The sequence below is a fragment of the Monomorium pharaonis genome, chromosome 8 (assembly GCF_013373865.1).
Source record: "Monomorium pharaonis isolate MP-MQ-018 chromosome 8, ASM1337386v2, whole genome shotgun sequence".
Classification (NCBI taxonomy): Eukaryota; Metazoa; Arthropoda; class Insecta; order Hymenoptera; family Formicidae; genus Monomorium; species Monomorium pharaonis.
Genome location: NC_050474.1, coordinates 10,472,805 through 10,616,983, shown reverse-complemented (window position 1 = coordinate 10,616,983; position 144,179 = coordinate 10,472,805). Strand labels below are relative to the sequence as shown.

At 34.9% G+C, this 144,179-nt stretch overlaps 1 protein-coding gene across 2 annotated transcripts; it reads right to left on the bottom strand.

Annotated features, from left to right (window-relative positions):
* Positions 1-41,549: 41,549 nt before the first annotated feature.
* LOC105838388 (ADP-ribosylation factor-like protein 13B) lies at positions 41,550-129,816 on the bottom strand. 2 transcript variants are annotated; one of them, XM_012683921.3, is made up of 9 exons: positions 129,676-129,816; positions 129,175-129,303; positions 129,017-129,087; positions 123,712-123,845; positions 102,366-102,481; positions 91,385-91,561; positions 91,109-91,286; positions 89,834-89,864; positions 41,550-41,937 (listed from the first exon to the last, which is right to left on the bottom strand). In XM_012683921.3, exons 2-9 carry the CDS (start codon positions 129,264-129,266, stop codon positions 41,630-41,632), a joined length of 1,107 nt encoding a protein of 368 aa, XP_012539375.1. In that variant the 5' UTR covers positions 129,267-129,303; positions 129,676-129,816; the 3' UTR covers positions 41,550-41,629. The 2 variants fall into 2 exon arrangements, with proteins under 2 accessions (XP_012539375.1, XP_028047897.1); XM_028192096.2 differs by lacking the exon at positions 129,676-129,816 and having other exon boundaries at positions 129,175-129,486.
* Between the last annotated feature and the right edge of the window lie 14,363 nt (positions 129,817-144,179).

Here is a 144,179-nt window from a genome sequence, read left to right as displayed (position 1 = left end):
GTCCTGTTCTGTTGAATAGGCGGAAGGTCCCAGGTGATGAGCTTCCATTCTTGTCTGGTCTCCCCCAGTTCGAGTCTTGAAGTCTTTGTGTCAGTTCGAGACGGCGGCCGTTCTGTAGGCCGAGCTGGTCGTGATGACTTCCTCCGTCGAGGCAGGGTGTTGCCGTCGAGCGCACTCCAGTAGGAGGCCCAGTTGCCAAGCTCATTCGAGGAAGAATAACTTAGTGTCGTTCGAGGCCCGGCTAACGAGCATAAGAGGCCCGGTATTGTTAACTTGACGAGCACGTTCCGAGGTGAAGGCCCGTCGTAATCAAAAAGATAGAGCTAAGAAAATATCTAGTATTTATTCTAGCATATTCTCCTCGCTCAGGAATCTTAATTTTAGATTGATTTCTCCGCGCTGCGTGTGATCCTTATATAGCGGGACTGCTGCATTTTACTCCTGAGTGCCCCGGCCGACTGTCGGCTGCGTCGCGCACTACTCGGCTAGCGAGCGCATGGCGATAGACGCGGCGGCGCGCGGTGTAGGCGGTGAGCGCGCGGCGGTGGACACAGCGGCGTAAGTGATGAGCGCGTAATAGCGTAGACGTGCTGACTGGAGTGGCGTAAGACCGCCACATTATGTAAAAAAACGGTGATACAAATACAAACTACCATTCTATAAAAGGTGATCTTTTGCCACTGCTCGTATGAGGCTTTTTGTTTCGACCTTCTGCCTTCCTAATCTTCCGACATTTTACCTTCCTGCACATTTCGCTTGTAATACTGCAGAATATAATGCTACGATACTAATCGGTCTAACGCTTTGAATTTCGAAATTCTAAATAAAGAACCGCGATTGGAGATCTCGAAAGCCCCCGAATAATAAATTTAAAGAAAATTTAGTATAAAGAAATTCGATACGAAAGCTACGTTGCACACGAAAGTACATGAGAATACGATTAATTTGAGCCCTCAAACGTTTCTTTCTGTTGCGTTAAATTTTGGGCGTGGCTATTTTTTGGATAAAATTTGACATTTGATAAGGTCATAGACTTACTAGAATAGACTGCTTAAGGTAGTGGGGGTCCGTCACTGAAAAAAGGATAATTGTCATTAAGATAAGAGTTCTATCTCTTTTTTAATGCAGAATAGTAGGAAAGCATAGCGACCAACAACGGTGTCAGAGCGTGAGCGTGTTGTCGATGTGAGCTTCAGGTGAGATCGGATAATCAAAACGGATATTTTGGGGTTACATGAGTCTAACATGTGAGTAATTTTATTTAAACAATTGAAATAATGGTGTTGAGTTGTTGCGTATGCGAAGTAGAATATGAAAAAGACCTTTCTCGCTGCTACGAAGTTATGCCCACTAGAAAAAAATAGCAATCTATATTAACGACAGTTATCCTTTCTCAGTGACAGATATCTCCACCACCGTTTTTCCACCTCATAAGCAGTGTATTCTAGTAAGTCTATGGATAAGGTATATGGGCGCCGTACTGATCGCCATATTGAATTTTTTAACAACGCCATATTGCATTTGAAAGTACCTGAGAATATGATTAATTTGAGCCCTCAAACGTTTCTTTTTGTTGCGTTAAATTTTGGGCACAACTTTGTCTCAGTTTACGTGGAATGTCCCACAAATTTATACATTTCTTCTTATTTGTTATACAATTGTTTGAGTTGTGATTACCTGCACATTTGTGACACGCTACATTTCGTATACAGTTTTTTGCAAAATGATGGTAACCCCAACATTTAAAGCATCTCTTAATATTAATATGGTTAAATACAGGACATCTTTTCCATCCTATATTTACCTTTCCTGGGCTCAACATTAATTTGTGTTTTTTTTAACTAGTTGAATCATAATGGCGCCTGTTTTACCCCTTCTCTTGGATTGAGTTTTTAATTGTTTCACTATTCTTATACTACTTTCTTCTTGTATTCCATGTTTATTCTTTTTTTTTTATTCAATCAATTCTTCATTACTCAGGTTCCATTCTTTGTCAATATAAACAATTTTTAATTTCGGCTTTATCTGTAGTGACTCAGTAACTTTAAAGCTGGGCTTGTCACCCAGCTTGCTTTATACTTTAGTTTTCAATTTTGCCATTTTTTCTCTAGTCTCACATCCCAAGATGACTGTACCATTGTTTCCTTTTTTTAGCTTCGTTACTCCCATTTCCATATTTTATATCTACTTACTTTTTTATTAACATTGCCGTATTAACATCTTCTTACTGAACTTTGGGTTTAACAATTATAATATTTTCTTTCTTCTTTTCTTTAACCATCTCACTATAACTCTTCTCTGCTCCTCTTGATGAATTATTAGGTCCAGTGGATAGCATCCTTCTTGCTTCTTCTAATTTTTCTTTGATATTCTTTAACTTAAGTTTGACAATTTCCTTTATCATTACTTTAATTTTCTTCTTACATATAGTCTCGTCTTTTATTTCTTTTATTGTTCTTTTATTGTTTCTCATAAGTCATTCTATTTTTAGATTCATACTTGCTGATCCACTCATGATCCACTCACACTTGTGCTTGGTCTTTCAGATGCTCCTGCCGATCCGAGCCTATCTTTGTTGCTACTTGCCGTTTTCTTTACTTCTTCTTTTTCACTATCTATCATAAATTTTGTAAAAGGACCCTGGCACGGTACTAGTTCATCATTTCTAACATAAATTTTGTGTTTACTAACATAGCTTGGATAGTAAAACAGTTTAACGGATGATTTGTATTGTACTACTTTAGTTTTAATAACCTTCTTGTATACCGAACATCGATATTCCGTATCCTCTTCCATAATTTACCGATTGTCAACACCTGCGTTCCGCTGCTGTCTAATTCGCTACACGCCAATAGATTTCATTCACGTCAATGCTTGATTATAACCTCGGCGACACACATAATAATTAATGTACCTCAGTTATTCACAAATCTGTATTTCCCGGCTAGATTCTTGTTACCATTGATCTATGCAACTATCACTACACTAGTTTTTGACTTTCCTTCTGATCTCTTTTCTTTTCGAAACACTATAAAAATGGAGCGACGTTTGACACGACTACTCCATTCCAGAGAGAAAGGAGGGAAGGGGAACGGAGGGAGAGAAATATTAACATTAGCTTTGTCAGCTATTTCAAAATACATTAATTAACTTAAAAACTAATTTAGTACTAACTTACACTTAAAATAAAATTTATCTTACTTGCATTTAATTTTAATCCATTAATATTTAACCATTCCTCAACGACGTTGATTATATTCATTTTCTTTTCGACTTCCTCGCAACTTGCAATGTATAATATGGTATCGTCAGCGAACATTTTTATATTACATTCTTCTGGACAACTATAATCTATGTCGTTTATGTATATAATAAACAGTAACGGTCCTAATACCGAGCCCTGTGGAACCCCGTATCCAGTCTTAATTAGACTGGACATTACATCACCACAACGTACTTGTTGCATTTTATTGCTTAAATATGATTGAAACCAATTAAAAACAATTCCTCTAATTCTATATTGATATAATTTTTGAAGTAATCTTTCTCTATTTACCGTCTTAAATGCTCGCTTTAGATACATAAATATTACTCCTATTATTTCGCCCTCATTGATTATTAATTTCTACTTGTCCATGATCATCTGAATCGCGGTTTCGCACGAATATTGCTTCCTAAATCTCGATTAATGTTCTGAGATAATATTGTTTCTCTTTAAATATATTTCTATCTGTTCCTTAACTACAAGTTCTAACACTTTCATAAATCGGAAGGATATTAATAGGTCTATATTTACTAGTTTTCTTAAATTTAGCTACTTTTGGTATCGGCATATTCGTTGATGTTTTCCACCCATCTGGACATAGAGGACATTCTTCTTCAGAGAATCATTAATTACATCTATAAATTCATTTTTTATCATAAAACATTGACTTTAACAATTCACTTATTATTCCTTCCTCAGTTCCTTTTTTATAAGGTAAATTAATAATAATTACAATAATATTTATTGTTCCCCTTAGGGTTACAATTATATACAGACCATTACAATTATACTATATACATTTTATACATTTGTTCTTTACAATTACATTTACACTGTACATATACTATTACATCTACGCCATACTTTCGCCGTGCCCTGCAACACAATACCTCTCCTTTTCTCTCTCGTTCCTATTTCATATTTATGCCATTCACATTGCTCGTCTATTCTCTTCCTATTACCTACTCGCTTGTCTATCGCCATCTCTTTATTAACATCTATGTCGCCATCGCCATGCCTCTCCGTGCCCTATCATTCCCTATCCTGTTTTCTATCTCTCCAGAACTTCCGTTTCCGTTTACATTTTTTTTCTACTTTTCACTCACTCTTCATACTCGCATTCACTCTCCCTTCCCTCCTCCATCCTTTTCCTTCTCTCTCTTTTTACCTCTCTCATCCATCCGTCTCCTCGTCCATCGTCCGCTAATATCCTTCCCACCTCATATTGCCAACTTTCTTCTCTCTTCTCCCTCAAAGTTCTGCACCTCTTCCACATATGCTCCCATGTCTCCTCTTCCCCTTCGCATAATCATTGTCCCTTTCTTTTTCTTCCCAATTCATTGTCCCCCTCCCTACCTCCCTCGTCTCCTCCCAATCTCTTAGTGCTATTCCTCTATCTTCAAAGAATCTCTTTCTCTCCATCTTCCACTTTGCTAGTCCTTTCTCCTTTAGTGCCCTTTCCCTTATTTTTCCTAAACATCTAGCCAAAACGCTACTTCCTCCTTCTAATACTCTCTCCTCATACCTACATGCCCCTTTTCCCGCTTCTCCTCATTTTTTCTCTTTGAAGTTCCTCTCTTACCAAATATCCCGGTGTTCTTCCCTCCACTCCTAACACCCATCTCAGATACCTTTCCTGTAGCCTTTCTAGATTCTCCCTCTCTTTCCCAAATCTCTACCCCGTAGCTCGCTACCGTCCCTACCAACCTGTCAAACAGCCAAATTCTCTTTCCAATCCCTATCGAACCTTCTTTTTCCTATCCCCCATACCTGTCCCATTACCCTTGCCGCTTTCTCTACTCTATCCTTAACTTGCGCCTCTTGTCCTCCGTTTCTTTTAAATTTGTATCCTAGATAGATGCATTCTTTTACCTCCTCCATTTTCTTACCTTTCCAGTACCAGTTCGCTTTGCAATTCCTACCCCCTCCTTTTCTGAATCTCATTATCTTCGATTTCTTTGCATTTAACTCTAACCCTTTTTTTCTCTAAGTATCCCTCAAATTTACCTATATATACTTATCATGCTTTCTTCATCCTCTGCTAACATTACTATGTCGTCTGCATACATCAGCGCGTGAATCTTCTCTTCCCCTAGCCTCACTCTTCCCCACCTGACTTTTCTTAGTTCCTCCTCTAAATCTGCTATCAATATGTTAAACAGCGTGCGGCTTAGTGGGCATCCTTGTCTCAGCCCTCTTGCCGTCCAGAAACTCTTACTCAGATTACTTCCTATTCTCACTCTACTTTTCGTTCCCCTTAGTATCTCCTCTGTCCTTTCCACTAGTCCCTCCCTTATCCCGCTTTCTCTCATTGCCTTTATTACTTCCCTCCTATCCACCGAATCGAAAGCTGCCTTCAGATCTACAAAAAATGCTATTAGTTTTCTTCCTTTTCTGCTTATTTCCCTATTTACCAAATAATTTAGCACGTAAATATTGTCTATTGTTCCCATTCCCTTCCTAAAACCTGTCTGATTTGGTGATATCATTCCTTCCCCTTCTATTTCCTCTCTCATCATTGGTGTCGATGGCATTCCTCATCTGGTCCTACGCGTTGCGTGGCCTTGTATTGCGTCCAGGCTCAATCTTTTCAACCTTTCTCTTGAGCGGTCTGTGTTTCCCCCTGATTGGAACCTAATTCGCCCTCTTTCCAAGATTCGCACTCCCTTGTCTCCATCTGATACACGACCGATTGCTAATCTGCCTGAAATGTCTAAGATTCTTGAGAGGATTGTCGTGGATCAACTGGTTGCTTATTTACATGAACACAATCTACTTGATACTAGACAGTCAGCGTATCGCTCGGGTCACAGCACTCAATCTGCTCTTCTTCGTGTGTGCAATGACATTAGGGCGGGAGTCGAGGAGGGGCGGGTTACCCTCATGATTATATTTGATTTCAACAAGGCGTTTGACACTGTTCCACATCTCGCGCTTCTTTCTAAGCTTAAGCTACTTAGCTTCTCTGATTCCGTACTTAATTGGGTGTACTCCTACCTTACTGGTCGCTCTCAGGCTGTCGCCGATGATCTTGGTAACCATTCTGAATGGCTCCCTGTCCCCCGCGACGTTCCTCAGGGTTTTGTACTCGGCCCACTCTTATTCTCATTATTCATCAATGACATCGGTAGCGTCTTATCCTTCTCTAATTACATGCTCTTTGCTGACGACTTACAGATTTATCTCTTTTGCTCTCCAATCGATGTTCCTCGTGCCCTTGAGTTTATCTTCCTGGATGCTAATGCTGTATCTCAGTATGCTGTAGCTAATGGTCTTAATCTTAATCTATCCAAGTCAAATGCTATTTTATTTGCAAGTCAATATCACGTTAATAACATCAATATCTCTACCTTGCCTCCTATAATGGTTGATGGCTCTTTATTGCCGTTTGTGAACGAGGTGACAACCTAGGCGTGATTTTCACTTCCACCCTTACATAGAATAAGCATATTCTTCAAGTCTCGAAAAGTGTACATCATGCTCTTTACAAACTTAAGATTAATAAAAATTCTCTCTCCACCGAGCTTAAAATCAAGTTAGTTAAGACCTTAGTTTTGCCCTTCATTGATTATTGTTATCTCGTTTACCATGGCCTGAGCAATGAACTGAACACCAAGCTTCAAAGACTTGTGAATTGTGGTATTAGATTTATCTTTAATCTAAGGCGAGACGAACATATCACACCTTTTCGACGGCGTCTGGGGTTGCTGTCCGTCGAGAATAGAAGACTGTATTTCCTTGGCTGTCTTACTTATCGCATTCTCCTCATCCAATCTCCTTCTTACCTTTATGAACTCTTTTCACCCCTTGACCCTTTGGCCAGGAGATCGGCACGTACTGCTTCGTCTTCGTCAATATTCCATATTCCACTCCATAGAACTTCTACCTATAGAAATTCATTTCATCTCTCTGCTATCTACTTCTGGCACTCCATCCCTGACAACATTGTTTCAGCTCCTACGTTTGGTACCTTTAAATCTCTTCTCCGTGCGTTTCTCCTGGCTTCTGACTGAGTCTGATTGAGGCTCCTCTCCCATGCTTAGTCACTCATTTCTTGTCACTTATTGTCATTTCTTTCCATTTCTTGTATATGTTAATTCAGTGCACTGATAGCGAGCATCAGTTTTCTGTATAGTTTACATCTTACTCACTGTTATGCCTTTTGTATAAGATAAATTTTGTTTTGTTATCTTTTAAGTTATTGTACAGTTAGCATTAGTTGTTAAGTCAGCTCACCGATTTGTTGCGATTTGCGATTTCCTTCTCTTTCGTTTCTGACGTTAATCTTTACCTTTGTTATCACACTTTGCCCTTCAGCCTTAGCTTGGGCATATTAAATAAATAAATCAATCAATCAATCTCATTCTATCTGCTAATATCTTCGCGTATATTTTGTACAAAGAAGGCATTATCGTTATACCCCTATACTCCCGCTTTATCTCCTTGCCCCTTTTTTAGTACCGGTACTACCACCCCCTCCTTCCATTCCTCCGGCCATCCTTCCCCTTGCCAGACCCTGTTACATACTGTCCATACCTATTCTTTAATCTCTTCTCCGTATTTCCACACTTTATTTGGAATCCCGTCTATCCCCATCGCTTTATCTTCCTTTAGTTTTCTGATAACTCTATCTATTTCTATCCCGTCTATTTCCGATTCCTCTCCTAACCTCTCTTTTCTCTCCCATCTAACTCTTTTTCTATACCCCCTAATAACCCCCTAAAATATCCTTCCCATTCCTCTATCTCTATCCCCCAATTTATCCCCTTTTTTCTCTTTCTATCCTTGTTCACTACCTGCCATACCTGTCTGTCCGTTACCGCATTTTCGACCTCTCTTTCCCATCTTTCGTTCTCTTCTGCTTTTTTCTTATTACATAGCTCCTTATATTCTCTCCTCCCCTCCCAGTATATTTCTCCTATTTTATCCTTTTTTCACTCTCTTAACCTCCTTCTTACCTTTTTCTTTTTTGTCGCGCACTCCGTGTCCCACCACCCTTTTCTCCCCACTTTTTCTCTCCTCCTGTCCTCTACTGATTCCTTCAAGATATTCCTAATCTTTTTCTCTACCTCGTTCACCGTCCTTTGAATATTCTCCCCTCCCCATTCCATGTTCCTTAGCCCTTGCCTGAATTTTTCCCTTCCATCTCATCCCATATCCCCCTATTCCATCCACCTAATCTAGCCTTCCCTTTTCTATTCTTAACTTCCTTACCCTTTAGCCATATTACCACTGGATGGTGATCCGAATCTATTTTTTCACCTATCTCTAATTTTGTCACCTCCTCCACTATCTCTTCATCTCCTAACGCATAATCTATTACCGATTCCCCTCTTGCTTCTGTGTACGTCCAATCCCCTTCTATACTTCCATTCATAATAAACCATCCTCTTTCTTTTATAAATTCTAACAATATCTCCCCTTCTTTATTTAATTTACTATCCTTCGACCTCCTGCTATCCCACTCTTCCCCTTCCTCTCCCCATTTCCATCTCCCTCCTCCTCCTGTTCTAGCATTAAAGTCTTCCCCTATTACCGTCCTTATCCCTTCTCTTTCATCCGTCCACCCCTTAATTACTTCCAGCTTTTTTTCCATGTCCCCATTAATATAAACCCCCACTATTCTCAGGACCTCTTTACCCCACCTGACATTCTTTTTTATAATGCCCTCCCCTTCATCTACCTTATCTCCCTCCTTTCCCTTTAATATTGGTTTCCTCCTGACTCCCATAATTATCCCTCCCTTAGCTCTCCTCTTTTTACATTCCCTGCTTGCCTCCTGTATGCTCCATTCATGACTCTTTGGACATTTCTTCTTATCTCTTATCTCTCCCCAGTTCTTTTTCTTCACCCATGTTTCTATTAATACCATAACATCCCACTTCTCTAAACCTTTCCAAAAATCATAATCTTTATTCTTTAATCCTGCTACATTCCAAAATGCCACGCTTATATCATTCCTAGCTTTGCATTCCTTCCTCTTCTCCCCTTCCCCCCAGCTTCTTCTACCTTCACTCTTCCTCTTACTCCCCCCGTCCTACTTCTACCTCCATTTCCTTCATTTCTATTCGCTTTTCTTTCTCTCCCTCTCTATTCCATCTCCTCCCTTCTCCATCCCTTAGTTCTCCACTTCTCTCATCCCATACCCACCATATCCCGTCTATCCATAACTTTTTCTGTCCTATTCTCACTTTTTTACCTGTAATTTCTAATTCTCTTGCTATTCTTCTTATCTTCCACCTAACTCTTCTCTCCTCCCACGTAAGATCATTATCTAACCATATTTTCCCTCCCTTCAATTTCCAATTATTCTCCATTACTTTCCTTTTCTCCTCTTTGCTACTTCAACTACTATCATTCCTCTTTACCTACCCTTCCTGCTTCTACCTGTCTTACTTCCTCAACTTTAACTTCTACACTTATTCTCTTCATTACTCCCTCTATCTCTTCTTTTCTGTTTTCTCCCCTCTCCTTTAATCCTTTAATCACTATGTTCCTTCTCTTTTCTTCTCTCTCCCTCATCTCATCTTCTTTCTAGATTCCATACCCTCTTCCCATTCTCCCCTCCCTTCTACACTTTTGTTCATCATCTCTCTCCTCTTCCCCCTCTCCCTTCCTTCCCTCCTACCGCCTCCATTCCACTGCTCTTTAATTCCTCTATTTCTCGTTCCGTCTTTTTATCCTAACCCCCATTTTCTCCCTTTCTTTTTTCCATTCTTCTTCTCTTTTGCTAAACTCCTCTTTCATTTTTTCTCACTCTACTCTAACCATTTCTTTACTGCTCTCCTGCTACTTCTCTAATTTCTTTACTTACATTTTTTAATCCCTCCTAATTCTCTCCTCATCTCATTTATCATCATCTTCCAGTCTTCTTCTTTCCCCTCCGGTGATCTCGCCATTTTCCTACTCCTTTTGAAAATATCCGCTAACCCCGTTTCTTTCTCTAACACCTCTCCTAATAGCTCTCTTTTCTTCTTCGCACGCTCCTCTATACTATCTCCTATGCTGTCGCACCTCACTCTATTCGGGCTGCCCCCACCGTCGCTCATCTCAATCTTGCCTACTTTATGCCTGTTCTCTACCTTCCCGCTTGTCACCTCTCTATCCCACTGTATACTCCCTGCCCCTTCTCGATTCCCGCTTGCCTAAATGTCTTTCTCTCCCCTCCCGACAATCTAACCTCTATTTCTGCCTACACTATTCTCACTTTCCTTCTCCTTATTCCTAAAGTCTTTTCACTCCCTTCAATCACAGCCCTTCACTAGCTATCCCTACTTATTCTCCCGTACTTACTTTCCCTTCTTTCACTCAAAATCACACTCACACAGTATCTCTCACTCTTACAATATCTTAACAAACTTATCTCCTATCCGACCGGAAACGGAAGTCGGTAAATTAATAATAATTTGCTCTAAATATCTTAGATTTATCAATTTAAAATCTTGTATAATGTTTTTTGTTTCGATAACACAAATAACTTTTTTTTACTGCCTCTTTTTGCCTTCTATAGATTTTACTATATTATTAATATTTTCTATAAATTAAATAAATTAAGTAAAATTAATTAAATTTATCTGCTATATGCACCCATTAATATTATCTAATATTTTGAAATTTATATTTTCCATAACTTTTCGTTTTATTGCCTCGCCTTTAATTATCTCTTTTAAAGTTTTCTACATTATTGCCAGATTATTTTTGTTTGATCTATCATATTTTCATTATATTCTTTCTTTTTAGTTTTAATAAACTTTATTATTTTATTTCTTTCAATTTTATATTTTAAATAATCTTGTTCTGTAAACACGGCTCTATGATATGCATCATCCCTTTCCGATACTGCTACTCTTATATAATTCGAAAACCATTTTTTCCCATATCATATATTTGGAATTTTAAATGTTTTCTTAGAAGATATTATAATTAATGTATCTATATGTTAATAATAAATCTTTCTGCTTTTGCATTTGCAGATAGATCTTAATCTTGCATTATCTTCTCTTCTAATAATCCAAGGAGTTCATTTATATTAAATTTACTATAATCTCCTTAAATACTCTATATTTATCCACCGATTTACTCGATCTCAATTTAATTTTTAACTACGAATAATCTGTTATTTTAGGTTTATCACATACTTTAAGTTTTATCTCATTGTTGGCAAAAACTGAATCTCTAATTATTTGGCTATCCTTTGTAATTCTTGTCGGCTTTGTAATTCTTATCAACAAACTGTTTCATTACCTAAACTTAACATTGTTGTTCTCAATTTCCTTGTATAAAATCCCGCATAAAATCTATATTAAAATTGCTTACCGTTATATATTCTTCTTTCACTACAAATAACTCCATTATGTCTTCTAAAAATCTTATGAAATTTCCGTCGGACGTACTTGGTGAGTGATATTACCACTCCTTTATACATATTATTTCCTTTTATCGCTATTATAATTAAAATCGCTATATACCAGAAATTATGTATTATTTCATATTTTATATTACTTCTCACATATAAGATAACTCCTCCCGTGTTCCGATTTTCAGCATCACGTCAAACTACACTGTATCATGGCACATTTATCTCACTATCTTCTATATCCGGTATCGATCTGGATTCTGATAATACTAAGATTGCAGGATTCATCTTTAACAAAATCTGATGTATCTCTTCGTTATGCGCCAATAGATTTTGAGCGTTCGTATACATGATTGTTTCCATCTCTGTCTGTAATTGTTATTTCTTTCTGTAGTTGCTTTTTATGCCGGTCCTTTTTCTTTCTTCTAATGCTCTCAGGTATGTTGGACATTCTACACTCAGAGCATCACTTATCTCGTCACTTATCTTCAAGTTGTATGTCTTTATTTTATGCTTATAGGGGCTTGAAAACATGGCGGAGTGTGGCGAAGGTATAGGAGACTCGATCTCGGAATAATTGATGTGTGTGGAGTGATAGTTGATGAAGAAGAGGTGAGAGTTGGACAAAAAGGAAGTGAAGGTTGGAAGGAGACCCGGACGTTGGGGGGGGGGGAAGTGTTTGAAGGAAGGTGATGAGATAAGAGACAGACAAGAAAATTAGAGCAAGAGTTTGGAGGAAAGGCGATGAGAAGGATGACGTGGAATATGGAAAAGTGTCAATGGGTGAAAAGGGCGCCGGAGTGTTCGAGCTGAAAGAGGAAAGCAGAAAAAGAGCGATGAGACAGATGGCAGTAGAGACGGTGTTGGAAGTAAACAGACGCGAGGAGTCATGCGCAAGGGCCGAGAAGAACGAAGCCCCTCCATTGGTTGTGGCGTAGTGGAGTGAGAGCGAGAGATCGAGCATGGATGAGGAGGTAGTCCCAATTGGTCGACGGGATGCGGAATTAGAGCAGTGTTCGTAGATCGGGCAACTTTTGGCACATGCGCAGTAGCGCGAGCCTTCACGGACAGGGGCTCACTCACACATAAGACATGATGCAGGCTCGGATTCAAATGCATCGCAAGGCGCTACAAGGGGCGTCATTAAAACAAGTGTAATATATTTGTTTTTGTTTTTTTTTTTATTATTTGTTTTTATTTTCTTGTAGCGCTTGTAGTTACGTTTTATTGAATTTATTAATGAATTTTAATAATTAATCTGTGATATACACTGGCGCAAAAAAAAAACGAAACAAAATTTTTGACCAATTTTTAAGCAATCTTCAAAGTGATGCAACTTTGCGAAAAATCATCCAAATTACATGTACTTTTTTTTAAATTGAAGGGCAAAGATTCTACTTTGAGAATCGTTACGCGAAAGTTTGATTTGTTAAGTGCGAATCTTTTGTATCGCATGAAAACCAAACATGTGTTTTTTAATTGAAAAAAGTAAAAGTTTGTTATCATTTTGCACAAGTTTTTCGTTAAAATCTTGTTAATATTAATTCAGATTCTTAAAGTTTATTCTTTTCTAAGCAATTAAAAAAAAAGACATGTTGATACGATATTTTTTGTTGATTACACGCAAGTTTGAAATTTGCACTGCATTTTAATTTTAGCGAATAAATACGGTATTTTCTTAATATCATGAATTTTGAGTATCAATATGATATTGCACATTGATTTTATTCGTGTTGAACTCAATCATACCACTGTCATCAAAGTGACCCGATCTGCACTACGTAGAGAATGACGATCGAATTTTGTACATCATGTGGCTCCTAGTGGCAAGAGTGCGCATGGATATGGAGTGGATAACGAGACATCGATATATCGATATGAGTGATGGAGCGCGATGGATGATGATTGGTAGATCGATGGGGTAAAGATCGAGGTATGAAATCGCCACAAGGAAAGAAAGCTAGAGATAGATAAGAAGAAGTCGAGTGGAGAGTAAGAAGCAAGAGGTTTTTATAAAAAAAGATGAAGAGAGAGGAGGTTTTAAGGTTGGCGGAAAGTGAAGCAGGAAGAGTGGATGGATAAGCTGGAGGAGTTATGCAAAGAGGTGAAGGAGATGCGAAGATGTATGGAGGTGATGGTGGAATTAATGAGAGGATTATACAGAGAGGTGAGCAGAGAGAAAGAGGAAGGAGGAGGAGTGAGACGAGGAGCCAAATGAGAGCGTCAGAAGAGGGTGGCAGTGGTGAAAGAGAGGAAAAGAAAGAAAGGTGAGGAAGAGAGTGGCGAAAGAGGAGACGAAGAGAGAAAGGCTGACGAGTGATAGAAAAGGCGTGAGAGAAAAGGGGAAGAGAGAGAGAGAGAGAGAGAGAGAGAGAGAAATGGCAAATGAGCGAGGTAGAAGTGAGAGGGATTTGCAAGAAGACGAGCGAAGAGAAGGAAATGACGAGTAAGAGGAGAGAAAGTAAAGCGTTAAAAGAAGCGGGAGGTGCTGTGGTAGAGATGGAGAGGATGAAAATAGGTGAGAACATATGAAGAAGTCAGAAGAAAGGAAGGAGAGTAGGAGACAAGAGGAACGAGAGAGAAGAAAGGTGGGAACGTAGGGGTTACGAGGTCGACGGACGGGAGAACGAAACGGAAAGTGAGAGAGGCTTAAGAAGAGACAAAGAGTGGGCTTCGGACCAAGAGGACGAGTAAGAAGATAGAAAAGAAGCAACAGGAAGAGAAGAGGCAAGAAAGAAGAATAAAGAGGGATGCATCATTTGGAGAAGGGTAGAAAGGGACAACCAAGAGGAGAGGGAAGACTGCGTGAAGGGGATTATAGAGAGCGAGTTGGGAGGAAGGTAGCGTTAAGAGGGGTAGAGGAAAGAAGGGGGGAGGAAGGGAGATGGGTTAGCATAACGGAATTTGGCGAGTTAGAGGACAGGAGCGAAATCTTAGCAATGGGGATGGAGATAAGATTGAGATGGGGCGTGGGGTGGACAAGGAGGAGACCAACTATGGAGGAGAGAAAGAAGAGATGGAGAATAGTGGAGACGGCGAAGAGAGAGAGGGTGAAGGGACGAAGGGTGGTGTTCAATAATAGAGAGATTTGGGTGGGAGGGCGTAAGTGGAATTAGGATGAGATGAAGAGTGGAGAGAGAGAAGGAAAGTTCGAGTGAAGAGGGAGGGGGCAAGGGTAATAGGTTAGAGGGATAGTGGGCGAAAGAAATGGTAGGGATAAAAGGATTTAGAATGGTCGAGAAGGGGAAGGAGGGAGTAGTTGTGAGGCCGCACAATGGTCAGTGCGGTAGGATGAGAAGTAAAATATTTTTGTAAGGGATGTATGATGTATATTTTGAGGAGACTGCAAACCCCGAGAGAACGCAGTAAATAAATATCTATTTTATGCATATCTAAGTTCACGCATCTTTTGTCTTTGCTATGCATTCGTTCGGTTTATGTTCTCCTGCACATTTATGGCATGTTTTTTGCTGCGTGCAATTTTTGGCAATATGATAATAACGCCAGAATTTAAAACATCGTTGGACACTTAGATAATTGAGTATAAAACATTTCCTCTATCCTATATTTATTTTTCTTTTTTTAACATTGAGTCAGTAGTTATTTCATCCATTTCGAGTATCAGAGATTTTATTTTTTATTCTGGTTTGCGTATCTTCATTTCTTCCTTCTTCGACTAGCTTCTTAATTACACGTATATGAAATCCTTTTCTTTCGTCCAATTTATTTTACTTCATAATTACGCTCATCAGATTTTCATCATCCAATGTCGTTTTTTTTACCAACATTCCCAGTAAGCCCAAAAACATTGCTGCCACGATATTATAACGTTACCTACTAACATAGTAACGTTTCAAAATATTTAGTTTTTAACGTTGTATACAACGTTATTATGAATAAACTTTGACTTCAATTTGGAAGTTTCGGTAATGTTGAAATAAAATGTTAAAACAACATTGTAAAAATATTGAAATAACATAATTATAATGTAAGAAAAAAATTAAATTTATGTTGTTTCTCAGCAAGCATATTTATTCCATCAGAGTAGCATTAGCGTTGCTTAATATCTGGCGGTCACCCATCCAACTCTGAACCGCCATCGACGTTGCTTGACTTTGAAGACCCTACGCAACCTAACACTTCGTGATGATCCATGAATACCTAATGCTCATGAATACATATTTGTTATAGATTAGTTTAATAGATGTCAGAAAGATAAAACGTGCAGTTAAATAATATTTTTATAAATAAATATAAATTTAGTTTTTTTATTGATTTTTATATATGTGAAATAACATGTGAAATAATAAAAATGTTTTTGCTCTGTTCCTTATAAAGTTAAAATTATGTTATTATAAAATATTAATAGAAAATAGTAACTTAGGTGATTTTTTTTTAATTTCTACAAAAAATATTTATATCAAACAAATAAATTAATGTAATTTTAGTACATTAAATACAATTATTTATAAATAATTTTAGTATTATATAAGTTAATAAATATTTTAACTAATAAAAATTTCAAATCTTAAAAATTTTATAACTTTTAATTTTTTGTAATAGTTCTTATAAAATTCGTATTATAAACACATAAAAATATTTTAATTTGCTGTAAAATTACTAAAAGTTTAAATTATATGTTTTAAATAACTAATATTTTAAGAATATTTATGAAATTATGTTATAATGTTTAATAACATTTAAAACACGTATGTAACTCATGGTTTTAAAATATTAGGGCAGTATATTATTCAGTAATATTTTAAAAATATTTATCAAACGTTATGTCATAACGTTTAAAAACATTTAAATAACATGTAATTAATGTTTTTAAAATATCTTAATAATATTAAGACAGCAATATTATTAAGTAACATTCTATAAATATTTATAAAACATTAAGTTATAATGTTAAGAAATTCCACCAAAATTAACGTTTCAAAAATGTTGATCAATGTTTCTTGCTTACTGGGTTTAATATTTTTATTTTCAGCTTAATTCCTTTTGATTCCATTATACTGTAATCTGTACCCAACTTGTCCTGTACCGTGGCTTTCAATTTTTCCATCTCACCTTCGCTCTCACACACAAGAATAATCGTTCCTTTCCCTGCTTAAAAAATCCGATAGAATCAGATAAGAAAAAGTTCTATCTAATTGAATCATGTTTTTAGTTCGTAAATATTAAATCGGTTATCTGAAACTTATGATAGACTTTCTATATTTCTGTATCGTATTTTTTGCATAGATTACCTATCGTTTTTAATCAATTTCTATCTAGTCATGTTTTATATAAATTAATCGTATTCTATCGTGTTTTTGGTTCGTAAATATTAGATTGCTTATCTGAAACTTATGATAGACTTTCTATCTTTTTGTATCGTATTTTTTGTATAGATTACCTATCGTAAATCTAGTTTTAAAAATGTAAACGTTTTACTTTTCTTGTACAGAATCGTTTACTCAATTAAAATGAGTAAATTATAAAAGTAATATGTGGCAGTCCTCTTCCAAATCATCCTCTCGTAGCGAAAGAAATTGATTATTGCTTGTCTTAATCGTGTTGCGCATGGTCTTTATATAGCAGGTCGGCTGCATCTGACTCCCGAGAGAGTTCAATCGCCTACCAGCCTATCGGCGGCGCCGCGTACTAACTAAAAAGTTGGATAGAAATTGATAGAAACATATAGAAATTTGATAGAAAAATTATAAAATTCTATCGTTCTTTATCATATCTGAATTAAACGATTAAAACTTTATCTGAATATGGATACTTTCCTATATGTTCTTATCTAATTATCTTACTGAATAGAAAAATTACAATTCAAAGTCTATACAAATTAATCTGAAATTGTTATTATACGTTTTTATCAAATATATATTATGGAACAATAATCATTTTTTACCGTTGTCTTTATAATAGGAGATATTTCAAGGAGGAACAATTATCACAGGCACACAAAAAAAGTGGTTGATCCGGCGGAGTAGACTAGTCGATCCTTATGTATTTGACCCGCTGAATCCAAATCCACGGTCAGAATGGCTAAATTGGCTTATTTTTTCCTAACCTCAAAAAATTTTTTTTTAATGTAAGTCCGGCGGACCAAACTAGTCTATCCTTATGTATTTTGAGAAGCTGAATTCAAATCCAAGGTCAGAATTGCTGAATTGGCTTATTTTTTCTAATCTCAAAAAAAATTTTTTTTTAATGTTAGTCCGGCGGACCAGACTAATTCTATCCTTATGTATTTTGACCCGCTGAATCCAAATTCAAGATCAGAATTGCTGAATTGGCTCATTTTTTCCTAACCTCAAAAAAACATCTTGTAAAAGCAATTTGGATCTTAAATGTATAATTCGGAGCGTGCAGGCTTGCGTAACCAAATTATCCGGGGAAAATTCAATACGTATGACAAGTCTGAGCTTCTGTAAATGAATAGCGTAGAAAATTCACTCCCTTTTCCTATTATATTTAACTATTTTATTCTGACCTTGGATTTGGATTCAGCGAGTCAAAATACATAAGGACTGACAAACTAGTCTGCTCCGTCAGACCAACATTAAAAAAGAAATTTTTTTGAGGAAAATTTTTTTAGGAAATGCGAACTAACTTTGCAATTTTGACCTTGGATTCGGATTCAGCGAGTCAAAATACATAAGGATTGACTAGTCTGGTCCGCCGGACCAATCACTTTTTTTGTGTGTCTATTATTTTATAATTTTGCCGGACAAAACATTCTGTTGTTCTTTATGGTATCCGAATTAAACAATTAAAACTTTATCTGAATATGAGTACTTTCCTATATTATCTTATCTAGTTATCTTACTGAATAAAAAAATTACGACTTAAAGTCTGTATAAATTATTCAGATAATTCTATATTCTAAGATAAAGTTTTAAACGTTTGATTCAGACACGATAAAGAATTATAGAATGTTATATTTGGAGAAATTACGAAATAATTTTTTTCCTCTTTAAAATATCTCCAATTATATAGACAATGATCGAAAACTATTATACCATATATAACATATTTTTGTAATAAAAACGTATAGGGACAATTTCAGATTAATTTATATAGACTTTGCATCACAATTTTTATATTCAGTAAGATAGCCAGATAAAATCATATAGGAAAGTATTCATATTCAGATAAAGTTTTAATCGTTTAATTTAGATACGATAAAGAACGATAGAATTTTATATTCACCGAAATTGTAATATATCTGATAGAAATGTATAGGAACAATTTCAGATTAATTCATATAGAGTCTTATAGACCTTGAATCGTAACTTTCATATTGAGTACGATAAGTAGATAAGACCATATAAAAAAGTAGTTGTATTCAGATAAAGTTTTAATCGTTTAATTCAGATACGATAAGAAACGATAGAATTTTATAACTTTTCTATCTGGCAGGAAATCTAGTGTCCGATAGAAACGATAGATTCAGATAAAATCAGATAAAATAATGAATTAAGCAGCAGAGAAAAAAAGGAAGAATATAATAATAAAAGGAGCATTTGACAAAGAAGACAATGCAGAAAGCGCAGTAAGAGAAGTGTTTAAAAAGATGAAATGCGAGGAACACGAAAGGAACATTGAAAAAGTTTTTATGATAGGGAAAGGAAAAGAAAAAGCAATTCTAGTCAAAATGGAAAAATATGTGGACAAAAGGAGGATAATGGAGAAGAGATCAAATTTAAAAGGATCAAAGATTTTTGTAGACGACGATTTGACGTGTAAAGAAAGATCGAGACAAAGAGAAATAAGAGCATGGGTGAAGAGTGAGGGAGAGGAGCGACAGTAAAAGTAGGTTTCAATAAAGCGTATATAAACGGAACAGAATACACTTGGAATGAGGAATGCGGCCAAATGAAGGAGGGGAAATTTCAAAGGACAGGAAAGCATCATGACGAAATATAAAGAGGGAGAGGGAGTGCCCGGAGGAGGAAGGGATCAAAAGGATCGTATGGAATGTGGCGGGGATGAAAAACAAAGATACGGAATTCTGGGAATACATATGTGAACACGACATAATAGGATTAACCGAAACTTGGATAGAGGAAAAGAACTGGGAAAAATGGAACGAAAAAATGCCAAGCGGCTGGAGATGGAGAAGTCAGAGTGCCAAAAGGGAAAACAAAAAGGGAAGAGCGATGAGAGGAATAATCACAGGAATAAGAGAAGAGCTAGAAGAGAAGGATGCGGTGGAGACGGCGGAAAACATACAAGAAGGATCAATTTAGGAGGAGAGATTTGGAGGCTGATAATTATGTACAATAAAGAAGGTAGCGAAGAACTTCTAGAAAACTTAAGGGAAACGGTAAAAGAAGAAGATGAAGGAAAGCTGATAATATGTGGCGACTTCAATGCAAGAATAGGAAGTGAAGGAGGAACACCAGGGAGAGGATACAAGGAAAGCGAAAAGAAGAGAAGGTCAAAGGATAGACAAACAAACAAGGAAAAGAATTATTAGAACTGATCGAGGACAGAGGATGGATGGTAATTGTGGGTTAGTTTGGTATCTAGTGTACGTTACTCCCCACTTGAGATGTTCCACCGCGTGGAGTTCTTGGTCGCCTGAAAAGGGCGGTTTATCAGGCGCCCTTATAAGGACGGTTGTCCCACGTTGGCTGATGTGACGAATTCTTCGTACAGGTCCTGCGGCTTCACCCGGACCCAATCGCGATTGCTTTGAGTCTTCTTCTTGGGGGCCCGTGGAGTTTCCCCTTGGCTTCCCGGACGGTGTGCTGGGTCAGGAGTCGTCGGAACCGCCGGAAGACTTAGCCTGAACGCTGACGTCGACCTTCGGTCGGGTCGGCGTAGTCTGCGTCCCTGTGGTGTTCTGCAGGAAACCCGGAGTCCGGTTGGTTCGCAGAATCGGCGCAAGGTCCCAGGGAATTAACTTTCAGGGTAGCTTGGTTTCCCCCGGGTCGAGTCTCGGTGTCCTCAGGTCCTTGATCCGGGATGCTGGTCGCTCCTCCGGCCGGGCCGGCCGGTTGGTCTTCCTTCTCCGCGGCAGGATGCTGCCGTTGAGCACACTCCCAGAAGGAGGCCCTGGTGAGAGCACACTCCCCGAAGGAGGCCCTGGTGCGAGCGCACTCCTCGAAGGAGGCCCGGGTAAGAGCACACTCCACGAAGGAGGCCCGGGTAAGAGCACACTCCACGAAGGAAGCCCGGGTAAGAGCACACTCCACGAAGGAGGCCCGGGTAAGAGCGCACTCCACGAAGGAAGCCCTGTTGCGAGCACACTCCGATAAGGAGGCCCGTCACACACACAAAAGAGAGAGTACAGAGAATACCTTTGATAGCTATCCTCTCTATGAATCTAGGATTAGATTAGATTATCCAGCGCTGCGGGTGGTCTTTATATAGCCGGGCCGCTGCATCTCACTCCGGAGTGCCTATCGGCTGCGCTGCGCACTGCTCCGCTGGCGACTCGCGGCGTGGGCGGTGAGCGCGCGTCGGTTGACGCATCGGTGTACGCCGTGAGCGCATTAGCTCAGGCGCGCTGCATGAGTGGCGTGACCGCCACAATAATGAACGGTGAAAAATACGGAGATGAAGAAGGAGAATGGACATATGAAAAGAACGGGAAAAGCTCGGTAGATCTTTATATAGATCTAGGTCTCGCGGACTTAGAAGCATGGGACAAGATAGAGAAGTTCAAAATCAAAAGCAGATCAGATTCAGACCATCAACCAATAACAATAATGATAAGATGCAAAAAAGCAGAAAGAAAATTGGAAGAGGAAATAGAAGAGGAGATCCAAGATTGGTCCGAAGAAGGGAAGAAGGCTTTTGAAGAGAATATAGACAGAGCAAAATGGAAAGATACTAGTAACATAGAAGAAAAATGGAAGGAAATGAAAGATAACGTGAATACAGCAATAAGAAAGAAAAGGAAAGGAGCAAGAAAAAGAGATGAACCTCGTGATGGAACGAAGAGTGCAAAATGATAAAGAAAGAAGTAAACAAACAAAAGAAGAAAATCAAAGGAAGTAAGGAGGAGAGGGAAAGATGGAAAGAAGATAAACACAGATATAAGAGGCTATGTCAAAAGAAGAAGGAGAGAGAAAGAGAGAAGAGAGAGAGAGATAGAAGAGATAAAGACGGAGAAACAAGCATGATTTTATAACCAAAGGATTTTATAAACAAAGGAAGGAAAAAAAGAGAAGGAATATGTAAACAAATAGAGCTGAATGTAAAGATCACTTCAAGAAAAATCTGGAAGGAAAAGAAGAGAAAGAGGTCGACAGGGCAGCAAAAAGGGAAGAGCAAGAGAATACAATAAGGCTAACGGATGGAGAAATTATAAAAGAGATAAATAAAAGTTGAAGTTAAGAAAGGCGGCAGAATAGGACGGTATAAGGAACGAAGTTTGGAAGAGTGGAGGAGAAAAACTTGTAGCAAATGCCATTGAACTGGTTAAGGGAGTATGGGAAGGAAAAGGCTTTCCGGAGGAATGGAGAACGGGGATCATAATCCCGATAAGAAAGAAAGGAAAAAGGTAGAAAATTATAGAGGAGTGGTTCTCACGAGCACGCTTTACAAGATATACAAGTTGCTTAAATAACAGCATCATAAAAGAGTTAGACGAAAAGGAGGGATGAAGTAGGACACAGGCAAGATTTAGAAAAGGAAGAGATAGAGAACATAAAGATATCAAAACATATGATAGGGAAAAAGTTAGCAAGAAAAGGAGGAAAAATGTTTGCATTCTTTGCAAATCTAAAAGCGGATTTTGACAAATTAGACAGAAGAAATATGGACGATGATGGAGAAGAGAAGGGTGAACAAAGGACTTAACAGCAGAGTAAAAGAAATATATAGAGAAACAAAATATAGAGTAAAGACAAACAGCAAGGTGTCAGAGGAATTCTGAGCGGAAAAAGGAGTGAGGCAAGGATGTCCAATTAACACGACACTATTTAATATATATATCTCAGACCTGGAAGAAGAAATAAGCAAGAACCCAGGAGGAGTGAGGATCAGAAAAAAGATCTGAACCTTAGAATACGCAGATGACATAGTGACAGAGAATGAAGAGAGAATGAACATCATGATAAAGTCACTATACAGATACATCAAAAGAAAGAAATTAGAATTAAGGGGGCCGTCTACATTAGAAGGCCAAAATTAAGCACTTATTCATGATTTTTTTCTAATGAAACTAAGCAATGGATCTTTTTGCGATTTTTTTCACTTATTGTACATGTCTTTAGGTACTCAAAACAATTTTTATTATAAAATTTTATTTATTTAATTATAAGTTGTAAGCAAAAATGCACAACTGCCTTAAAAAATTCCTTCCACACTGCGTGCACAATAACATCCAGTAGAATCGACTGAAAGGAAAAAATCAAAGTTTTTTGTAAAGTTTATGAGTATAGCTTTTAAGTGAACCTAAGAAAGCCATACATTTATTACAAAAAATTTATAAAAATGGCATTTTGAAAAAAAAAACTGATTTTTTGTAAAAAATTTATGACTTTTTAAATAATTTTTTTTTTACATGACTTTTAATTTATATTTTAGGTTCACACAGAAGATAATTTAATAACCTTTAATTTAAAAAAAAATAGAAGTGGATCCGTCGATTTTTTTTAATTGTGTAGTGTACGCAGTTTCGAAAAAAGTGGTTTCGAGAAAAACGCGTTTAAGGTGTCCAATCAAAGAAAAAGGTTGATAAAAGCTTGCTAATGATTATTCATCCGTACTTTTCGATTAATCTACTATCCCTGCTCCATATAAATGTCCTTAGTGTTTTCATACAATTCATTCTTTTCCAACAGCCATTGTTCGTAAGTACGCGTTTCCTGCGCAACAGATCTGCTACGACGATTTTGGCTAATCGTACGATTTTCGTTCATTCTATCCGCAACATCTCTGCATACTGGTCCATTAATTATTTCCATGCATGACATGATTTTTAGAACCGACAAATAGGCTTCATTGAAAATTCCAGTAGCTATGTAGGCAGCAACTTCAATAATTTTGCGGCCGCAATGGAAGTGTTTTGGGGCCAGTTGCCAAATCGTCGCATTAAAACTTTCATTGGCATTTTGTGTATACTCACCTAAACACCTCTCAAGTAATTCTTTCCGAGCAGGCAATATACCTTTTCAAAGACTGTTAGGGATTTTTACTTGCCGTCCCATTCGGAGCGCTTGGGACGTGCGCACTGCACGTGCTCATTTCGGCCTGATACAATTTGAATTTATACTTGGGATTTCAGGAGCATGTTCTACGGATGAAATACTATCGATTTAAGCAAAAAAATCGATTTTTTTACCCTCTAATGTAGACGGTCCCTTTAAGCGCAGAAAAGTCGAAAGTAATAGTTTTTAAAAAGGGCGGAGGGAAGAAAAAGAAAAGAAAGTGGTGATGAGGAAAAAAGAGAATAGAAGAAGCAAAGGAAATCAACTGGGATACAAGATGTGCAAAAACAATAATGACGAAATGCATATAAAGGAAAGAATAAGAAAAGGTAAAATAGCGATGGCATGGATATGGAGCTACGGAGAAAAGAAGTTCAGTACGGACATAAGATGGAGATTGAAACTGTTACGTCCAGCGGACTTAACGTTTTTCCTTATCGCTGACCCTTCTAAGAAAAAATAGCTAAATAAGAGAAATTATATTCTGACGGCTGATAATAGTAAGAATGTTGTATAGGATCGCTCTATTGTCACAAGTTTGTGAGATATAGTGATAATTTAACATTTTATTTTTTAAAGAACAACAAATACATAAATCAAAAATACAGCCATCAAACGAGGACTCTAGTTTCCATCCATAAATAATTTCTAGAAACGACCGTCAGATATGATTCAATTCTTTCTAAAGTCTAAAGGAATGTTGAATTTAGAATAAGAAATATTGTAACAATTATCTTTATTACCGGACCGTGCTCAATAATGCCTTAGATCGGTACCTAAGTAAAGACAGAAAAAAAGGAAATATCAAAACTTGAAAAGAAAAATATTTAAAATATATTAGACAAAGGATTTCCGGAACTATAAAATTTATTACTCAAGCAAAAACGCGGTTTGGGTTGAAATAACAACCGAAGGTGCAACTCTACAAATAATTTACAGACAAATATAACAATAAATTCCTTTTTTTTTGTGTGTCGCCTGTCCCTTAGAAAGAAAATGAAAATTGTAAACCTCCCACCTCTAAACTCAAAAGTAATTCGGGCGGAGACCAGGAAAGATGAGCCAGCGATTGGTCATCTAAGCAATGAGTAACCTAAATGAATTTTCCAATAGACAAGCTCCAAATTTGGTGGCTTTGGAAGGGCCTACCAATCCAAAAATGAGACCGCCTACACCCCAACCCTTCCTTTCGGAAAACTTCCTATATAATCGCGATCCCAAAGACCGCGAGCAGCTCTTCTGCTTTTACCTTATATCGGGAAACCAGTGTGCGCTACAAGTCAGAAATTCAAGTTATACTTACGGGTCGGAGTTCGTGCTGTATTTTTTGCATCGAATTCCGCTGAACATCCAGTGCCGAACATTAAGTGTTAACCATTCAATCCCGAACATTACCAAACGGAAGGTGAAGTGAGTGCACTTGGACTTACCACTCTCCTGTCCCATCAGCCTTCAGCCTGACTTGCTGCGGCCCAGCAGAGAGCCGTCCGTTAATCCTGAAGCCAGGAATTTCACCCTCAGCCAGAACCGTCTCAACAAGTAGTAAGTTTCAACTATTCAACTTTTATTTTCAGATAGTTTCCGTTCTTTGAACACAATTAGAATATACATATATATTGCAGTGGGAAATCAGTTTTTCCACAAGAGAAATCGTTGGAACGTAAGATGGTCCCGGCGCAGGAGAGCCGAAAAAATCAGGCGGGCTCGCGAAGCACTTGACGCTGCCTACTTCGAGTACCTGGATTCCTTGAGAACTCCATCATCTTCTTACCATCTTGAGGAACCCCTGTGTGATCCTCTAGAATTCCCGTCATTATACTACAACCCTGAGGAACCTTCGTGCGATCCTCAAGATATTCAATCACCACACCACAACCCTGAGGAACCCTCGTGCGATCCTCAGGATATCCCATCACCACACCACAACCCTGAGGAACCCTCGAGTGATCCTCAGGATATCCAGTCACCATCTCATAACCTTGAGGAACCCCTGCGTGATCCTCAAAATATCGAAGAATTATATTTTAAGAATCTATTATTAATTTGTTGATTTGTACCAAAAAGTATATTTTTTTAAAGATATGAATATTCACTATTTTTCGATCCGATGGTTAATACCCTAAAATCAAAATCATCAAAATGTTTATAAATAAAACAATAATTACACAGGCACACAAAAAAAAAGTGGTTGGTCCGGCGGACTAGACTAGTCAATCCTTATGTATTTCGACCCGCTGAATCCGAATCTAAGGTCAGAATTGCAAAGTTAGCTCGCATTTTGTAACCTCAAAAAAATTTTTTTTTTAAATGTTGGTTTGGCGGGCTAGACTAGTCAATCCTTATGTATTTTAATCCGCTGAATCCGAATCCAAAGTCAGAATTGCAAAGTTAGCTCGCATTTCCTAACCTAAAAAAAAATTTTTTTTAATGTTGGTCCGGCACACCAGACTAGTCTATCTTTATGTATTTTGACCCGCTGAATTCAAATCCTAGGTCAGAATTTCTGAATTGGCTTATTTTTTTCTAACCTTAAAAAAAATTTTTTTATAATGTTAGTCCGGCGGACCCGAATAGTCTAACATCATGTACTTTAACCCGCTAAATTTAAATTGAAATCAGAATTGCTGAATTGGGTCATTTTTCTAACCTCAAAAAACACCTTGTAAAAGCAGTTTGGATCACAAATGTATAATCCGGAACGTGCGGGCTTGCGTAACCACATTACCCAGGGAAAATTTTCTAGAAAATCACAAAAGTCAAGATTACAGAGAAAGGATGAGCAGAAATGATGGAGAACTATAAAAAACTAGATTGCCTGATGAATCTTAAGTTGTATTTCTTCGATTATCGACTACTTTCCAGAAAATCTAGGTGATTATAGTGAAGAACAGGGAGAAAGATTTTATAAAGATAAGGACATCAAGGAGATGGAGTATCGATAGCAAGGCAAGTGGGATGAGAATATGATGGCTGATTTCTGCTGGACGCTCAAACGTGATGTCTCTGTGAAAGGAAAAAAACGTAAGAGAAAGCCATTGCACAGAACCTTCGAGAATAAAAAAGATATAATAGAAAAAGAGAGTAAATTTTCTACGCTATTTACAGAAGCTCAAACTTGTCATACGTATTGAATTTTCCCCGGGTAATGTGGTTACGTAAGCCTGCACGTTCTGGATTATACATTTGTGATCCAAACTGCTTTTACAAGTTGTTTTTTGAGGTTAGAAAAAAATGAGCCAATTCAGCAATTCTGACATTGAATTTGAATTCAGCGGGTCAAAATACATGATGTTAGACTATTTGGGTCCGCCGGACTAACATTATAAAAAAAATTTCTTTTTTGAGGTTAGAAAAAAATGAGCCAATTCAGAAATTCTGACCTAGGATTTGAATTCAGCAAGTCAAAATACATAAGGATAGACTAGTCTGATCTGCCGGACCAACATTTAAAAAAAATTTTTTTTTTAGGTTAGGAAATGCGAGCTAACTTTGCAATTCTGACCTTGGATTCGGATTCAGCGGGTTAAAATACATAAGGATTGACTAGTCTGGCCCGCCGGACCAACATTTTAAAAAAAATTTTTTTTGAAATTAGAAAATGCGAGCTAACTTTGCAATTTTGACCTAAGATTTGGATTCAGCGGGTCGAAATACATAAAAATTGACTAGTCTAGTCCGCCGGACCGACCACTTTTTTGTGTGTCTGTGTTATTATTTATTTTTTATTTAACTCAAATATAAAGAAATGAAGGTTCAACTATCCACTCTTCCGTGTATTCACTTCTTTGGAAACACACACAGAAAATAAGGGAATATTTTTTTTAAATCAAAAAGATTTACTTGAACGAAGATTTATTTCAAAATTTTATATAGTTTAATCAAGAAAATAATATTCTTGTTACTTAAGAATAATTTTCTTGAATGCAAAAGAAAGAATATCGGATAAAAATACTACATGTTTAAATCAAAGATTATAATTTTTTTAGACTAAAATTATCAAAACAATTATATCATATTTTTAAAATAATACTTATAGTATTGAAATAAGATTATAATATTTTGAAATTCAAGATTTTCAAATTCTTCTAAGAAGATTATATATTGTTGCTTACATATGAAACAAGGATCGCGTTAATTTGAATACATAAGTTTCAATTTGAGAGTAATTTTTTTTCCGTGTACAAAAATTAATTTGTCATACACGAAAATAAACTTCACTAATGTTCTTTTACTTAGTTTATTTAAAGAAAAGTAATTTATTGTTGAATGCAATTACTTTTACTTACATTTCAAATTTCCGCTCTGCACAATTTTGTAACGTTCGCTGCACACTGGGTGTATCACACCCAGAATCGAACTTCCATTCACGCTGCTGCAAGCACTAAGTGAGTAATGACCGGATCAAGCACGCATAAAATAAAAGGGACACCTAACTTTTTTCTCCCCCATGTTCCATCTTCCCACTACTGCTCGTTATAAAATGGCGCACGTTTAAAAATCGGCCTGAGTGTGGCTAACCCACTGTGCAGTCAGAAGGTTAACTAAATCGGGGGGAGATGAAAGATTTAGGGTGATTCTTCAATGGTGGCGTATGAAGGAGTGAAGAAGTTATAAAAGAAATTAGTGGGGATGGCAAAAAGATTGTGGTAATAAGGAGTAAATACGAAGATTGGGTCCGTACGAGCGAGTACGGGTAAGATATCTAATAGAACTTCCAGATTAATAGTGAGATCTCTGTAATGTTGGAGAAGGGGGTTAGTCTTGATGGGGAATTATTCTATTAATTCGAGTAATGAATTTTGGGTGCCGTCGTAATGGTAGCATTGCGGACGGAGAGGTAGAAGGGGGAATTCGACCAAGAGTTCGAGGGATGGTGCGGGTGAAGGTGGTGGTGGAACGTGTTCAGGTTCAGGGGGAACTAATAGAGAATAGTGAGTTGAAAGAAGGGGAGGTGGAGAAAATGGTGATTCCCTAAGATTGCAATCCGAAACCGCGAATTGTTCCTCGGAATTTTGAACGCTATGCTCGGAATCTTGAACGCTATCCTCGGAATTTCGAACGCTATCCTCTGAATCCGCGCACCGAAACAGCCGGTCGGACTCTCGAGCGACAGCCTCGGAATCCGCGCACCGGAACGGCCGGTCGGACTCTCGAACGACAGCCTCGGAATCCGCGCATCGGAACAGCCGGTCGGACTCTCGAGCGGCAGCCTCGGAATCCACGCACCGGAACAGCCGGTCGGACTCTCGAGCGACAGCCTCGGAATCTGCGCACCGAAACGGCCAGTCGGACTCTCGAGCGGCAAGGTTGAAATCCGCGATTTGCGCCAAAGGTGAAGAGACCTTTGGACGCAAAGTATGTTCAGTAACGTCCGGATAAGCGCGAGCTCGCCTGATCGCCCGCCTCCAAGACCGCTTCAAGTTTGACCGATTACGGTAGAAGAATGTATCGTCCACTATAATTTTAAAATTTTATATTACGCAATGAAAAACGGAACCCGGTGAGAATTTATAACTAGGGACTTACTACTTGTCGGAGTAGATAAGGATCGGGTTGACAGACTCGAAGTCGCAGCTGGAGGATGAGTCACTCGAAGTCGGTCCAAGGTTGAATTAGGGTGACTGGATGTTGATTTGTCAGGGCCTCCGGTCCCAGAGATGTTGAAGGTTTTTTTTCACTTTTGCTGAAGTTCACTTAACTGTGCACTAACACCCGGACTCGGCGAGATGCGGACTTACGCAGACTCAGAGATCAATTATTGGTTCATCTTTTCTCGTCTCCCCCCGATTTATTTTAGGTGTGAATATAGAAGAGGAGGATTCAAATTTTAAAATTTCGTATTTAAGAATGAAGAAAAAAAGGGAATTTATGTTTCCTACGCGTTTATTTGCAGAGGATCGCGCCTCGGTTATTATTTGGGCACGAGGCAATATTTTTAATATTTCCGAATATTTTTTGTTCGATCGAGTTTAGTCTTCGATATTTTCCTCTTTTCTTCTTCTTTGATTTTGAATTCGAATTATTTATAAACATCGTATTTGAAGGGACTTTATACAGACTATTTGAAGGGGTCTTGGGCATTCCTTGAGCACGGAGAAATCGTGGTTTATATTACAGTTAATAAAAAAGTGTTTGTTTCTCGTTCGTATTTGATATTATCCCAGACTTTAAAAAAAATACTATCTGACGGTTTTCCTTTGATAATACTTTAAGAAAAAAAATTTGGAGGCCTTGGTTTGCTAGTTACATTTTTCAGTTTATGAGTTTCCCCTTTAATTTATAGGATCTCAATCCGTCGCTATATCTCACAAACGTGATCGTGACAATAGAGCGATTTCCAAATAATTTTATCGTTTTTGATAACTGTCAGGATAAGATTTCTTTTATTTACTTATTTTTCTGCTGGACGTAACAAATAGTTTTTGTGACATTTTCTTTTATAAATGTAATAGCTTACTTTTGTAATATATAATTAAAATAAAACACAACTGCTTATAAGTACATCAATTAAATATATTTGCCTCTCTTATTCTACTTAGAAAAAAGAGTTTTCACAACACTAAACTAAAAATAATTATTACAACATTTGATGAAGGAAACGATATTACTTGAAGAAAACTAAAAACATTTTGGCAATTATTTAATATGTAATCTTATTATCTATGTTAAAGTTTAGTTTTTGTTTTTTTTTTTTTAAGTATTTACCAAGAACTAAATTCTTTAAAAATACAGATCGTACACAAATTGTAATGCTTTTTAATAATACAAGAATATATAATTAATTTTTAAAGAAAACTAAACTATTTGTTTTTACAAATAAGGTTAAATTTAATTTAATTATAGAACAAATACTTTATTTACGTTGCTTAGTTTACGATAATAAGTATTTGTATTCTTTTTTTAAAGAATAATCCATATAGCACAGATTGTTTCAGAAAGGTTTCAACCTTTCACAGTTCATGTGCAATAATTTTGAAAGAATTCTGTAATATGTCATTTGAAATGTTTCAACAAAAATATTTATGAAACCTTCCGTATGAAAAGAATTTGTCGAAACTTTCAGTACAAGTTATCCCTGAAACCTTTCGTATAAAATATTTTTACAGACCTTTCCGTTTAATTATTTCTGAAATCTTTCACATGCAATAAATTTGAAACTTTTAGTTGAGTTATCTCTAAAACATTTCATTTGACATATTTTTACAGACTTTTCAATTGAGTTATTTCCAAAACCTTTCACATGATATAGATTTTGAAAACTTTCAAGAAAGTTATTTCTGAAACTTTTCACATAAAATAATTTAATAAATTTTTCAGTTGAGTTATTTTTGACATCTTTCACACGCTATCTTGAAAACTTTCAGTTGAGTTATCTTTGAAAACTTTCTTATGAAATAATCCAGCACATATATTGTTCGCGGACCGTCACTAGGTGACGCACGCGGCGCCTTTCTCGTAATGCAATTCACACTTCACAAGCTACATAAAGCAGACCACGGTGACAGAAAACGGATCAATCTATACTATCGTAGTGAGCTCTCGGCGCCTACGATATTATTTATTATTGTGTCTTAAAGACACATCTTTCATGGCTAAAAATTTTAGCTTTGGTAACAAATCCTTTTTCTGCGTGTAGTGCACCCATATAACACAGAAACCTTTCAGAGATATTTCAGAAATGTTTCAAGTGAAAAGTAAATCATTTCAGAAACGTTTCAAAATATTTCTGAGACAGTTCTGAGATAACAAAATGTCCGCGATGCTTGCACTTGAAATATTTCTGAATGTTTTCAGAAAGGTTGCAGATATGTTTCAGCAACCTTTCAATACACTTTCAGAAATGTTTCAAGTGCAAGCATCGCGGACATTTTGCTATCTCAGAGCTGTCTGAGAGCTGTCTCAGAAACATTTGGAAACGTTTCTGAAATGTTTCACTTTTCACTTGAAATTTTTCTGAAATATCTCTGAAAGGTTTCTGTGCTATATGGGATAGAATTAGAATAAATTTTGTTTTTTTAGAGAAATAAGTTTAACAGAATTGAACTAATTTAATAAGAAAATTTTAAGTAGAAAAAGATTTTACCAATATTTTTATTTGTTTAAATAAATTATTTAAATATTATAGCCCTATGATAATATAAATATTATTGTTTTTTTTACCATTTATAATCTTTAATTTAAATTTTAAAAAATTCTGCGTAATTAAAGAGTCAGAGTTGCAAGGTCTAATTCTTAGCTGAAAGATTCTCTTCATCTTAAAAAAGAGTAATGTGCTAAGAGTACCAATCCCTTATGCTAGAGTACTAATTCCTTGTGCTAAGAGCACCAAATTCTTATTTCGAGAATATAAAACAGATTGAAGTGCTGAAAGCACTAGTATTTGAAATAAAGAATATTTTTAAGTTAGATAAGTCTTTAACTTTTTCTAAAAAAATAGAACTTAATTTTTGTATTAATATAATATTGATTCAAGGTAGTTATATAGTATTCGTGTGCTTGTCTCAAATAATATCAACGAAGTGAAGTTGCTTTGCTTATTATGTTAGCAATAGTTGAACTCGTAGCAACCACATTGTGCTTAACGAGCGCCTACTAGATGCGATGCGTGCGCTATTAATATGCTAATTAGGCACCAAATTTAAGCATTAACAACATAGTTTATTCTAGAAAAAGTTTTGCTGATTTTAGCAACTGCTCTTGACTAAATTTTTAAACATTTCTGCTCGTCTTCGTTAACGAACGTAAACAAACGTAAACGAACTTATATAGTATCTGAAATAATAGGAACTGTGCAGTTTTACAATTGGGCGTTTAAAAGTTGAAATTTGAGTTCGTACTATTACCATTTGAATGAACCTTCATCCTTACCTGGATGAGTATTAATTACTCGACCCAAAAGCCATTTAACAAAAGGATAGCGCTCATCAATGACCAGAACCACCGGAACCCTTTAAAAGAGAAGGAGTAGACTGATTCTATTTGTAAATTAAATGCTATTTTTGTAAACATTCTATAAAGCACCTTAACCAAAAGAATTCTATCATTTTATAAATTAACTGCCATCGTGATGGCTTTGGAATAATGATGGGTGCTATACCTATAAGAAAATGGCTTTAAAACATTAAGATCATGTGGATCGTCACTGATTGGGCACTGAAAGGCCGTGAACTAAGTATAGCCTGCGTGAGGAGTGCCGTCATTTTTTCATAAGTTAATAAAGCTTTTCCTACAGTACGCTTGAGGTAATACTTGACGGATTTGACACTGGCTTCTCACTTTTCTCTAAAATGAAGTGCAGCTAGAGAGTTAAATTTTTATTGCGTGCCATCCTTTGCTAGTAAAGTAGCTAATTGTTGAGATTCATGAGAAACGGCGGGAAACAGACGTTGAAGTCAAAATCAACTCCTTTTAAATTCGTGCCACAGTCGCTCATAAGAGTAAAGCAAATTCCTTTTTGACTTACAAATCGTTTGTATGCTGCGATGAAGCCTTCTGTAGTATAATCCATTACCAATGCAATGTGAATGGCAGAAGTAGGAAAACATACAAAAAGAATTATATAAGCTTTATAAGTGCGGGTATTCTTGCCCTATCAAGTTTTGGTAATAAATGGTCCAGTGTAGTCTACTCCAAAGTTAAGAAATGAACTAAAAGGAGTTAATGCTACTGATGGAAGTTGACCAATTAGTTGTCGAACTTGTTGTTGAAGGAAGCGGGCACCTTATACATTTAAGGATATAATTCTTGATAGAGTTTTGTCCTCTTAATATCCAGTATTCTTCTCGAATTACTGATAAAGTTGGAATTTGTGTTCCTCCATAAAACGTTCTTAGATGAGCATCAGCAAGGGAGCGTCCCAGATGCGCACAGTAATAAACGGACACAGCAGGCTGAGTAAAACGGACACAGTAACAAACGGACACAGTAATAAACGGACACAGTAACAAACGGACACAGTGCGAAACGGACACAGTAACAAACGGACACAGTAACAAACGGACACAGTAACAAACGGACACAGTAATAAACGGACACAGTAACAAACGAACACAGACCAAATGCGCACACTGCACATGCGCACGGACCAAATGCAATCCATGTACATTGCAAGCAGAGTCCACATAGGTTAGCGACTTGGATGGAGTGGGTGCGGGAGGGGGGGGGCCGAAAGACCCCCTTGCACTCCCCCGTGTGTGTGTGTGTGCAAGCATTCACTGCATCACATGAGTTTGCGATTTTCCGTGTGTGCATTTGGTCCGTGCGCATGTGTAGTGTGCGCATTTAGTCTGTGTCCGTTTATTACTGTGTCCGTTTGTTACTGTGTCCGTTTGTTACTGTGTCTGTTTGTTACTGTGTCCGTTTGTTACTGTGTCCGTTTATTACTGTGTCTGTTTAATCTGTGTCCGTTTCACTTAGCCTGCTGTGTCCGTTTATTACTGTGCGCATCTGAAACTCATTCATCAGCAATAATAAGTAAAATTAATGACAATTCTTTTGATAAAATGGCTGGATGTATTGAAGAAGAAAGAAATAAAGCATTAAGCTGTCCGTCGACTCCAATTATTCCTTCGGAGTCAACAAATGATGTAAGACGATTTAACGGATGACATTTCGGTAGTAATTTCTAGTTAGACAAAAGTTTAAATTCATGACAAAAAATTGATTTTTGAACTGTTTTAATTCAAAAGTACGTAGCATATTTTATCTCTAAAATGGTTAATGGGTTACAAAGAGAAGAATCAAGTAACTTCTTGAATCGAGAGATTACTCGTTTACAAATTGCAGTAATTCGCATTAATTTAGCAAAACTTGAATAACGTAGAAGGAATTTCCATAGCTCGCTTGGTTTACGTTGCGACTTTAATGGGTTGTTCTTTAAGATTCTCTATAAGATTTTCTGAGGTCATGGAGGCCACGAATTTAATGGTTGTAAAAGCCAAGAAGGACCTGTCCACTGCATAGACGATTTAGAGAATTGAGTAGGTGTTAAACCTTGGGTGGCAAAATCTGCTGGAATCCAGGAACTCCATTGAGCTTGAGAAACTGTTTCTTGAATATAACACACGTGGTTATGAATAAAATCCTTCCACCGTGAAGGATGATTGTTTATCAAAGTAAAAGTTGTTGTAAGCCGATTTACAACCAATATATTATTATAATTGCGAAACGCATCATCTTTCGAAAGATGTTGCGAGAAGCACCTCTTTCGAAGGACACAAGAATTCGCCGCGCTCACGGAAGTCCCAAGCAACTTCCGTGAGCTTACAACATCACGATACGAAACCGTTCGGAAGCAGTTCTGTATCGCCTTAGAAATAAGGCCCTACACTGCACAATTAAACCGCCAGGCTATCGCGTTCCAGTGCCGAAACGCTTAGCCTCGCGGAACCCACCGACGCCCGGTCACTGGCTCCAAAATTGCGCCACGAAACCATCGAATATAAGCGCGACCACGCCGTGACTGAGCGGAGAGTAGCAACAACACTCGCACGACGTGAGTACGTTGATTTACGTTACGCTTATCGCGAGTGATAACACCGAACGCGCAGCAATGCTAATTGTAACCGGACTGACACGAATAAAGACCGAAAGAAGAACAAACAAGAAGCCGTTTTTTCAATCAACCTACGAGCCAAATTCTCTCCCCTTCGGGTCCTAACCTCTAAGGCAGGCGAATCCCAGAACTATTTCGAGAAGAACTCCCGTTCAGAGCAAACGCTCACAACAAAGTAAAAGTAATGAGAGAATCTGTCCACAAATAGATTTGAGTGTTATCATGATTTACCTTAATTACTAACATGTGAAACTAATTTTGTCAAAAATACAGCTCCAGATAGTTCCAATCGTGGTATTGTTAAGCGCTTGAGAGGAGCAACCTTTGTTTTAGAACAAATGAGTACTAATCTCTCGATTTGCGGATATGAATCGAGTGTAGACTGCTCCAGCATGTTGAAATGCATCGCAGAAACCATAAATTTCAACAATATTTTCAGACTTAAATCCTAACCATTTTGGGAAAATAAATTTAGGCATCTTGTGAAATTTTTCGAAGAAATCGGTCCATTTAGTGACAATAGTTAAAGGAAGAGGATCATCCCAATTCGTCTTGATAGTCCAACGTTCTTAAATAAATAAGATTATAGATTTTAGTAGTGATGATAATTGCCGATAAAAGTCCACGAGGATCGAAGAACTTACCTACGGACAAAAATGGTCCGCTTAGTAAAAGTTTTGGGAACGTCCCATTTGCTCACGTCAATATTGACTACAGTCCTAATTGCCCACGATCCCGATTGACCACGAGGCGGATTGACCACATCAATAATGGCCACGCGTAATATTGCCCACGTCAATATTGGCCACGCGTCCATATTGACGTGGGCAAACGGGTGTCACACAAAATTTTAACGGTAGACACCTTTATGATTAATTGAAAGTTATCTGTAATTAGTAGCCAAGAAAGACCTAGAGAATAAACAATATAATTATCGTCAAATTGAATAGATGTTGAATCAATGCGGTCTTTTGGAATAAATTCAAGGATATTTGAATGATTATTGATACACTCATGTAAATGTAAACTGCCTGCCTTGTAGATTTGAAATACTTGCTCTACAATTTGTTGTGCTTCTTCGATTGAACGACTCCTTTAAATAAGTCATCCAGATATCTTCCTTTTGTTAATGTCGATACAGCAGGAGGAACATTTTTTCCGCTGTCTTGTATTAATTGTGACATAGTACGAAGAGCCAAAAAAAGAACACAAGCGAGACCATATGTCACTGTAGTGAGTTCATAAGTAAGATAACGATTCGAATGATATTTCCACAGAATTCTTTGAAATTTCCAGTTGTCAGAGTTTACCTTAATTACAGTATATTTTTTCTATATTAGAAGAAAAAACAAAAATATTATCGAAATCAGATTAATACATCAAATATATTAATTTGCAGTTTAGCTCCAGTGTGGAGTTCATTTAGGAAATATCCTGACGGCGTTTGGCTTGATGCATTAAAAACTACTCTTAATTTTGTAATTAAACTGGATTCTCTCTAAACTCCATGATGAGGTAGGCAGTAAGAAGATTGAGGTTTAGGAAAAGAATCAGGAACTAATTTCATATATTGCAAATTTTCATATTCAAAAATGAAATCCAAATATAGCTGTGCATATTTCGAATCATATTGAAATTTGTTTGATGAACTGATGATGAAACGAAAAGCTTTTCTTTTTGAATCTTCAAGTTTTGTTGGTAATTGTTTAAATGAAAGCTTGACGATGTATTGTTCTTGAGAATCTCAAGAGTAAGAAGATTTAAATTGATTCTCACAATCTTGTTCCTCGACAGATAAAGTAGAATTTTTAGAAGTTGGAACTTCTAATTTATTCATTGATACGTTAAATGATAAAAAAAGTGATAAAAAATTCATTGATATGTCCAGTTTAATATATTACGGTCGAAGTAATGTACTAATATTGTTATTATACACCTAAAAGACGTGCTTTAGGATATACTGTTATTGCGAAGAATAATACCATATGCCTCGGTGGTCGAATTGGCTAGGACGCTCGCACGGAATGACGAGAGTTCCGGATTCGAACCCCTGAGGTATTATTTTTCGCAATAAATTAATTTAGTTTTTCGGGGAAGCTAGAAAGGGGAGATTGTAAGATGCGCTTGAGCATCGAAATTTAGCTTAGTTACTGTGTCTTAAGTCTAACGAATCTTGTCGGCGCGCAGTTTAAAATAAAAAGCTAAGAAAATTAAAATTAAAAAGAATTATATCCATCACCAAGATCTGATGTAGACCGTTAGGCGATTTAAAAATTCATTGATATGTTCTTCTAATTCTTAAAATCTATGAATAAGCTGATAAAGCTTTTCATTGATTAAAACTGTCGTGCAGCTCCGTGCACGTCGGGGTCCGTCCTTCGTCAGAGGCCCTTGCACCGCTGGTCTTTTAAATGTCGATGGATTATTGTAGATAACGTCGCGGTTGTTCTCTTTCACGGTTACTCTGTTTCACTAGGTGCTGCGCTCCAGGGGCTGGGGTGTTACTGAGGCATTCACGAAGTTCGTACGTCAAACACTTTTATTTTACAGAGTAACGAAGTCCACGCGATAGATTACAGTAGCACGAGACAAATTATAACTAACTGAATTGATTGAATTAACTGAGCCCGCCGTGGCGTTGGGCTTTCTTTTTTTATTCCCGTTTTCTGGGTTACGGTGCATCCTTGCCGATCAACGTTCCTGCTACTCGGCAAGGCTGCTGTATCTAAATTCCGATTATTCGACTCTAATTGGGTCGTTGCGTTCTTTTCCTCATTGTCGTGTTGCGCGATCTTTTCTTTGCTACATTTTATATTTCGCCGAATGCTTAATCACGGTCTACATATCGGTTACAAGATCGGAGAAATCCGGCTTGTAACAAAACATAAAAAATCGAAGCATTTTATGGGGAAATGATTGGATTTGTCGGACTTGAAATTATTCATCCGAGAGATGTAAGTTGAGCTATTAGAGCATTTTTGTTTCCTTTGAAAATTCCTTCTTCGAAGATTCTTCCGAATATATCAGCTCTTAAAATAAGATCAATAGCTTCAGGAGTGTTAAATTGAGAATCCGCACGTTGCAGACCGTTCAAATGTGGCCAAAATGACGATTTAACTCGAGCCGAAGGAATCGACGTAGTAAGCTTAGAAAGAACATGGGCTGAAATTAAACTTTCAAAATGTAGTTCTAATTTAAAAGTTACAATGCCTCTGGTTTTGTTTGATGGCTAAGCGCCTATTCCAACAAGAAGAATAGAAGAACGTTCACGAGATAAATTTAATCTTTGTGCAAGCCTTTCAGAAACAAGGAAAATTTCTGAACCTTGGTTTATTAAAACTCTTACTATAGTAGTACTACCATTAGAAGTGATGATAATTATTCGTGCAGTTGCCAGTAGTATACGAATGGATATAATTTGCCCGCGTCCGATTGGCCACGCGTAACTTTGACCACGTTCGGAATGGCCACGGGAAATATTGCACAGTGTTCAATTTGCCCACGTTTCAAAACGACCACGTTTGAAACGACCACGTCTGAAATGGCCATGTTCGGAATGGTTACGTTCGGAATGGCCACAGGATATATTGCACGAAGTTCAATCTGCCCACGTTCGAAACGGCCACGTTTAAAATGACCACGTATGTTTTACTTGAGCATGCGCAGCGGTCATATCCTCATGCTTCTTGGCCACAAGCGCATGTTCTGTCTAGCACAAGCCGTGCAAAAAAATGCCTGAATATCAAATATCTACATACATATTTTAAAAAGCTTCTTATTTTGCGAGGAAAGTCGCAAACCCATGTGCAGAAAATGTTTCGCGTGCGCGCACGCACACACACCGTCCAAGTCGCTAACTCATGTACATTGTATTGGAAATCTGCAAACACATGTTAACTTTACATAGTTTGCAATGTACATGCTTTAGCGCGCATTTTTGAATGGCTTGTGCATAGCATGTGCTTGTGGCCAAGAAGCATAAAGATATGACCGCTGCGCATGCTCAAGTAAAACATACGTCGCCATTTCGAATGAGTGAGTCCCAGATGCGCATAGTAATAAACGGGCACAGCAGGCTGAATGAAACGGACACACTGACAAACAGAAACGGGACTGTCCCGATTGTACACGCACCCTATTGCGCACCGACCCGTTAGCACACGATACGATTCCGCATTGCAGATAGTACATAGGTTAGCGACTTGGACGGGGCGGATGCGGGAGGGGGGCCCCCCTTGCACCCGCCCGTATGTGTGTGTGTGTGTGTATGTGTGTGTGTGCACAAAGCATTTTCTGCACTACATGGGTTTGCGACTATAAAATATGTATAAGAAAGAAAAATACTTATAATAAATATTTTGTACGTATTTTTATGTCTGAGTTTGCCAGGTATAAAAAGTTATCGGGTTTGTGTGCAATCGGGTCTGTGTCCAATCGGGTCAGTGTCCAATCGAGTCCGTGTCCAATCGGGACGGTGTACAATCGGAACTGTGTCCAATCGAGTCCATGTTCAAACGGGACTGTGTCCAATCGGGAAATACTACTGTGTCCAATCGCTTATGTGCGCAATCGGGCCTCACTCAACAGAAACAGACCAAACAGACACAATCGCAAACCCATGTAATGCAGAGAATGTTTTGCGCGCGCGCGCGCGCACACACACACACACACACACACACACACACACACACACACACACACACACACACACACACACACACACACACGAAGAGATGCAAGGAGGGCTAGTCCCCCCTTCCGCACCCACCCCGTCGGTAGGGGTGCCTTGTAAAATCGCAATCCATATGGTAAGTCTGTTACTGTGTCCGTTTGGTCTGTGTGGATTTAGTTTGTGCGCATTTGGTCTGTGTCAGTTTCGCACTGTGTCCGTTTGTTACCGTGTCCGTTTATTTCTGTGCGCATCTAAGACCTCCCTTTTGAACGTAGCCGTTCCGAATGTGGCGTTTCGAACGTGGCCATTCCGAATGTAACTATTCCGAACGTGGCCATTTCGTACGTGGCCGTTTTGGACGTGGTCGTTTCGAACGTGAGCAAATTGAACTTCGTGCAATATTTCCCGTGGCCATTCCGAACGTGACCATTTTGAACGTAGCCGTTTCGAACGTGGCCACTTCGAATGTGGTCAAATTTATGCGTAGCCATTTCGGACTCTCCCGTCCGGTACTGTTCAAATACACCATATGTGCAATCATATTGGATCAGCCATTTTAAATGATTAGTCGATTAATGATTCCGTAAAGACAATTAAATCATCTATTCTGAGGATATCACATAAGATATTCAAAAATGTGTTATAGCGTAACATCTTTATTTATCGTATTTTGTTATTAAATCTCGTCAAGTTTCCATCGGTTTTTACATTTCAAAAAAATATTTTTGTGTTCTGCAGAGCACTGGTAACGATAACCTACATAAATTTTAGGCATCGGTTGATGAACAAAAATCGCCATTTTTTATCGGTCTTCCTTTGTATTTTTACGTATTTTGACGCGCTGATTATGGATATGTTAATAAAAGTTGGCGCAAATTTGAATTTCATAATGAAAACCATAAAACACCCATAAAAATTATAGTTTTTTTTTCATGTAGTTCCATAAATAATGGAAATTACGAAAAATATTTCAGAAAAAGTTGTAGATCTTATTAAAATGCACATTTTATATCCCATTGATTTTTGTCATAAAGCTAATAGTTTTTGAGAAAAACAACGTTAAATGTTTAAAACTTCAAATAACTAATCCAACACAAATCAAATTTTATTAGTTAATTTCAATGCTCATTCAATCTAAACCAACATCTCTGATTTTTGATAAAGAAAAGGTCTTTCCGTGATAGTCGTCCTTTTAAAAGATTTAATTTTTATCAAAAAAGAAAATTTTCATCAAGTTTTATCGAAATTGGAGGTAAGCCTTTATCCTTCTACCTCGTCCACGCCGTTCTCTACACCATATGGGTTTGCGACTTTCCACGCCATACAAACGCTGTTTGTTTACACATTGTTCTGCGCCATGCTGATAGGACAAATTGTAAACATTTAACATTATTTTTCTCAAAAACTATTATTTTTATGACAAAAATTAATGGGATATAAAATACGCATTTTGATAAGATCTACAACTTCTATCTAAATTTTGCAAAATTGTAGGAACAAACTTAAACTTTCATGGTGTAAACGGGGAGAACAAAAAATTTTTTTGTGAACTTTATTAATAGAGTAATACATTATATACATCTCTCCATTCAACTTAAGTACAAAATTTACAGATACATTATTGAGGCACTTGACCAGGAATATTAATTATCGTTGTATTAGTTGATAATTGTTGCGATCTTCCTGGTGCTGTATACGGACGGATTAGTTCTGTGTCTGTATTATTTTGACTATGATTGATTTTTACATTCAACAGATCTGATATTGTAGTCGCAATTTGTGTACTTTTCTCTCCAACGGTTTCTAAATTAAGAGAAGAATTTCGTGACAGACTTTCGCATTTGATAGTCAATTGTTCAATCGGAAGAGGGGCAGTCTTATTTCTCCGTTCAAAAACTTTTATAATGCTTCTTCTGTCATTGGTACCTATAAAAAGATATTTAATTTAGAAAATGCTATATACTTATATTTTCACAGAGTTAGTATGTTAATTTTTAGTTAGCCTTAATTACATCAAAGTTAATAACTATAAAGTTAACTTATTATTATGCTAAAAATTATAATATAGTAAAAAAGTCCATCACTTATAAGTTTTGAAAAAAATAATATCAGGTAAAAACAACGATGTTTATGGATTTTCATAATGTAACCATTTTTTTTTCTTTTTATATGATGCTGAAATAATGAAATTACTGACATTACACGCTTGAATTTTCTTCTAATTGTCTTTATAGTGTAACAGTGCCTCTAAAAGCCACCGTTCTATGGTCACCAGTCGCCATGTCGTCTGTCGCAACAATGGGCGCATCGCACCCATTTTAATCGCTCCAGAAATTCGCGCTGAGTGCTCACGCCAGCAAGCACGAGGCAACCGCCACGCCGCGACTAATAAGCTGCGCAAGCGTTCTAGCGCGCGTTTGAACAAAACTCGTAAAATGACGATTGACAAAGATCGTTAACTAGTAATGAATTATTACAGTAAAACAATCGAAAAATCAAAGCTTTCACGATCTCTCCCGACGTTGTACCCCACTCCCCAAATTGAAATCAAATTGCCGCGCCGCTGAACCCGGCTATAAAAAAAGGACGATTTGTAAAATCCAGCAGACTCCCTCGCAGATGATTTTCTTCTTATTTTCATATTCTTTAGCCGTATATACAGGGTGTTTTTAAACTGGCGCGAGAATTTTTAATAACAAATTCTTTATAACATTTTGAAAAGAAGACTCTAATACAAAAACATCGAGACTACAATAATTTTCAAAGAGAAGAGTTTAAAGATCACGAATGACAGGGCTAGAATTTCGCATGTCCAGAAATGGAAGTGATAAAGATTGTTTCAAATGCGTTTGACAATAACATCTTTGTTCAATAAATTATTGATGAAATATGCTACAAGGGTTTCATCAAAAAATTTATTTTCATTTATAATAAATTTGTTATAAAAACAATTCAAAATGTTTTCATTAAAACTTTAATATATACGTACTTCGTATCGTCATCAATATTTTTTTTCTTAAAAAAATATTAAACTTGCAAAAAACTATTGAAAATTTAAACATTTATTTAAATTCGATATTGTACACAATCAGTTTTAACGGTTTCTTCAGGTAATTAATAATATTTTTCCAAAATGTTAATGGTCACTACATTTATTTGATTCATATGACAAATCTCTACGGCATTCGATAAAAACATTTTTATGATTGAGATTGAATTTGTCGGTAAAATAACACCTATACCAATTACTTTATTCAATCTTGCTTTACATTAATTAAACTGCATCAAAATTTTTTTCTTAAAAATCATAGGAGAATTCAGAGAGAAGAGGAAGAAATTATTATAAAAATGGAAGAAAATAATATAAAATAAATCGAAATAGGCATATTGCTTTAAAATTTGTGAAAATTAAAGAAATATTTTTATTATGTTATACATATTTTGTGAATATTGTTCAACTTTACTAATATTGAAAAAATTTATTTACACAAATAAACATATGATTAAATAAAATTAACACAATAATTGACAACATAAAAGTAGTGATGTAATAATATAATTCTATCGTTTTGCAAATTATTGCCGTCATTTCTTATCTTGTTCGAGGTAAATCCATTAATTACATTTTTTTATGTTGACAATACAGATAAATCCAACAGATTATCCCACACAGCACACTTTATCCTGAGGATATCCCAAATTATCCCAGACAGACAAAGGCGATTCCACGAATATCCCAATAAGTAGCACCCGGGATATCCTATAAAAATATCTTAAAATATCGTAAAATATCTTAAGATATTATATGATATCCTATTAATATATTTCGATATCCCCAAAAAATATCTTTTAAAAAAATATTATAAGATATCATAAGATATTCTATTAATATCTTACGATATCCTATTACATCCAAATAATATTACATCATATCTTTTATCTCTACAATTAATGGAGCGTAAATCAAGTGTAAAGGGAAAGTGAATTATAATGTAATAAGAGTGACAAAAGCGTAAATTAAATCTCTAAGAAACGTAGATTAAAACAGAACATAAAGAAAGTACACTTATCGAAACAATGTGACATTATTAATAATACTAAAAAATTATAAAAAATAACATTAAAAATTTTTTTTATTTTATACGAACAGAGCAAAAACAGACTTTTTAATAAGTTATTCCACTATTTTGCGCGCATATGTAAAAATAAATAAAAAAACTGTAAAACTTTATATTTATTTATAAAAATATAAGTTAACTATACATGTTTCATCCTTCTAAAAACATCTATTGTAATGATCTATAACAAATATGTATGCATAAACAAGAAGTGTTCATGGATCATCACGAGGCGTTAGGATGCGTACAGTCTTCGAAGTCAAGCAACGTCGGCGATGGTTGACACTTGGATGGGTGACAATTTTTTCAGATATAAAGATTAAAAACATGCTTTAACAGGTACGACTGTGGCTTGGCTAAAACATGTTGTATAGTCCTCTTCTTCTTACAAAATTACCGTAGAAATAATTAGAATTTTTTATTTTTTGTTCAAGTTTTTTTTCAATTCTTGGAAACTCTTCAAAATATTTAGAAATATTCAAACATTTTCTAAATTAATCAGAATGTTTCATTTTTTAAATTTTTCTGAGAAATGTTTCAATTCTTATAAAAAATCGGAACATTTATCAAAAATCCTGAAAAAAATCTAAAAAATTCTGACAAATTTTTTCACTAGGATATATTACGATATGTCAGGAAATGCCTTGTACATCCTTTGGATATCGTTTGAGATATCTACAGGATGTCAAATCGGTGGACATTTGTGCATCTCTTGGATATCTCAGACGGTTCACGGATATCCAACAATATTGCGATATCCCAAAATGACATCCCAGGGACATCCCTAGGATAAAGTGTGCTGTGTAGGAGTACTGTATGACAGTATAATGACAGTTAATCTTCTGGAAAATATCAAGAGACACGGTAGTGTCTCGCGCCAAGTGAAATCGCAGCGTGAGACAGACCGTGTATATTTACGCGTGTACGCGACTTGTGAACAACTAAAATTATTCAATCTCAATAACGGCCAAAACGATTGAGTTTTAATTAAGCTTAATCGAAAGTTTGAGTTTGATTTGTATAAGAAAATTTTTGTCATTTTTTGCTATGTGTCCTACAAGTTGAGGTATTGCAATCCAAAATCAGAAATATAAAATTTTCATTTAATAAACAACTTTCTATGTCGAGTTCACACTAGTACGAGTTCATACTATATAGATGCGAACTTGGAATAAACACTAGTATCATCAAAACACTTCAGGAAGTTAATGCTTATCTAAAATTAATTAATTAATCAATTAATGAACCTTTGAAGTATGCATCAATATCTCGAGAACGGTTGGAGATACAAATTTGGGATAAGCACTATGCCTTTTGAAGACTTCAAAGAGTCAATTCGTATCTAAAATTTATTAACTAATAAATTAATTAATCTTACAATATGCATATCTTGAAAACGGTTGGAAATGCAATTTGAAATAAGCACTGGTATTATCGGAACACTTCCGAAAATAAATGCGTTTTTATAATTAATTAATTAAACCTTGAAACATGCACATCTTGAAAACGGTTGAAAATGGGTACTTGGGATAAGCACTAGTACCTTTGGAAGACTTTAAAAAGTCAATACGTATCTAAAATTAATTAACTAATTCATTAATCAATCTTAAAATATGTATATCTCGAGAATGGTTGAAAATGCGAATTTGGGATAAGCACTAATATTATCGGAACACTTCACAAAGTCAATGCGCATCTAAAATTATCTATAATAAATTATGTAATATTATTTAATACTATATTTCCACTTTAATTTCGAATATATAAAACTGTTAGATTAAATTAGATTTATTTATACTGCGTCTCCTCGAGGTTTGCAGTCTCAACATCATCTACATATTCATTATACATAATATAGTCTTTTCCAATTCTATCGCCCTGGCCATTGTGCAGCCTCACAACTAACACCACCCTATCCTTCTCGGCTCTCCACCTCTTTTCTTGACCCAGTCCTTGCTATTCCAGCCAATCTACCTGATACCTTCACAATACATACATAATACACCATCTGTACATACATAAATTCTCATTCCCCCTCGCACCCTGGCCACTGTGTCTCACATCTAATATCCTCACTCTCCCCTTCACGTTTCTCTACTATCCTCTTCTCTAATCTCCCTTTTCCCCCTCTTCTCACCCTCTCCTTCCCTTTCCTTATCTCACCTCTTGGTTACCCTTCCCCTATTCCGCATCCTCCTCTCTCCATCTCTCTCTTTATTCATCCCAATTCCATCTCCTCTCCTCCACCCATAACCCTCTATTCGAAATTTCTACCCTTTTACTCTTTGCCCTCTCCCTTCTCGCCGTCTCACAGTGGGCCAGGAGACCAGAAAAAGTGGCCAAAAGTCATGATTTTGTCGGATTTTAGTAAAACTTCATATATAGGGATTTTTGAGGTCGCTAATAACAAATATAATGTTAAAATTTAAAAATTCAAAATGGCGGATACAATATGGCGACTAAATTTAATAAAAATTGGTTCGTTTCAATCAAACTGGATATATAGCAATTTTGGAGGTCGCTAATAACGAACGCTAATAACAATTTAAGAAATCTTTTAGATATTGCAGTTTCATGATATCTTTCTATTCTCAAAAAACGGCGCATTGGTTAACATTCTGACATATCATTATGTTATCTTTGAACGCATGTAACTGTTGTGTGACGGTTAGATAACACGTTATATAACATGTTATATTGCTGAGTCAAAAATTGTAACTTACATGTAAGTTACGTGTAATTTCAGAGTAATGTAACCTGTTATATTCGGTTACATTGTTGTTACATTGCTACTATATTACTCTGTTCACTGAGACGTTAAAGTACATAATATGAATAACACATTCCACACTTTATTTTTTTAATGATGAGTTATGGCCGATTATGAGTAATCGGTATACAAAATTGTGCTGAAAAATTTACTAATTAAGCTGATAATATTAGAAATTTGTATGTAATTTTGATTATTTATACTGTAACGCACCTCCCGTCCGCCGGCACCACCGACCGCGTGCGGTCTGGTCGAACACCCGCCGGACCGCAAAACCCCACCGGCTCGTCCTAATCGCCGCATAAAAAGCGTCGAGACGAATCATCGTCTTCGCTCCGCGTTTCTCCCCGCACTCTCCCAACCTCGACAACCTTCTCTCGCTCCAATCGTACGCTGGATCCCAATCCCGACCAGAGTATGATCCTGAGAAGCTTTCTGCGACCGGTAAATAAGAGTGTTCTCTGTCTTAACCGAGAGCTCTCGGTGCCGCTCGCATTCTAACTCCTAGTTCGTCTCCGTAGCAGAGAATAGAGCGTACTCCGCCTTCGCCGAGTTCTCGGCTACGGACTTTCCTTAAAAACGCCCGATCACCCGGCTCAAACACAACGGGGGTGGAGAGTTCTCCGTCTCCCTCAAGAGATCTCGAGATCGAGACCGGCATCTCCTCGTTCGCTACATACGTCTCGAAATCCTCGCACGGCCAAAAACACCCCGCGCTTCACGCCACGCACCGCGCTCGCCCACCTCACCGCGCCACGAAGCGCCGCTTCACGCGTCAGGACATTGCCCGCCGGCTCGTCGCCTCGCACCGCGACCATCACCGAACCGTCTACACGATCGACAGCGAAAACAGCTGTTTCACCGAGCGACACGTAATACACACAAACACACGCACACCTCTCTTGTAAATAGCCGTTTCGCCGAGCGACACACGATACACACGAACACATACACTTTACCTGTAAATAGCTGTACATATTAAAGATCTTTAAATATATTATCTTATTTTATTTCGTATATCGAGTCTATTGTCTCAGACCCTTCCTACACCCGATCCCGGCAAGCTAGTCCGCGTAGGAAATACGATCCGTTACAATTAATTTTCATGTATTTCACTCATTCCTATGTATAAAAAAACGAAGCTAACGAGCCCTTCAAATAATAATATATATTTAATTTCGACGTTTGTAACAAATAATCTAGAGAAGAAAAATAATGCTTAGCTACAGATTAAAATGCTGCCAAAAGAATACGAATCGATAAAAAATGTTAAAAATTGTATCCCGGCAACTTCAAAATATGCACAACATAAGAACGTAATTTATTTCACAAAATTTTAAAGTTGACTTGTGGCCACTTTTTCTGGTCTCCTAGCCCACTGTGCATCTCCAAGATCCTCCATCTCATCCTTGTCTCCTCCATCGTCAAATCCTCATCCACGCCAACTCCCCCTTTCACCTCCTTTCCCCTTGTCAAAATCTCTTCTCTATCCTCCCCGGCTATTTCTGTTATCAGTACCCATCTTCCCACCTTCCTCTTTCCTCCACCCTATCCACTGTTACCCTCCTGTCTAGCGTCCTCTCTATTATACCCTCTACAATCTTCTCTCCTCCTCGTCCTCCCCCCCTTCTACCCCTCTTCAAACCAATTCTTTTCCCTTCTCTTCTTATCCTTTTCTACTCATCCTCCGTCTTTCCTTTTGAGTACCTATCTCCCTCCTTCGGTCAAGTCCCTTCCTTTATTCCTCCCTCCTCCTGCGCTCCTTCCTCTCCTCCCTCTTCATTCTTCTTTCCTCTGACTCCTTCCAACCGTTGCCACTCCTCTTCCTCAGTATCTCTCTCCATTCGCCTTCTCCCTTTTCCTTCTCTTTTGTCCTCTGCATTCCTTTCTCCACGACTCCTCTGTCCCTCTCCTTCTTCAATCCTTTCCTCTCCTCTCTTCCTGCCACTTGCTCTCCTTCTCCGCTTTTACTTCTCTCGATCAATCCTCCATCATCTCCCTCGTCCTCTCTTGTGCTTCCTCCATCTTCTCTCTCCTCTTTTCACTACATTCCTTCTTTGCGTCCCACCTCCCTGACTCCTTCTCCGTACTTTCCCCTCCACTTTTCGTCCTTTTGCCACCCTTTGAACTCTTCTCCACTTCTTCTTCCTTCCTTTTCTCATTCGTTTCTTGTTTCCTCCTTCCACCCTCCTTTCTGTCATCCGCTTCCCTTCCTCCTGTCTTCGTCCATCTACTTTCCCTGTGCTTTTCCATGCTCTCCCTCCTCTTGTTTCTTCCTAACTCCTTCTTCTCCTCACTTCCTATCCTCCTTTGCTCTTGCACTTTCTTCTCTATCTTATTGTTCTCTTTCCGCTCTCTTCCTTCTCTATCGTCTCCTCTGCCTCCTTCTTCTTTCTGTCACATCCTCCAACCTTGTCATCTCCCTTGAGCACTCTCTAATCCCTCTCAACTCTTCTTTAATCTCCTTCAACTCTCCACTTGCTATAATCTTATCACCAAGGTCCTTCTTTTTCTTTCTCTTCTCTTTTTCCGTATTTCCACTTCTTGAACTCACTTCCTTCTTAACTACCATTGTTTGCCCCTCTCATCATATGGCACTTCTCCTTTCTCTATCTCGATGTTCGATATTTCGATCCATTTCTTTTTATTACTCTCTTCGCCAATCACCTCCCCCCTGTGCTTATATCGATATATCGAGATCTCGCTCCAACACTACGTCCATGCGCATCTGTTGTCACCACTCTCTCTTTGGCGGACCACGTGTTTGAAACGCAAGCGTTCTCAAACCACGCTACCACCAATCCTTCTCTCCTCCCTACATCCGTCACCCTATTCTACGCCACCTGCCGTCCACCTGTGTCCTCCAGCATCCACCTTTTCCTCCAATCACTGCGCTTCCAAGACCAGGTCTACCACCTTCTCTCCATTACCACTGCTGCCACACCAATTTCCTGCTCTTCGCGTTTTCTCCTCCTATACTCCGACCGCATCTGCGCACTGTCTTCCTCGTCTAATCCGCCGCATCATCCTCTTTCTGCCTACTCCGATTTTTCCTTCTTGTCTCCTGCCTCTTCTACCTCCTCCGCTCATCTCTCTCCAATACCCGAACTTCCTTTTCACTTCCGCTTCCTCTTCATTACATTCTCCTCTCTCCTCCGCCCCCTCCACTTTTAAAACAAAAATCCGAGAGAAACCCTCACTTCCATTCACTCCCTTCGCCATTTTTTTCCCTCTCGAATACATAAAACTGTTTTTCATGAAAGATTTGTTTCACGTAATAACATAAATTAAAAATAATTTTAAATAAAAATTAACTTAACGTTTCACAAATATACAGATAAAAATGTGTACTTTTTAATCCGAATACTACATGGTTTGTACAGATTTTTAAATAAATTGTTATTGATTTAATTAAAAATGTATTTAACATTTAAGGTACTGTTGATTCATACTCTAAATAATTTAAATTGAAAGTAATCTTTGAATTAAGATTAATTTAATTCTGAATATTGTTTGCGCAGGTTTTTATTAGAATGTGTAATGGTATTGAAACTATCTAAGCCATTTCCAAGTCCCCTAACCTGTTACAGTTTTCATAAAAAAAATAGAAGTAGGGTCTACGAGCTGCGCAGGTAGCGCGCGGTCAGATTTGACGAAATATCGATTGATATCAAAGCTATCCAGTAGATAATATCTAGAGCATATACTCCAAAAGCCATTTCCAAGTCCCCTAACCTGTTACAGTTTTCATGAAAAAAATAGAAGTAGGGTCTACGAGCTGCGCAGGTAGCGCGCGGTCAGATTTGACGAAATATCGATTGATATCAAAGCTATCCAGTAGATAATATCTAGAGCATATACTCCAAATAAAATTATTACGTGTAGACACAGTTGAATCGACATCTACAGGTTTTTTAGCTGCATACTTATTCATTAAACTTAACGCAAATGTGTTTGCGCGTATGTTTTAGTTGTGTTAGAACCTGTTCTATGATTTTGTGCCGTAAAGCAATTGACAATTAACAATTAGTTATTATTTTATAAAGCAAAAGATATCACATCAGACAGAATAATTCACAGCATATACGAACAGCGTCGCAACAGCATATTTTTTGTAATGCAAAAGAACCCCGCACACATCTTATGGAAAAATGTTCCCGGTCAAATTGGCTGAAAGTAAGATATAATGTACTCCATTACGCGCTGATCAAATATGTCCATAGGACCAGGGTCTGAAAATCTCTACATTTTGATATACGGAGCTTTGAATGTTGAAAATATGGCATTTTTGATTATCGTGTCTCGTAGATAATTCCTTGATGCGGTGAGCCGTGCTATAGCTAACATACATGTACAATATTAAATATAAACTTAGAATAAAAATTTGAATTTTGAATTGCTTGTACATTTTTTTTATAATTAATGTTGTGAAAGGACTTTATCCTGTATTCAGTATCTATGACACTGTTTACTGTTTACATCATAAAGTGCAGAATAAAGTATTCTTATAATCATATTATTTAATCGAAAATATTCATTAGTATTCATTTATTGTTTAATCATTGGTAATTACATATACTTTATACAGTTATTATTAAATAACTTAAATTAAAAATAATTTTAAGTAAAAATTAATTTGACACTTTAGAAATACACACATAAAAAAGTGTATTTTTTAATCCGATTTTTTTTACATATACTATTATTTTTTAACACAATACAAAATAAATGTAAATATGTGAAATCACAAGAAATTGCCCTTCAAAATAAAAGTGCAAAAATTTTGTCTTCTCCATAAAAATAATGATACGAAGTAAATGCGCCAGCTATATAAGAACAGATGTTTATACAAAAATTATTTATTATTACTTTTTAATGTTACAAAAAAGCGTTTAAACACAATTGATTAAATAATTAAATAATTAAAATCAACCAACGGGATTATAGTGAAGCAAAAACTTGGCGTGCCCGAGTCGTTAAAACGCAATGACCTATTAACAGTGCCGGTCCTAGCGCAAACACGTGCCTCGCACGCGAGCGGCCGGTTTAAGGGGGCGGCCGAAGGCTGCTCTCGGAATATTAATGTTTTATAAAAATTAAAAAACAAAATCTGCCAATTTGTAAAACGATAAAAATGTGTAAAAATAATTACAACACACCTCACATAATGTGAAAAAATGATTAATAGAATATCAAGGAATAAATAATCCCTTAAAAAAACCTTAAAAAGGTAAAAAAGATACGCCAAGTACATAAACGCGTGCTTTCCAAAATAAATTTGAGATCAATACAGTTAGCCAAGTATATTTTAAAAGACTTAAAGAAGTTTAATAAACATCTATTTAAAAATTGCTTAAACGGGCTTGATGATTAAATGATTAAAATTAATCAACGGGATTATAGTGAAGCAAAAACTTGGCGTGTCCAACTCGTATTTTTTCTGAATTTCCAAGGCTCTATGTCTATGTTATTGATATTGATAAATATATATACAAGAATGCAATTAATGTGACTCGGATACTGCTTTACTATCTGTCAGTTTCTGTTTTATTATATATTATCACTTATATTCCCATTTTTCAAATAATTTTTGAATAGAACCATTTTTGAATGCGTTTATATACTTGACATATATACTTGACATATCTTTTTTAACTTTGTAAAGTTTTTCATAAGTTATTTTTTTTATATTATTTTATTCGTACAAATAATTTTCATATTGTATAACATTGATCATTTTAAGTCGGGCGTTTTAAGCCGGGCACGCCAAGTTTTTGCTTCACTATAATCCCGTTGGTTGATTTTAATCATTTAATCATCAAGCCCGTTTAAGCAATTTTTAAATAGATGTTTATTAAACTTCTTTAAGTCTTTTAAAATATACTTGGCTAACTGTATTGATCTCAAATTTATTTTGGAAAGCACGCGTTTATGTACTTGGCGTATCTTTTTTATCTTTTTAAGGTTTTTTAAGGGATTTCACTCCTTTTTGTAAAAATTAAAGAGTTACTTCTTTTTTTAATTACATTAAGTTTTATTATACATATTTTTAAATGTGTTAATTTGATATGTATGTAAGTATATATGTATATATTTTCCATAATTTATTTTATTTGTTCTGCAAAAAATATGAATTCATTTTTAACATTTCTTTATACTTAAATCATTTATTAACACCCATTTTGCGCTTTTAGTACATATCATGTTTGTATAATGTCCATCTATTATATTTTCACCGTGATAAAAGATTGCACTAATAATTTTATACTTATTTGCATTGACAAATAAAAATTTTTTATTAATATTTTTGATATTTATTACATATATATTATGTATATTATTTGTTTATGTTATTATTTATTTATTTTATTTTTATTAATTTTATTAAATTTTTTCGTGTACTAATAATATCACTTACATTACTCACATTCAGACGTTTGTTGTAATTTTATTATTAATTTTTATATTAATATTTTTAACATTTACATATATATCATGTATTTGTTTATGTTATATATTTATTTTAATTTTGTTAACTTATTATACTTTTCTCGCATACCAAATTCACTATTTATATTATAAAATAATTTTTTATATGTTTTAGTTTTATAAAATTATATGTAGGCACATTGTGAAGCCCCTTAAACGACAAACCGGCTTTGCGTGTGTGTGTGTGCATGTACAGAAGGCGTCAATAATGCCTTCCTACACGAAATAAGCCGCATTCGGGGTCAGTAACAACTAGGCGCATCTCATCTAGCTATTCGTGCATCATGACTGTTAGTCTAAAAAGATATTATTTCCAAATGGTATGCACGCACATTCTCAACAGCTTTAAGTGCACTTTGCAAAATATTGCATCATGTAATTAAAAGATAAATAATAATTTGTACTAATTTAATACATATAATTTAAGCAGTATATATTGTTAAAAAAATAAGTAGATTAAAAATTTTTATTTGGTATAAAATAATAATAATTATATTGAAATGACGGATTAAAAAGATAATTTTTCTACTGTTCTGTTCTGTATATATTACATTGCGTGTGATATTTATGTGACCATAATAATTTTTTTTTTAATTTAATTTAAACCCATGATGATCATAATTTATAATATACAGATCAATGCAAGATTAAGAAGAACTGCAGAACAAAATAAAAATATTGTTGAATCAGTTAACGAAATCCTTTCGATGCTACTGCAACAGTTTTCGTCTCTCCGTGCTTTCCGAAATTAGAAAATTATTATTGCGTAAAAAAAAATTATCATGGTCACGTAATATCACACGCAATGTATTATACAGAATAGAACAGTAGAAAAATTATCTTTTTAATCCGTCATTTCAGTATGATTATTATTATTTTATACTAAATAAAAATTTTATAGAAAATAAGTTAATATAGAAATATATGGACATTTTATGTATAGTTAATATTTATATATATTTTGTATTAAAAAATTTTCATTAGTCTCTATAATTTGTATTATTTTCATCTAATACTTATTTTTTTAACAATATATACTGCTTAGATTATATATACTAAATTAGTATAAATTATTATTTATCTTTTAATTACATGATGCAATATTTTGCAAAGTGCATTTAAAGTTGTTGAGAATGTACGTGCACACCATTTGGAAATAATATCTTTTTAGACTAACAGTCATGATGCACGAATAGCTAGATCCCAGACAGCACACGGATATCCTAACGACATCCATAAGATGTCCTTAACGGATATTGAGGATATCTACAGGACATCCGTTTTACGTCCTTTGGAAATTTCAGAGAATTATATCATATAAGTAGTGTAAATATTGTCGTAATTTGATGAAAAACATAATAAAAATTTTCATAATTCCTCCTTGGCCCGCGTTTACTACTTATCATAGTAATTTTTATCATAAAGTTTTTTACGTGTATTATAAGTCTATCACAAGGATTAATTTTATTAAAAATATAAATATCCTAGTTATTTAATTTTTAATTAAGAATATAAAGTTCAAACAAACATTTTATTTGGTTGTCATTTCCATTTTAATCGATAAAATTTTCTAATGTTTTTTGAAGAAGCATAAATTTTGTTTCAAGCATATAATAACAACTTCTTTTAAAATTTATAATGACAGTTTACGGCGTTTAAGACTATCATCAAAAAAATATTTTTTATTAAAAATAATCGTTATTTATTAAAAAAATAAATTTAGTAATCACTTCTTTAAGCATTAGAACTGATATTTTTTGTACACATGTATGTACACGTACACACATACTTTTTGTCGTTAAAAAATTTTATTTTCATTAAAAAAGATAAGAAACTATCATAACTCGAAGGGAGAATTTAGCGTTATGCGTCGTTTGTGCATAGCCATTGTCGCTTGTTGTAACAATTCCCCCCGCGCGCCTAGCAATCTCAAGGTTCAAGCGCTGGGGAGGGGCAGCCGCCGCGGCCGGGCGCTCAGCGCGCTTGCATTTGCCGGTAGGCCGGGCTAATACAGAAAATTTTACAAGTCACTTGTTAACTATTGCGAAAATTGAAAAACGGTAAGGACTTTTCTGTTCAGTTTCATGCGCTCTACCTGCTCACGAACATTCCATAAAAAAATACCAGACACCCTGTATATAGGCTACAGAGTAGACTGTATAAAATCTTATTGTGTGCCATTGGCTTTGCCTCTACCTGGTTGACCAATTCGCCAATATATTCCATCAAAAACTCGCTTTTAACGAAAATAATGGTGCTCGGCCGACGCTCGTAGGCTCTGATTGTTCCCGTTGCTGCAATCTTTAATCTCATTGCTGTTCTTTATCGAGACCTTCGTCGTAATCCGCGTACACTTCGCCGTCGTCTATTACCATCTGTAATTATACGTCTAGAATTCGTGGCTGCTACCGTGTACACGTAACCGTTTTGTTTACGTACGTAGGTCAGAACCTACGAGCAAACGAGCGTCGGCCGAACATCATCACCATTCTCGTTAAAAAAGTATTTGTAGTGGAATATATTAGCGAATTGATCAATCAGGCAGAGGCAAAGCTAACGGCACACAATAAGATTCTTTGCTGCTCTTGTAACTTATTATGGGGGAGTCGTGGTTAGGTTTGGTTCAATCAGAAGGCCCCCTTTTACAAACAATAAAACGTATCGAATATATTTGATCTCTCTATGTACACTTGTGAATGCGTCAGTTTGTAATTGATCTTGAGGTAGCCGGAAGCTGGTTCGTTCTGGACTTGGTGGGAGTAGGCGCCGCTCGGAGTGGCTTCTAGGTGGTTGTGACTTCCTCAGCAATCTTAGCCTCGGAAGAGGGTCCGTGTAGGATGTGGAAGGATTAGGCGGCACCCGAAGGTGCCCGGAGGAAATTAGGATTCCCCTAGTCGCTGTCGCTGCCGAATAACTCCCTGAAGACGGCTCGCTTCTTCTCTAGAAGAGCGCGAGATATATGCTTCCCGGGTGTTTAAGGGAGCGCCCTTGGAGTCTCAGGAGCTTCTGGCGACGTTGGCAAAGCAGCGATGATATCGTCGGAGGTGGCCTGTGTACCCCTGGTGGTCAGGTCTGAAACCACCCGAGGGCCGGTTGTGGTTTGCGTGGACCGGCCAATAGAAACCGCAGGACCAGATGTTGCAGTCTGCGTTGCTCGGGTGACTTTCCTTCGTCCAGCGGTCTGAGTAACCCTGTTGAGCGGAGGATGGCGAGGAGGACCTCTGGGCTGGAGACGGGGATCCCTGGGCTTCTCCGGGGAGAAGGCGATCCGGATTAGCCGCCACGGAACGCTGATCTTCTTCGTTGGCGACTCCTGGGATCCCAGCGGCTTCGCAGGGCTCTTGGCGTCTGGCCTCACCGGATTGACCCGAGGACCGCGGTGGCCGAGTAGGCGGCAACGGAGCAGCTTGGCTGTTGTGTCTCCCAGAGGAGTTCCTCGTGGTACCAGAGATCTCGCCCGTGCCGAATATCAGATACACCGGGACCCGTAGGTACTGCTTCCAAAAATGATAGCTAACGTAGTATAGGGCCCTTACGAGCTCTCTATACTGTGAAGCTTGGCTTGATCCCACGACGTGGGTGGTCTGCTTATATAAACCACATGTTGCATTTCTTCTTGTGAGTTGAGGCACCGCGCTTTCGCCTAGTGGCGGCTGCGCGCACTACTCGCGGTCGCCGGGGCCGCTGACCCGGCCGCGGACGTTGCGTGCGCGTGCGCGCACGCGTCGCGCTGTGGCATGCCGCCACACTTATAATTTCTGAAAATTTTTAGGATTCTTACCTGACTGTGTAAAACATACCGATAACCAACGAAAACCTAACCACTACTACGGCCATATTGATTTTAAACGGCCATATTGCTTTTTAGTTCACTTGTGCATGCAGATGGTGTTGGCGGAGCGAGTACAAATAAGGATAGCATATGGATATACAAAGTCCATTTTAGGATATCCCTTCAATGTCCACAAATGTATATCCTATAGATATCCTCATAAAGTCCATGGACAAGAAATGGACATAAAACGGATATCCATAGGATATCTTGTGCTGTCTGGGATTAGATGCGCCTAGTTGTTACTGACCTCGAATGCGGCTTATTTCGTGTAGGAAGGCATTATTGACGCCTTCTGTACATGTGAATCTGTAGAAAATAACTCAAATAAGCTTTTTCGCGCAAGAAATCTCAAGATCACAGAATTATTAAGTTTATTATATTTTTTCGTATACCAATATTCACCGAATATATTACGAAATAATTTTTATTTTTGTTTTATAAAATTGTATGTAGGCACATTGTGAAGCCCCTTGAACGACAAACCGGCTTTGGGTGTGTGTGTACATGTGATCTGTGGAAAATAATCCAAGTGAGCTTTTTCGCGTAAAAGATTATGAAATCTCAGAAATGAGTGTACCAATTTTAATCGGAGTGGTCGCAATCGAAAGCTTACATCAATATTATATAACAAAACTGCCATTAGTTTTTTTATTATAATTTTAGTTTCTGAGATATTTTAACTGAAAGTGAATTTGACAGCTAAATTCCAGATAAAGCTTAGTAGTGGCGTGACATTTGCGCAGTGAAGTTTGCGTCATTTGCATTATGCAGCAAAATTCTTTATGTACTTGGCGCCGCTACCGCGTCGCTTGATTCTAATAAAAAGTATAGATTAATTTTAATAAAAGCGCGCGCATTTTCTCTCACCAGTTTACCCAGTGAATCTTGCACTTATTTCTATTGAACATGAAATGTCAGAAAATATAGACTTATCAAAAATAATAGACGAATTCGCATCTCTAAAAGCCAGAAGAATTATTTTGAAAACATAGGTAAACAGTTATTTTGTTTACATAGTTATTATATAGTTTATATTGTTTATATAGTTATTTAATTTTAAAATATTTTTAAAAATATATAATACATTTTAATATATTTTAAAATTATTTTTGTATTTGACATCTTTTTTCTAGATAATTATTAAAATAAAATGCATAATACATATTTTACAAGTGAAATTATTTGTTCATCCTATCCTATATGAAGTACGAGTATTTTTGTATTTTCTAAAATTTTAAAGGAATAACGCGGGGCGGCGAAAAAAAGGTTTGCACACGGGCGGCCAAGTATCCAGAACCGGCTCTGCCTATTAATGGTATGCAATATAAAAATTACCTGTACAAATAAAATAATGAAAACATAATAACCTATCAAAAACTTTATAAAAATAAAAAAGATATGTCAAGTACATAAACGTATTCAAAAATAGTACAAGATCAATACAATTAGCCAAGTATCCACTTTTAAAAAAGAGGTATTATTTATTTTATCACCGCTTATCTGCGATGCTGATTGGTTGTTGGTTGTCAAGTTCGTGCTGTGTGGGGAGGGTCCCGTTAGCGCACGGTGTGATAGCGCACATTCCACTAGACACATAAAAATTTAGTAAATTCCCGATAGCCAGCGTTGCCAGATAGGGATTTTTTCCCCAGATTTAGGGGTTTTTTGTCCTTTTAGAAGATTTAGGGAGAAGAATTTTTTAGGGGAAATTTTGGGGGAATTTAACAAATATGTGTATAGATTTGTTTTCGTTGTCTACACTTTTACATTTATATAAAAATGGTAAGTTCTTATTGGTTATATATTTTTAATATATTATAATATATTATATATTATATATTTTTAACCTGCCAATGAGAACTTGCACTTTTCGTTTTTCGTCTAGATTGTAGGGACATCTGAGATTTATGCGACAAATGATACACTCATGAACATAGACCTTAACGATTTAAAGAGGGAGCTCTGAGAGCTACAGGCGGTAAATTAGAAAATAGTTGACAATATGTAATAACTGTCATTTTGATGTATATCGTGTAAAGTCATAAAATGCCGAAAAATCCAAAAAATAAAAAAGGTTATATTCAAAAATATTGGAAGGAAACAGGACAAGCAATTTGCAGGTACATCAATTTATCGTTGTTACTCATATATGCAATGTACACATAAGGATAGAAATGCCTTCTCACACGAAGTTGTACCCTTTCTCGGTACGCATACGAATATGTAGAGACAGAACATATATATTCGTATGGGTACTGAGAATGGATGCAACTTCGTGTGAGAAAGTTCAGAAAGTATTTCTGTTCCCGTATGTACATGATGCTAATCGTAAAATAGTCACAATGATGCCTATAAGAACGTCTCTTTCTTGTTGCCACTGTTTCTATCTAATTTTTTGTAATTCTAGTTTAGTCGGCATTAACAAAATGGTCCTTCTCGCAATCGTACTGTAATTGTTTTAATTAATGATTTATATATTTAATTATTTTAATATATTTATCATATATAAATTGGCTATATATATATTCACTAGCAGATTCGACAAAGGCAATTTGCAAATACTGCAAAAATGAGATTGAAGTGCATAAAAAAAATCTTCAAATCCACGCAGAGTCAAAAAAAACAAAAATTTGATAAAGGAGCACATCGAAATTGCTGCAACTCCAAAAATCACACTCTTTGCAAAACAATTAATCAGCGAGAGAAGAAAAATGTTAGAGCTGAAGCTTGCAACTTTTGTGGCCGAACACTGCTCATCTAATGCTTATTGACCACTTAGGATTTTTAATTAAGAATTCCGATACTAATTCTGAAATTCTATAGGACATCAAATTGCAACAAAATGTACATCGTTGAAGAAAAATGTAATTGCGCCATGCATGTTTGATGATTTAATCAACGATATTGGTGATGAGTTCTATTCTGCGATTGTCGATGAAAGTACAGCTATAGACACGAAAAAATTGTTATGTATAATGATACGGTTTTTTAGCAAAGCGAAAGGAAAAGTAATTAGTTTCTTTAGACTCATAAAAACAGCAGATGCTGAAAATCTGTTTAAAGTTTTCACGGACCAATTGAAAAAAGATGGTTTAAAATTAAAGAAAATCTCCTTGGCATTGGCGTTAATGGCGCAAATGTTATGGTTGGAGTGCACAAACCATTTTCATCAAAATTGAAGTCTCTAATTTCGCACCTAGTAACAGTTAAATGTCTGTGCCATTCGTGCCATTTAGCTGCAGAGCACGCATGTCGCATATTACCTAAACATCTTGACTTCTTGGTCCGTGAAAGTCACAACTGGTTTTCTTGTAACACAAAAAGGGAAGTGTAATACAAGTCCATTTATCAATTAATAAAAGGCAAAATTAAGCAACCAAAGAAAATTACTGAGCTATCTGGCACTAGATGGCTAGCACGATTTGAGGCGATAAAAACGATTTTAATTCAATAGGATGCTTTAAAATTACATTTTAAATTTGCCGTGGAAAAAGAACGATGTTATACTGTAGAACAGTTATATGAAATGTAAAATGTATAAGATAATCGAATTTATTTAATTTTCCTGTCTTCTGTTTTATCAAAAGTTAATGCTTTAAACAAACTATTTCAAACAAGAGCGCCCCGATTGACGACAGTGTAAATGGCTGTGGTCAATTGCAACGTGGTCGATCGGGGGGCGCTCCCTTTCAAACTGACTCAGTTGATCCAGTAAAGTTATTTGAAAATTTAAATAAATTATTTTATTTACTTTTGCAAAAGTCGTAGTACCGCAACAGCTCGAAAACACGTGCAAGAAAAATTTAGAAAACTTTCATTTCTTAAATTATTTAATGCCTACTAATTGCATAAATCTAGGATACAAATTTAATAATGCTGTAAAGGATAAAACACATGAACAAATTAAGAATATTAGAAAGCGATGCAAAGAATTTTTAGTAGAATTGTGCAATAAGCTTCAAAAGCAATTACCGGAAAATATTAATATACTCAAAAGTATGAACAATTTTGTACCTCAATTTGACAACAAGTCAAATGAAGCCAGATATAACCAACATTGCCATACGATTTAAGAGTATCTGCGGAGACGTTGATAAAACAATTACAGAATGGAATCTCCTGCATACTGTTAGCATTAATTTTTCATCTACAGAAAATTAATGGTTGTAAATTAATAAAATCATTAACGCAGGCGGATACAAAAGATTTGGACATATATATCCAAGTTAGTTTTAGCTTTAATAAGCTTGCCTTTTTCTAATGTAAGTGTTGAGCAAACATTTTCAGTTGTTAATATTATCAAAGATAAAGTACGAAATAGAATGTCAGTAGAAACCGCAGATACTATTTTACACATAAGAAGTAATTTACCAAATGGCTGTCTCATTTTTGAACCTACCAAAGATATGTTGAATAAATTTAATTCGGAATCTATGTACATTTTGAAAGTTGTAGAAGAAATACTAGATGTATTCAAAGAATATTAATTATTCTACTAATATTTTAAAAAGATATAGTATATATAATTATAAAAATGTTACGAAAAATTGCGTTTCACATTAAAGTTAAAATAGCTGATAATAAATAACATATACAGTTATAGAATATTATTATAAAATGCGTTTATATGTAGTTCTTAATATAAAGTATCTAATAATGTAAATAATTATTAAAAATAATTGGATAAACAGATTAATATGTCGAGCTAATATCAATTTTCACAATATAATATAATTTAATAAATCAAAAATATATCGTTATGAACGCTATTAAAAACTGTGTTAAAATTGTTAAACAAATTTCGAAATATTTCGACTATACGAAGACTTTTCGAGTCTTCTTCAGTCTTGCCAAATTACCAATATTTATGAAATTAGACATGAGTAAAATAACGCAAACGAAAATATAATTCACCATTTAGAAAATGATGCCAATTGAATATCTATACAAAAAATGCATATCGTCTATAAAAATGTGTCATAATAATTAAAGCGTGAACGAATAAATAGTACAATCAAAAACAGTCCAAAATTATGGTAAAAAATCTTGTCGAGAAATATAAAAGATCAAAACCGATGAAAAACGTGTAATTTATGAACAATATAAATCGATATGCGTATTGTAAAAAAACTATAAAAAAACTATAAATTACATATGTTGATTTCAGACAATATTAACACAAGCAAAAAAAGCCAACAGTTCCTACAAAGCGCTAAAAACGACTGTAACGTTCGGTAGGCAGAGGCAGAATGAGCGAACTTATTGTCCGTTAGTCATTTTCGACAAAATGTCAAACAAACAATAATATGAATTGTTGAGACACTCCGTGTCCTTCTGTAAATTGATGCCATTAACTTGTTTTTTAATAAGAACCATTTCTGAAATTAACCTTTTTTGGTATCTTGATTCAGAATCTAATATCTTAACGTTATCCCACTTAAACAAGTGGTTATTTTTTAGCATGTGTTCTGTTACAACGGAGTGTCTCGGTGATTCTAATTTAAAATTATTTGCGTGTTCCTTAATTCTAGTACTTAAATGTCTTTTCGTCTGTCCTACATATGACGCGTTACAATTTTTACAGCATATTTTGTAGACAATATTATTCCTTAGATTTATGTCGGTTATATCCTTCTGTGCCTTAATAAACATGTTTAATTTGTTGAGACAACGAAAGCCAACCATGAACAAATCTTTATTAACAAAGGAGGAGGCGGTTTCAGATATTTGCTTAATATAAGGTAGTTCGCAATATTTTTTCTTTATGTGTTGACTTTCAGTTGTACCCTGATTAGTTTGGGAGTCTGTGAGTTTTACTTGATTATTGAATTGTTTCTTAAGTCTGTTATTAATTTCATGAAAAATAAGATCCAATGGATAATCGTTGTCTAGTAATATATTGATGCAAATTTCGAGATTTTTTTGCCAAAAAGATGGATCCGACAGCAAAACTGCTCTATCTATTAAGCTATAGATCGTTCCTATTTTGTGGCAATGAGGATGATGCGAGAAAAACAACAAATATCTTCCTGAAAACGTATCTTTATCCAATCAGTTATAATCTTGTTGTCATCCGCTCTCAACGAAAGATCTAAAAAACTGAGACAAGTCTTTTTCAAGTTCTAAAGTGAACTGAAGTCTACAATGGAAGCTGTTAAACATATATGTTTAACATATGAACTGAAGTCTACAATGGAATAAAGATTTGTTCATGGTTGGCTTTCGTTGTCTCAACAAATTAAACATGTTTATTAAGGTACAGAAGGATATAACCGACATAAATCTAAGGAATAATATTGTCTACAAAATATGCTGTAAAAATTGTAACGCGTCATATGTAGGACAGACAAAAAGACATTTAAGTACTAGAATTAAGGAACACGCAAATAATTTTAAATTAGAATCACCGAGACACTCCGTTGTAACAGAACACATGCTAAAAAATAACCACTTGTTTAAGTGGGATAACGTTAAGATATTAGATTCTGAATCAAGATACCAAAAAAGGTTAATTTCAGAAATGGTTCTTATTAAAAAACAAGTTAATGGCATCAATTTACAGAAGGACACGGAGTGTCTCAACAATTCATATTATTGTTTGTTTGACATTTTGTCGAAAATGACTAATGGACAATAAGTTCGCTCATTCTGCCTCTGCCTACCGAACGTTACAGTCGTTTTTAGCGCTTTGTAGGAATTGTTGGCTTTTTTTGCTTGTGTTAATATTGTCTGGAATCAACATGTGTAATTTATACTTTTTTTACAATACGCATATCGATTTATATTGTTCATAAATTACACGTTTTCCATCGGTTTCGATCTTTTATATTTCTCGACAAGATTTTTTACCATAATTTTGGACTGTTTTTGATTGTACTATTTATTCGTTCACGCTTTAATTATTATGACACATTTTTATAGACAATATGCATTTTTTGTATAGATATTCAATCGGCATCATTTTCTAAATGGTGAATTATATTTTCGTTTGCGTTATTTTACTCATGTCTAAATATTGGTAATTTGGTACGACTGAAGAAGACTATGTATAGTCAAAACGTTTCGAAGTTTGTTTAACACTTCCCACATAGAAATGAAACCTCCAATAGACGTCCATTGGACGTCTGTCATGGAAGTTTGAAATTTCCAGTGGACGTCCATTGGACATCCAATACAGAGCTACTGGAAATCCATAGTTCCGCATTGGGTACGTCCATTGGACCTCCATTGGACGTCGTCAAGGATGTCTACTGGACGTTGTGTGGTTCGTTGATGGAAGATTCATGAAGCCTCGATGGATGTCTGACGGATGTTTCGTGGATCATTACGTATAAAAAAATATATTCTTAACAAAATGCAAAAATATCTTCATTCAAGAATATTTTATACTTAAAATTGAGTATAAATATTTCTTGATTAAATGTATCATTATGTTTCTTATAAATATTTTTTTAAACGTATCATTTTTCTTAAATAAAAGTTTTAATTTGTTCTTCTTTTATCAATTTTTTTTACAGACTGATATAGTTTACCAGTCTTGTATTATATGTCGATGGCGAAATCTTACTTCCTTCTGCGCTCTTGACAAGCCCCTTTTATTCACCAAAAAGTGCATTTTATTTACAAGAAACACATGCCACGTAGCGGCGGGTAATGAAAGTTTTACAGAGCCTTGATGGATGATTGACGGACGTTTTGTGGATCATTAGTAGTGAAGCTTCGATTTCACGAAACGTCTACCAGTCGTCCATCAAGGTTCCGTGAAGCCTCTACTAATGATCCACAAAACGTCCATCAGTCGTCATCAAGACTCCGTGAACTCTCTACCAAGGATTCATGAAACATCCATCAATCGTCCATCGAAACTCCGTCAAACCTCTATTAATTATCCGCGTAACGTACATAATGGATATCTTTTAAGATATTTGACAGAAATTTATTATAGAGGTAAGATAGATCATCTATCTGACTGTCACCATGGAAGTAAATATCCCATAAAGCTATGGAAGTTTAGTAGATCTCTAATGGACGTCCATCTGACCTCCACCATGGAAGTAAACACCCAATGGAGCCATGGAAGTTTACTGGATCTCCAATGGACGTACATCTGACTTCCACCGTGGATATGGACGTCTCATGGATCTATGGAGGTTTAGTGGACGTCCACTGGATGCCAATTTCTATGTGGGTTTGAACACAGTTGTTTTTAATAGCGTTTATTATGATATATTTTTGATTTAAGGGATAAGACCACTGTAATAAATTTTCAGAAAATCAATTTTTTTTAATTCGTTTAAAAGATGTTTTGAACTTCTAGAATAAGGAGAAGAAAGTTTTATGCCAAATTTTTCATTTTTTCACGTCCATAACACATCTTAAAACTTTAAAGGTGTTTTTTTCGAAACACAATTTTTTAAAACGGCACGCAGTATAATTCCAACAATTTTCATTCTATTCACTCCAAATTTTGACTGTATCTTTAAAATAACATTCCGAAGAGAAGTACGTACTGGATTTTTGATAAGTTGATTTTAACATTATTTATTGACAAATAATTGTCCTTTTTTTTTCAAAAATTAAACTTGTTACTTTAAATGCTCGCCAATCACACAAAAATTAATATTTTCAAAATCCCCTACGTATTTCTCTAGCTATACTCATATAGATTAAGAGAAAATTTTTTGTTTTTTTCCAAATTCAAATTTGCATCAGTTACACTGCGTGCCGCAAATTCAACATGCCTCACGGGAATAATTCCAGCGTCGCCATTTTGTACTATTTTTGAATAACTTTTTTTTTTTAATACTTAAAGACATGATTAATAACATCCTTGAATATTATTATTCTTTTACTTTTCCTTCCATTAAAAAAAAATGCAAAAAAACGCTTTATTTTAGATTTTTACATGGTGTTACCCCTTAATAAATTATATTATATTGTGAAAATTGGTATTAGTTCGACATATTGACCTGTTTATCTTATTATTTTTGCTTAGCATTAACGAGCTCTTTATATTTTGTTTATTCTAAATAATTGTTCAAATAAAATAATTTCATAAACTTTTAACTTTATACGTACAATATATTTTTATAGGATTTATTTTGCATGCTAATTTATATAATTATTGAAATTGGCGATGTTAATAATTAATTATACTTTGTAATTTTTATAGTTTTTTCATTTTGGGTTTTTTTTTACTAATCTGGGGAAAAATATAGGCCGGTTTGGGGGATTTACGTTGACGTCATCTGGCCACACTGTCTGGGACTCACTCGCGCTATTGTGATGTGCGCTATCGGGAATTTACTAAATTTTTATGTGCGCTATCGCGATAATGCGCTTTTTACTTTGTGCGTTATTGGGCTAATATGCCTTTTTTACTGTGCGATATCGGGATGTGCGCTATCGGGAAATTGCTAAATTTTTATGTGCTATCAGGATGTGCGCTACCACACCGTGTGCTCACGGCACCTTCTCGCTGTGTGACTTGCTCTTAACTCTGTTGTTTGCTGCTGTCAAACTTTTGACAGTTCGCCGTATTTGACAGTTTTCAGAAACTTTTGACATTTGAGAAAGTATTTGAATAAGAAAAGGAAATATTTGAGAAACAGAAGGAAATTTTATTATGAAAGAGAAAGAGATTAGTGAGAGAGAGACAAAGATAGATAGATAAATAGATGGATAGATGGATAGATGGATAGATGGATGAATGGATGGATGGATGGATGGATGGATGGATGGATGGATGGATGGATGGATGGATGGATGAATGGATGGATGGATGGATAGATGGATAGATGGATAGATAGATAGATAGATAGATAGATAGATAGATAGATAGATAGATAAATAGATAGAGAGAGAGAGAGAGAGATTTGATTTGTTTATTATGCCCAAGCAAAAACTAAAGGGCAAAAATGTAGTAAAAGCAATAAACAAAGCAATAATTGATACAGCAGTATTACAATAATGCGTTACAATACTAAAGTAAAGTGCAGATAAACATTATCTTACAAACTATGTGTACAACTAAAATAGTAATAAAAGTAACTAAATTAACATGAAATTTATGACTTTCAAACGGAACAATCAGTACTGCATGAACAGATGGAACATAAACTATATAATCATAGAAAAAATTATAAATGAGATAAATTGTAACAATACTATATTAAAGAAAATTAAAATTAAGTGACTATAGATAGTAATACGAGGGATGCAAACAAAAGGTCATTCAGTCAACTCAACTCAGATGCAAGAAGGTAAGAATTGAGTCTCTTTAAAGCGTCTAAGCGAAGTAGATTCAGTAATACTGCACGGTAGAGGGTGCCAAAAATAAATTGCAGATAGTTGAAACGAATTTCTATACGTGGAAGTCCTGTGATGCAGAATATGAAAAATTTGAGATGCAGTCGTATGACAGTCCGGTCTCCTTAGTACTGGGTCAAGAAAGGTGAACATTTCAGAAAGATAAGAAGGTGAATGCATGTACAGAATACAAAACATCTGACAACCCAGAAAATAAAATCGTCTATTCTCCACCAAGAGCCAGTTGATGTTTGTATGGTGTAATATGAACATCGAAGCGGAGATCAAAAATGAACCTAATGCAACAATTTACCAGTCGTTGTAAAACCGTATTTAGTTCATCATTAAGCCCAGGCAATAGTAGTCAATATGCGGCCATATAAGAGCAGTAACAAGTTTGATCCTTAATGCACTTCTCCACCAAGAGCCAGTTGATGTTTGTATGGTGTAATATGAACATCAAAGCGGAGATCAAAAATGAACCTAATGCAACAATTTACCAGTCGTTGTAAAACCGTATTTAGTTTATCATTAAGCCCAGGCAACAGTAGTCAATATGCGGCCATATAAGAGCAGTAACAAGTTTGATCCTTAATGCAATTGAAAGAGCATTTTTGTTTTTAAGCTTGTACAATGCGAAGTGGACTCTACGCTAAACTAGCGATATGTGTTTTCTCCAAGATAGATTAGATGTAAGGATCACATCTAGGTTTCTTGCCTCACTAACGTACGGTAATGAAATATGATTGACAGTTATTGGAGGCAGAATATTAAGATCAATATCAATGACATAAGATTTACTAGCTAATATTAATACTTTAGATTTCTCAAGGTTGAATTTTAAACCATTTACGTTACCATAATTGAATATGGCTTGAACGTCTCTTGAAATCAGTTCAAGACCTTGAAGAATGTCACTACGCGGACAAGAGGGGTAGATCTGGGTATCGTCAGCAAATACCATGACGTTGGAGAGAGATAGAACAGTGCTAATATCATTAATATACAGCGAAAACAAAAGCGGGCCTAGCACAGATCCTTGAAGAACATCCGAGGATGTTGACTCCCAAAGTGAACAATTACCCACATCGTCTACAACTGCCTGCTTACGATTCGTAAGATAAAAGAAGATCCATCTAAGAACCAACTCAGAGAAGCCTTCTTTCTCTGCAGCAGAGAAGCCTATTTCCTTCAGTTTAATAAGCAATCTGAGACGTGGAACTGTATCGAAAGCTTTACTAAAGTCGAACAGTATCAAAATAGTTATCAGTCCATCATCTATACCCTTTCTTATGTCATTGCAAACTCACAGAAGAGCGGATTGCGTACTGTAACCTATACGATACGCAGACTGCCTAAGACTCAGGATGTTAAAGCAACATAAGTAATCCATAATTTGTTGAGCAACAATCTTCTCAAAGATCTTCGACAATTCTGGTAAATTTGAAATAGGTCGCGTGTCCGACAGAGAAACCGGAGTATGAATTTTAGATAAAGGTCGTATTAGGGCTCTTTTCCATTCGGATGGGAACACAAGACGTTTCAAGTGAGTAATTGTAAAGCTGAGTCAAACATGATGAAATCTCAGGCCAGGCGATTCGGATAATAAATAAAGATATCCTCTCTGCTTCCGACGCATATGAATTCAGTGGTCCCGCAGAAATCAGCTTAAACACTGTATCAGATAATACAGCAGAAAATACAAATTCAGAACGCTGAGGTGTAGAAGCAACACTACCTATTGCATGCCTAAAGTCAGCATATATGCATGTTTGATGTGTGTTTGAAACTGATGCATAATACAAATTAAGTTGATCTGACGTAAAGAAATGTAGAGGAGATATTGAGGATAATCTCACAAGACCGAGGCGTGCCAGTTCTTTCCATAACTTCGCAGGATCTGTAATATCAGTCAGAGAGTTGAGCTGGAAATCGCTTTTCGCACGCTTGATATCTGCATTAAGGCGATTGCGAAAAAGTCTGTACTTGGCCCAGAAGACTATCTGCTCAGTTGGCTTGTTCATATAACATAGAACGTATACGAAACCTGGCTCGAAGGTCATCAGTAAGCCACGGCAATGGAGATTTTCTAACCTCAAATCTACACAATGGAGCAAACACATCGAATGCATTAAGTAAAGTACTAGATAGTAAGACCTGAAGTTGATCAACACTAGCTGCATCAATCAAACCCCCCGTAGCACAATTGATTAAAGGAACCTTGGCATGAAGATATGTACAAAAGTCTGTAGTATCAATTTTTCTGTAGCAACGACGTGTACGCTTAGCATTAGATTTGATGTTAAATGCATATAATAGTTCAAGAAGATCGTCCCCCGCTATAAAAGGACTAGAGGACATGGTGAACAGTAAGATCTTATCATGGTCGTCTATAATGAAAACATCAAGCCAAGAATCAGTTGAAAAGTTGCATCTGAGTTGACCATATGCATTGACAAAGAAATGACAAATTCGCGGAAATGATTCACTTCAAAGTTGTTGCATAGCAAATTACAATTCAAATCGCTTCTAATAGCAATGTTTTTGTAAAGATGAGAACAACACAGTAAAGTTTCAACAAATTTATGAAAAAGAAGACCCTTTGGCCTTCTATACAACGATACAAATAACAACGATTAGCCGTCCGGACAACGAATTTTCAACATAAGATATTCCGGAGCATTTAAATGATTATCTGATACTAATAGGACCCTAGCCTGAAGCGGTTTATGGATGTAGCATGCTATGCCACCCCCCAACGTTGTTTCACAATCTCTCCTAATTATGAAGTAATTATCAAGCATGACAAGATCATCTGAGATGCCGTCATGCAGCCACGATTCAGAGACCGAAATGATATGATAAAAGTTGGAACTAATGTGTAATGTGATAAAGTCTATATATGCTTTAAGAGAGTTCGCAATAAATTGAGCAATACGCATGTAAGGCAATATTGCGGCATCGCTACTACTCGATGAAGAGTGTGACAGATTACTAGTTGGTCAAACAATTTTGGCTAGATCAGCATCAGAGTCTATACTAATAATTGGTTTATCATCTGAGTGTCTAACACATATTCTGCCACCCTTTACCCACACTTGTAGGCCTTTGCTTTAGCCAACGCTTTGGCTCGCCTAAGTAACTCGTAAGTAGAAAGAGGAAGAAACTCATTGACATAAATATTGTCCCGTCGATCATATCCAAATACGGCAGCAGAAGTCACTGTCCCCCTCTTACATTTAGTCTCGATAATAAAGTCCCGTACTTCCGCTGATTTTAAAGTTATTATAATTGATCTTTTTGCAGGCTTAACCACTGATGAGCAAGAGGTAAGCACATCTCCGGTTAGACCGTGAAGCATTGACCGACTCGCGACCAACATTACCGCTAGGCTTTCTAATTATTTCTCTCGCATTAAGAACAAGCAAGTTCCCACACATATAGCGCTTTGAATAACTTAGTCGATATAGTAGATAGCAAATCAGTTACGCCACGAGGTATTGCAAAACCAATAATGTCAGTTTCATTGAGTTGCGATATTTTCCTCTCTACCCGACTACACGCAGTCGCCGTATCATCAATAGCCGAGGATAAACGAAGATGGTCATTTTCGAGCACAGTTAATCTAGAATTATGATCTTCGACTTTACGTAAAAGCTCAGGGATTGCTTGCAAACTAGATCTAATATCGGCTAAGTCGCATTATGCTCCGCAATGAAGTTGCTCAACTCTTCATCGGTTTTGCAATCAAATCATAGATCTGTTTCAACGTTATACCCGCATCGGAATGCGCTGCCATAGCATTACACGTTACTGTAGACGTAAGCCTCAAAGATACAGAACGTAACTCCCGCTTACAGCACTCGGATGCGGTTCTATATGTTAAATACACGGCACAACAACCAGGGTGAAAACACCTAGAGCACATGTAACACATGTAATCACGTTGGTTGCTGTTTCACGCGAACACTTGTGACACCTGACGTTAGGCATAGAGATAAGTAAGACTATATCGATATCGATCCAGCAGGAACAGCAGCCGCAGCAGCAGAGTAGGCAGTAACATCCGTCGGCAAAACAGGGAACACGCAAGGTTTACATTTGAGTAGATGCGACGAATTAACAGCTCCGGAGCAAACTACCAAATTTCCATGTTCGAAAATGAGGTTAGATCCAAAAGAAAACTTTTCACCACAAAATATGGAGCAGAAATCCAATAAATGCTAAAGATTATTAGTCGAGGTGAAAAGCAATAATTAGCCCTGCTAGGATCTCTGTGAACAAAACCAGCCCGAAGGCAGGAAACAGCAGAAAACAAGATCAAATAGAGAACAGTGAGACAGACAATCGTTCAGTACTTACATGTGCGAGAGAGAGAGAGAGAGAGAGAGATTGATTGATTGATTGATCGATCTTTTATTAGCTTTCTCAGCTATTTTCAATACATACATATACAATCTTATGCTACATCATTTGTGAAAAATTCTTTCAACATTCGTTTAAACATTTCTAAACGATCACAATGTTTAATTTCGGGTGGTAATGCGTTATACATTAACACACCCTTATAAAATAGACTTTTTTGCGCGCTTCTTGTTTTGCAAAATTCATTTGCAATATCCCCCGCCTGCCTAGTTTCGCGTTCTTTTCCTACTATTCTAAGTCTATTACTAAACTGCTCCGGCATCATATTACTTAAGATCTTAAAAATAAATATGGACATATTGCAGTACAGCCTTTGTCTTATGGTCATAAATTACAGCGTTTGGAGCATACATTTAACTTTGGTACGTCTGTCACATTACAATATGACTCTCATCGCTGTATTTTGCGCTTTTTGGAGCCTACTTAGCTGTGTATCTCCCGTATCAATTAGTAGCAACGCACAATACTCAAAGTGAGGTGCTATAATTGTCTTATATATCGTACATCTAGTGTAAGCTGAGATAAAATTCCCTATTTTATTTAAAAAACTTATTTTCTTCCCTATTTTCTTTAGCATGTAATCGCAGTGATCGTTGAATCTAAGTCTATCATCAATAATTACTAACAAAGGAACGGACAGAACTGTCCCTCACCGATTTTAATGAGCTTTGGATATGTTGTAGAACATAAAAAAATATTAGACCCATATATTTTTTTAGCGGCGTATCTCGACGTTTAAGGGTTGAAACCACTCCCCAAAAATAACGCGTTTTTTTGTTTTTGGCAAATATCTTTGAAAATATAAGATTTATGAAAAAATAATTTATGCAAAAGATTTATGGTATTTTATACTCTTTCCAATAGTATATTTAGATTTTCCAAAAATTTCAAACTTTAATTTACCCCATCCTCACCCCTTTTTTTTAATTTTGAAAATTTTGTAAGGACAAAAATTAAAGAAGAAAAAGCCAAATCCATCCAAATATAATAATATATGGGTTCCGTCATTTTCAATTATTAGCAAAACGAGATGACAATCTCGTGCTATAGGCGCCGCACTAGAAGTTGCGTTATTTCTTTAGTCGCATCACATTCTCTCTCTCACTGCCTCTCCTGCGTATATTTTATATTAAAACATAAAAACCTTAATTACATAATACTCAACGTATTACACGATATAAAGTATAAATGCATATACAGGGTGAGTTTTAATGGCTGTCCCAACTTTTTACCATGAGAGATGGAATTACCGACTGCAATCTTAGTACACACATGTACGGCATTTGCATATGTCGTACATATCTAAACGTCTAAATCTAAAGATACAACATATCTAAAGCTCATTAAAATCGGTGAGGGACAGTTCTGTCCGTTCCCTTGTAAGTACTTTATTATTTCTACGCGCTCAATCCCATTTCCATCCAAACATTTCACAATAGTATTTCCTTTCAATTCTTTTCTTATACTCCTAACTAACATATGTTTCGTTTTCCCCCCATTCATCTTCAGTTTATTAGTATTCATCCATTCCTCCACTACATTAAATGCAATATTCAATTTCCTTTTTATCTCCGCACTACTCTCACCTGTTACATATATTAAGGTATCGTCCGCAAACATTTTTATACTACGCACATTCGAGCAAACATTAACAATATCATTCATATATATTATAAACAACAATGGGCCCAATACCGAACCCTGTGGCACTCCGTATTCCGTAGTCAGTATCTTAGACCATCATTAAATCGAACTTGTTGCATTCTATCTTTTAAGTACGACCTAAACCATTCTAGAACTGTTCCTGTAATACCATACTGGTATAATTTCTCTAATAATCTTCCTCTATCAATTGTCTCGAAAGCCCGTTTAAGATCTACAAAAATAACTTCTACTATTTGTCTCTCATTAATAGTCAATTTCCATTCATCTATAACTGTTTGAATTGCTGTTTCACACGAATAATTTTTTCTGAAGCACGACTGATGTTCCGTTATGATATTATTACTTTCTAAGTAAACTTCAATTTGTTTTTTAACTGTTATCTTTAATACCTTCTCATATATTAAAAGCATATTAATATGCCTATAATCACTTGCCTTCTTAGGTTCCTCTACTTTTGGTATTGGAATTATCGTGAATGTTTTCCACTCTTCCAAAAAACAACCCTCGCTCAATGACTTATTTATTATAATACAATACTCTTCTCCTATGACACACAACACTGTTTTTAATATATCGCTAGTTAGTTCCTTCTTCTGTACCTTTCTTTTTTGGTAATTCCCTAATGATTACTTTTAACTGTTCTGTCGTAATTGACTCAAATTTTTCCAACTCTCTTTTCAAAACAATAAATAATTCTCTTATTTGTACTCGTTGTATAATTCCTATCTATAGATTTTATTATGTCCTTAATACTCAGTATATAAGTTAAATTTATCAGCTATACCGCACTCTATATTATTGTCTAATATCTCAAAATCTACATATATTTTCTACACCTTTCGCGCCTATTGGTCCTCTAATAATTTTTTTTAGTGTTTTCCACATAGTTGTGGGATTGTTACTATTATGATCAATCATGCTTTTATAGTATACTTTTTTCTTTGTTCTAATTAAATTAACTACTGCATTTCTTTCAATTTTAAATTGTTGCCAGTTTTGTTCCGTGCTATCGTACAGTGCTTTTTTATACGCCTCATCTCTTTTAAGGCGATTTTTGGCGATCGTTTGGTACATGTACCAAAGCGTACCAAACTGTACCAGAACCAATGAGATATAAATAAACTTTTATTTTATTGGTTCTGATAGTTTGGTACATGTACCAAACGATCGCCAAAAATCGCCTTTAGTCGCTAACTCTTCTGTTTCCTTTGAATACCATTTTTTCCCTCTCCATATCTTCGGTATTCTAAAAATTTTCTTAGGTGCCGAGATATCAAGCGCATCTACTATACTATTGATTAATTCCTATTGATGGATTCCGTGCTCTTATATTAATATCTAACTCTTGTTTTTTTCCTAGGTTACTCTCCACTAGCTTAACAAATTCATCCGCATTATATCTACTATAATCCCTACCACTGAATTCTTTATATTTATTTACAATCTTGTTTATATTTATCACGACTTTTATCCACGCATGATCCGTTATCTTAGGTTCATAATCTACTAATACATTTATTTCTTTATTCGCAAAAACTAGATCTATAATTGTTTTACTATTGTCGGTAACTCTCGTTGGTTTATCAACATATTGCTTCATACCTAGACTTTGCACAGTCGTTAGTAGTTTATTTGTACAAAAAGAATCTGTCATACAATCTATATTAAAGTCTCCTAATATTATACACTCTTTTTTTATCGTTAATTCTTCTAATATTTCCTCTAAGAATCTTATAAACTCTCCATGTGACGCACTCGGTGAATGATATATTATCATATAAACAATTTAAACTCCTTTAAACAATTTCTCTTTTACTTCTATTACAACGCACCAAACGATCCTTTCTAATTTTTTCGATGCTACTATCTCATACTTGATATCGTCTCTTATACAGGGTGTTCCAGATTAACCGGAGGAGCCGGCATGTACGTATTCCTCATGAAAAACTGAGTCGAAAATGTCAGTAGCAAAATCTTGAGGGATCATTAGTTTTCAAATGGTAAGCCTTTGAAACCTTCCAACCACAGGCCGTGAAGCTCGCGCTGTCAGGCGCGGCGCAACTAAGCGGCCGGCTAGTCGCTTTGACGAGTATCGCTAAACGGTACCGAACGAGTATAAATCTGTGAAATCTCTATTAATATTTGTTGCTATATTCTTAAATCGAGTCCTATTTAATTGACAAAAAGTAATATCAATTGTAAATTCGATAAAACACCATTTATATCAATAAAAATTATGTGTTTCTGAAATACGTTTTATGTATAAATAAATTAATAAATAAAATCAATATTAATTAAATTATTTAATCAAATAATATTAAAAACATCAGTCGACAACATTTCCAAAACTTTTTTTCAAAAAGTTCTGTCACAAACAGTATTAAAAAACATTTACATTTGAAATTTGCATTTGATGTAAATAAATATTTCATATTTAGGAAATGAAATGAACGAAATTCCGAATTATAATATAAGAGGAAAAGGAAGTAATACTGTGAAGGCATCGACGTAAGTAAATAATAAGTATTATTATTACAAATTACATTTTGAATATTTTAGAAACTTTTAGAGTAGGTGTTCGAAATGGCCACCACCCATTTCAATACAAAGCTGAGCACATCTAATCAAATTTTTTCTTGATCGTTGTATCATTTCAGGCGTAATGGTTGCAAGCGCCTCATCAATTAAAAGTTTAAAAAGTTTAAAAGTTTAATATTTTTCTAAAATATTATTCAAAATGTAATTTGTAATAATAATACTTATTATTTACTTACGTCGATGCCTTCACAATATTACTTCCTTTTCCTCTTATATCATAATTCGGAATTTCGTTCATTTCATTTCCTAAATATGAAATATTTATTTACATCAAATGCGAATTTCAAATGTAAATGTTTTTTAATACTGTTTGTGACAGAACTTTTTGAAAAAAAGTTTTGGAAATGTTGTCGACTGATGTTTTTAATATTATTTGATTAAATAATTTAATTAATATTGATTTTATTTATTAATTTATTTATACATAAAATGTATTTCAGAAACACATAATTTTTATTGATATAAATGGCGTTTTATCGAATTTACAATTGAATATATTTTTTGTCAATTAAATTGGACTCGATTTAAGAATACACCAACAAATATTAATAGAGATTTCACAGATTTATATTCGTTCGGTACCGTTTAGCGATACTCGTCAAAGCGACTAGCCGGCCGCTTAGTTGCGTCGCGCCTGACAGCGCGAGCTTCACGACCTGTGGTTGGAAGATTTCAAAGGCTTACCATTTGAAAACTAATGATCCCTCAAGATTTTGCTACTGACATTTTCGACTCAGTTTTTCATGAGAAATACGTACATGCCGGCTCCTCCGGTTAATCTGGAACACCCTGTATATAAAGCAACCCCCCCCCCTCCGTATTCTATTTTCCGCGTCGCATCTAAGCACACTGTACCCCGGTACACTTATTTCACTATCTTCAATTTCAGCAATCAGTCTAGACTCCGACAATGCTATGAGTGCAGGATTTAATTTTACACTTGATAAGGATTCAAATCTAGGGTCAAAACGTAGTGTTTCATTGATTTGAGAATAAATCTAGCCAGTAAAGTCGAACCAATACTATTTTCAAATTTAATTTCTTCATAATCTGGTGCTGTATCTCGTCCTTGTGTGCCATTAAACTTTGCGCATTTGTATATATTATTTATTCTTCTTCCTTCTGTAGTTGCTATTTTTTGGCTTCCCATCCACCTCTCTTCTCCTCTACGATAGCCCTCTTATATGTCGGACATTCCGGATCCAGAGCATTATGATCGTCTTTTATGTTTAAATTATGTTTTTATTTTAAACATACAATTTACACATATGTTATGCTTCTCTCTACATTCATTTGCTTTATGCTTTCCTGTACATTTATGACACGTTTCATCTCTCGTAGTTTTTTGAAATGTAATCCCCAGCACTTGAAACATCTCTTTATGCTGAAGTGATTGAACATAGGACATTTTCTCCAGCCTATATTCAGCTTTTCTTTTTTTGACATCAATTCATGTGTTACTTCATCTACTTCAATTATTATAGATCTACCTTCTTTTCCTTTCCTTCTAGGCTGACTATCATGCATATTTTTTCTTTTCGGGATTTTCTTAACTATGCTTATACAAGATTCACCAATACTATTCTGTTTCTTGATTGTATCCATTAATTCTTCATCATCATCCAACTCTATTTCTTCTTTGCTAATATTGACAATTTTTATTTTCGGCTTCTTTTGTAGTGATTCTGTAACATTATAATTGTCACCTAGCTTATACTGTATTACATCTTTTAATTTATCTATTTCTCCGGTCTCACAGCTTAGAATTACTGTGCCTTCTCTTCCTTTTGGTACCTTTGTTATCCTCATTGGCATATTCTTAACCACTTCGTCGGCAGGCGAAATTTCACTGTTCGTGCCCCTGTGGGCAAGAAAAAAAAAGTAATCGCAAATCAAAGATATTTTGTATCTAAAAGCTTTCGGGGTCGCTGATTACGAATCAGACATCAGAATTTTAAAATTTAAAATGGCGGATTTAATATGGCGGACCAAAAATATTTTAATTTAATTTATTTGGATAAGATTTATAATACAGGGATTTTTGAATTGCTAAATTTGGGTTCATTTTGGGTCCACCATTTTAAATTTTAAAGTTTTGACTTCAAATTTGTACTCAGCGCTGAAAAAACCCCTAGATACCAGTTTTTACAACAATCGGAATATTTTAATTATTTTGGGTCCGCCATTTTGGATTCGTACTCAGCGACCCAAAAAACCCCTAGATACCAACTTTCATAATAATTGGAAAATTTTGATTATTTTGGGCCCGCCATTATGAATTTTGAAGTTTGGACCTTGGATTCATATTCAGCGACACAAAAAATCTTTGGATATCAATTTTCATGCAAATCGATCCAGCCAATTAAAAAATAAATAATGTGCGCTATATGGCGTCAATGCTCCCTGGGGCACACATTTTCCGCGCCATACGGCGTCAATGCCGACAAAGTGGTTAATATCAACCTTTTCTTTTATTATTATTTTTAGTGGTCCCACTTTCTTGCTGAATCTTCGGTTTGATAATTATGATGTTTTCCTTCTTTTTCTTCATAGCCTCACTATAACTGCCGCGCATTTTCCGCTGACGCCTGTATTCCTCCTCGTATTACTTTTCGTAAGTCTTCCATTTCTTGTTTAATAGCTTTTATTTACTCTTGCACTGTCTCCTTAATCAGCACTTTTATTTCTCGTTTGCATGCCATTTCATCATATTTTTTTCACTGTCAATTGCAGTAGCAGAGAGTGCATCCGGTCTCCTCTGGTGGAACTGTCAGGCAGAGTGATCCCAAGACTAACAAACTCGACGATAAAATATATTATGCACTTTTGACTGACAAGGGAACCTCGCGAACCCAAAAATTCTGATTTTAATGAAACTTGGCATAAATGTAGAGAAGGCAAATACATGAATTTAGAAATTTTTAGTTGGTGCTTATAAACGGTTTGAAGGGGTGAAACCACCCTTCAAAGATGAGACATTTTTATCTTTTCTCGATATATCTCTTAACCCATTACTTCCCAAGTGGACATTTTATAGTCGATTGGTTTTCGGCTCAGAAAAATGATAAGATCACATGAAAACTTAAAACAAAATATGCTCTTTACGTAAAAAGAGTTGCTTTTTCAGATTCCGGGGTCAAAATTTTAAAATTTTCTATTGGAAATTAAATATGGCGGCTCAAAGTTGATATAAATTTTTTCATTGACTATTGATTTTTTATAGTAGAAAACTTCAAAAAATTTTGTCCATGACTGTTGTAAACGATTGAAGTGACGGAGTTTGCCTCTTTAAAGTATAAACTATAATTATTAATTGATTTTTTTAAGTAGTTCAAGTAGTTCAAGATGGTGGATGCAGTATGGCGTCTAAATACATGGAAATTATATTTTATTGTGATATATGTGAATGAGCAGTCATTTCTCACGTTTTCGAGGTCGCTGAGTACGAATCTTTGGTCAATTAGTCATTTTTCAAAATGGCGGATACAATATAGCGTCAGAATACACGAAAATTAGATTTTGTTGCAAACTATGTGTATCATATTACATCCGCCTTTCGAAAGATATAAATCAAACTCAAGATTCATATTCAGCGACCTCAAAAACATATACAATCAGTACCCACGCACATAGCTCACAGTAAAATATGATTTTCGTGTATTCTGATGGCATATTGTAGTCGCTATTTTGAAAAATAAAAAACAGACCCAAAATTTGTTCTCAGCGGTCTCTTAAATATATAAAATAAGTACTCGGAGGCATAGTTTTTAATAAAGTATGATTTTTATGGCATATTGTATCCGCCATTTTGAAAAATGAGTAATTGACTAAAGATTCGTACTCAGCGACCTCGAAAATGTGAGAAATGACTATTCACACACATATATCGCAAAAAATTTTATTTTCATGTATTTGGACGCCATACTGCATCCACCATCTTGAACTATTTGAACTACTTAAAAAAATCAATTAATCATCATAGTTTATACTTTAAAGAGGCAAACTCCGTCAATCGTTTACAACAGTCATGGACAAAATTTTTCAAAGTTTTCTACTATAAAAAGTCAATAGTCGATGAAAAAATTTACATCAACTTTGAGCCGCCATATTTAATTTCCAATAGGAAATTTTGAAATTTTGACCCCGGAATCTGAAAGAGCAACTCTTGTTACGTAGAAGAGCATATTTTGTTTTAAGTTTTCATATGATTTCATCACTTTTCTGAGCCGAAAACCAATCGACTATAAAATGTCCGCTTGGGAAGTAATGGGTTAAACTAAACAAAAAATAAAAGTTTCATACAAAAATTTTACAGTATAAATATTTCTATTTAACTATGCTATTTATTTTTTCAAAAACAATTTTTTTCAAAAAAAAAAAAACTTCAAAAAATAAATTTTTTTCTGGAAAAATAAATATCATAGTTAAATAGAAGTATTTATGCTGTAAAACTTTTGTATGAAACATTTTTTTATATTTTGTTTAGTTTGCGAGATATATCGAGAAAACGCAAAAATGTCTCAACTTTGAAGGGTGGTTCCACCCTTTCAAACCGTTTTTGAACTAAAATAGAGAATTTCTTATTTATTTATAAATTAATGTATTTATCCTCCTCTACATTTATGCCAAGTTTCATTAAAATCAGAAAATTTTTCGTTTGGTCTTATAAACGGTTTGAAGGAATGAAGAAACCACCCTTCCAAGGTTGAGACATTTTTACCTTTTCTCGATATATCTCGTAAACTAAACAAAATATAAAAAAATGTTTTATACAAAAGTTTTACAGCATAAACACCTCCATTTAACTACGCTGTTTACTTTTTGAAAAAAAATTTTTTTTAAATTAAAATAAATTTTTAATAAAATTGACTTTTATGTACTTTATAGCATTTATAAAGTAATTATACAATCTTATACTACGTTTTATTTATATTATCTATGTGTATATTATGTGTGTTATATATTATATATATTATAATATTGTTGCGCTTACGCACTCTCTCCCACTCGCGACGCAGTTACACAAAAGAAATAGCCGGCTGTTTCGTTTAAACTTGAAACTTTATTCTCTCGTAGAGATACATTATAACCGTACACGTCCACTCGGTTCGAAATCTCAAACTCAACTCTCCCTTGACAACACGTCAACATCCGTAGTCAAGAGACAACGTTCTACGGAGAAATCCCGATGCATCGAACGACTCGGGCGCAACAATACTATACATTTATATTATCTGCATTCCTGTATTAGTTTTTATCTAACAGTTGCGCAATATTAGAGTAGTCACGTTGCTTTTACACAGTGTTCATTCTGTCTACGTCACATATTTCACATTCAAGTTTATTGTCATGTCATGGTATGTATCATATATGAAATAGAAATCACGTATTAATAAAAGTTTGGTATCTTTATTAATAATGTTACGCGTCATTTTCACATCAGTATCACATCTAACGTGTGTTTGATTTTTCTGTTAGATTGTTTTTAATTAAGCGAAGCATAATGTTACACATACATGTTGCGAATGTTCTTAATATGTTAATTATTTTATTTCAAATTATACATATTCCACCAATAAATAAAAGCCTATAAATGAAAGATAGGGATGCAGACAATATAAATGTATAGTATTATAACATAGATAATATATAACATACATAATATACACATAGATAATATAACTAAAACGTAGTATATAAAATAGTATAATTACTTTATAAATGCTATATGCATAAAAGTCAATTTTATTGAAAATTTATTTTAATTAAAAAAAATTTTTTTTTCAAAAAATAAACAGCGTAGTTAAATGGAGGTATTTATGCTATAAAACTTTTGTATGAAACATTTTTTTATATTTTGTTTAGTTTGCGAGATATATTGAGAAAACGCAAAAATGTCTCAACTTTGAAGGGTGGTTTCACCCCTTCAAACCGTTTATAAGCACCAACTGAAAATTCCTGAATTCATGTATTTACTCCCTCTACATTTATGCCAAGTTTCATTAAAATCAGAATTTTCGGATGATTCGCGAGATTCCCTTGTGAGATCAATAGAAATCCAGCTTCATACAAAGAAACCATGTCTATGAATGAAAGACATAAATGGCAAAAAGTAGTCAATGACAAACTGAATTCAATGGAAAAGAATAAAATGTGGAAAATAATTGATAGACCTAAAACTAGTGGAAAAGGAAGAAAACTAAAATTTTAATAATTTTTTTCCCCGATTCCAAATAGGTGTTCAAAAAGAAGTAGTCAACGGAAAAACAAAATACAAAGCACGACTGGTCATCAGGAATTTCAAACACGAGAATAAATATGATGACTGAAACTTATGCGCCTGTTTCACGACTGTCAACAGTGCGTTTAGCAATATCCATTATTATCAAATATGATCTTCATGTTTGCCAATTTGACATCAAAACAGCTTTTTTGAACGGAACCATAAACGAAGAAATTTTAGTGGAAATATGGAAATATAAAAATTCCGGAGGGAGCTCATTACTCAGAGGACTTTAGAAAAACGAAGGTCTGTAAAATTGAACGTGCTCTTTACGGATTACGCATTAGCCCCAAGAGATGGAATGAGTGTTTTACGGAGTCTGTCAAAAGGACCGGCTTAAAAGCAAACAACAGTAAATCTTGCCTTTTCATGTGGAGGGAAGGTTCTTATTCTTCTGCTCTATGTGGAAGACATGTTAATGGCAGGTAACTGTAAAAGAAAGCTGTTGGAAGTTAAAACAAACTTGATGAATGATTTTCAAATGACCGACATAGGGGAAGCAAGGACATTCCTAGCTATCAACATCAGTCGAAATAGAAATAAAAAATTGTGACCTTAAGTCAAGAAGCATATATCGACAAAATGTTAAAACGTTTTGGATTTGAAGAAATGCACCCTGAACGAAAGCCTATGGTGATAACATAAGTAGCCAACCGGGAACACAAGTTAAGAGAGGAGCCTGACGATGAGAAATCCCTGGCTGAGATGGAGGCATCAAGGAATATTCCTTATAGAAAGACTATAGGTTCTCTGCTTTACCTTGCAAATGCAACACGACCAGACATTTCCTACGCGATGAACGTGTTAAGTAGACACCAGATAAATTTGACTGAAGATGACTGGGTGTTAAACGAGTGTTTAAATATCTAAAAGGAATCAAGAATCAAGGTTTAAATTTCCTAGCTAAAGGAAATGATTTTGAAGCCTTTTCGGATGCAAGCTTTGCGGATTGTAAAGGAAACTTGACAACGTATGGATTTGTCAAGCTTTTCAGTGATTAGAGAACGCATAAGCAACCTTATGACAAGTGTAATGTATGAGATTTTCCTATTTACTATATTGTACTTAGTTTATAATGTTTGTAAGTTTTGTTAAATCTATTGCACGTGGATGAGCTTCCTTTGCTGAAGTAAATAAACCGACGATGTGGTCGGGAGGGAGTGTTGGAATAGTACTGTATTCGGCGTCCACAGCGTGTTTCGTTCCGCCCTTCTCACTACCTTTTCTACCTTTCGTCGTAGCTGTCCTGACACTTGCACGACACTTGTCCGACGTCATCCTACGAATGAATACGGAATACTCCCTACTTTTGTTATAAGAATGTCTTTGTTATACGGATGAATACTGAATACTTTACAAATGTTCACGAATGTTAACCATTAAAGATTCTTTTATACAATACGTGATTAATTTGTTGTTCTGTCCAAATTCTATCGTCAGATAGTCTGGGTAGCTTTAGTCGCCTGGTTAATTAGAGGATGCCAAGAGTCTCGTGACTTCTCCGATGTTCTGTCGAGCCAGATCAGCTTCCAGAGAAGATAGGAAACCCTTGGTTCTAATGGCTTCGTGTTCTCTTGATGGTCCAGATATTCCGGGTAAGGGTATGACCTTGCGGTCCGGTCTTCTTCTCCGCAGTGGATAAGGAGACCAAACTGCAACTTCCTCCGAGATGCGAAGGCCCAGAAGCTCTCTCCAAGTGACACAAATGATACTACACTTTATTAGGTAAACTCAGTGAACTCACCCAATATAGGGAGAGATGACTCGTCGCTGTGATCTTTTTTTATGATCCTTGTGTAAACCTTCACACGAGGACAGCGCCGCGCCGTCGCCTAGCGGTGGTCTCGCAAACTACTCGCGGCTGTCGCGGCCGGTGAAGCTGCACGCATGTACGCATTGCACTGTAGTGTACGGTAACCGTCACATTCTTCCGAAAAGTTTCAGTCGTCAAGATTATAGTTGTTTTTTTAGTAATTTAATAAATGGCCATTTAACGGCTTTTGTGAGGTTAGTAAAAAACCTTGATCTGATTGGCCAAAACAGGATTCAGATTCAGTAACCCCAAAAACATAAGGATATCGTGGTCTAGTCCGTCATACATACAACTTTTTTTGTGTACCTATGTTATTTAAAGCTTACTTTTTCTAAATCTTTTATTTAATAATAACTGTAAAATAATGAGGGAGAGGTAGAGGGAGAGGGAGAGGGAGAGGGAGAGGGAGAGGGAGAGAGCAATAGTTTTGTAAAGATAAAATAATTAATATATTAGGTATATATAATATATATGTTAACATATATATAATATATATGTTGTGACGTGCGATTTTCGTCCGTCACAAGGACGGCCCGGTCCGGAATGGCCCGATCGGGAAAGGTCATTTGGGGCCGCTCCTTACCTTGAGGGGGAAGGCAGTCTCTTCTTTTTGTGTTAAATATTGTTATAAAGTATTTAGGAATCCGACAAGCGAAAGTCGCGATTCGCGAAAGAAGTGATGTGCCGGAAAGATCCCATGTAATAAAGGAGCAGCCGTCGAGGGACAGCGAGGAGAATTGCAGGAGCGGCTGAGCGGCGGGATCCCGGACTATCGAAAAGCAGGGCAAGTATACGATCAGAGTTATCATGACAGAAGAGTGAAAGATCGTGAGGCGGTCGCTACAGTATATCGCCTCCTCATAGAAATCGGGGAGAATGCGCCGAAAGGAGCGGGATGTTCTCGAGGACGATGCCGGGGGAAATTAGCGTGCGCCTCATACTCCATGAAGCCGAGTGGAGAACCCCAGCCGGAGCAATCAACGATGGTCGGAAAGGCCGGGGCCTGATCAACCCCGAGCCAACCTCACCAGGAAATAAGGATCTGGCAGCAGGCCATCGGCCCGTGAAGACTAGCGGCCTTCAAATTGCGCGGCGTCGAGACCGGAGGCGTCCTCGGTCCGTAGGAGCGGAGAAAAGGAAGCGACGCCCTATCAATAGGAAGATCCCTGTGCGCGAATCGATGCGCGGATCAAGGACAATGCGCAAATCCTAATCGATGCCCGCGGTGTCCCCGCTCGCTCACGCCGACTCACTGTTCGGCGAGACGAGATAGAGAGCGGTTCAGCGGTCCCCGACGATGTCGCACGGACTGTAAGGTCACCACTTCGACCACGCGGTAAGGACGGAGACGGCCGGCCCGGCATTTCGCGAGAGATTATCGACTAATTGCCCTACCGAGCGCTCGGTGGGAAAATTGAGAATAATCGCGGAATAAATTTACCGAGGTTAGACTCACCGTACAGTAGGGCCGTGTCGATCTCCGTCTCCTAGATATAATACTTTCGCCTATCGTTTCCGCTCTCGGGGAAAATGTCGAGCCGACAGTCAGATTGTAAAAAATAGAGTGTAGCGACGGGATAGTACGTAGAGCGTTTTTACCGGGATTCACTCGCCGTTTGAAAATACCGAGAGCGCACGGGTCGTATGCATTGTACCGAGGAGAGATCCCGTAGGAATTCTGAGATACGCGTGATAAGCAGAATATCTATCCCGGACGCCGTTAGAGCCAAACGTGTTGTATTGTTAATACCAAGTAATAGTTAGACGTCGATTAAGCGTAGAGATTTCATTGTGTCGCGAATGTTATATCGAGTCACGTGAGAAAAAATGTTTAGTGGCTGCCATGTATTCTTCGTTCTCATTTGTTAATTTTGGATCTTCAATATATTATTCTTATATTTATTAAATTAATGACTATTTAATACCAAGACATCTCCTCTCCTGTTCCGCGAAACGAAAGAACCTCGCCCCTCTACCACTTTGTATAGAGACGGACTAGCCGACACTTAGCTGTCGTGTACAGAGTGCTTTGTGAGTTTTGCGCGGCACGGATTTCCGCGCCTGGCGCCCAATTAAGAGTTAGAAAAAATTTAGAGCACGACGAAGTTGCTGACGCGATCGGAATTCACATCGCAAAGTTTTGTTTTTATAATGCTGTTACATAAGATATTTTGCTGATATCGTAACAGTTCCATCTTAGTAGCATATGCGCAACTATATGCATGTTTGAAGTCATATCTTCTCTCCTCTCTGGGCTTTGCTATCAATTTCCGCAAATCGGAGCTCGAACCTTCGTATGAGCAAAAGTATCTGGGCTTCATTTTTAACTCTACTCAGCAGTCGGTTGCCATTCCAGAGCAACGTCGTCGTAATCTTTACTCTCTCGTTTCTAGCTTATCAAAAAAGTCTCGTTGTTCGATCCAAGACTTCGCGAGCATGATTGGCTCTCTTGTATCTGTTTGTCCAGCAGTTCAATACGGCCTTCTTTATACTAAAGCTTTTGAGAGAGAAAAATTTTTTGCCTTAGAAAAATCCTCAAATAACTTTTCGGCAGAAATAAAACTCCCCCTCTCACTCAAAGACGATTTTCTTTGGTGAATTTCAGTTTTATCGGATTCTCACCAAAAGAATTTCATTCGTTCAGGCAATTATGTCTTGGAAATTTTTTCAGATGCGTCACTCACCGGCTGGGCTCTATTAATCGTACCCATGGATGGTGGTCTGAAGAAGATCGTCACCTTCATATTAATGTTCTCGAATTAAAGGCAGCTTTTTACGCTCTCAAGTCCTTTGCGTCTACGTGCCGAGACTGTGATATTCTTCTGAGGCTCGATAACACGACTGCTTTATCGTACATCAATCGTTTTGGCTCTGTTAAATTTCCTCTCCTTTTGTCGATTGCAAAGGATATCTGGCAGTGGTGCGAGAAGAAAAATATTTTTCTTTTTGCATCCTATATATCCTCGTCTGAGAATGTTGTCGCGGATAGCAAATCTCGGGGTTTGGATACAAATACCGAATGGTCTTTGTCAGAATTAGCCTTTAATAAAGTTTTTCAACGTTTTGGCCCCTTCAAAATCGACCTCTTTGCTTCTATTGTAAATGCTAAATGCGACACTTACGTTTCCTGGCTCCCAGATCCCGGATCTTTTGCAGTCGACGCTTTCACCTTTTCTTGGAAAGGCTTTTTCTTTTACGCCTTCCCTCCTTTCATTTTACTTTCCCAAGTGTTACGCAAAATTTATGATGACAAAGCTGAAGGTGTTGTCATTGTGCCATGGTGGCCTTCGCAGCCCTAGTTCCCTCTTTTCCAGCGTATGTTAATTGAAAAACCTCTTATTTTCTCTCCGTCTAATAATCTTCTCTCCGCACCTCTTAGGTCCCAACATCCAGCGGCAAACTCCCTTTTCCTGGCTGCAGGAAATGTATCTGGCAAGCTTTTGAAGCACGACGAGTTCCAGAACCGGCACTGAATGCGATGCTTGCCTCGCTCGCCCCTTCAATTATTCAACAATACTCTCGCTCTCTATGATCATGGTGGATTTTTTGCCATAGTCGCTCGACCGATCCATTCTCCCCAGGAGTAGAAGACGTCCTCGCCTTTTTGGCAAGGGAATTAGGTAGTGCCGGCTCTTATTCAACTCTTAACACTTCGAGATCCGCGATATCTTTAGTTTCCGCAAACGAGATTGGCGATCACCCATTAGTACGGCGCTTCTGCAAGGGAGCGGGTGTTCTAAAACCCCCGCGTCCTAAATATGATTTTATATGGAACCCAGCACCAGTAATTGCTAAGCTAGGTTCTCGGTTTCCTCACCAGAAGCTTCCTCTAGATATTATTACGAAAAAGCTTGTTTTGCTGCTTGCGTTATGCTCTGGCCAGCGTTGTCAACGTTGGCCGCGATCAAGGTCTCTCAGACATCTCTGACCTCAAAAAAAATTTTTATTTGTATAACGGATCGTTTAAAAACTTCGGCACCGGGTCGTTCTCAACCTTTACTTTCTTTTTCGCGTTTTTCGGGTCACGATAATTTATGTTTAGTAGCGCTCATTTCAGATTATCTGGAGCGTACTGCGAGCTTGCGGCCGGAAGGTTGTGATTCCTTGTTTATTTCTTTAAAACGACCCTTTGACCCGGTGGGAAGCCAGACTATAAGTCGTTGGATTCGGAGTGTTTTCGCGATCTGTGGGGTAGACAGCTCTTTTACGGCGCATAGCACCCGCCACGCGTCTACATCTTTTGCAGCCAAACAGGGAGTTCCTGTGGATTTTATAAAGAGAGCCGCGGACTGGTCAGGGGAGTCGCGTTTTGGTAATTTCTATAATCGTCCAATTATAGATTCTAACGCGTTCGCTAATTCTATTTTATCTGCGAGTATCTCCTCTGCATAGCCCTTAATTAGACAATTTTTTCTTTCTTTAGTTAATTAAAAAAAAAACGACTTTTCTTTACTTCTTTAATGTGGCCAGTTAATTCGCGTTTTGAACATCTACATAATTAAATATCTATCCGGACGAGATCCTAGGTATAATTTACGGATTAAACGAACTCACCGAGTGAAGTTCGATCGTAATTATGCTGGAAGTCTCGTCCGGATGGACTTTCCCTCCCTGCTTCCTGCTTCGCTTTTAACTGTTCCCATCCAATTTTTTGAGTTTGCGACTTACTGGCCTTTACTATTTTTGAACAATGAAGAATTATGGCGGACGTACGCGTATCTATGTACGCGCGCGTATCTAAGGAGCGCACGGACCGGAGTAGGCTCTTCGGACGCCTTTTTTACTTTTGTTTTTTAAAAAATTCTGTTGATACGACGTGCAGGGACGCACTACATAGTTAAATATTCATCCGGACGAGACCCCCAGCATAATTACGATCGAACTTCACTCGGTGAGTTCGTTTAATCCGTAAATTTTGTGTTTTACAGATTAATATTAAAATCAAGAGAACTTCTATGTTTTATTTTATAAATTAATCCCGAAAAAATTAAGCAAATTACTTAAAAATAAATAGTAAACTAAAAATTAAATATAATAGTTACATTCAAAGAATCAGCCTATGATTTAATAACAATTATTTAATTACTTTGAAATTTACAAATGATTATTTAATTAAAAAAGAGCTTCATCATAAATTTTTAAATCGTCCCAATTTAAAATCTTTTTTTTTTCTATTAAAATCTTTGTTTTCTATTCAAATAACAGTTATAGATTAAAGTCAAAATCGTAACAACAATCACCAGAAACAAGAAAATGGTCTAACATTGTTAAATAGTTAAATTGGTATTTTTTTAAATATTAACGTTTTTAAAGAAAGAGACAAGAAAGTTTTAATTTATTAGAAAAAAAGATAACAAGTTAAAAAGTTAATATAATTTAAATAATTAATTAAAATTAAAAGTTAACTCACTTACAAATAACAAAATTAAGTTACAAGTTGTTAACTTTTTAACTTTATTATTGTAACTTCTAATTTTTTAAGTGGTTATCACTCTACTTATTTTATTAATATACGTACCATTGAATGATTCATTTATTAAAGATTTATCCTGAAATTTTAGAAAAAGATATTAGATGTTAAATAATAATTTATATTGCAAAACTTGTCATTATAGTTTTAAGACAATAAACACAAAGTATACTGTATAGAGTGCTCAGCTGTAAGTTAGAAAAAATTTAAAGAGAAATTTTTAATTATAAAATAAGATAAAAGCCAAAAATAACAAAATTGCAAATAAATTTCTTTTTATTACAAAATTTTTTTAATTACAAGAGTTAAAATATTCACATAGAATGAAATTGAAATACAAATATAGACATTCAATTTCAATTAAGAAATACAAATATAGACATTCAATTTCAATTAAGAAATAAATCCTCCAATAAACTTTTGTTATTTTTTATTTTATAATAAAATAAGTATTAATTAATATTTAAATATTTATGTAAAAATTGTCTAAAATATATAAATATTTAAACATTTATAAGAGTATTTCAAAACATTACTTTAATCGTTTGTTATTTTCAACTTTTATCTTATTTTATCTCATGATTTCTGGTAAAATTTTTTCTCAAAATTTTTCATAGAAATTAGGATTCATAGAAATTTTCTGACATTTTTAGAAAGTTTTAGATTTATAATTTCTCAATTTTATATCATTATAAATTTCTCAATTTTTTTATTAATAAATTGAAAAATTTGATAAAAATAATTCGAATATTTTTCAACTTTCTTTCAGCTCGACAAAATATCAGCAAAAATACTCAAATAAGAATATTTTAATCAATTTAAACTACTAAACACATGTACATAATAGGATGGTAATTAATATATTGTCATAATATTTTATTTACTTTCGGAGCTCAATTTTGAGAATTTACCTTCAAAAGATTTTTAGTTTGTTAAAATCCATGAATTGTCATAATCTTTGATTCTATCCAGTACAAATTTTTATTTACGAATCAAAATTTCGCCATGGCCACGAGTCAAAATTTATCGGATGTACTGCTTGTTCGATTCCATTAAAATACACAAAAGACTTCTTTCAAAGCAATTATAAAAAAAATTGAAAAAGTCAATATTTTTGAAAAATTTATATGTTAATTTTAAAATTATATTTTAAGATTTCTCATTTTATATATAAAAATTGAAGCTTTTTTCAGAAATTTTCATAAATTTACAATATAAAAAATTCTAAGAAACATTTTCGTCAGGGTTTAAAATCATTCATTAAATTTCCTCTCATCTTGATAAACACCCTATATAATTAATACTCCAATAATAATCGCGCACCTTTGCTGCCAAAAGATCCTCAATGGGTTTAAAAGGGTTGGAACCTACAGACATTCTCGATGGTGTATTTGACGAGATAGACTGTGCCTGTCGAATGCTTTCATGCTGATAAATTTGCGACTGTTGAACTCTACTGTTCAGAACGGCATAATTTTTCTCTATAATGTCCAACAGCCACCTATCGGAAAATAAGTTCTAATCATCAATATGGAAATAAATGTTATTTAATCTTTATTTCGTGCATGTGTTTAAGTTTAATTGTAATTTTAAGTTTACTTATATCCATCCTTTATGCCTGTAATGCTACTCTTGGACTGCTCTTTTTTATAAATACAGGAACACGTTTCTACTCTCGTCGGACATCTCATGGCATTGGCCGCTCGTTCCACGTCTAGATTTTCAATTATATCCAACTCATCGATGGCTCCATTCAAGTCTTGCTTGTTAGCGAGTCTACATTATAAAAATTTATATGTAATCTGTCTACCAATTGATTTATATTCTTGATTATTACATTGTTTAATAAAAAAATCATTCTTTTTCTCTCACAAGAGAACCTCGCGAACCCGAAAATTCTGATTTTAATGAAACTTGGCATAAATGTAGAGGGGGTAAATAAATACATGAATTTAGAAATTTCTAGTTGGTGCTTATAAACAGTTTAAAGGGTTAAAACCACCCTTCAAAAATTGTCGTTTCTCAATATATTTCGTAAACTAAACCAAATATTAAAAAATGTTTTATACAAAAGTTTTACAGCATAAATACTTCTATTTAACCATGGTGGAATTAGAAAGGTGAAGCGTTCCCGAAGATGCGCAGTCGTTCGGTAATTTAGTGGGAGATCAGCCAATCAGATGTGTGCAAGAATGCAAAACCAATATGGTAGAGTAAACAATGTGATGGGGTAACCTAACCAAGTTAGCAAGATAACAAGTGCGGCGGAACTTAGGACGGAAATCCATCGGGCTGTTAAGGAGAAAAAGAAGACAAGTGCGGCTTGCGTGACCGATGTGACATCTTAAACTCTAAAAGATAAAAAAATAGAATAAGTGTTGCAGTGATTCTATTTATTTGCCATCAGTATTTTACCTAAGTGCGAAGACAGAAATAATTAAGAGTAACATATAAACAATTATATAAAATAACAAATTAATGGCTTTCGTATTACTTATTAAGGAAGTAATGATAAATTATAAATAATAAAATAGTTTAATTATTGTAAAGTATATGATCTCTTATTATTTCATTCTTATATTATGTATTTGATTGATATTTGAATTATACAAAGACGTATAATAATTAGATTGCGTATTTGACCTGAAAAGCTATTACAAATTTTAAAAAGACAGCCCCATGTTTGTATCATTATTTTATTTTTGTCTAACCCGGTTGTTAGAGAAAAGTGAATTAGTAATCTAATTTCTTTTAATTTATGCGTTTCAATGTAGAAGATATGAGAATACGCAATCTAATTATTATACACTTATGTGTTCATACATTTAGTTGTTTTTTTAGAGATTCCTTTAGAGGTTCACTCAGTGGTATCTTCAGAGATTTCTCCAACTAATTCAGAAATTCAGTTTAGAAGTGCTACGACAGACAAATTAAGGCCATTGGAAGACTTTGAAAAAGAAGTAGCGCATTAGAAAATTGAATCAGAAGCTTTAATTTATATCGCAGATTATGTTGCACATCGTTTTCGCTTTTCTCATTCTTATCTTGATTTACCTACAATGACAATGGAACCACTTGATAGGCATGATTGGTTATCGTACATATCAAAGGGTAATTGTATTTATCCCTCGGAGGGTTTTCAAATAGTTGCTAAAATTATGGAAGAAGTGTTCATAAAATTTCATGGTAATGGATTAAGTAAAGAAAGTGGGATATTTGATAAAGTTACTGATTGCGTCCTTTCGAAGATTGATTGCAATTTATATTCAAAACAAATAATTCATTGTCTAGTCAGAACTCGAACTTATATACGTTTAAGAAATTTAAGAATAAAAGAAAAAAATGTATTAGGAAAAATAAAAAATATGAAAAAAATGAAGCACATAAGAAACAAAGTTTTATGATAATTTTATTGTTTTTTGGATATTATATTTTTATTTATTTTATTTTTTTATACAATGTTATATTTATATACAAACTAAAATTTTATAATAGTTTTATCCTTTATTTTTTATGTAATAGGATATTTATAGGTATAAAAAAATATATTAGACGTAAATATATAAAAATAATAAATATTAACTTATAAATAAAGTTTTTTATATCGTATCGCACAAATTTTCTTTAAAATTCGCGGCCTGCATTGGTGCATGCATCTAATTGGTCAAAATAGAAATAACAGCCATTATGCGCAATGCTTCACTTTTCTAATTCCACTATGTATTTAACCTATGCTGTTTATTTTTTACAAACAAAATTTTTTTCAAAAATTTACCTTTATATCTTTCCTATGTTGAATATTTATTGCATAAAAATTTCAATTTCAGGGAAATTCAGCACAAATGTGGAGAGGGGCAATACACGAATTTAGAAAATTTTAATTGGTACTCAAAAACGGTTTAAAGGGTTAAAAAACCACACTTCAAAAGTTGAGACATTTTTGCTTTTTTTCGATATATCTCGTAAACTTAACGAAACATCAAAAAGTGTTTTATACAAAAGTTGTACAATATAAATACCTCCATTTAATTACGCTGTTTATTAAAAAAAAATTTTTTTAATAAAAACAATTTTTCTAATTTAAAAAATTTTCAATAAAATTGATTTTTATGTATCTAGCATTTATGAAGTAATCTCTCTCTCCTCTTCTATCCCCAAAGAGCGACCGCAAAAACAGGCCTAAAATCGCCCGTTTCGTGGTCACCGAAATTCGAGCCGATTTTAACGGTAAATAGTTGTACATCATGGAATCTTAATTTTCTAAAAATTTCAGATTGAGCATACCTTTTATTATTGAAATATAAAGGGTTAAATTGGTCACTATACACCAATGAAGGGTATGCCATTTTATCCGTTCAACACAAAAAATCTCGAGGTTATTTCTCATATAAAAAATGTTTCAGATTAGATTTGTTTATCTGTTAGACGACTAATTTATCGTGACCTCAAACCGACGTTTAAGTCAGAATTGTGAATGTCATTTAAAGATCAACTTGCGATTTTCAGGAAAATATTTTTTAACTGATGCCGGATATTTCTGCGGTCTCTGAACAAGTACACGTATATACGAGAGTATTTTATTAACGTTAACGTTATCTTATGTCAACACGGTTTTATCGTGCCTTATATTTTATAAATCCAATGAACATTATTTCAAATATAGATACTACCGATTTCTGAAATGCTGTGGTATTTACTGTGATTTTTCTAATAGTTTTAGTAGTGGTAGCTTTTTTACCGAAATATTTTACAGATTACATAATTGTTATCGAGCTACGAAAAATTGTTAACAAAAGTAGTAGCTTGTGATTTTTTTTATTAAACATATAAGCGTGCCCTCGGGGACTGTCCAGCATATTTATACAAAAAAACACGCTTACAGAGATTGACCCTACTCGACTACTTTCGTAGGTCGACATGTGCGCGTTTCACCATATTTTCATCCTGATAGATAGGGAGAAAAGAGGTCGAGAATCGATAATAGAATACTATTGCACATGCGAGAGAGATTCACGCACAGTAGGTTGTTGCAGCTATATAATGACTCTGATTTGGTACCTTGGAAATGGTCAATATCATGATTTAAAAGTACCAAAAATATACAATATATGTATGTATAACGATCTCTAAGCAAAGAGATGAAATGGAAAGTAAGTAAAAGTCAAAGACTTTATCATGAGAGGCAAGAGAACTTACGCTAATCAAGCATCCCGAAACGTGAGAGGTAAAGGAACTCACGCTAATCAAGCACCCCGACAGACAGAAAGGCAAAGAAACGCTCATCTCGAATTTTTCTGAAAATATCCCTCTACATGACCTTGCAAATTATTCCTTAAAGGTTCATTTAAGGTTACAAGTAATTAAACCATAGAGACAGATATCCGACATCATTTTGACAAACATTTTATTGAATTTCGCAAGTTGATCTCCAAATGACCTTCACAATTCTGACTTGATAATCAATTTGAGGTAAAGATGAATTAGTCTGCTACCACTTAAACAATTTTCATCAGAAACATTTTTTAATTTTAGAAATAACGTTAAAGTATCATGTTGAACGGATAAAATAGCGTAACCTTTATTCGTGAATAATATCAACTTTAACTCTTCATATCTCAGCAATAAAAAGTATGCTCAATTCAAAATTTTTGGGAGATGAATGTTTGACGATATACAATCATTTACCACCAAAATCGTATCAAAACTCGATGACAACGAAACGGGCGATTTTTGCGGTCGTTCTTTCCGTCCCGTAACTCACCACCGACCATACCAATTTATCGCATAGCCAAATTCTTCTTTCCCAATCCTTCCCAAACCTCCTTTTTCCTAACCCTCAAACCTGACCTAAAATCGCCGCCCCTTTTCTAATTCTTTCCTTCACGTAGGAATCCTTCCACCTTCTTGCCCTTCCATCTCTAGTTTATCTTTCTCTTCCTACCTCCTCCCTTCCTACATCTCATTATCTTCGTCCTTCCCGTATTCACTTCGTTCTTTCTTGTCTAGATACCTTTCTAACTTTCCTAACATTCCTTTCATTCCTTCCTCATCCTTCGCTAATAACATCACATCGTCCGCGTAAGCTAACGAATAGATTTTTCTACCTCCTATCTCTACTCCCCAACCTCCCTCACTCAGCTCCTCATCCATATCCGCCAACAACACTGTAAATAAGCATGGACTTAACGGACACCCCTTCCTCAAACCCTTCTCCGTCTAAAATTTAGTTCCCTCACAGCTCCCAATCCTCACCCTACTTATCAATTCCCTTAATACTTCCTCACATCTCCTCACCAACCCTTCCCTAATTCCTCTCTCTCTCATCATCCTTCCCAATATCTCTCTATCCACCAAGTCAAAGGCCGCCTTCATATCCACAAACATTAAAACCAGTCTTCCCTCCTTCTTCTCTACTTGCCTACTAATTAAATAATTGAGCACGTATATATTATCTATTGTTTCCATCCCTTTCCTATCCCTTAATTCGCACTTCCTCTCACGTTTCCCAATTCACCATACCTCTCCTTTCGTACCTCATCCCACCTTTTCATTACACCGTCCACCCACATCTTCATGTAATCCACTTGCACTCTTTTTCCCTTTTTTCTTTCTCTTTCGGCTTACCTCTCTATCTTCCATCTCGCCCTTCTTTCTATCCTTGTCAAATCATCCACTACTCTCTCTCTCTCTGTCCCCTTAAACTCTTTTTGGTTTCCATTACTTTCTTTTTCCCTTCTAATTCCTCCATCTTAACTAGCACCAGACCTCTCCCTTTTCATCTATACCTCCTAACTTCTTAACCTCTTTTATTTTCCGCGTCGCATCTAAGCACACTGTACCCCGCTTATTTCACTATCTTCAATTTCAGCAATCAATCTAGACTCCGACAATGCTATGATTGCAAAATTTAATTTCATACTTGGTAAGGACCCAAATCTAGAGTCAAAACGTAGTGTTTCATTGATTTAAGAATAAATCTGGCCAGTAAGATCGAACCAATACTATTTTCAAATTTAATTTCTTCATAATCTGGTGCTATATCTCGTCCTTGTATGCCATTAAACTTTGCGCATTTGTATATATTATTTGTTCTTCTTCCTTCTGTAGTTGCTATTTTTTGGCTTCCCATCCACCTCTCCTCTTCTCCTCTTCAATAGCCCTCTTATATGTCGGACATTCCGGACCCAGAGCATCATGATCGTTTTTTATGTTTAAATTATGTTTTTATTTTAAACATACAATTTACACATTTGTTATGCTTCTTTCTACATTCACTTGCTTTATGCTTTTCTGCACACTTATGACAAGTTTCATCTCTCATAGTTTTTTAAAATGTAATCCCCAGCACTTGAAACATCTCTTTATGCTGAAGTGATTGAACACAGGACATTTTCTCCAGCCTATATTCAGCTTTTCTTTTTTTAACATCAATTCATGTGTTACTTCATCTACTTCAATTATTATAGATCTACCTTCTTTTCCTTTCCTTCTAGGCTGACTATCATGCATATTTTTTCTTTTCGGGATTTTCTTAACTATGCTTATACGAGATTTACCAATACTATTCTGTTTCTTGATTGTATCTATTAATTCATCATCATCCAACTCTATTTTTTCCTCGCTAATATTGACAATTTTTATTTTCTGCTTCTTTTGTAGTGATTCTGTAACATTATAATTGTCACCTAGCTTAGACTGTATTACATCTTTTAATTTATCTATTTCTTCTCCAGTCTCACAGCTTAAAATTACTCTGTGCCTTCTCTTCCTTTTGGTACCTTTGTTATCCGCATATTCTTAATATCAATCTTTTCTTTTATTATTTTTTTAGTGGTCTCACTTTCTTGCTAAATCTTCGGTTTGATAATTATAATGTTTTTCTTCTTTTTCTTCGTAGCTTCACTGTAACTGCCGCGCACACTTTCCGCTGACGCCTGCATTCCACCTCGTATTATTTTTCGTAAGTCTTCCATTTCTTGTTTAATAGCTTTTATTTCCTCTTGCACTGTCTCCTTAATCAGCATTTTTATTTCTTGTTTGCATGCCATTTCATCTTTCATCTCTCTCATAGTACATACTAGGCAATCAATTTTCGTATCCATGCCCACGTTGACACCTATCGCTCTGCTTTTGCTACTTCCTGTCGATCCTGTTGAACTCAGTCTTTTTCCGCTTCTCGTCGGTATTGGTGTTTTTTTCACATCCATATCCTTTTCACTGTCAACTGTAAACTTCTCAAATGGGCCAGGACATGACACATATTCTCGATTTCTATCGTACACCTTATGTTTACTTGCACATCCTGAATAAAAAAAGAATTTAATACATAGCTTACATGTCACGGCCTGACTTTTTATTGCCTTCTTATATGCGGCACATCTATATTTTGCATATTTATCGTCCATATTAGTAGCTATCGGCTGATGCCGATCCTATTGATACGGGCGCCCACTCACGCACGTAACTATAATTAAGATACACGTCACTACTAATGTCTACCTGTCGCGATATGTATAACCCGCATGGGAAATACACTGATTTTCCACATAAATCCACACACACTCTCGTTAAAGAACTTTGTCCTATTTGATCCTTACGTGTATTCTCACAGCTACGACACCCTTTTATAATTTTCTTTCACTTCTTGATCACTTTAAATACACTGCATTCGCGGAGCGATCTTCGACACGTCTATCTCGCAGCAGAAAGAGAGAGAGAGAGAGAGAGAGAGAGAGGAGAGAGAGAGAGAGAGAGAGAGAGAGAAGGGGGGGATTTACATTTCTCTTATAAATCTTATAAGAAATTATAAATATACATTTATTATATGTGATTAGTTCCGTATTCGAATTTCGCTTGAACATTTGAACCCAAATTTTATTGACTAATTTTATCATGCTGCTGCAATATGCGCAATAATTCACCTTTCTTCTTACACCATGGTCTCGTGTAATAAAGGCATCGATGGTGCCTCGCTGCGCGTACACTTGCTGCAAGGCACTGCCGTGCCTCTTGAAATACAAAAAAATAGCGTAATTCCAAACCAGTTGAGATACAAACAAAATAAAAAGTTGTGCAAACAAGTGTAAACAATTCTCTATCAAATGGCATTTATAAAATTAAAATATCTTAAAGTGGGATTCTGGCGGGTATAAACAGTTTATGTTATTAATTTTTAATTTTTGTAAAGTCGGGTTCCAGCTTCACATAGCTACAAAAAAGTCAACAATGTTAAAAATACAAAAAAAAAAAGGATTATGTGAGTAACTTCCATGCGGAAGTTAGTGCACAAAAATTATGTATATATATATATATATATATATATATATATAATTAAATATAATGCTGTCTACTTTTGATACTACTACTCAACATGTGTCAAAAATTGCTCAGTATTGTGATGGAACGATTTTTTACGCTGGTACTATTTGTTTGACAGTAGAGCAGTAAAACGGGAGTATCCCGATTGCCCACGTCAATATTGACCACGTCAATATTGGCCACGATCCCGATTGTCCACGGAGTGGATTGGCCACGTCAATATTGACCACGTGTCATTATTGGCGACGTCAATATTGCCCACGTCAAAAATGGCCACGTGTCAATATTGGCCACGCGTCAATATTGCCCACGTCACTACTATACATGGGTTTGCGACTTGGACAGGGTGGGTGCGGGAGAGGAAGCCGAAGAGTTTGCGACTTTCCACACTAAACAAAAAAAAATTGATTAATATTGACGTAGGCAATATTGACGCGTGGCCAATATTGACGTAGCCAATATTGACACGTGGCTAATAATGACGTGGTCAATAATGACGTGTGGCCAATATTGACGTAGCCATTATTGACGTGGCCAATATTGAAGTGACCAATCGGAACCGTGGTCAATATGGATGTGGGCAAACGGGTGCCACTTAGTAAAACTAGACCATATTCAACTTTGCCGTAGTGATTATTACATCCCGCAACCTTAAAAATCAGTGTAATCACTGACAAATTAAAACGATCGTTTAAAAAAGTCGCTCCATGTAAATAACGCTTAGAATAATAAACTATTCATTTAAAAACTTTTAAAATGTATTTTGAAATACCATTAATTTAATTTAGAAACAAATTCTTTTTTGGTGTAGAAAATGTTGAAAATAATCAAAAATTTTTCTTCGCAATTTATTCAACATTCTAATATGTTATACAAATTCTAGCAATGGCATTATGTTTAAGGCAAAAAATCTTTGGACTATATGTGTACGGAGACATAAATGTCTACCTCTAAAATTAGCTGTTTTTTGACTTTCTATAGTTCATGCAACAAATTCTAAAAATTCTCTAATAAGAGAATTTTTATCCCATAAAGCGATTCGAACAAAATTTTGCAAAAAAGAAGAATATGCATTCATTATTACTCTCTTTAATCCATGTTTTAACGCACTCATGTATGTTTATGGCAACGGTCTATATTTAATATAGACCGTTGCGATGAACATGCATGAGCGCGTATATTTAATCTTTTGTAACTATCTTTCCATGAAGTCTTTCATACCTTATGCAGGACACCCTGTATACAACATATAATATTTATGCTAATGATAAGATTATTGTCATTCAAATATAAGTGGAAATTGTTCAGATTTAGAAAAAACAATGAAAACTGCACAATTCTTATTAATCCTTCATTAACCTTCTAGGTATGAGCCATTTATACAGTAACTTTGACGCTCTGTATCTTTTCCTTTTCCTTTTCTAATTTTTTATTTATCAAAATAGTTTTCCATATGCAAAATAAATATCTTTTTTCAAACCCCACTAAACAATTTTTTTTTCCATAAATATTATATGAAAATAATAACTCTGTAAACTTCTAACATTGAAATCTGTAAAAGTTATAATTTTTTAAAGATATTTTTCTTTTTTTTTTTCGACATATGATAAACAAGAATTTGTTTACGAACACTATAATAAGATCTCATTAAAAAAACTATTGCAATAAACTATTGCATTCTAGAATCCTTGAAATTGATCTATAATTTTTCTTATAACGATTGAATGCTTTATATAAAAATGACAGTTGTTAAAAAATTATTCCGGGTGTGTGACACAGTATGTCAAAGTTAATCGAAAAAGAGAGATGTGTCAACAAAGAGTTAAATATTGAATCTTAAGGGGTTACACCAACCTAGCGGAAAAAAAAATTCGATTTTTTTTTTATTACATTTTCTTGAAGCTTCAAGTTTCGAGAATATATCCTGAAAGTTTTATGTTGATATCTGAAAAAATGCCGGAATTACAGAGAGTTGAGTAAAACGGGATCGAGCGTTCGAGTGCTCGAATTGAAGCAATATCAACATAAATCGCCACTGGACGATGATGTGATTAAAGCCATTTGTCCAATATTTGAAAACAACTTTCTAGTGATAATTTACTGAAGAAATGCGTCGGTGGATTTACGCAAAACGTTAACAAAAGTTTGAACAATCTGATTTGGCGCATAGCGCCAAAAGTGCAGCACAGCGGTGCACACGTTGTGCAAATTGCTGCCAATATTGCTGCATACACATTTAATGAAGATGCTGCCGCATATTTATTAATGATAATAAAAGAATTGTGCTGCATATTGCGAAAATCAAGACCGAGCGCGCATCGATGTGGCCGAAGTACGAGCACAGAAGGCGACGCGCGAAGAAAGGATTGCTCGCTGTCAACAAAAGTCTTCACAAAGCGCTGCTGTTATTGATGTGGAAGGAATCTCATATAGCCCCAGAATTGTCGACTAGAGGTAAAGTGGAAAATTCGGCTATTAACAATAGTAGAACTAAACTTGAAACTTTAAACGCGTTTTTCTCAAAACATGGTTTTCAAAGTCGGTGACCACCAGATCTCAAAAACTAATCGATGGATCGTTTTCAAATTTTTACACAATACTCTCAGAAACATTCTTTTGTCGGTGACGATCTATTTTTTTTTAATCGGTCTTCATTAAAAATTAAAAAATGAAAAGGACAAAAATTTTTCGTTTTTTTTTTAAATTTTAACTTCAACTCATCGCCATTTTGTAACAAACGATAAAATCGACAATCGGCGATCGTCACCGACAAACCACTACTGTTAACTTAAAAACACCATTTTGTTTTTTTGTTTCAGATGGATCGTTTAGACGGGACAGTGGTCACCGCAAAATGCGTTTTTCCAAACCTCAATGTGTGTCGGCGGCCATATTTCTGCTTTCCGTCGCCATTGTTTAATAAAAAAATTTTTTTTATATTGTCGAAACATAAGTCAATAATTACCCAAAATTTCATTTAATTCCCACTACCCGTTTAGGAGGAATAAAATATCAAAGTTAGGCCTGTTTTTCGACCGTCTAGGTTGGTGTAACCCCTTAAACATATAAGATTGAATCTCAAACGTATAATACAAATCGCAGATGGGTTATTTTAGATGGATAGGCATTTATGTCTTCGTGTATACTGCGGCACTTCGGAAAGAATTTTGATGTTAAATAATGCACACAACTGACTTAATCTACTTTTTTCGTACGTGAGCAAACAAAAGTGTACAGAACAACGTAATTTTAGATCCCTTACAACAATATTGGTTTCGTTGAGATATGCTCGTGCGTGATTAATTCGTTAAATACAACTTTATTTTCTGCAAGGCGGGAAATGTCACAAGCATCCACCACGTATATAAGGCCATGTATCTAAAAAACGTGAATTGAAACATAGAATATTGAAATTTCTGCTCATCTTTAACGCAACCTTAATTGAAAAGCTTTGATAAAATTTCAATGTTTTATTAAATCTTATGAAATAAATTTAAATTTTAATTATATTTCGCAAAAATATTATCTTTTACATTTAATAAAAAACAGATAACATTTTAATAAGCATTCAATAAAAATGTAATAAAATTTCACGTAAAAAGTAATTAATTCAATATAATTCTATTCAATAAAAAAATAAAGAATTTCATAGAAATTATAATAAAAGAAGAGTGTCTATAAAGCCATTTTTTGGCCTTCACAGAATTGGCTCAAATTTTGCAGAAATAATCTCCAAAAAGATCTTCATACTTTTCATTTATTAAAACAGCGTTTTAATTCGATAAACAAGGCATCCAAAATTTTATAGAAAATTTCGTGTTTTTGCAGATTATTCATCGTATTTCATTGTGTTATTGATTAACCCCAATCATTAAACATTCTCAAAAATTTTATATAACTATGCTATTTAAAATATATAATTTTGGTTATTTAAATTTAATGCGCTCATACTGACAATAAGAATGAGATTTGAATCAAGAGATATTGCATCTTACCAAGAAACAGTCAAATGGAGATTTGAGTCTCGCGGTGCGCGTTATACCTAGAGTCGTTTATCTATCTACCGATTTACACTTTAACTAGCTTACGTGTGGCAGCAATGATTCTCCGACTCGAGCGCCAGTCTTGCTCGTCTCATCTTTTGTGTCGGTTTATGTGTATTCTCAGTAAATATGTACACGGGCCGAAAAAAAACGAAACAAAAATTGACCGAATTTTTAGGCAATCTTCAAAGGGATGCAACTTTGCGAAAAAATCATCCAAATTACATTTTTTTTTTTTTTAATTAAAGGGCAAAGACTGTACTTTAAGAACCTCTAAACGAAACTTTGATTTGTTAAGTGTGACCCTTTTATATCGCATAAAAATTAAACATGGTTTTCTTCATTAAAAAAGTAAAAGTTTGTTATCATTTTTTACAAGTTTTTCGTTAAAACCTTACTAATATTAATTCAGATTCTTAAAGTTTATTTTTCCTAAACAATTAAAAAAACATGTCGATACGATGTTTTTTGTTGATCATACATGAGTTTGAAATTTGCACTATATTTTAGAGTATTTTAGCGAATAAAAACAGTATCCTTTGGATATCATAAGACGGTATCAGTATGATATTGCACATTAATTTTATTGTTGGTAATTGTTTAGAATGGTGACTTTTCCCAATTTTGAAGTTTTTTTCCAGGTTTCTTTGTAAAAATCTTTGTTGTGACAGTAATAACACAGACGACAGTAATAACACAGTAATAACACAGGCGCAAAAAAAAAAGGTTGGTCCGGCGGACCAGGCTAGTCAATCCTTATGTATTTTGACCCGCTGAATATGAATCCAAGGTCAGAGTTGCTGAATTGACTCATTTTTTCCTAATCTAAAAAAATTTTTTTTTAAATGTTGGTCCGGCGGACCAGACTGATATATCCTTATGTATTTTGACCCTTATGTATTTGACCGCTGAATTCTAATCCAAGGTCAGAATTGCTGAGTTAGCTCATTTTTTCCTAACTTCAAAAAACACCTTGTAAAAGCAGACTGAGAGTGAAAGTGAATCGAGTAATGGTAACTATATTCCGTATATTTCAAAAAAAGCCAGGAAAAATAACACAAGAAAAGGTAAACGTAATCTCGTAGAGATCTCGCAAATAAAATCTCGTTCAAGATTTGGGTTTGCCCAAGGATGGAGCAGAGTTTCTGGCGTCCTGGTTGAAACACAATGCTAAGGAGATAAAAAATGTGAAAACCTCCTATTACTGTGACAGAGAAAGAGAATATTGGCAATATTTCTCTGCAGATAAAGAACATTCATTAGTCTATTGTCATTATAATATCGGATTAATAAACAAACTGAAACCTGGATGTTGGAAGTCTGATGGGTGGAGAATTCATCAATTCTTCTAAGAAAAGATTGAAAGCAGTGTTGCTGCACAATACTAATGTATATATGCCTTCATTCCTGTAGTGCACTCGGTAGTAATAAAAGAAGAGTACACAAACCTGAAAAGTTCTTGAAAAAATTAAATATACAGAACACAGATAACAAAGAACCCTGCACAATTTATATGAAAAAAAGCTCGATCAATTTCCTTAAATTTTTTATATATTGTAGTACTTACAGCCCTAATGAAAAAATTACAATCTGTGCGACCTTTCTATGTCTAGTTTCAGAGATAAAAATTTTTGAAAATTGCTATTTTAAGGTTTACTGCGTGAATTTGCACTTGTCAACTTGCTCGCATATGTATATTGTGACGTGGCGTTTTCGCCCGTCACAAGGGCTGGAAGGGCCCGGCCGGGAAGAGTCATTTAGGACCGCGCCGTGAGGGGGGGGGGCGGTGGCCTTTCTCTTTTGGCTAATTTAATTTAGAGTTAGATATTAACAGCGAGCAGGTAGAATGGTGTGCCAAGATGACCAATTGTAATGTACGGAGCAGCCGTCGAGGGACTGTCACTGGGAAGCCTAAACGACCGAGCGGCGGGGCCCCGGACAGCCGAAGGACCACAAATTAGGTCAGGTATTCAAAGTATTGATACCGAGGCACATAAGGAAGGTCAGGGGGCAGTCACTGCCGCTATGTCCTGTTTTAGAAAAGAAGCGTAGCAACCAGGACGACGCCGGGGAAGTAGTGTGCACCCTTACGCCCGTCGGCCAGGGCGGAGGAAACCCCAGCAGGAGCGGTAGTCACGGCCTCGAGAAGTAAGCCGGACGGGGCCTGATCACCTCCGGTCCAGCCAGAACCGCAGGGGAGGCTATCGAGGCGTGCAAATCGCAGCCTTCAAATTGCGCGGCGTCAACCAGAGGCGCCCTCGGACACTCAGATCCTACAGGACGGGCAGACGCCCCAACGACTAGCGATCCGTGTGCGCGGATCAAAGCGCGATCGATGCGCAAGCCGCAACCGGCGTCCGCGGCGCCCCGACCGCTCACGGTTCGTCACTGTTCGGCGAGTCGACCACGGGTGCGGACCAACGGCCACCAGCGACGTCCACGACTATGTAAAGCCACCACTTCAACCACGCAGTGAGGACAAAGACGGCACAGTCACCCCGCGATTCGCGAAATAGTAAGGAAGTTGGTAAGCGTCGTAAGAAAATATCGCGGCGAGTAATTTTCGTGATACCGAGTATATCCGGGGCCCGTGTCGAACTCTGTCTCATAATCCAAAGCTCTTTTCCTGTAATTCTCCCCCTCGAGAGCCGCCGAGCCAACAGTCACATTGTAAATATAAATTGCGATTTGCGAAACACCGGGACGACGCGAGAAAGTAAGATTTCCGAGAGTCGTGTTCCGGAATTGAGAATACCGAGGGCCCCGAGTGGCGGCCATTGTACTGAGACGAGATCTCGAGAAATCCGTCTCCTGGACGAGGATACCGAGTACCCGGAGACGATACCGTTGTACCGAGTCGCCGTAACAGCCTCGCAGAGATTTGTATAAGACCCGCTACGGCCGGAGCTATACCTCGGCGTATATGTTTAAACCTTTTGCGTAGTATGTAGAATCGCGCGTAGAATCACGAGTGGAATGCGTGCGTGTCCCGAGAGTCGACAAGAATCGCGTTCGCCGTTCGCGTAATACCGAAATGTTTCGTTACTTGTATTTGTTCTAATTTTGTGATCGTAACCATATTGCTACCGTGTAGAGTGATCGTCAATCATATTAAGAATCCGAAGGTGATCGCTGTAGATACGTTTAGCCTTAATCGCGTTGCCGAAACATTGTGAGAATCCTCGTACAGCCAATCATGATTATACACCTTACTTGTTATAGATACTTGTTATTACATTCTAATAATATACGATTTATATTACTATTGTTATATGTATCGTAAGTAATTGTGCACCTCCTCTCCCACTCTCCGAGAACGAGCACCTTACTATAAGAACCACGCTCCTCTACCATTTTGTGTAGGAGCGGGCTAGCGGGTAATTAGCCGTCGTGATCAACTAATATTTTGTGAATTTCGTGCGGCGCGATTCTTCGCGAATGGCGCCCAAAATTTAGAGAAATAAAGTAACGTAAATTGAAACCACGACGAAGTGCAGACGAGTCGAGGAAAATACCGTCGCAATATATACACATATATCTGCATGTACAAATGTTTGTAACACTCTGTGTGTATATGTGTGTGTGTGTGTGTGTGTGTGTGTGTGTGTGTGTGTGTGTGTGTGTGTGTTACAACAAAAATAAGCAAAATCCAAACAATCTAATACTCATTAATAGATAATAACGTTGTAATATTAATTAACACCCCCTTTCACGCACGCACGCACACACGCACGCACGCACGCACGCACACGACATGCACACGCACACACACAGTGTCACGAACATTTATACATGCAGATACATGTGTATATATACATATGCGAGCAAGTTGACAAGTGCAAACTCACGCAGTGAACCTTAAAATAGCAATTTTCAACAATTTTCATCTCCGAAACTAGACATAGAAAGGTCGCACAGATTGTAATTTTTTCATTAGGGCTGTAAGTACTACAATACATAAAAAATTCAAGGAAATTGATCAAGCTTTTTTTTCATATAAATTGTGCGGGGTCCTTCATGGGGATCTTTCAGAGAATTTTCAATTCTCACCATATTATTGGATCAACAATCAAGTACACAAAAAATCCGTGCTTCTTATGTAAATAGAATAGTAGAAATCAAACAAACCATTACATAAAAAAGAATGGCGGACAAGGACGTCTTTGCAACTTGGGTCTAAAAACATCATAAATAAATCGTTAGTTAAGCCTTCAAAAGTTATTATTCCACCGCTTCATAACAAATTAAGACTTATAAAACAATGGGTAAAAGTCTAAATAAAAAAGGTAAATGCTACCAGTATTTACAAGAAAAATTTCCCAAGATCTCTGATGGAAAATTATGAGAATTTTCAATGGATCTGAAATACATAAAATGTTGAGACAACAATTTAGTCACCAAAATAAATGAAGACAAAGAAGCAGCATGGCTGAGTTTCAAAAGTATTACAGAAAATTTTCTAGGAAACCACAAACGTCAAGAAAGAGTAGCGGAAATGGTGGAGAACTATAGAAAACTTTGCTTAATAAATCTTAAGTAGCATTTCTTGGATTCTTATATCGACTACTTCCCAGAAAATTTAGGTGATTATAGTGAGGAACAGGTGAAAAGATCTCATCAGGACATCCAGAAAATGAAGCATCGATATCAAGACAAGTGGGATATAAACATAATAGCTGATTTCTGTTGGACACTTAAACGAGATGTCTCTGTGAAAAGGAAGAAACGTAAGAGGAAGCCATTGCGCAGAATCTTCGAAAATAAAAGGGTTAGATATAATAGAAAAAGGGAGTAAATTTTCTACGCTATTCATTCACAGAAGCTCAGACTTGTCACACGTATTGAATTTTCCCCGGGTAATGTGATTACGCACGCTCTGAATTATACATTTGTGACCCAAACTGCTATTACAAGATGTTTTTTTTTCAGGTTATAAAAAAATAAGTCAATTCAGCAATTCTGACCTTGGATTCGGATTCAGCGGGTCAAAATACATAAGGATTGACTAGTCTGATCTACCGGACCAACATATAAAAACTTTTCTTTTAGGTTAAAAAAACGAGCTAACTTTGCAATTCTGGCCTTGGATTCATATTCAGCGGGTCAAAATACATAAGGATTGACTAGTCTGATCCGCCGGACTAACTACTTTTTTGTGTGCCTGTGTAATCAATTGGGGGAGCTCGAAAAATATGTAATTTACTAATTTTTTTGGCCATTTTGATAAATATGCACAATTAGGGCTTATACGAGAAATCAATTAAAAGGTAGCGGATCTTATTTTTGCTCCCTAAATCCAAAACTGTTGTTAAAATTAGGGGGTCGCTTGTTTTTTTTTAAATGTCATAAAAATAACAAAAAGCGATAAATATTGCGTTTAAATTACGAAGTACAACACACACACACACACACACACACAATATAAATTTTCAGAAAACGCGTAAGCGGAGGAGCTTCGCCTCTTCCCCTGCACTCCCTCCCCATAATTTTTCCTAACTCTAACCTAACCTAACCTAACCAATCTTATGTCACTATTTAAATAATGCGAAAACATGGAAACAAACAGCGTGAATATTGTTTAGCGTGAAAAGTCGCAAACTCATGTGATACAGTACAAGTGTAGACGACGTTTACTTTACGTTCAAGTTTATTATTATTACAGTAAAAGTACCAAATGAGTTTGCTTCGTGTAGAAAGTCAATGAAAGGACAAAAACCAAGAAAAATGCTGAGCTCAAATATTCAATTTTTCAATTGTATTTGATTAAACGACGTCCACGCTTGTATACTGTACCACACAGGTTTGCAATTTTCCACGTGAACAAGATCCACGCTGTTTGTTTCTAATGTTTTCGCATTATTCAAATAGCAACATAAAATTGGTTGGGTTAGAGTTAGAAAAAATTACGGGGAAGAGGTGCAGGCTTTGCCCCTCCCCCGCCCACCCGTTTTCTGAGAATATACTAGAACACAACATTGCGCGCGCTTCGCGCGCCACTTAGGCATGTTTAGATTTAACTTGCCACTTATTCGTTTTTCTGTAATTTACTCTCACCCTTTATCATATGTTAATAATGCCTTCTCTATCTCACGCTCCCTCACTCGCCCTCCCCCTCTCAAAAGAAAAGCCTAGAGAACAACCCCCCCGAGGACGCACTCCTCATCTGAGAGACGTATCCTTCTCCGCTCTCCGTATGCTGCCTCTTCGATCTCCTCTCTCTCTCTCTCTCTCTCTCTCTCTCTCTCTCTCTCTCTCTCGCCTCTCTATCCTCTAAACACAAATTATTAATTATATATTTTGCATGTTTCTTTAATATCACTCTTACACACTTTACCTCCATACTTAATCCCCTTTAAATAAATTAAAATTATAATATATTATATGTAACGTTACCTGTTAATTTTCAATAAAATTTCAAAACTTTCACTTTCTGGCTTTCTTGTTTAATCTCTCTCAATTATAATTTCCTTTCATCTAATCTCTTTCCTTTTCTAATCTCTTTCGATAAAACTCACTATCGCTCTCTGACCATTTCAACAACTTCTGACAACAAGCATCCAACAACTTTAAAATTAAATTTTTTAAATCTTATGCCTTAATAATACAACATTAAATTTAAATTTTTAAATAAATTAAAATTTATAATATTATACGTAATGTTACCTGATAATTTTCAATCAAATTTCAACACTTTCACTTTCTGGATTTCTTTTTTAAACTCTCTCGATCTCAATTCTTTCTCTTTAATCTCATTCCTTTTCTTCTATTAAAATACACAAAATGTCAAAATAATTAAAACGCAAATGATATTTAATGAGAATAATAATAATTAATAAAAATTGATAATTATTGAGAATGATAATTAATAAGAAATGAGAATTAAGAGTTTAAGATTCCTTTTTTTCAAAATATTTAAAACGCAAATGTTACCTTCCCGAAATCTCGCACTCTCTCTCTCTTTTTCTCTCTCGGTCTCTACCGTGATGGACGTGTCAAAGATCGCTCCGCAAATGCAGTTAATTTAAAGTGATTAAAAAGTAAAAGAAAATTATAAAAAGGTGTCGTGGCTGTAAGAATACGCGTAAGGACCAAATAGGACCAAAGTTTTCTAGCGAGAGTGCGTGGATCTATGCGGAAAATCAGTATATTTTCCATGCGGGTCATACATATCGCGACAGGTAGACATTTATAGTGACGTGTATATTAATTAAAGTTACGTACGTGAGTGGGCGCCCGTATCGATAGGATCGGCATCAGCCGATACCTACTAATATGGTCGATGAATATGCGGAATATAGATGTGCCGCATGTAAGAAGGAAATAAAAAGTCAGGTCGTGACATGTAAGTCATGTGTCAAACTTTTCTTCCATCCTGGATGTGCAAGTAAACATAAGGTGTATGACAGAAATCGAGAATATGTGTCTTGTCCTGGCCCATATGAGAAGTTCACAGTAGACAGTGAAAAAGATATAGATGTGAAAAAAACACCAATACAGACGGGAAGCGGAAGAGAAAGACTAAGTTCTACGGGATCGACGGGAAGTGGCGGTAGCAGAGCGATAGGAATCAACGTGGGCATGGATAAGAAAATTGATTGGTTAGTAAGAACTATGAGAGAGATGAAAGATGAAATGGCATGCAAACGAGAAATAAAAATGCTGATTAAGGAAACAGTGCAAGAGGAAATAAAAACTATTAAACAAGAAATGGAAGACTTACGAAAAATAATACGAGGAGGAATGCAGGCGTCAGCGGAAAATGTGCGCGGCAGTTACAGTGAGGCAATAAAGAAAAAGAAGGAAAACATCATAATCATCAAACCGAAGACTCAGCAAGAAAGTGAGACCACTAAAAAAATAATAAAAGAAAAAGTTGATATTAAGAATATGCCAATGGGGATAACAAAGGTACGAAAAGGAAGAGAAGGAACAGTAATTCTAGGATGTGAGACCGGAGAAGAAATAGATAAATTAAAAGATGTAGTACAGTCTAAACTAGGTGACAATTATAATGTTACAGAATCACTACAAAAGAAGCCGAAAATAAAAATTGTTAATATTAGTGAGGAAGAAATAGAGTTGGATGACGATGAGCTAATAGATACAATAAAGAAACAGAATAGTATTGGTGAATCTCGTATAAGCATAGTCAAGAAAATCCCGAAAAGAAAAAATATGGATGATAGTCAATCTAGAAGGAAAGGAAAAGAAGGTAGATCTTTAATAATTGAAGTAGATGAAGTAACACATGAATTGATGTTAAAAAAAGAAAAGTTGAACATAGGCTGGAGAAAATGTCCTGTGTTCAATTACTTTAGCATAAAGAGATGTTTCAAGTGCTGGGGATTCTACCACATTGCAAAAAACTATACGAGAGATGAAACGTGTCATAAATGTACAGGAAAGCATAAAGCAAGTAAATGTAGAGAGAAGCAGAACAAATGTGTAAATTGTATGTTTAAAATAAAAACATATAATTTAAAAATAAAAGACGATCATGATGCTCTGGATCCGGAATGCCCGACATACAAGAGGGCTATCAAAGAAGAAAAGAGGAGAGGTGGATGGGAAGCCAAAAAATAGCAATTACAGAAAGAAGAGGATCAGATAATATATACAAACGCGCAAAGTTTAATGGCACATAAGGACGAGATACAGCATCAGATTATGAAGAAATTAAATCCGGCAATTATTGCATTGTCGGAGTCGAGACTGATTGCGGAAATTGAAGACAGTGAAATAAGTGTACCGGGATACAGTGTGGTTAGATGCGACGCGGAAAATAGAAATACAGGGGGGGGTTGCTCTGTATGTAAGAGACGATATCAAGTATGAGATAGTAGTATTGAAAAAATTAGAAAGGATTGTGTGGTGCGTTGCAATAGAAGTAAAAGAGAAATTGTTTAAAGGAGTGTTAATGGTAATATATCATTCACCGAGTGCGTCACATGGAGAGTTTATAGGATTCTTAGAGGAGATAGTAGAAGAATTAACGATAAAAGAAGAGTGTATAATATTAGGAGACTTTAATATAGATTGTATGACTCTTATTATACAAATAAACTACTAACGACTATGCAAAGTCTAGGTATGAAGCAGTATGTGGATAAACCAACGAGAGTTACCGAAAATAGTAAAACAATTATAGATCTAGTTTTTGCGAATAAAGATATAAATGTAGAAGTCAAGTACGAACCTAAGATAACGGATCATGCGTGGATAAAAGTTGTGATAAATACGAACAAAATTGTAAATAAATATAAAGAATTCAGTGGCAGGGATTATAGTAGATATAATGCGGATGAGTTTATTAAGCTAGTGGAGAGTAATTTAGAAAAAGGATATGATTTAGATATTAATGAGTTAGATATTAATGTAAAGGCAAAGAATTTAATTAATAGTATTGTAGATGCGCTAGACATCTCAGCACCTAAGAAAATTTTTGGAATACCAAAAATATGGGAAGGAAAAAAATGGTATTCAAAGGAAATAGAAGAGCTAGCGACTAGAAGAGATGAGGCGTATAGAAAAGCACTGTACGATAGCACGGAACAAAACTGGCAACAATTTAAAATAGAAAGAAATGCAGTAGTTAGTTTAATTAGAACAAAGAAAAAAGAATATTATGAAAACATGATTGATCATAATAGTAACAATCCCACAACTATGTGGAAATCATTAAAAGAAATTATTAGAGGAGGACCAATAGGCGCGAAATTTGTAGGAAAAATAGATTTTGAAATATTAGACAATAATATAGAGTGTGATATAGCTGATAAATTTAACTTATATTATATACAAAGTATTAAAGACATAATAAAATCTATAGATAAGAATTATACAACAAGCACAAATAAGAGAACTATTTATTGTATTGAAAAGAAGGGAGAGCTAGAAAAATTTGAATCAATTACGACAGAACAAGTAATAAAAATCATTAAGGAATTACCAAAAAAGAAAGGTACAGAAGAAGGAATAACTAGCGATATATTAAAAACGGTATTTTGTGTCATAGAAGAGGAATATTGTGATATAATAAATAAGTCAATGAGTAAGGGTTGTTTCTTGAAAGAGTGGAAAACATCCACGATAATTCCAATACCAAAAGTAGAGAAACCTAAGAGGGCAAGTGATTATAGGCCTATTAATATATTACCAATATATGAAAAAGTATTAGAGATAATAGTTAAAAAGCAAATTGAGGTCTACCTAGAAAGTAATAACATTATAACGGAACATCAGTCGGGCTTTAGGAAAAATTATTCGTGTGAAACAGCAATTCAAACAGTTATAGATGAATGGAAATTGATTATTAGTGAGAGACAAATAGTAGGAGTTATTTTTGTAGATCTTAAACGGGCTTTCGAGACAATTGATAGAGGAAGATTACTAGAGAAATTATACCAGTATGGTATTACAGGAACAGTTCTAGAATGGTTTAGGTCGTACTTAAAAGATAGAATGCAACAAGTTCAATTTAATGATAAATGGTCTAAGATACTGATTACGGAATACGGAGTGCCACAGGGTTCGGTATTGGGCCCATTGTTGTTTATAATATATATGAATATTGTTAACGTTTGCTCGGAGGTGTGTAATATAAAAATATTTGCGGACGATACCTTGATATATGTAACAGGTGAGAGTAGTGCGGAGGTAGAGAGGAAATTGAATATTGCATTTAACGTAGTGGAGGAATGGATGAATATTAATAAACTGAAAATGAATGCGGAGAAAACAAAATATATGTTAGTTAGAGGTATAAGGAAAGAATTGAGAGGCAATACTATTGTGAGATGTTTGGATGGAAATGAGATTGAGCGCGTAGAAACAATAAAGTACTTGGGCATAATTATTGATGATAGACTTAGATTCAGCGGTCACTGTGATTACATGCTAAAGAAAATAGGGAAGAAAATAAGTTTTTTAAATAGAATAGGTAACTTTATCTCGGCTTACACTAGATGTACGATATACAAGACAATCATAGCGCCTCACTTTGAGTATTGTGCGACGCTACTAATAGATATGGGAGATACACAGTTAAGTAGGCTCCAAATAGCGCAAAATAGAGTTATGAGAGTCATATTGCAATGTGACAGACGTACCAAAGTTAAATGTATGCATCAAGCGCTGCAATTTATGACCATAAGACAAAGGCTGTATTACAATATGTGCATGTTTATTTTTAAGATTTTAAATAATATGATGCCGGAGCATTTTAGTAATAGACTTAGAATAGTAGAGGGAGAACGCGATACTAGGCAGACAGAGGATATTGTTATTGAATTTCGAAAAACAAGAAGCGCGCAAAAAAGTTTATTTTATGAGGATGTGTTAATGTACAACGCATTACCACCCGAAGTTAAACATTGTAATCGTTTAGAAATGTTTAAACGTATGCTAAAAGAGTTTGTTTTTAATGATGTAGTATAAAATTGTATATATATGTATTGAAAATAGCTGAGAAAGCTAATAAAAGATCAATCAATCAATCAATCTCTCTCTCTCTCTCTCTCTCTATCTCTCTCTCTCTCTCTCTCTTTCTCTTCTTCTTCTACCTATCACTTAATTCTTGCAATTTTTTTAAACTTTTTATTTTTTATAAATATCTATATAAACACTGGCGCGAAAGAAAACGAGACAAAAGTTTTGACCGATTTTTAGGCAATCTTCAAACTGATGCAACTTTGCGAAAAATCATCTAAATTACATATACTTTTTTTAAATTAAAGGGCAAAGACTCTACTTTGAGAATCCCTAGGTGAAAGTTTGATTTGTTAAGTGCTAATATAACATATAGTATTGCATTGAGTAGGCAGCCTCAACTACATATCTCATTGGATACATTACATTTTTTTGCAGTGTATATATGGTTTTACGTCCGTATCAGCTATATTAATTGATTTTGAAACAGCTATAAGAAAATCAATATATCTACCAGTTTGGAGTCAATGTTAATTACAACCAAATGATATATTGATTTTCTACCCCTGACATTCATTAATATTATGTAAATTTTTATTTCTATTTTCTATATATACCTCTTTAATATTTCTTTTTTTCTTCTCTTACTCTCTGATTCCTCTATTTCTTTTTTTCTTTTTTTAATATAATGTTTATTTTCTTTAACCTTAAATAAAAACATTTATATATGTTAAAAATAAAAACGCAATTAAGTCATTAAAAATTCAAAATTTTGACAAAACAAGCTTTACAGCTTTTTAAACAATTATTAAATACCTATCTCGTCTTTCTTCCTTTTTTCTCTCCGCTTTTTTATGAAATGTCTTAATGTTTATTAATTTAAAAGAATTATGCTTTTTGAATCTTTTCTCTCTTTTCTTTTTTTCTCTCCTTTCTTTATCTTTTTCTCTTTCTTTAATCCTCTATCCTTTATCTTCTGCAATTTTGAATAAAAAACGTGTAAGTATAATTTTATAAATAATTACATAATATTATATAAAAACATTTTTATAAAAAATTATTATTTACTTAATTATTTTAAATTTTATTTTTTATTTTTTTTATCTCACGCTCTCTCACTCTCCTTTTCTTCCTCTCTCTCTTTCTCTCTTTCTCTCTCAACACAAATTATTAATCATATTTTTATGTTGTCTATATCTATCCTCTATCTTCTGCAATTTTGAATAAAAAACGTGTAAGTGTAAGTTTATAAATAATTACATAATATTATATAAAAACATATTTTAATAAAAATTACTTACTTATTTTTTTTAAACTTTTTTTTATAAATACACACACACACACATATATGTATGTATTTATTTAAAAAAAGTTAAAAGAATTAAGTAAATAATAATTTTTAATAAAATATATTTTTATATAATATTATGTAATTATTTATAAATTTACATAATTTTACACACACACACACGCGCGTGCGCACGCACAAATATACACACACAGAAAAAAATATAGCCAATAATATATGTAATTACGAGCTGCTAACTTACAATAATATTTACTGTTAATGCTCTAACACTCTTCTTTTTCTTCTTTCTTACACTCTCTTTTTCTGCTCCTTCTTTCTATAGAAGTCGCTGTTTCTCCTTCTGTTTTCTTTTCTGCTTCTTTTTTCAACAAAAGTCGAAACTCTCTTTCTCCTACCAATCTATTTCCTTTCCTTCTTTTTTTCTAAAAGATTATAAAATTTTAAAGATATTATTGTTATTTCCTATATATATTACATTATTACTTAATATATCTTAATATTATATAAAAACATATTTTAATAAAAATTATTTACTTTTTTTTTTAAACTTTTTTTTTATAAATACACACACACATATGTATGTATTTATTTAAAAAAAAGTTAAAAGAATTAAGTAAATAATAATTTTTAATAAAATATATTTTTATATAATATTATGTAATTATTTATAAATTTACATAATTTTACACACACACACACGCGCGCGCATACACAAATATACACACACAGAAAAAAAATTAGCCAATAATATATGTAATTGCGAGCTGCTAACTACATAAAATACTCAATACAATAATATTTATTGTTAATGCTCTAACACTTTTCTTTTTCTTCTTTCTTACACTCTCTTTCTCTCTCTCTCTCTCTCTTTCCACTCCTTCTTTCTATAGAAGTCGCTGTTTCACCTTCTGTTTCCTTTTCTGCTTCTTCTTTCTACAAAAGTCGAAACTCTCTCTTTCTCCTACCAATCTATTTCCTTTCCTTCTTTTTTTCTAAAAGATTATAAAATTTTAAAGATATTGTTATTTCCGAGAGAGAGATTATATTATTACTTAATATATTTCTTTATTACTTACCTTATTACTTACACACTTTTGATATAACCAATTTTGATTTGAAAACACAACTGTCAAACACTACGAAGCATGCGGCTCAATGATCAGCGAAAGAACCAATCAGCATCGCGGATTAAAGGCAACAATTCTTCGAGACTTTCGAGATGACTTCGATACATTCGATAAATAAATAACATATCTTTTTTAGAAAAGGACTAGAACATGCGCGCGCTTCGCGCACGCCAAATGTTATTTTTTTATTTGTTATTACACCCTGCATAAAATTACTATTGCATATAACATATACACAACTCGTTTATTTTCCCTTACTTCTCAAACTTTGGAAGGGGGTTACATGGCATGATTAAATATTTACATAGAATTTTTTATAACTATTTACGCTCATTTCTCGTCTCTAATACATTTTTACATTCCGGTCTTTAAGCATTTTTAAACAATTTTTTTATTAGACGGCTGGCACCGCACTACAATAGTAAACTACTATTTTATAGCAAGTTCCAGACGAGTACATAGCATTTTTCAATAGTTACCTATATCTACCTCTGATAACATTTTCCTAACAAAGAAATTTTGTCTTCGCAATTTTGTAAATTCTTCTAATAAGTGTTCTAAAGTCTCTACTTTTAAATTGTGTAGCAATTTAAAATTACACTTTTTCTTTTTTTCAATATCTATTCCCTAATGCCTCGTTTTCGCACTTAAATCTTGCTATCATTGACTGACTCTCTACTTTTATACCCCATTAAAATATACAAAGGCTTCTCATGTATTTTTATTGCTTTATACACTCTATTATATTTTGCCCATATTATTTTTTCATATCTTTCTTGTTTGTGTTTGTCACTGTTTATCTTTCTAACTCTTCCAGTGAGAAATAACTATCAAATTGATATCAATTTGATTTGATCAATGCAATTTATATCAATTCTCTCTTAATTTGATATCAATTCAATGAGTTATTTTTCACTAAGTGTTATGTGTATATACATAAAGTTTTTTCATGTAAAATATTAAATTGTAATTTATCATTTTAAAATTTTGCAAAATTTGTTTAACTTTTTGTTATTATAAAAAATAATTGTTTTTATTTTTCACAACAAATGATTTTATTGCAGATAGTACATCCTCAGAGTCGTGTTTAATATGTAATATGCACATAACCGATTTGTTACGTGCACATCAATATGTATATTCACATGATAGCTGTCAAAATTCAATGACAGCTACTCTCGACTAAACTGTCAAACCACGACTCTCGCACACGAAGCGAGTCAAGCGCGAGACAGCCAATCGCGATCGGAATAAAGCGGCAACAATGCAATCGCGATTAGCAGGCAACTTTAGGGTTACATGGCTATTTTATAAGAGGATTGATATCAATTTGATTTGATCAATGCAATTTATATCAATTCTCTCTTAATTTGATATCAATTCAATGAGTTATTTTTCACTAAGTGTTATGTGTATATACATAAAGTTTTTTCATGTAAAATATTAAATTGTAATTTATCATTTTAAAATTTTGCAAAATTTGTTTAACTTTTTGTTATTATAAAAAATAATTGTTTTTATTTTTCACAACAAATGATTTTATTGCAGATAGTACATCCTCAGAGTCGTGTTTAATATGTAATATGCACATAACCGATTTGTTACGTGCACATCAATATGTATATTCACATGATAGCTGTCAAAATTCAATGACAGCTACTCTCGACTAAACTGTCAAACCACGACTCTCGCACACGAAGCGAGTCAAGCGCGAGACAGCCAATCGCGATCGGAATAAAGCGGCAACAATGCAATCGCGATTAGCAGGCAACTTTAGGGTTACATGGCTATTTTATAAGAGGAAAGGATATTGTGTGTGTGTGTGTGTGTGTGTTTGTGTGTGTGCGTGCGTGCGTGTGTGTGTTTTTTACTTTGTTAAATGTAATATTTATCATGTTTTGTTATTTCCATGACGATATTTTAGAAAATACAGGCGACCCCCTAATTCTAACAACAGTTTTGGATTCAGAGAGCAAAAATACATAAGATCTACTACCTTTTAATTTCACGTATAGACCCTTATCATGCATATTTACCAATATAAAAAATCACTTCGAAAAAAATGGCCACAAAAATTAGGTTACATATTTTTCGGGCTCTCCCGATTGATTATCACTGTCGGAGTCACAACAAAGATTTTTACAAAGAAACCTGCAAAAAACTTCAAAATTTGGAAAAGCCACGATTCTAAACAATTACCTTATTGTTTAACTCAATTATACTGCCGTCATCAAAGTGACCCAATATGCACCACGTGGAGGTTGACGGTCGGATTTTGCACATCATGTGGCTCTGAAATTCGTCGGGTACTTACTGATCTGAATATAGCAGATAGCTGACGCACCAGTTTTACTGAAGTCAACAGAAGGTTCGCTATTTTAGCAGTCTGCTCAGATCACGCATAAAATACACATATTCATACATAAAAAATAAAAATTCAAATTTTATTTAAAAAACTCTTTCAAATAATATGTAAAATCCGATTGTCAACCTCCACATAGTGCACATTAACAACAACAATATTATTTCACTGAATATAATATGTCTTTTGATCATTATTATTATTATTTGATAACGACTAATCATTTTGCATGCCTTCGCTAACAACAAATGTGAAGCTCTTATAGGTCCTAATCCTTTATGCGATCTCGGGATGCTACAGACCACGAAATATCATTCGTGATTTGACGAATCGTTTTCCATACTCATAACATTTTAATAAATTAAATACTTGAATTTCTGATCGCATCCCTATATTTTCGAGATATACAACCAAAGAGTTGTTTCGTTAATAAATATTTTAATATTATTACCCCCTTTGAATTATTTAAGTACAAAATAATTTTCCGCGACTCGTACAATACGGATCACCGTCCTGCTGCGTCGACTGCTTAAATAAGGAGTCGAGTTTGGTCACCCAACGGCATGGTGGTATTGGCTGACTGGATCTCGTTGAGGGTAACCCTGGTGATAAAAAACTGAACAGGATATTTAATATCTACTACGCATCAGGGCAATACCAGTTTTGATCCGTCGGTTCGTTAATTACAAATTTTTTAAACAATCGAATGAATTTTAAGCAATATATTTTAATTAATCAGCAATGTCGTTATATAATATTTAAATATTAAGGAATAATTATTTTCCCCTCTTTCTTTACGAGTGACCTCGCGTTCCACGCTGTATTATTCACATTCTCGTCTGGCAAATATTCATGTGCGTCAGCGTTAATAAACGTTGAGGGCGGGTTCCGCGGGTCTGTTATTGGTATCCAAAGTATTTATTCGCTAAAATACCTTAAAATGCAGTGCAAATTTCAAACTCATGTATGATCAACAAAACCATCGTATCAGCATGTTTTTTTTAATTGCTCAGAAAAAAATAAACTTTAAAAATTTGGATTAATATTAGCAAGATTTTAATGAGAACCTTGTAAAAAATAACAAACTTTTACTTTTATCAATGAAAAAAAACATGTTTGGTTTTTATGCGATACAAAAGGGTCACACTTAACAAATCATACTTATTCGCTAAAATACCCTAAAATGCAGTGCAAATTTCAAACTCATGTATCAACAAAAACCATCGTATCGACATGTTTTTTTTTAATTGCTCAGAAAAGAATGAACTTTCGCCTAGGAATTCTTAAAGTAGTTTTTACGCTTTAATTTAAAAAAAAATTCATGTAATTTGGATAATTTTTTGTAAAGTTGCATCACTTTAAAGATTGTCTAAAAATTCTGTCAAAATTTTTGTCTCGCTTTTTTGCGCCAGTGTACATTGTTATGAGTGACACACTCATACCGAGGTGTCAGTAAGGTACAGTCAGGTAAGAAAGGTGTCAGTAGCACCGATGACGTAAATTGGTCAGCTGCAACGACCATTGCGCGAGGTTCTGACAATTAGCGCAATACTCCTTAGACAGCACTTGCTATCTAAGCAAGATTTTGAAACACTGACCGATTTACGCCCTCACACAATCCTCACCTTCTCTCCGTCAGACAACGAATTAACGGATATATAAACCGCCGAAAGAAAGTGAAGGACGGGTCAATTCGAGCTAACACACGATACTCTACCTTGCGGGGTCGTGGTCAGTAAACTCATAGACGCAACACTCTGCCTTGCGGGGTTGCGATCTAACCGTATATCGTGCCATTGTAAACAATCAATAAAGTGCTCGAAACAAAGAACGGTGTAAGTGACTAAAAACCCTTCTCGCAAGATCTCGGGCAGCGATCCCCAACGTACTCCAACGAGGGGTACAACAGTGGTGGCAACAGTGGAATATTCACTGCCAAAAGAAGAGAAGCCGAGCGTCACCAAGCAATCAACTGTACAAGCCAGAAAGTCAGCCGCGTCGGAGCGTACACCACGCGTCAGTGATAACGGTAAAACCCGAGACGACGCCGAGACCTACCGCGACGAGACTCAGCTGATCGCCACACCATGCAGCTTATCGCCATACTTATGTAAATCCGACATAAAATTGTAACGCGAATAAAGCGAAACACCGACTGATCCCTGATAACTACGATTACCGTAAAAGAAATAGCTAGAATAGCTACCGTAATTCAAAAGGTACATGAATACAAACGCACCAGCGCAACGCGACATACGATATCACAAAATAAATTGTAACGCAAACTCAGCACACACGCTTGTAACAGAACATGAATGTCCACCGAGCAAAACATTGATGCAGCGCTTAACGTTGTTCAAGACGCGTTGACAGAAATATTCGATAACGCGATTCAAATTTTGGATAGTCGAGCTAATTCTCCAATTATCATGACCGAACGCGCGTTCCCGGTACAGGGACCAGACTTTAGTCTAGTAAATAACAATATGAACACGTTTATCAACGCGGACAGACGTAGCTGGACCATCGACACGCTCTTCGCCACATGCGTCGCCTCGCATAATCCGGAAAGAACCCAAGAAAGAAACGCAAAAGCTCCGTAATTCTAGTGAACAAAGCGGAAATTCATCGGCAGCACTACAAACCCATAGGCAGCCGATACACCCTATGGAGAACATGATGCTCCATGACTTACTATTCGAAATTCGCAAGCTTTGTTTCCAACTTGGAAATCGAAATTTCACCCGCCGCCACGAGAAACTGCCAGGAATACGCGACGCCCTACTAGCCACGCGCTAGATCTGTAATATAGGCGCTCGCCCAGAGATTTATGGCACCAGCACGGGACCAATACACAGTATTTAAGTTTAAAAGAAGTGCGTAATATGATCCCCGAGATTAACGTAACTTCGAGGGATCGGATACGAGAATTTCTGAACGCGAGCTCTTATGCAATGAAGAACATACATCCGTCAGACAAATTTACACTCCTCGACGCGATATTATACACCAAATTCAAGGGCAAAGCAAAGATAGACTTCCACACTCGCGATACAGAGAATTATAACCAACTAAAAAGGGAATTAGAAAACGAATATCTGGGTAAGCGCAGCACCGCCCATTTACAGGTCGAATTTAACTCTCTAAAACAGAAAGCGAACGAGACCGCCCAAGAATTTAGACGAAGAGTAGACAACCTGGCCATAGAGTTGTACGAGTCCATGGAGGAAGGTAAAAATCATACGATGGAACAACAGAGCGCATCTACTAGACAGCATCAAGGAAGCACTCTACAACTATCAAATAAGGCTGCACGAAGAAATAAAGCTGTTGGTTCGAGCTCAACGATATAACACGCTTCAAGAGGCTATCGCAGGAGCGCGGAAAAGAAAATCAAAGGAGCAAGCACGCGCCTCAGCAGCAACAAGCGGGATGTGCCAAATGCCCAACGGAATAACCGTACTCCGATCATCTGTTGCGGAAAGTGTGAAAAGATCGGATTCGATGGAAGACGGCCGAAGCAGGTACGCCAATCGGTTCAAATTACCACAACCGGAAGGGCGGCCACGAGTAAATACAGCAGGGCAACAATGCAGCTACTGCAAGAAAACGGGTCATAGCCGGAACAATGAATATTTTTTTATGTGCTACAACATATCTAAAGCTCTTTGAAATCAATGAGAAATACTTTCGACCGTTCCCTTGTAAGATAAAATATCTCGGGATTTATTCTCATTCTCAATATGAGCGCATTAAATTAAAATTACCAAAATTACATATTTTAAATGTCATAATTAAACGCAGTTTTTAAGGAAGTTTAATAATTGTATTTAATTAATAACAGGGTAAATTACGACACATAATCTATAAATACACGAAATGTCCTATAAAATCTAAAACTTTGGATGCCTTGTTCTTCGAATTAAAACGTTATTTTTATAAATGGTTTATGAAAATCTTTGTGGTTATTTCTTGAACCAATTCTATAAAAGGCACAAAACGACTTTAAAGACTCTTTTAAAATTGTTGATAAAATTACAATAAAAGAAATCGCAGATACTCTGTATTGATAATTCAAATCTCATTCAAATTTCAATATATTATTTATTATTGTCGTTTTATTATAAGTTTATTAGCTTTTTTATGAAATTTTGTTAAAATTTTTATGAAATTAGCAAAATATTCTAAAATAAATATAAAATTCAATAAACAGTTGTTAAAATTTTATTCAAATTTTATCAAAATTTTTTAACAAGAAAAATATAGTAGTTGATAATTCGTTTAATATTTTTACTGCAACTTATTTATTTTTCTTCGATTAAAAACTACAAATCACTTACATCAATGTAATATTTAGGCCACAATCCTCTTATCTGGGAGCTGCCCCCAAGATCGTATATCTTCACGAAATATGATTTGTGCTTTAGGGATATTGTCCGAAATCCTATCGTCGGTAACACGTTTCGATCTGAATCTATATAATATATAATTACATAAAAAATTTTTGATGTACAGCAATTAGCTTCCTTTTAGTACCAGTTAATATAAGATCTTAAGTCAGCGGCACACGATGCTTGATTTCATACAAAATTGCTTGCTAGATGGAAATACTCTGTTCTGATTGGTCATTTCTGAAGATAGATAAAATTGCACCAATCAAAATAGAATATTTCCATTTAGTAAGTAATTCAAGCAGTACAAAAACAAGTATATGTACCACAGGCTTTACTTATACTCACAAGGAGAACACCCCCTCCGATTTTGCTAAGTTTTATGTATATTATAGTTCTACCCTTCCTTTATTTCATGTTAACCCTCGGTTGTCACACTTATCGCATCGTTGTCACACTGGATACAGCGAACCCATATCAATTTTCAAACAGTTACTGTTTTAAAACTATCAAAGATATAAGAACTAAACAAATTGGGGATTAACTTCAATCCTTTTAGAGTATTATTTGATTATTATAACGTTAAAATTTGAAAAGCTTTATGTTAAAAAAAATCTTGAAAATTGTAATTTCCGAAAAAAATTAATTTTCCTTTTATATCAGGTTGTAAGAACTGATTTGCAACTAGCGGTGTAGCCCAGTCAGTAAAACGCTTAGTTACTACATTGCATGTTGCTGGTTCAAATCTCTCTCCTTCATTTTTTTTTATTTTTAATACTGTGGAATATGTTATTATTTGTTCACAAAGAACAATATTTTATTAATAAGATTAATAAAATTTATCATACTTAAAAATTGCTTCATATTTTTGTTTTATATAATAAAAATTATATAACTTTATATTATTTTTAAATGCATAGCACAAGTCGTGCATTTAACAAATTTCTTGTGTTAGTAAAAGTATCTTTTTAATCTCATTCCCAAAAAGGAGTTTGATAGAAAAATTTGATATATTGTATGCCTTATTTATTAATAAAATAGATCTTTTTAAATATAAATTTTCTTCCATTTCCTTTTGCTTACATTTCCTTTTTTATTATAAAATGTTATAAATTGTAAGATATTTATTATAAATTGCATAAAGCACAACTTGTAAAAATAAAATAATATAAGATTATATAATTTTTATTACATAAACCATAAAAATATAAAGCAATTTCTTAATATAATAAATTTTATTAATTTTATTAATGAAACATTGTTCTTCGTGAAAAAATAACATATTCCACAGTATTAAAAATAAAAAAAAGAGAGGGAGAGAAATTTGAACCAGCAACATGCAGTGTAGTAACCAAGCGCTTTGCTGACTGGGCTACGCCGCTAGTTGCAAATCGGTTCTTACAACCTGGTATATAAGAAACATGCAAATTTTGAAACTCATTTTTCTTGAGAACGCTTGAGAGTTGCATCGTAATACTTTAATATAAAATAAAGGGTAGGATTACAACATGTATAAAACTCAGCAAAATGGGAGAGGGACATCTCTAGTGTTCTCCTTGTCAGTATAAGATTTTAATCTCTTCACTGTGGATGACACATATATATGTGCATCTAAAAAAAAAAAAAAGTTAAACTACCAAAATTTTTATAGTGGCAAGTATTTCAAAGTTTTTGGGGTCGCTGAATTCAAATTTAAGGTCTAAATTGTAAAATTCAAAATGGCGGATCCAATATGGCGCATCAAGATTTTTAAAAATAATCAGATTTTCTACATAGAAAATGGGTTTCTATATTGAATCCGCCATTTTAAATTTTGAAATTTTTATCTCAAATTTAAAATAAGCAATCCCAAAAATGTAAAGAATAAATTTGTGAATAAAATTGTAAAACTTTTTTTCACCATAAAAATGGCACAAAACATTGATTTCTATCCCACAATTAGAGGATTAATAAGTATAAGACTCTACTTAGCGTAAGATCTTTGCTTAGTATAAGTTATACTAAATTTTTCACTAAATTCGGGAGTAAATTTCAACTTTACAAAATATGCTGGCACAAGAAATGATAACCTAATGCGTAAAACTAATGTTATTTTATACAGGATTCAATAATAGATGGGAAAAAATTTATGTGTAATTCTAGATAATAAAACAAAAATCAGTAATAAAAATTATGATTAAAGCTTAGTTTTTTAATTATAAATGTTTAAATATTTACAAAAAGTCTCTTAAAAAATCTTTGTCTATGAGATCAATCCACAGAGCTGTAACTAGCTTTTCACGTATTTGTTTTATTTTTAAGCTTTTTAATTTTTTTAAAAGAGGAAATAAAAGAAATATAACATTAAATTGTTTATGTTTATAGGTAATTTTCATATAAAACAAAAAATATATATTATTCATATGTATTAATGTTTATAAATAAAAATAATTATTTCAATTACTTTTCCTTTCAATGATATCATCATAATTAATACCTTTAACATTTATTATATTTCATTAAAGTTAGAAAGTTAGAAATATTAGATAATCATATAGTTTAATAATCAATCTTGAATAATCTTAATTTGTTAAAATTTCTCTTATATAAGTAAAAACAAAAAGAGTGAGACCAATATTGATATAATTCGAATAATTCAATTAATCAAAAATCACAAAGGACCTGTTCGTAAAATATCAAGTGAGATTATTGTTTCAATGCTGAAATGTTTTATATTAATGTGAGTTTTAAATTTTTAAGAGTGTAGCGGCAAAAGAAAAAATATATTTAACAATTTTTTTACACTTCCATTTCGGCCTTTCTGCCTTTCGTCTTGAATTCTGGACCTGTAACTGTCTTTACGGGTCTATCCATATCATGTTTATTGAAACAATGTTGCCGTTCAATCAAATTAAAAAAATAAAACTGCTTTTTAACAAAAAAGTGACAAAAAATATTTTTTTCAAAATTAAAATAGCAATCAAATAAATAGTGATCAGTAATATTTTAAATTAAATTTTCAGTGATTAAAAAGTCATATAATATATAAAATTACTTTTATTCCTTCTGAATTTATCTTTAAATAACTTTTAAATAACATAAAGTATTCAACATAATAAATTCTTTTCATAGCATTAAAATTTAAAAGTTTAAGAACAGAAAATTAACTCTGTCAAGGGTGGTAGAAAGTATACTTCTCATCTCATTTTCTTCTGTTTTTTTAAATATAAGTGAAGTCTGTTACATCGTATGAAATAAACTGTTCTATATTTGTTAATGTTAAAATTTTTATATTGATAATTAACAACCAAATTAACTTATAATTTAATCGGAGAAACAATTACTTAAAAATAAAAGATATAAATTTTAAAAAAAGGTGCTTTCCTCTCCCTACTTATCATCGCCACGCTTTCCACAAGAATTTTGGCCAGCGTTTGGTATCAAAATCTTCCAATCTTTCAAATAAGCCAAAATAACTGATTTGAGAAAGAAAGATATAAATTAAAATAAAATATTGAGAACTTACATGTCCAAAGTCAATGAATAAATTTATAGACCAAGTGTAATTAATAATAAAAGGATCAATAACAAAACAATCTCTGAGATGTATATAAAGAATAAACATTAAGCGATAAAATACAAATTTAGAACAATTCAGACTACTTTTCTTTCACGAAACACAGTTGATAAGTCTCTTTCCATTTAGAATTTGATGCAAATTCAGTCAACACACTTCTGATTGAGACAAAGGTTAAAGTGTATTTTTGATCAAAGAATGTATTTGGTTCCAGTATTTCAATAAAATTTTTGAGTATGTATCTATATATATTAAGAATTTAATTGTTTACATAATTAAAAGTTATAACGTTAAGCATTATATACTCTATAACCATAAATAACAATTTAATTTCACATCAAAATTTAAAAAATTTATTGAAACATTTATAAAATGTAAAAACACATTGTTTGAGAAGTTTTATGATAAATCCTGTAAGATTAAAAGTATTTTCCAACAACAACAAAATACAGTGGGAGCTATCCAGCAAGTGATACACAGCAGTATTTGTCTTTGTATGATATTCAGTTGGAAACAAAAACTATGGGAGCTTTTCAACAAGTAACACAAATTGACACAGCAGAATTTCTATCTTCGTTTGATATTCAATGAGAGACAAGGACAGAATTACTGCTGTGTTAATTTGTCTTTTCCTGGAAAGCTCCCAGAATTACTGCAGTCAATTTTTGTCTCTTGCTCGAAAATTTCCAGTGTAACACAGTGAATCATTTTATCTCATATGTCAATGTTAAACAAGGATGAAATTATTCACTATGTTCTTCTGTGTCACTTGTTGGAAAAAGCTCTAGGTATCACATTATACATACATACTGTGTATATAGGGTTCCATTTAAATATAGCAAATAGAGTTAGAAAACTATTAATGCACTATCAAGTTTTAACTATCAAAATTATTAAAAAATTATCAATGGTATTTTTGTAATTATCGATAGCTTTCAATAATTTGTTTTATTTTTTATTGCCGATATAAATGCTATTACAAAAACAAATTTTAATAATAAGCAAAAAAGCAGAATGTACATGCAAAAAGAGGATTTGTCATCAAAATTTAGCCACAACAGCAAAAATGTATCTTTAAAATAAGGACTAATGTCATTTCAGCCAAAGCTAAATTTATTATTTATTAAAATTTAGCAGCTACAGCAAAAAATATTTGTTGCTAGAATCAAATGTTTAGCTGAAATTTTTGAAGTTTTTTAATTTTTGCAATTTAAATATAATATACAATTTTATGTAAGCAAATATAATTTTTCTTTTAAAATTTTATGTAAAATATAATCAAATCACAACTTATTTTAATCACATCCTTTTTAATTTTATTAATGTCCCTAAAAGATTACAATTTTATTTACAAACATTACAAATTTATTTTCAAACATTAAAAATTCTGCATTTATACATGTAATTAACTTGAATAATTTTTAAAAGGCCTTATGTAATACACAAAATACATTTTATAAATGTATTTTATACTATTGAAAACTATCGATAATTAGATATCAAATTATTGGTAATTATAGATAGTTCTCCATCTCTAATAGAAACTGTGTGTGAGTGTGTCAATTTGTGCCTCTTAAAAGAAAAGCAGTCTTAGAAAAAAAATTGGGAACACAAAATCCAATTTAGGAATTTTCTATAGTAAACAGAGTAATCTGGTAACCTTACATTAATCTTCTTTTTAATTCTTAAAAAATTTACCACCACTAATGTGATTCAGTATTGTAGATTTTCCAGCGTTGTCCAATCCTGCAATGAGCAGGACTATAGTTCTGAAGTGATAAAAAAGAAATATAAGCAAAAAGGTGTCAATTTTCTCCTTCATAGTAGGTACTCTTTGCATCATGAATAATATATACTTCTCTACAGTGCGACTTCTCTGCAGCCTTTTCAACAGGTTTCTGATACAACTATCCATTGCAGAGAAAAAAAGAGAGAATCGTACTCCCATACTTCTCTCACGACCTTAATTGTACTTCAGTGGATTCCTATCATTCGCATTCGCGGTAACGATAATCCCGTGTTAATCATTCAACAGTGGGTTGAAAAAAAGTTATTCTCTTGACAAATATAACCTTACTACACTGACAAGTGAAGCCTCGTCTACAGAAGTCACAAGCAGCCAGTTGCGACTTGCTACAGCCAATGAGCGTCTAGTTTCTAGTTAAAGCTCGACAATCATTGGCTGTCGCAAGTCGCAACTGGCTGTTTGCGACTTCTGTAGACGAGGCTTTAGGGCCATCTACAATGGAGTGTTTTAGTCGTAACAACGCTAAATCTACGACCATACTGTCAATAATATAAACGACGTAGCAATAATATACAAGCCGGCTATCATAGAGAGGTGACTAAAAACTAACCCCGAACACCTGAACGCTCATCGTAAGCACCCACTGAATTGACTCAATGTCTGTTGTAGGCCGTAATCAGTAAAACAGTACGTAATGAAAATATTGTTTACGACTACTGCTACGGCCTACAACTCTCCATTGTAGATGGCCCTTTAAAGGGCCATCTACAATGGAGAGTCGTAGGCCGTAGCAGTAGTCGTAAAAAATGTCTCCACTTCGTATTGCTTTTGCCCAGTCTACAATGAGTCGTTGGTCGTTGGTCGTAAGAAATTTAACCAATTATGTTCGGTTATTCTTCTCTAAGATCAACTGTGATTGGTTAAATTTCTTACGACCAACGACCAACGACTCATTGTAGACTGGGCATTACTGTTTACAGCCTATAGCAGACATTGAGCCAATTCATTGCGTGCTTACGATGAGCGTTGGGGCATTCGGAATTAGTTTTTGGTCGCCTTTCTTTGATGACCGGCTTGTATGTTATTGCTACATCGTTTTTATTCTAGACAGCATTGCCGTAGTTTTAAGGGCCATCTACAATGGAGAGTTGTAGGCCGTAGCAGTAGTCGTAAACAATATTTTCATTACGTACTGTTTTACTGATTACGGCCTACAACAGACATTGAGCCAATTCAGTGGGTGCTTACAATGAGCGTTTAGGTGTTCGGGGTTAGTTTTTAGTCACCTCTCTATGATAGCCGGCTTGTATATTATTGTTACGTCGTTTATATTATTGACAGCATGGTCGTAGATTTAGCGTTGTTACGACTAAAACACTCCATTGTAGATGGCCCTTTAGTGCTGTTACGGCTAAAACACTCCATTGTAGATGGCCCTTAAGGGCCATCTACAATGGAGTGTTTTAGCCGTAACAGCACTAATGCCCAGTCTACAATGAGTCGTTGGTCGTTGGTCGTAAGAAACACAGTTGATCTTAGAGAAGAATAACCGAACATAATTGGTTAAATTTCTTACGACCAACGACTCATTGTAGACTGGGCATAAGGCTGCGTTCCGTTTCAATGCATGATGCGCATAATGCATTGTTCATCCTTGTTTAACGTTTGACAAACAACAAAGATGAACGATGCATCATGCGTATCATGCGTGAAACGGAACGCACCTTAAAACTACGGCAATGCTGTCTAGAATAAAAACGACGGTAGCAATAACATACAAGCCGGCCATCAAAGAAAGGCGACCAAAAACTAATCCCGAATGCCCCAACGCTCATCGTAAGCACGCAATGAATTGGCTCAATGTCTGCTGTAGGCTGTAAACAGTAAAGGGCCATCTACAATGGAGTGTTTTAGCCGTAACAGCACTAAAACTACGACAATGCTGTCTAGAATAAAAACGACGTAGCAATAACATACAAGCCGGCCATCAAAGAAAGGCGACCAAAAACTAATCCCGAATGCCCCAACGCTCATCGTAAGCACGCAATGAATTGGCTCAATGTCTGCTGTAGGCTGTAAACAGTAAAGCAATACGAAGTGAAGACATTTTCTACGACTACTGCTACGGCCTACGACTCTCCATTGTAGATGGCCTTTTAGGCCTGGGCCCCTATTCTTGAATTCATTCGCAAGAGAAACGTATTCGCAAATTCTGTTCTTACAGAAAAGTTAAAAATTTATTGGCTATCGTATGGCTTTCAACCAATAAACTTGCAACTTTTCTGTTAGAGCGGGTATTTGCGCATACGTTTTCTTGCGAATGAATTCAAGAATAGGGGCCCTGGTCTACAATTGATATTGTAAGTCGTGTCGTAAGAAATCTAGCCAATCATAGTTGATCTTAGAGAAAAAAGAGAGAAGAAAAGCGAATTCTTACGATACGACTTACGACATCCATTGTAGACCTTAGGACACAAAACATGGCGTAATGATTAAAGGCCATAGCACGTACATTTTCTTAATCGTAATCGTAAGAAATTGAGCAATATGATTGGTTAATTCAGTCAGTTGCGACTAATTTGAGCAATATGATTGGTCGAAATCTTACGATTACGATTAAGGAAATGTACGTGCAATGGCCTTAAGACAATCGTAGGCGTAGACGTAGATAAAGCTTGTGCGTTGTCTACGTCTATGACTGCTTAATCATTACGCCATATTTTGTGCTTCGGCCTTTGAGTACATATAAATGGAGGAGGAATGCCAGCACTGAAAGTGTGTCCAAGATCTGTGCGAGAATTAATTGTAATAATCAAATTATTTATGTCGTACTTTTTAGGTTACCTATAATTACTTTTTAGGTTACCTATATATTTAGGCTACAAACTCACGGAACTCGCAACTCGCAACTTGCTCGTGATGATTTGGCTATACCGGACAGCATTGAGTTGTCACGAATCATGATGATAGTAGATGGTTGTGCTTATCATATATTTCGGTCCTAGAGAAAATTACTCGAATAGCCATTGGCTTAGTTTACATCGTCAAAACCTTAGTACGCGTATTAAGTTTGGTGCGCACCAAAGCCTTAGTACGGGCGCGTTTACATCGAATGTACTAAGCATGTACTGTGAAAAATATAATACAAATTTAATTCATATTGATGTCTCCTACTAAGACATTTTCACACCGGTTTTTAGATTTTAGCACTGAGGTTATGCTCAATTGCCAAATTCTCTCTAAAATGCGTTTTATGCGTTTACATCGACATTTGTATCACTTGGTACGCGTATCAGTTTAGTACGATACTCCTACTTGATACGCTCGTACCAAATTGATCCGGCAGCGTTTACATCGTGCGTACTAAATATTTAGTACGAATTTGATACGAATATGGTACCTGATACGCGTATCAAATGCACGATGTAAACTAAGCCATTATCGTAAACACCCTGTGCCTGCGTTCGAAAATAGCTTTAGCTGGTGTTAGGAAAAAGGTTAAGTTAGTAGTACTGAGAATTCCCAACGCTGTGTTCGTTTTCTCCCAGCTGGAAGTAGTTGGAAGTAGCTGGAAGTAGAGATCGATCGAATAGGTGCATTTAGTGCAAATGACAACAAAAAATATCTTAACAAGCGATAACGTACGCACGTGTTTTATATAACTTATACCTACGATTGTTGAAATTTAGCAAATTCATGGTAGTTCCTTTGTTTAATAACACTTAAATGTAAAATAGAGTAAATGTAAAATAACATTATTAATAAATAAAAAGCAAGAAATAAGAGGAACATTAAAATTCTCTTAATATCTTTTATTGTTATGTGTGGTTATGACATAAAATTTAACAAATTACTTGAAATAAAATATTTTCTTAATGCAAATTCATAAATTATTACTTTTCGTAAATTAACTAATCAATATAAAAAATTACTGAATATATAAATAATTATTTAATATAATGTATTTACAGGCTCTTTCTTTTTGTATTGTTGAACAAGAAACGAAAGTCAATAAAAAGAATACAAATTTAATCAACATTAATTATTATTATTATGGAAAAGTTATTATTGAAGAATATTTTACTCGAAAACATGTTTGATTCTTCTAGTATAGTTTATCGTCTAATATATAACAGTGATGACGACGATGAAGAATTACAAAATATCTTGTTCAGTAACAACACGAGATGAAAGGAGAAACGTACCAAAAATAAAAAATTATTTGGAACACATTGTAGCAATTAAGTTATAATACATGAAGAATTATCGAACTATTATTCGCATACGGTTGTACCTTCTATTTTTGCTACCTATAGGGCATAGACGGCAACCATACATTATAATAAAAAATATTAATAAAATTTAATGTTCCTTTCATTCTTTGCTTTTTATTTATTAATATAAATGTTAAATTTTATTTTATATTTAAGTATTATTAAACAAAGAAAAAACATTACCTTGAATTAACTGATAAATTTTGGTTATATAAAATATATGCATACGTTATCGCGCCTGACATAATATTTTATTGCTATTTGCACTAAATGCACCCATTTGATCGGTCTCCAACTCCCAGCTCCCAGCTGGGAGAAAACGAACGCAGCGTTGGAAATTCTCAATACTATCAATTTAACTTTTTCTCTCAGCACCAGCGAAAGCTATTTTCGAACACACCCTGTATCTAGAGTTGGAATATATTCCGATTTATCTCGGTGTACCATACCCATACAGCACAAAGCTCCGATTAAGCTCCCAGGGAGTTCATTTTGCTGAGCTCCCAAGAAGCTTACAAAATTCGACAAAACAAGCTCCCAGGGAGTTCGTTTTGCTGAGTTTCCGAGAACTTTACAAAATTCGACAAAACAAGCTCCCAGGCAATTCGTTTTGCTGAGTTTTCAAGAAGTTTACAAAATTCGACAAAACAAACTCCCAGAGATTGAACATATCGGGTAAATTAATGTACTGCATGTATAGTCATATAGTCGCGAGTAGTTCCCAAGATCGCCACTAGGCGAAGGCACGGCGCTCCTTCTCGTGAGAAAATTTACTCCAAAAGGCTTATAAAAAAAAACCATCACTCACGGCTTACCTAACAGTTAGTACTTCACTAGCAGCAAAGTGTAGTATATATTGTTTTTGTTACACGAAGAGAGTTCGTGGGCCTTTGCAACTCAGAGAGAGCAAAAGGGGGAAATTATAAAAATAAAATTTTTTACGGCAGCTCCTATGTCCGCTTTTGAGAGCTCTCTGAGAGCTTTATTTAAGCTGGCAGGGAGTTCAGAAATAATGTTTTAAGAACTCCCTGCGAGCTTCAAAATAATTCCTGTGAGGCTTCTATATAAGCTCCCTGATAGCTTCATCTAAGCTCTCAGGGAGCTCCCAAAAGCGGACATAAGAGCTCCCGGGAAGCTTATATAGAAATTTCCCAAAAATTATTTTGAAGCTCGCAGGGAGCTCTTAAAACATGATTTATAAACTCTCTGCGAGCTCAAATGAAGCTCTCAAGGAGCTCTCAAAAGCGGACATAGCAGCTCCGTGCGAATTTTTTGGAAGCTTAAATGAAGCTTATGAAAAATTTTGTGAGCTCCTCGGGAGCTCCCCGGGAGCTCCCCGTGCTGTGTGGGTAGATTCTTAAACAACATGAGGAAGTAAAAAATAACAAAAATTACGTAAACTTAAATAAATTGTAATATAAGTATTTTTTAATCAGAAAGTCATAAATAAATATATAAATTACATATGCGACAAATGTTTCTTTGGTAAAATTGTATGAAACACTAAAAAATGAACATTTATTTTAGAAGGTAGCACCATAATTAGGAAATATAGAAAAGATTGATAGAAATTCATAACATGTAAAAATAATTTTAATATACTTATTACAGTTCCCAGAAAATCTGGTCTTTTTTTGAATGATTACTCGATCGAATGTAATTTGTTTAACATAATTATGATACACTTTTTACCATTTATTACTTCGGCACACGATACAATTTTTCATGCTAGATTGCATACGAGGAATCCTAATATGTGTCCTGATTGGCTCAGATGATTATGTCACCAATCGTAAGCCAATGAGGATACGTAGTAAGACGCCTCGTATGTGATCTAGCATGAAAAATCATATCGTGTGCCGAAGGCTTTCCTTTGGTGAACACTTCTAAAATGTTAATCAATCGATAAATAGATACATATGTTTCATAATTCTATCAAATAAATTCTATATTTTTTTAAATGTACAGAGAATAGTAAAAGATAAGCAGGAAATATTAATAAACAAAGAAATTTTAAAATTATCTTATTATATACATTTGTAAACAGTGTACAAAAAACTTTAAAAAATGAATTGAATATATCTAAATTCTTCTAAAAAATTAACTTGAAATTGTCATACTTCTGCCGAAAATCTTTGTTTTTTTCCTAATTCTTCAGAAAAAAAACCGAGAAAAACACTTTCCATTGAATGTTAACATGAAAAAAAGTTTCTTTTTTAAAACTATTTTATGACTTGATATCAAAATTTAGAAAAATTATAAATGACAAAAGAATTTGATAGAGTTAACTTTCTTAGTTTATTAAAAAAGATCTTGAAAATTCTAATAATAAAAAACGTAATAAAAACAAAAGAGTTTTTGGAAACCATGAGAATTTAAGCTATAAATTTAATTTATTTTGATTTTTTCGAGTTTTTCAAGGAATATTTTTTCCACCAGGGTGTTATTGTTTTCAATTTGTTTATATTATTCACGTAATTGGTATAATGAATGTTACAGATTACGTACTCAGCCAATTTAAAAATACACCAAATGGAGAAAAGTTATTCAACACTACTGTTTCGAACAAATGTAAGAATGTTGCTCGGAACTACAAATGAATTGATGCTTTCATTAATATAAGTATTAATTATACTCTAAAATACCGTATTTTTTAGTTTAATCATTTTTGTAAGATCTGTCCATAGGAAAAAATTATACAAAAATTACTGCATAAAAAACCATATTTTTATGCATTAATTTCTGCAGTTTTTACAGATTTTTGTACAAAATTTTCGCTTTCACAATTTTGTACAAAAATTTGTAAAAACTGCAGAAATTTATGCACAAAAATATGCAATTTTTTATGCAGTAATTTTTGCATAATTTTTTCCTACGGGTTACTTTGTGTTACTTTTTTATATAAGATTATTTGTGATATGGAATCAAAACGGTATATTTCTATGCAATAAAAGATTAATATTATAACATATTAAAATATAAAAGATTAATATTATAACTTTATATAATATAAAAGATTAATATTATAACATTAAAATATAAAAGATTAATATTATAACATTATAAATATGTGTATAATAAGTTATATAATAATTATACATATATAAAAAAAGGTATGTTATGTTTATATTATTTTAATAAAATTTTAATATAATAAATTATTGAAAAACCAAAATTATTGTAGTTTTCTAAATTACATAGATATAATAGTGCATTTTATGTGAAAAATATATAATTGTGTTTAAATTTATAGTATATATAGTATTCATTCTGTCATCTTCATTTTTTTAAACAACATTATACGTACACGTTGGATGTATTTAAACAGTATATTAAATAATAATAATTCCCTACAGCTTTATTTACACACATATTTTCCGAAATTTATCATTATAGTCATTCAATTTTATCGATATATGACAGCTAGCTTACGCCCAGAATCAAACAATTTTTTTTATTCAAGCTTATTTATTACAATTATACAGTCATACTTATTTCAGAGTCATTCTTCGTTTGAGCAGGTTTTCTTAAAAGTTTATTTGGAAGTGACTCTATTTCCTTACCTTCATTTGGGAATTACACTTTGAAGGTCACTCCCATTTATTTGGGTACCTTCATTTGACCCCCATTTTGGGGTTACCTTCATTTGACCCCCATTTGAGGGTTTCTTTTGAGGTTAATCCTCATTTCAGTGTTGACCACCAATTGATGATCCGAATTTACACCGATCTTTTGAGGATTCTTTTGAGGATATTTTTACACTCAAAATTGAGCGTTTTTTTCGTAAGGGTCAACTTGAGTATTTTTTTAAGTGTTATTTTTAGTGTTTTTTCCGTAAGGGTTCCACAAAATATCTACGAAACTTCCACAATTAAATAAGTATTATTACTTTTTAGGATGTCTCACAGATCCAGATTATGTTTTTTAAGAAACATCTTGCAAGAGATAACTTACTGATATCATTTTTAAGAAAAATTAATGAGATCTTTTAAAAGTTCTCTTTAAGACCTCTTTTTTAAAGACTTTAGAGACATCTATAAATCGATATCATAAAGAGCTCTTTTAAAAGATATCTTGCAGAAAGATAACTTATTGATATCATTTTCAAGAAAAATTAATGAGGTCTTAAAAAAGTTCTCTTAAAGAATTCCTCCTCTCAATAATGCTCACTGGGTATCCACACAAACATAACGGTATGGCATTTTTCAAAGTTATTAAACGTAATATCTGTCTTTCCTTAATAGAACACGGCAAGCATTTATCTACAGCTGAAAGATATATCAGGGAAAATTTCAATCTTTCTGAAAACGAGCTGTTGTGCGTACTTAATAGGATACAGAAGAATTTGCTTCCTGAATTTAAAAAACGTTGGATGGTTAAACAGCGAATATTCTGTGAATTTTCACACATTCGATAAATCTTTTACATCTGGGAAGAAAGCAGGAAGACCATGCAAGACTTTCGAAGAATCGGCCGAAGTAACACAAAGACAAAAAGCTACAAAATTATTCCGCGATTCAGGACTGGATCATATTTATCACTCATACATTCAAGGATTGCGTTCAATTGGTGAGATAAAAGAATCAGAAATTATTCAAGAGTTACGGTCTGCATCACCAGAAGTAAAAGAAATGGTACACCAACAGCTAACAAAAGCTCATACTTCTGTAGTTCCATTTTCTAATGAGGAAGCCTTGGCAATGTTCGTTGATTTAGATTTAACAAAAGATCAATATGTACACCTTAGAAAATGCTTAATAGAAAAGGAATGTAGATTATTGCCATTTTATAAACAAATAGGACAAGCGAAAGAGAAATGTTACCTGGATAAATCAAATATTAAAATATCCGATACTAGTGCGAAAAGAAGTTTGCAATATCTTTTAAATCATACTACTAATCGATTGCTAATGATAAATTCCCTTCAAATAATGAATTCACGAAACTTAATTTTATACAGTAAATGGGGTTGTGATGGTTCATCTGGACAAAGTGAATATAAACAAATACTTTCCGGAGAGAGTGAATTAATTTCTGATGCCAATTTATTAATATCATCTTTGGTCCCAATAAGATTAGTTGATGAGGACACAAATGATGTTATTTGGCAAAATCCAACCCCTTCTTCCGTTCGATTTTGTCGACCTATTTCTATGGAATTTGCGAAAGAGACACCAGAAAAAACAAACAATCTTATCCATGATATTGAAGCACAGATACGTGTACTTATACTTACTTCAGTTATAATTGAAGACAAAACAGTGGCGGTAAAACATAAATTGTTCTTAACAATGATAGATGGAAAGGTAATACAAGTATTAACAAACACACCATCTGCCTCAACTTGTAATGTATGTCACGTCAAACCATCACAAATGAACGATTTAAATTGCATAATACAAAAGGTTCCAAATGAAGAAACCTACAGATTTGGACTTTCCACGTTACATGCTTGGATTCGATTTATGGAGTTGGTTTTGCATATATCATATAACTTGTCCTTCCAAAAATGGTCTGCAACAACTGATGTACACAAAAAGGAGAGAGAAATCAAAAAGCGATACAAAAACGGTTTCGAGATGAACTAGGTTTAATCATTGATAAACCACGCCAAGTTAGTGGAAACAGTAATGATGGTAATACTGCGCGTAGATTTTTTGGCAATGAAGCTTGTACTGCTGACATTACAGGAGTAAAATGAAGAACTGATAAGACGATTTCATGTTTTATTGCAAACTATGGCTTCTGGAATACAAATAAATGCTCAAAAATTTGATGAATATGCTTACAGAACAGCAGAGTTGTATGTAAATAAATATAAATGGTATTATATGCCTTCATCTGTACATAAAGTATTAATTTATGGAGAGGATATTATTCGTTATAACGCCATTTTACCACTTGGACAGTTGTCCGAAGATGCGCAAGAATCTAGAAATAAAGATTATAAAAAGTTCAAGTTACACCATGCCAGGACACGTTCTAGATTGGCTACAAACGAAGATGTGTTTTATACGTTACTTTTTACATCGGATCCATATATTACAAGTCTTAGAAGTAACTCTCGGAAAACTGTAGTAAAATTAGACGAGGATATATTACAATTGTTAGTAAGGTAAATGTAAAATAATTTTTTTCTTAACACTTAAAAATTAAATGGAAAATGTAAAAAAAGCTAAAAAATAATAAACCAAAAAAAAGTTTAATATAAACAATACAATTTAAAAAATATATGTGTATATAGCCTAAAAAACCTTAATATCTTAATCTTGATATTATATGTAATAGAATATTTATGTATTGTTTTATGATACAATAGCATTCATATTATGTATTAATACAACAAAAGACAATTTTTCTTTTCTTATCCGTTATACTGCATTCGTCTTATTAATTTTTGTCATTTTATTCTGATTCATAATTAGCAATTTCGAAAACCTATTAAAAGTCGTTTTTCATAAAAATTCTGTTATTTGTTAAAATATTTCATAAAATCCTGTTGTTGTTTTCCGCCATTTTGGATCCGCCATTTTTTAAATTTAAATTGAAGCTTATAATTATTGACTATACAACACATAATAACGTTTTTCTGTAAATATATACATTTTTTGTTGCAAATTTATCCGCAATCGTACGGTTTTGACATTTTATGCCAGCATTTTGAATGCGCCATTTTTAATTTAAAACATAAACAAAATTCCGCAGAAAATATGTATAGACTATACAATTTCCAACAAATTAAAAAAAAAAATGTTTTGAATCCGTTAAGAATTAGAGCGCGGCTTGAATTTTAATCACAAAAAGTATTTTTTGCCCCACTGTGCGCCGGTCGGCTCGAGCCGCCGCGCAGGCGCGTGCGCTTCGATTTTCGATGGTGGATCCGCGTGCGTCGCAGGATCCTCGGTCTATCGCTGCGCCGCCTCACCCCTCGAAATTTCCCGTGATCAGCGCGTGTTGACTTCCACGGCGAGATCCCTTTTGCCCCGCTGTTTCGGCCGGTCCGGCTGGTCAGGCCGCGACCAACCGATTTTGGTGGCGGGCGGGTGGCTTTGATACGGCCGCTCCCCCGGTCTGCAGCCCGGTGGTGTGCCTTCGGCGTGATTCCTCCAGAGAATCGTCTTGTAGTCATGCGGTATCCTTGCGGGGTCGGTATCCTCGTAGCTCAGGGGCGACATCGCACAGCGGGGCAACGCCTTGCGAGGCACCTCGTCCACTGTCGACAGCTCGCGACAATATTCCCACGACGGCTGCTCCTCCTCCGTTTTTAATACAATTTGACATGAGCCCACACTCGGCGCCTTAACTCTAATTAACTAATAGTTAAAATGGAAAAACGGTAACACGGAAGCTAGAAAAGAAAAAGATAATAAAACAAAGTCGTATCCCCCTCGGCTTGGCGAGGAGGAGCCCCAGACCGACCCCCTTGGTCGGGCTTACGCCTTTATGACGAGCGCGGCTGGACGCGTCACGTCACAGTATACTCTCAACATTTGGATATGACACACAATAAATGAGTGTATACTTCCAACATAAAGTGTGAACACTGAAACGTTGGGGATGTACACTCAACATCTATCAGTTGAAGGTATACACTTAATATTGAGTGTGCACTCTTAAACATTGGATTAGAAAATATTAAATAAAAACAAAAACAAAAAAGGAAGTTCAACCAAGATTAAAATTAATCTGCATTGGTAGAAATGGACATAAAACGAATATCTAAAATAAACATTCAACTAGAGTGTTCAGCTGGCTTTGAGTATTAATTTGAGTATTACTTTCAACTTGGATGTTTGCCATCTGATTGAGTGTTAATTTTAGTGTTATTCTTAAATTTAGGATTAACATTAAAATTAACACTCAATTAGATGGCGAACATTTAAGTTGAGAGTAATAACAGTCTAAAAGTAAATTAAAAAGCGAACACTCAAGTTGAGTGTTTACACTGAATTGAGTGTTTACCCCTTGTCCCACATTATACTCAACTTGAGTATTTTTTTAAGTGTTATTTTTAGTGTTTTTTCCATAAGGGTTCTTCTGTGCCACGATGAACTCAGCGCAGCAATCCAAAATGAGTAAACTCCAGTAACTGAGAATATTAAATATTGCCGGTAAATTTGGAAACCCGGAATACTCGTGCTCTATTACCGTAGATTCCGCCAGCAAGCGTTCAATCGCTTGCAAGCGATATAAGTTAGCAAACCATAGATTCCGCCAGCAAGCGTTAAATCGCTTGCCAGCGAAGTAAATCGAGCGAATAAAATACGAGCACGAGTATACCTGGCGGCCCTAATTTGCTGAAAGAAATGCTTACCCAAGGAGAAATGAAAGATCGGATAAACGTCTATTAAACGTCGGAGCCATCTACATCTAAAATAACGTCTAGAAATATCTGATTTGGATGTGACGTGATTTGGTGTTATTGTGTTCGTTTAAAACCTTACAATAACAGTTTTTATACAATAACAATAAATTATTAATAAAAAATTATTTTAAGCTGCAAGTCATTTCTCGGCGTCTAATAAACATCTAATAGACGTCTAAGTAAATGATAATAATTTTGAAGAGACGTCGCATTACTTTTTAAATAATTAATGCGATTTTGTTTATTATCAGACAGCACACAATATTTATAAAATATTTACAAAATATTTATATTTATTAGAATATTATTTTATAAATTTTTATCTAAGTATTTTATAAATATTTCTGTGGTCTTAGATTTGACAGATCGTAAAGACCCAATCAGCAAAACAATATTTAAAAAATGTTTTCAATAATATTTAAAAAACATTTTAAAAAACATTTCCAAAAAAGTTAAAAATAATGAGATAAGTTCTCTTTTTTAAATTAAAAAAATGTTTTTTTAAATGTTTGGACAATATTTTTTTAAACTTTAATAAATATTTGTTTTAAAATTTAAGAAAATGTTTTTTTAACATTTGGCAAATGATTTTTTAAATATTTACTAAACATATTTACAACAAAAGCAAAAAATTGATTGCATTATTAAATAATTTTATACATTCAACGTAACTCATCAATCTAATAAATTTCTAAATTTCGTAAAGGGGAGAAGACTATATATACATGTTTCAGCCAAGCCACGTAGTACCTGTTAGAACATATTTAATTTCTACGCCTGAAAAAACGGTCATATTTTACACATATTTTATGTATACGAAGAAAAAAATCTTTATTCAACATATTAAAATATGGGCTAAATATTTTATATAATATTTATGGTAAATAAAAGATAAAGATTTGTATAAGTAATATTTTGTAAATATTTATAAATATTTCATAAATATTTTTATAATATTTATGATAAATCTTTATGATTTGTCAAATCTAAGACCACAAAAATATTTATAAAATATTTAAATAAATATTATAAATATTTTATAAATATTTTATAAATATTGCGTGCTGTCTGGGGTATAATTTAGATTTATCAAAGGAACAGAGCAAAAACATTTTTATAAGTTATTCCACATGTTATTTCGTATATGTAAAAATCAGGAAAAAAACTGTAAATTTATTTTCATTAATAAAAAATATTAGTTAACTACAAGTTTCATGTTTCTCGCATCTCTTGAACTGATCTATAACAAATATGTATTTATGAGCATCAAGTGTTCATGGATCATCACAAAGTGCTAGGTAGCGTACGATCCTCGAAGTCAAGCAACGTCGACGGCGGTTCAGAGTTAAATGGGTGACCGCGGAAGTTAGGCAATCCCAAATGTGACTATGGTGTGGGGAGTCACGATGCTTGTTGAGAAACAACGTAAAATTTTTTTTACATTATAATTATATTATTTCGATATTTTCATGCAAGTGCTGCAAGTACTGCATATATAGGACATGTACCCGAAATATTTTCTAAAACGTCAAAAAAACGGCTTTTACTACCTGGGATAGTCATAAAAATGACGTTAAAATGTCGTCTTTATTAGATGTAATCTAAAAACCTAGGTTTTGTCATACAAATAACAATAAAATATCGTCAAATGTACGATACTAGCTTCTTGAAAATGACGTCAATAATATAAAAATAATGACGTATTTTTGACATCAATATATGACGTCGTTAAGATGAGACAAATGTACGTCAGTTTTACATTTAGACGTCATTTTATCTCGACATTATGACGTCTGATTCGTCATAAAATGACCAAAAAATGCCGTCAATTAGACGACACCTTGCTACCTGGGCATCAGGTAGCAGCCTATCGGCCGTGCTGGGCCGTCGGTTTGACTCTGGGGTCAAGGGCCGTCGGTTTTACTCTGCTGTCTCAGATTTCCGGCGTGGGTGATTCCTCGTCTCCTTACCCAGACAAGATCTATTCATGAATTATGTCTACACGTGAGGTCGAACTCTTGTCTTATCGCCCGGACGCGATTTATTATCCGTGGACGTTTGTAATTTTGTAAATATATGTATATCGAGTCGAATTTGAGTGCATAAATTCCGGATCGAGTAGATATGGATCGCGCACGACACATTAATTCGAGACGGTCCGCGTTGAAGGCTCAGCTAACGAGCCTTGAAAGACTAAGTCGAGGGAGGTAACGTGAGTGAATCGAACTTGAAGAGACGCTTGCAATGCGTAACGGACCTCCTCCACGCGCACGAGGAGTTACATCATGAGTTGGAAGTAATAGAGCCGGGCGAACACACAAACGAGATCGATGATATTCAAGATCGGTACTACCCAGTCGCGAGCGCGATAGATGATAGGACTACACCGGCAACGGCTACAAACAATTTGAATATAGCCTCCACTCCCGTGGACAATAATATAAAACGTGTTAAACTTTCCGTCGCGGAACTACC

Coding starts and splice junctions, on each gene's coding strand:
- LOC105838388 (XM_012683921.3), bottom strand. CDS start 129,266: ATGGGAGTACGATTCTCTCTTTTTTTCTCTGCAATGGATAGTTGTATC. Junction 129,088..129,174: donor AGAAGTCGCACTGTAGAGAA/GTATATATTATT, acceptor TTATCACTTCAG/AACTATAGTCCTGCTCATTG. Junction 91,562..102,365: donor TCAACGAAACCAATATTGTT/GTAAGGGATCTA, acceptor TTTATAATGTAG/ACTCGCTAACAAGCAAGACT.